The following is a 141447-nucleotide window of genomic DNA, read 5'->3' as shown; positions in this document are numbered from 1 at the left end:
TCCTTTCCCCACTCGCAGCCGCGAGTTCGGCTTGGCAGCCCCAAGTTCGGCTTAGCGGCTGCGGGCTTGGCGGGCGCAAGTTCAGCTTGGTGGCCGCGGGCTTGGCGGGCTCTAGTTCGGCTTGGCGGGAGCCCTCCCCTTCCTCAGCCGCCAGCGGCCTTGGACTCCCCACGTGGATTTAAACTCCACAGGCCCGCGTAGTCTCTGGCCGCGTGGTTTGCTCTTTTCTGAGTCATTTTTAAATCTCCCTTGCAAGTACAGCTCTTAAGTGGCACGAACCAGAGCACGTGGTTGCTGAAAGCTGCAACCCCTCAGGGTGACTCTGTCACGTGGAGGCATAAGCGGCTTCCAGATTGCTCTTCTCTACCCCTTGATTCTGGGTTTCTGGTTCCGTCTCAGGAATTGATTTAATTACATTTACTTTGTTGAGAAACTTGCATTTTCCAGTTTTAACATCTACTAAGGCACTGAAACAGGACCATGTTTTCACCGCGACTCTGCAACAGCGCCACCTGCTGGATAATAGGTAATATTGCAGTTTTTGTTTCTAACACAAATTTTACTGCTTTGTTTTCACTAATACAATGGATTAGTAAATTTATATTTACTAATACAATGAATTACATCATACAAGGTTTATATGATTATGGGGATACCTTAATTTGCTTGTTACTAGCCTTCAGTTTTCTTTTCCATATTCTATCATTAAGGAAGAATATGGCACTCCTAAGAATGATAGAATCTTTATGAACTAATAATGAACAACTAATTGACAGGATTAAAATTATTGAAAATCAGAGGTTATCTGAACAAGTGGATACTATGACAGACAAAATTGATTCCATATCCAAGGGTATTAGAAAGTTACCTGAAAGGGTTCAGGCTGTTGAATTTGACGTTCAGACTTTATCACAAAGTTTTGATAAGGTAACAGACAGAATGTACCTCCAAGATGGGAATCTACATGATATACAAGAAAAGTTTAAGGAGGACATGTTATCTTTGAAGGAAAAAATTAAAGCTTTGGAATCACAGGTGCAGAATGGGGACCAAAAAATTGATACCTCAGTGAAATCACTGGAAATATATACAGGTCAGGAGATTCAGGATTTAAGAGAGACAATGATAAAAAGATTTGAAAAGATTGGGGAAATTATTGCAGCTGGTGAACAGAGTAAGGAGGCACAAGGACAGGATACAAGGCCTCCACCAGCTATTAGAACTGGCTTACCCAGGGTTCTAGCGACATACCCTATACTTAATTCTGAAAAAGCATCAACTTCTAAAGGCTCAAAGGGAGTCAGAGACGCTAGATGGACGCCAATAGCAATGAATGATCTGAAAGAAATTAAGCAAGCTGTTGTTAATTTTGGCTTGCACAATGCATATGTAAAGGAAATGATAAGGACTTGGGCTTCTAATGCCAGAGCTACTCCCCATGATTTCCATCAGTTAGTGTCTGCAGTTTTAGATAATGGACCTTCCTTGATGTTTGGAATTTATTTCAGAGAAGAATCCAAACATATGGAACAGCAAGGAAGAGCAAAAGGTATTGAGGTTTCCCAAGATCAAATTCTTGGTGCAGGAGAATATGCTGATCCACAGGTCCAAGCTCTTTATGACGATGAAGTACTGTGTCTATGTCACCAAGCAGCTTTAAATGCTTGGAATAGGATACAAGATCCAGCAAAAAGAGTTGAATCATATACCAGAATTAGGCAGGGACAGAGAGAACCCTTTATTGACTTTTTGCAAAGATTAATTAAGGCTCTGGACATAGGAGTAACAGACCCAGAAGCTAGACGAATACTTCTTGAATCTCTAGCTTTTGAGAATGCAAACATAGAATGCAAAAAGATAATTGGGCCTTTAAAGTCTAGATCAGCACCTATGGATGAATGGATTCAGCATACGATGAATGTTGAGACGTTTAGCTATAATGATGAATCTTGGGTAGGAGAAGCGATTTCCAAAGCAATGAGGAGACATCAAACTGCCAGGTGTTTTAATTGTGGTAAATTAGGACATTTGCAAAGGAATTGCAGGCAAAGAATTTCTAGGAATAATATCTCTTCTGGGAATGACAAAAATAGGAGACCTCGGCCTTCAGGTATATGTAGGAGATGCGGTAAAGGCAGGCATTGGTCCAACGAATGTAGGTCAACAACAGACAGACGGGGCAATCCGATATCATCGGGAAACTCCTTGGGGGCCTCTCGCAGGCCCCCAAGCCAACAGTGGCCCAGTCATTCCCAGTCACAGTGGAGAACGTGCCTCACCAAGAAAATTAAAAGCTCCAATTTCTGCTGTAAAAAGTAATACTGGTCTAAATGAAGAATTACGTGTGGAGGATGAGTCAAAAAACCCAATAGGACAGAGTAAACGTATATTTTGGCAGACTTCTATTAATGATCAAAGACCAAAGCTAAGAGTCTGTATAAATGGCACTTTTATTGAAGGCTTATTAGACACAGGTGCGGATGTAAGTATCATTACCCCAGAATCTTGGCATCCGAATTGGCCTCTTCAAGAGGTAGATGTTCAGTTCCTGGGAATTGGAACCCTATCTCGTGTAAAACAAAGCACAAGATGGGTTGAATGCATAGGGCCCGAAGGGCAAATAGGAAGACTAAGGCCATATATAGCCAATATTGCCATAAATTTATGGGGCCATGACCTGCTACAGCAATGGAATACCCAGATTAACATTCCTGTATTTCCAGGAACTCATAATTCTGGGAAGGATATGATGAGGTATTATGGAAAAAGGTCACCAGCCATTCAGGCTGTACAAGAACATACAGCAAATACCAAACCTTTAGAGGTACCAATGGCCCTACCTTTAAAATGGCTAACTGAGAAGCCAATATGGACCAAACAATGGCCTCTAGCTGAAGATAAACTACAGGCATTGGAACAGCTGGTGCAAGAGCAACTAGATGCTCACCATATTGAAGAATCAACCAGCCCTTGGAATTCTCCTGTGTTTGTTGTAAAAAAGAAATCTGGTAAATGGAGAATGGTGACAGATCTAAGAGCTGTCAACAAAGTAATTCAACCTATGGGGCCACTACAATCTGGAATTCCTTTGCCTTCTCTGTTACCAAAAGGATGGCCTCTTATAGTTATTGATTTGAAAGATTGTTTTTTCACTATACCGTTACAAGAAAAGGATAGAGAAAAATTTGCCTTCACAGTGCCTACTTATAATAATTCTCAGCCTAATAGGAGATATCAGTGGACTGTCCTCCCACAGGGTATGCTCAATAGTCCTACACTGTGCCAATATTTTGTTAGTAAGCCATTGGAAATAATTCGTAAACAATTCCCCAAGTCCATCATTTATCATTACATGGATGACATCTTATTATCTGATTCAAATAAAGATACTTTAGAAAGGATGTTTGAAGAAGTAAAGAAAGTCTTGCCTAGGTGGGGATTACAAATTGCCCCTGAAAAGATTCAAAGAGGAAATTCTATTAATTACCTAGGTTACAGAATAGGGTTAGAGAAAATTAAAACGCAAAAGGCACAAATTAGGAGAGACCGGTTAAAGACTCTTAATGACTTCCAAAGATTGTTAGGAGACATTTCCAGTCTACGACCAGCTGTTGGGATAACACCTGATCTAATAGTTCATTTAAACAAAACCTTAGATGGTGATAAAGATTTGAATAGTCCAAGAGAACTGACAGCTGAAGCAGAAAAGGAACTGACAATGATTGAGGAAAAATTACAGGAGGCACATGTGGATAGGGTGAACCCAAATCTTAGCTGCATCCTAGTCATATTGCCTTCCAGAATTTCTCCTACAGGGATTCTAATGCAGAGGGAAGATATTATTTTAGAGTGGATATTTATACCTAATAAACCAAGTAAAAAATTAAAAACTTATGTGGAAAAGGTCTCTGAATTAATTATGAAAGGTAAGCTGAGACTTCGTCAACTAGCAGGTATAGACCCAGCAGAAATTATAGTGCCTTTTACTACTGAAGAAATAAAAAAGTTATGGGAAGACAATGAACTGTGGCAAAGAGCTTGTGCTAACTTTTTGGGAGAAATTAATAGCAACTATCCCAAAAGTGATAGACTTAATCTCATAAAAAGAACTTCTTGGATTCTTCCTAGAATTGTACGTGATGCTCCAATAACTGGAGCCCGTACGTTCTATACTGATGCAAATAAATCAGGGAAAGCAGGTTACAAGTCAGATGAATTGAGTAAGGTGGAACAAAGCCCTTATAATTCTGTCCAGAAGGCAGAATTATATGCCATTCTTATGGTGCTAAGGGATTTTAAAGAACCTCTTAATATAGTTACAGATTCACAATATGCAGAAAGAGTTATCTTGCATATTGAAACCGCTGAATTTATACCAGATGACACAGAGTTGACTTCATTGTTTATCCAGGTACAAGACATAATCAGGAACAGGCTTTGTCCGATGTACATAACACACATCCGGTCCCATACAGGTCTGCCTGGTCCTCTAGCCCAAGGCAATGCTGAGATTGATCAATTATTGATTGGAAGTGTGTTGCAGGCCTCGGAATTTCATAAGAAGCATCATGTCAATAGTAAAGGCCTAAAGAAAGAATTTTCCATTACTTGGCAACAAGCTAAGGACATTATAAAGAGATGCCCTACTTGTTCTTTCTATAATCAAACACCGTTGCCTGCAGGGAGTAACCCAAAGGGTACTAAGAGAAATGAAATCTGGCAGATGGATGTGTTCCACTTTATGGAATTTGGTAAATTAAAATATGTACACCACACCATAGACACGTATTCAGGTTTTCAATGGGCTACAGCCCTGAGCTCAGAAAAGGCTGATTCAGTAATCACACATTTATTGGAAGTTATGGCCATCATGGGTATACCTGCGCAAATAAAGACAGATAATGGTCCAGCATATGTATCTAAGAAAATGAAACGCTTTTTTGATTATTATAATATAAAACACATTACAGGTATACCAAATAATCCTACAGGTCAGGCAGTTATAGAAAGATCAAATCGTACTATAAAGGATATGCTGAAGAAACAGAAAGGGACTGAAAATACCCCCAGAAATAGATTACATAATGCTTTATTAACCTTGAATTTTCTTAACGCTAATGAGAAAGGAACGACAGCAGCAGAAAGACATTGGATAATGGAAAAGTCTGCTGAACTAAATCAACCGATTTATTTCAAAGATGTGCTGACCTCTCAGTGGAAGCCAGGAGATGTGCTACGTTGGGGAAGGGGTTTTGCTCTTGTTTCCACAGGAGAAGAAAAATTGTGGATACCACCAAAATTAATAAAGTTTCGATTTGAAGAGGAGAAACCTCTTGGAAAGGAGAAATGACAACTCATCCACAATGATGATATTCATACAGGTGGTAAGAAAAACATATAGAATGGGGGCAGGGTTCTGTTCTTATCTCCACAGGAAAACACTCATCTTTGAGAAATTCAAGGGACCCTGGATGTTTGGATACTGACAGATGGAAAAATACCTGCCCAATAGGAAATATCAAGACAACTGAATGGGTTGTGTAAGTAATATTAAACCATATTTCTAAATTTATAAAGCTGGTTTTGAAGTTGGACTCTGGCTCAGTCCCTCTCCAATTCCAAGCCTGTTAGTAAGAGAAAAACCCAGAGTTTCTGGAGTTTCTGTCTCATGTCAAGAGCCATGATATGGGACAGAAAGAAATATGAGTTTAGAAAACATCTTTGCTTTTCTTCATATCTATCATACTTTTCATTGAATATATCTATCATGTCTTTCATTGAATATATATATATATGTCTATATATGTCTATATGATTAATGTTTAAGTTTTTCATAATGAACAATGAGTTTTTCCTGAAGTGACATTTGAAGTTTCCAGGAAGAAGATGGGGCCCCATAACAGCAACTCCACCTGGTTGATATGACGTCATGATACTGATAGCGCTACTACAAGACCTGCTTTTGGTACTAGCTGCACAAGACAGTTCCAACTTGGTTAGCTGAAATGGTGCACATCTTATACAACATTTTGGCCAGACCTGCACAAAATACTCAGAGACTATTGGCAATTTTAAAAGACATTGATCTTGAAATTTAACCATCATTTCACTTTCACAGGATCCCCCAGAAAGAACGTCGCCCCCATGACAGCTGGAAGTAATTCTAGAGGACGACGTCCCCTTTCCCAATAAAACTTGCCCTTGGGTTTAGGGACATCATTTAGGGGTCGATTATAATTAGTATACGATTGAGGGTTGGGGGAGGAATTTTATACGCTCAGGGATCATTTTGAAAGAAAAAAAAGAGGGATGATGGGATAATAGATTTGTAATTGTGAGTTACTGTTTTTAGACAAATACATTGCTATAGATTCTTGTATATTGATACAAAGTTAAATTATATTGACTATTGTACGCATGCATGTTTCTACCTCTGTTTAAAACATTTTTTTATGTATTGACATATATTGTATTGATATATATATATATATGTATTGTATATATTTACCATATTGCAGTGTACATTTCTACCTCTGATTAAGATACTTATATAATGATTGTGTATTGATATATATTTACCTACTGCAATGTTTATTTGTACATTGTTTATATTTGGAGGTCATTGTCCTCATTTGTTTCACAGTCGTTTATTGTCTTAGTCTTTAAGTTAGATAGATATTGAGAATTATATAGACTAATAGTCATCTAAGTTTGTCATTTATAATAGACTAATCAGGTTCTTTAGATATATAGAGATTATACTCAGTATAGATAGATAATCTTCAACTTCTTCAAAGAGCTGTAGAAAATGGCCTTTAATCTAACTCAGAGTTTTGTGGTAGTGAGACACAATTGCTCCTGGCAACACCACTCTATTCCCGAGAGAATGTTGAGCACCAAAGACACTCCACCTGGAGCCTTTCTTTTTGGCAGAACTGGCATTTGGGCAAAGAAATGCCCATACCTCAACAACTGACAAAGATACAGAGCATGCATCAATGGATAAAACAGGACTGTCATATCCTGCCAAGACAGGGTAAGATAGTTTTGAAAAGTTGCTTGCCTTAGAAAATGGTATGTCAGTTATGTTAGGCCTTAGCCAAAGTTGGTTGCTTCAACGCTGCTAATGTGACTTTGGGTGATTGCCCAGGTAGCTAGTTGTCTCTGTAATTTGTTGCATGTTTTGGAAGTTGTTTTACTGAACTTCCTAATTACCCAGGTAACATTATTTCCCTTCTCAGATCTTCGATGGGGTTGAAGACTATATAAATGTAGTTACTTTCTCTCATGACTTGGCCAAGTTATTTATTATACAAGACCTAAGCTAGTTAGAATAGGATATTTGTACTTATTGTATATAATTTCATAGTAGGTTTAGAACTCTCTTATTTAAACAAAAGGGGGATGTGTTGCGGGAGGTCCTCCCACTCCTCCAGCCTATCACCGCTGAGGTACCAGCCCACTGGGGCGTGGTTTCTCTCCCTTTAAAAAAAGCGGCCACTTCCCTCTCCTCGCTCTCTTCACTTCCTGCTCCGCCTGCGACTAGACTCCTTTCCTGGTTGCATAGAGGGCTGTTGCCTGGGACAGTGATCTGTAAGTTTTTTTCCCCTTTAAATAAATACCACCGGGGGCTGGAGAGATGGCTCAGAGGATAAGAGCACTGGCTGTTCTTCCAGAGGTTCTGAGTTCAATTCCCAGCAACCACATGGTGGCTCACAACCATCTGTAATGAGATCTGGCACCCTCCTCTGGCGTGTGGGCATACATCGAGGCAGAATGTTGTATACATAATAAATAAATAAATCATTAAAAAAAATAATAAATAAATAAATACCACCCTAATAATCATAACCCCGAATTGGTGTGGCATTGTTTGTGACTTACGCCTTCAAGTCTATACCAATGTAAATCCATAAATAATAGTTCACAAGTATTCCTTATATTACAAACTGTTATTAGTGTTAGAACATAATCTATTATCCATTTCCATTTCCCTCTTTTTGAGATCTCTGTGTGTACATAATTTCACCCAACCCTATATGAGTAATAATCAGCTCTGAAATGTTGTCCCTGACCGTGAAGACAAACTTTGTTGGGAGAGAGAATGGGTTCCTCTAGACTTGCTTCCAGATGTCATGGGGGCGATGTTCTTCCTATGGGATATGATAAAGGTAAAATGATGGTTAAATTTCAAGATGGCTGTTTTGGATAATTGCAAATGGTTTCTGAATATTCGATAGGGTTCTTCTGACGTTCTTATTTGGAATTCTGGCCAGAACATTGTAAGAAGGTGCCTCATATCTGCAGCTTGTACCCATAAATCAGTCTCGTAGTGCTATCAGCATCATGCCGTCATATCACCCAGGTAGAGACATTGTGGGGCCCCAATGTCTTCTTCTTGGAAGCTCTTCTTTGATGAAAATGTAAGCATTATTCATGTAGACATATATTCATTGAAAGATAAGATAAAGACAAAATGGGCATGAAGGAAAGTAAAATATTCCTTTAAAATTGATCTTCTTTCTGTCCCATACCAGAAGGCTGTTGACATGAGACAGAATTTTGAGTTTTTCTTTTAACATCAGGCTTGGATTTAGAGAAGGATAGACATTGTCTAATTCTAAAACCATTTCTGGTTCTGAAGTAGAGATGTAAACACAAAAAAGACATCTTCTAAAGTTGTAGCCCATACAAAGCACCTAACAGATTATCTCTCTGGGGGTGTGCCTCCTCACAGGTTTACAGGTCAGTATCTGCCCCCTTCCTGAGATATAAAGCATACAGTGTCACAAAAAGAACCAGAAGTGACAGATCAGCTACTACAGGTGAGGGAAAAATGAAAAATATTCCATATATTGAGAACAGTGTAAGCCATGGCTTAGAGGCTGCAGCAAAGTCAGCAGGACCTTTAGAGACATTCATCCCTGTGCCATCAGAGTAGGAACAGCACACATCTGCCCTAAGCCAGGAACTCTGGAAGGAAAACACATTGTGTTTTGACAGTCTTTAAATAATTCCAGTACGTGTGTAAGTTTTAGGACCTCTGATCCAGGCTACCAGTTCTCAAATGCTGTTTGCAAATGTGTGTTTCGATCTTCCCTAATCTCCCTGCCCCACAAACTCTTGTGTTCTTCTTGTGAGACAGTGATTATTAGCACTCATTCAAGAGCAATAGTTGCCTAGCTACCGAGCCCCTCCTTCCCTTCCCCCTTTCCAGAGTTCACCCTGCCCGAGCTCCTTTCTGAGGAGTATTTAAGATATGAAACTTGCTTCAATAAACGGATGCCTTGACAAAATACTGCTTGGCATCCATTTCTCTTTCCTCCCATGTCTTTCAGATAGTGCCTCTTTAAGAACCTGGAGTAACTTAGGACCTGCTGGGTGGGTGATAGGATTGGGTGAAATTACGTACACCCAGAGATATCAAAAAGAGGGGAAATGGAATTGGATAATAGGTAGATTACTTACTCACACTAATAATAACAGTTTGTAATATAAGGAATACATGTGAACTATTTATGGATTTACATTGGTATAGACTTTTGTATATTGACACAAATTTGAATTATATTTATTATACATAATGTTTCTATTTTGTTTAGAATATTTGTAACAACTATATAAGGTTATTTTGTCAGATTGTATAAATGCATGATTCTACCTGTTTAAAACATATTTTTATTGACACAATTTTATGATATATTTATCATATTGCATTATAAAACTCTACCTTTGATCAAGATTTTAATCCATTTTGAGGTCATTGTCCTTCTTTACTGCATAGTTGTTTAAAGATTCTTTTATATTCTGATATGAAATCTTATTCTTCAACACTGATGAGACTTTGGTTGATTGCTCAGTCAGTTGTCTCTGTCAACTACTATACTTTTAGGAAGCTACTAGACTGCACTACCTGCCTACTCAAATAATATTATTGCTGTTCTCAGGTCTTTGATGGGGTTGAAGATGAGATAATCATGCTTACCATCCTCTTATGATCTAGTTAAGCCATTTCTACAACAACATGGACTCCTTAGGATAGAATGCTTACCAAGCCATTAAGATGTATTCCTTCCTTAATATTGATTATGCTTATTGTAATTCTGGTTTTTTGCTTTGGTTTTTTGAGACAGGGTTTCTCTGTGGTTTTGGAGCCTGTCCTGGAACAAGCCCTTATAGACCAGGCTGGTCTCGAACTCACAGAGATCCGCCTGTCTCTGCCTCCCAAGTGCTGGGATTAAAGGCGCCACCACTGCCCGTCTGCCTATTGTAATTCTAACTTGACATCTGTTTCTTGTGTACATAGTTTTTTATAGGGTTTGGAATTTCTTATTAAGTTAAATGGGTAGGTGCTGTGAGAGCTCCTCCACTCGATAGCTTTAAGATATCAATCCACTTGGGCATGGTCTCTAACAGTATAAATGAATCTGTAAAGTGTGTGGTTGCTTTCTTGAATCCAGCTCTTGATTCTGGATGCTAGCTATATTGTATATATGATCCATTGCTCTGTAGATGCTCATATGACCTATAAAAGCCCAAGTTATTTTTACACTCTAAGTTGGTGTTTTCAAAATTCAAAGATTTATTTAGTACTCACATAGTTCAGGGTTTCTCACTCTGACTTGTACAGCCTTCAAAATTCATCATTAAAACATGAACTCAGTGTTCCAAGTTTAGTAAGATCTTGTCTTTCTCTATGTCCTATATAGAATAGATTTATGTATGTATGTGTTTGTTTCCTTATTGTTGTATATGTTCTGGGAATTGTGAATTGTAGGCTGACTGTCCTCTGTTTTATATCAAAAAGCCACTTAGGAGTGAGTACATATATTTTTCTTTCTGGTTCTGGGTTAACTCACTCTTTTAGGATGTTTTTTAGATCCATAAAATTGCAAATAAATTTCAAGATGTAATTATTTTTATCCACTGTGTAGTACTCCATTGTGTAAATATACCAGAATTTCTTTGTCCATTCTTCAGTGGAGGGGTTGTTTTCAGGTTCTGGCTCTGACAATGTTGCTGTGAACACAGTTGAGCATTTGTCCTTGTGGTATGATTGAGCATCCATTGAGTACATATTCAAAGGGCATGGCTGGGTTTTAAGATAAGTTGTTTCCTAATTTTCTTTCATTATTTTTTTTTAATTTTTGGTTCTCCAAGACATGGTTTCTCTTTAGCTTTGGAGCCTGTCCTGGAACTAGCTCTTATAGACCAGGTTGGTCTTGAAGTCACAGAGATCTCTCTCAGACTCCCAAGCACAGAGATTAAAGGCATGCCTAACAACCAGGAAGGTGGCTTTCTAACTTTCTACGAAATAACCATACTGATATTCCAAGTAGCTGGCTCAGTTTGTAATCCCATCAGCAATGGAGGAGTGTTCCCTTAACTCTACATCCTTTCCAGCTTAAGTTGTCATCAGTGTTTTGATCTTGCCTATTGTTACAGATATAAGAGTGTATCTCAGATTTGTTTTGATTTTCATTTCTCTAATGACTAAGGAGTTTGGAAATTTCCTTAAGTGTCTCTCAGTCATTTCAAATTCATATGTTAAAAGTTTTTTATTTAGGTCTGTATTCCATTTTTTCTTGGATTATTTGTTCAAAAGATGACCAATTACTTAAGTTCTTTTTTTTTATTTTTTTATTGAGAAAAGGAGAAAAAAAAACAAGTTTTCACCTCCTCCCAGCCTCCCATTTCCCTCCCCCTCCTCCCACCATTCTTCCCCTCCTCCCCCTCCCCCCACTCCTTTCCCCCTCCCTCTCCAGTCCAAAGAGCAGTCAGGGTTTTCTGCCCTGTGGGAAGTCCTAGTTCCTCCCTGCTCCGTCCATATCTAGGAAGGTGAACATCCAAACTGGCTATGCTCCCACAAAGCCAGCACATTAAGCAGGATCAAAACCCCGTGCCATTGTCCTTTGCGTCTCATCAGCCCTCATTGTTCACCATGTTCAGAGAGTCCAGTTTTATCCCATGCTTTTTAAGTCACAGTCCAGCTGGCCTTGGTGAGCTCCCAGTAGATCAGCTCCACTGTCTCAGTGGGTGGGTGCACCCCTCGTGGTCCCGACTTCTTTGCTCATGTTCTCCCTCCTTCTGCTCCTCATTGGGACCTTGGGAGCTCAGTCCAGTGCTCCAGTGTGGGTCTCTGTCTCTATTTCCATCCATCACCAGATGAAGGTTCTATGGTGATATGCAAGATATGCAAGTTAGAAGGGAAGGAGGGGGGGCCTTGGGGAAACAGGAGGATTGGGATCAAGGAAGGTTGGACAGGGGAGCACGGAACCACAATTCTTAGTTAAGGGAGCCACTGTAGGGTTGGCAAGAGACTTGAACCTAGAGTGGCTCCCAGGAGCCCAAGGCAATTTCCCCAGTCAGTTCCTTGGGCAGCTGAGTATAGGGAACCTGAAATGACCCTATACTATATTAATACTTAAGTTCTTAATATGTTTTGAAGATCAGTCTTCTGTCCAATGAGGGGTAGGTGAATATCTTTTCCCATACTCCAGGCTGCTTTTTTTGTATTGTTGATCATGTCCTTTGTTTTACAGAAGTTTTTGCTTGAGGAGATCTCATTTATAATTTTTCTCAGTGTCTGTGATGCCTGGGGTTATAATTTAAAAGTGGTTCTCTTTACCAATGTGTTCAAGTGTAATTCCAATATTCTGTTTTATGTAGTTCAGTGTGTAGGTCTTTATGTTGTAGTCTTGAGTTCTGTTCATGATGATAGATGTGGATCTACTTTCATTCTTCCCCACATTGATATTCAGTGATGCCAGCACCATTTGTTAAATGTTTTCTCCATTTTTTATTTTTTGGTGCTTTGTCAAAAATCAGGTGTAGTAGGTGAGTGGAGTGATGTCTGGGTCTTAGCCAGCATCAGTTCCATTGGTCCTCCTATCTGTTTTTGTGCCAACACCAGGCTCTCTTCAGTACTGCAGCTCTCTTTTCATCTGAAGAAGTCAGGGAATGAAATTATTTTTTATATATAATTGTTTTGACTATTTCGCATTTTTTGGTTTTCTATATGAAGTTGGTGTTTTTATTTTGAGATCTGTGAAGAATTTTTCTGATATTTACATGGGAATGGTAGTGAGCCTGTAGATTGCTATGTTGATTTCTACCTAACAAGGGCAACGGACATCTTCCCATTCTCTGCTGTCTTCTTCAAAGATTTAATGTTCTTTTCCAACAGTCCTTTCACTTCTTTAGTTGGTAATTCCATAATATTTTATATTATTTGCGGCTACTCTTAAGAGTGATGTTTCCATCATTTATTACTTCAAACCATCTTTCCTTTTCAGAAAATATTCCCTGTAACCACCTTCTATCTACCTTCCTGATGACCACTCCCAATCTTCTGATAACTATAATTATATTCCCAACTTCTAAGGATACTTTTATACAAAACATACAAGTAAGCGTATGAGTGATTTGACTTTTCATGCCTCTCATATTTCAGTTAATGGTATCCTTTGAGCTTAAAAACATTGTTGAAACTTTTTAGGATTTTATGGTTGTGGTTTGAGAGCCAAATTGTGTCTTTCACTGGGCCTTTTTAATGTTTTGGCTGTTTTCAGGGAGACGTTGTTTCGTTATCTAGTTCTAGATTCAGAGACAAAGTTCTTTCCTTTGGCTCTGGTTTGAAAACCACAGTTGGAATACCCTTCCTGTAACCAATAAGGTTTTATCCATTACTTTGCTGGTTCAAACTAAAATAAAGAGAGGTATAATCATGCATAAACAAATTGTTGACATTATCAAACTTTTTTCTACACAGTAACTGATTTAGTTAACTGACAATAAGTGGCTTAACATATGAAAGCACAATTTAAAATAAGGCCCCAGTTTTTCCCTGAGGTCCAAAAGATTATGATAATATGCACAAGCTTTCTCAGATGACTACACACAAAGTCGTACTCTTCTGTGAAGCACAAAACAATATGACACTGAATTCATTTATAGAGTTTCACTACAGTATAATTTTTTTTCATGGTTTTGAAAAATACACAAATTAATTCAGGGTTTCTCTACAGAAGGGCTCATATTATGTATTTGGAGATAATTGTGAAAAAGAATTTACCACATTCCATTCACAGGTATCTCTAGAGTATGTTACAATTTAAAACTCTGAAGAGTACAGAGGTCTGCAAATGCCTTATCACACAGATATCATTTCTAGGGTTTCTTTCCAGTATGTGTTCTTCTATGCATTTGAAAAGCACCATGTTGTGCAAAGGCCTTACCACACTGATTACATTCATAGGGTTTCTCTCCAGTATGATTATGTCATGCAAAAGGCTTACCGCAGTGATTACATTAATAGTGTTTCTCTCTAGTATGTGTTTTTTTATGGCTTTGAAGATTGCTGTGGCGTGCAAAGGCCTTACCACACTGATTACATTCATAGGGTTTCTCTCCAGTATGTGTCTTTTTATGGTATTGAAGAGCAAAGTTCTGTGCAAAGGCCTTACCACACTCATTACATACATAGGGTTTCTCTCCAGTATGTCTTCTTTTATGGTATTGAAGAGCAAAGTTCTGTGCAAAAGCCTTATCACACTCATGACATACATATGGTTTCTCTCCAGTATGTCTTCTTTTATGATCTTGAACATTACTCTGAGTTGCAAAGGCCTTACCACACTGATTACATTCATAGGGTTTCTCTCCAGTATGTGTTCTTTTATGGTATTGAAGAGCAAAGTTCTGTGCAAAGGCCTTACCACACTGATTACATGCATAAGGTTTCTCTCCAGTATGTATTCTTTTATGGCTTTGAAGATTACTGTGTTGTGAAAAGGCCTTACCACACTGATTACATTCATAGGGTTTCTCTCCAGTATGTGTTCTTCTATGCAATTGAAGATGATTAAGTCGTGCAAAGGCCTTACCACACTGATTACATTCATAGGGTTTCTCTCCAGTATGTGTTCTTCTATGCCTTTGAAGATCACTGTGACATGCAAAGGCCTTATCACACTGATTACATTCATAGGGTTTCTCTCCAGTATGTGTTCTTCGATGTTCTTGAAGAGCACTGTAGCGTGCAAACGCCTTACCACACTGAGTACATTCATAGGGTTTCTCTCCAGTATGTGTTCTTTTATGGCTATGAAGATTACTGTGGTGTGCAAAGGCCTTACCACACTGATTACATTCATAGGGTTTCTCTCCGGTATGTGTTCTTTTATGCAATTGAAGGTGATGATGACGTGCAAAGGCCTTACCACACTGATTACATTCATAGGGTTTTTCTCCAGTTTGTATTCTCTTATATGTTTGAAAAACAGTACATTGTGCAATGGCTTTGCCACCCTTATTATAGTCATAGGATGTCTCTCTAGTATATATTCTTTTAATCTTTTGAATATGACTCTGATCAGGAAAGACCTTACCATGCAGATTACATTCATATGATTTCTCTCCAGTATGTGTTCGTTTATGACTTTGATGATTTTCATAAAGAAGAAAGTCTTCATCATCTTGACCATACTCATAGGGATTCTCTCCAGTGTGTGTTCTTTTATGCATTTCAAAATGATTGTGATAAGAAAAGACTTCATCACATTGCTTAATTTCACAGCATTTTTCTCTGCTATGTGTTTTTTCATTCCTTAGAAGATGAGTGTTATAAGACAAGACTTCACCCCAGTGAGAATATACTGAAAACTTCTCTCCAGTTTGAGTTCTTTCGATCCTGCACGGATAATTTACACATGTAAAAGCTTTACCACATTCAATGAAGTTGAACCTCATACCGATATAAATTAATTTCATATTTTTTCAAATTGTAAAAAGGAATCAACTATCAAGGTTTTATATCTTTGTTTAAAATAATGTTTTGTTCTCTCATTAGGTATCATTTACATCTAGAAAAATATTTGTGATGAGAAATTCCATTGTGCCAGTTTATCTTTTCATCTATAACTATATCATACTTTACTTTTCTAGGATATTTTTTACATTTTTGAAGAGAACTGCATGTACTGAGTGCTTTACCAACGTTACTCCATTCATAATATTGTGAACCACATTTGGTAAGTGAACTAAGACACCCAGAAGTATTTGCATAGACCTAGAACTCATGTTTGTTTGTTTGTTTTTGTTGTAATGTGAGATTGTATTTGGGTATTAACCATGATGATAGAAAATAAATTAACTTTGTATTTTTGGATCAAATTAAACATGTACACTCTACATAGGAACTACAGTTTATCTTCTTAATTGTTCTTAAGGAGAGGTATGGTAAATCTTTTTGTATTCCTATTCTCATATACTTGTGTCAAGAGTGACATATCATATATATGAAAAAAAGAATAGTGTATAAAAGATTTCTAAATGAATCTACAAGGTTCGACTTTCACAGACTTGTTGTATAGATATTAAGGTTTCTCCGCAACAACTGCCCCTTGACCCTTGACTAGTCTGGTTTCACTAAACTTAGCATAGTCACAAAAAGTATGAGTGATACAAGGCTTACCATGGGCTCTTGGATTAGTAGAAAGTTTTGCAGCTATACTCATCATCACTGAAATATGTATACATTTTCTGTCATGAATAGCAAGAAGCAAATGAAGCAGCAGTTCTACAACATAGCTCTCCTGGTGCTATAAATCAAATGGTGATATCTGTTCAGGTATTGCTACCTAGACTTTTTCTTAAATGAAGGCTTTACAGATGCAATTCACATACATTAAATTGAGGGATATGGATCTGTGAGAACTTAATAACCATCAATATATTTAAAGCTGTGGTTATTTACACTGTTGCTTTTGTTTTAAAGTTCCAGAACACATTACAAACTATTCAAGGGAAATTGTTATGAACTTGCCCAAGAAAATTACCTTGCATGTCTTCTAGAACATTGACAATGCTCTTCGGTGTTAAGGTCTTCCCAAATGTATCCTGAAATACAGTACCAGAACATATGTTATATTATTTAAGAATGTGCAACAATTAGCTTATTATCTTAAGTGCACCTAAGAACTGGGACTGTGTTATTTACCTCATTCTTCTTTCTCTAAAAAAATTACAGAACAAAATCATTAACCAAAGAAAAGTTGTCTCCATATTTTGAAACATGAAAGAAATTCATTTTCACCTATAGTAGTTAGGTTCCTGTAGGTCTCCAGCATCACATCTTTGTAGAGATTCTTCTGGGAAGGATTCAGTAAATCCCACTCTTCCTTAGTGAAGTCGATGTGCACATCATCATAGGTCACTTCCTTCAAAAATATACCATATATGAGTACAGTGTAAGTATGACAGTAAAATGCATACTTCTTTGAAAGTATAGTTTTATGATTCTGGTGTTCCCCATTCTTGTTCCATGACATAGACAGTCACTTTAGAAGGAAATTGAAAAGGAGAATCAATTCTGTTATTTCTGTGTCCTTTGTATAGGATACCTCCTTATAAGAGCAGTATCTATTCACGGGGAAAGAAAAAGAGAAAAGATCAACAGTATGTTGTATGCATGAGAAAATTAATGACTACAGAAAGGAAAAAAAAAGATGGACAAAATGGGCATATTTGTGTTTTTTTCCTTTAGCACAACACTCAGAAAACAGAGGTGTAGCCGGGCGGTGGTGGCGCACGCCTTTAATCCCAGCACTTGGGATGCAGAGGCAGGCGGATCTCTGTGAGTTCGAGACCAGCCTGGTCTACAGAGCTAGTTCCAGAACAGGTTCCAAAGCCACAGAGAAACCCTGTCTCGAAAAACCAAAAAAAAAAAAAAAAAAGAAAACAGAGGTGTATATATTTGTCTGTGAGATGAATGCCAGTCAAGATTTAACAGAACTGCTTATCCATTTTTGGATACCATGTATCTTGTCAGAGGTTGAGGCATGAACATGTCTTTGCCCAAAGGCCAGTTTTGAAAACAAGAAAACAAGATTTGAGTGTCTTCGGTGCTCAACATTCTCTGGAAAATAGATCACTGCTACCAGTAGTAATTGTGTCTCACTTCAACAGTACTCTAGGTTATTTAAATTCCATATTTTACAGCTTTTTGAAGTGGTTAAAGATTACCTATCTATGCAAAATATATTCTTTATGTGTCTAAAAAACCTGATTATTCTAACTATAAGTATGACAAACACAGATGACTATTGATCTCTAATTCTAATACCTATATAACTTAAAGACTAAGACTTCATATTAGAATATTGTACAATAAACAATTGTACAACAAATGAGGACAATGGGCTCAAAATGTAACCAATGAATAAATATCTTGATCAGTGGAAGAAATGTACATTGCAATTTGATAAATATATTTATCAATATATAAAATGTTTTAAGCAGAAGTAGAAGCATGAATGCATACAATATTCAATATTTAACATTATATCAATGTACAAAAATCTATATCAAAGCAATTGCCTATAAATTATAACTCACAAGCATTCACTCTATTACTCACTATTATTATTAATGTATGTAAACTCACACTAATGTATTATTCCATCCAATTTTCCTTTTTTTTCAAAGAAATCCCTGAGCCCATAAAATTTCCCTTCTAACCCTCAACCCTATACCAATTATAATCAACCCCTAAATGATTTCCCTAACCCTAGGACAAACTTTGTTGGAAGTCTTTTAGAATTACTTCCAGCTATCATGGGGGTGATGTTCTTTCTATGGGATCCTGTGAAAGTAAAATGATGGTTACATTCCAAGATTACTGTCTGGTATAATTGCAAATAGTCTCTGAGTATTTTGTAAAAGTTTTCTGAGATTCCTCTTATAAGGTCTGTCTAGAACTTTGTAAAAAGTGGACCATTTCAGCTAACCAAGTTGGAACCATCTTGAGCAGCTGGTATGCAAAGCAGGTCTGGTAGTAACACTATCATCATCATGCCATCATATCAACCAGGTTGAGTTGTTGTTGTGGGGCCCCAACTTCTTCCTGGAAACTTCAAAATTACTGCAGTAAAATTCATTGTTCATTGTGGAAAACTTAAACATTATTTATATAGTCATATACAGACATATATATTCAGTGACATGTACAATAGACAAAAATAGAAATGTAGAAAAGTGAAAATTTTTCTAAATTCCTTTTTCTTTCTGTCGCATGCTCCTGACATGAGAGAAAAACTCTGAATTTTTATTTTAATGACATGCTTGGATTTATACAGGGACAGAGCTAGTGTCCATCTCCAAAACCAGCTCTATATATTCATAAATACACATCCACTTACAAAAGGCACACAATGAAATGATAGGATAAAAGTGTAGATTACGGGAATCTAAAAAGAATAAAGGGGCATATATGTGTATGATGTAAAAGTGTAGATCACTAAAATTAATTTTAAAAAGTAACTACTTATTTATATATATATATTTACATTGATGTAGATATGGATGCTCCCTTTTGATATAAACTTGACATTTTTATTAAAACATCCTGTCTATGATTTTTATATTCTTAAACTATTTTACCTAATTCAACTCACTTAAACGTGTCATGAAAATTTCTAGTCCTTGAGAGTTATTATTATAAACCAATTAGGATATAAAGTACTGCATGTTAGTACTTTGTTATTTATTACAATTGAAATTATACTCGAGTTAGGTATGTTTTCAACATTATTTTGAATTTCATTAGCTGATTCAAATGAACATACTTTAGAGAAAATGTTTGGTGAAGTAAAGCAAACTTTGTCTTCTTGGAGATTACAAATTACTTGTGAAAATATACAAAAAGGTGATTATATTAATCATTCATCATATAAAATACTTTTACAAAAATTTGAGCCCAAAAGTTAAAAATTAGGAGAGATTATTTGTGGAACCTTAATAGTTTTCAGAAATTGTTGCAAGACATTGATCATCTATATCCCAATACTGGAGTAAAAAATTGAAAAGAGTAATTAGAACCAAACCAAAAAATTTGACAAGGAGTTAAATAGTCAAAGAGAATTATTATCTAAAGCAGAGAATAAATAGTTTAGTGGAAATAAAATTATAGGAGGCACTTTTGGATTGTCTGGATAAATTATAGGAGGCACTTATGGATTGTCTGGATGTGAAGTTTTGTTACATTCAAGACTTTTTTTGATACAAGTTTCTCTGTAGCTTTGGAATGTGTCCTGGAACTACCTCTTCTAGACCAGGCTGGCCTTGAACTCCACCTGCCTCTGCCTCTGCTGGGATTAAAGGCTTGAGCCACCACCTCCCGGCCTTCATTCTAGACATTTTATGCTCTATGCATTCCCTATAGGAATTTTACTGCAGAGGAAAGATATTATCTTATAATCGATATTTTAAACATATAAACATACTAAAAAAATAAAAAGTTATGTGGAAAAAAATCTGAGTTGTTTTGTTTTGTTTTTTTTTTTTTTTGGTTTTGTGAGACAGGGTTTTTGTGTGGTTTTGGAGCCTGTCCTGGAACTAGCTCTTGTAGACCAGGCTAGTCTCAAACTCACAGAGATCCGCCTGCCTCTGCCTCCCAAGTGCTGGGCTTAAAGGCGTGCCCCACCACTGCCCGGCTCTGAGTTGTTTTTAAAAAGAAAACTGAAACTTCATCTATAGCAAGAATTTACCAAGGTTAAATTGTAGCATGTTTTACTAATGTAGAAATTGAATCATTACGGAGAGGAAGTAAACATTGGCAAAGAGCTTACAGTAATTTCTTGGGAGAAATTAACAACAAATATTCCTTTAGCCATAATATTAATGATCATATAGAGAAGTAACTAATTCTAGGGAAAGGTTCCATCTAGCTTCCTATATTTAATTTTGGGTTTGAGTCTCTATCTGATATCTAGGCATACATAAAAAAACACTCATTTTTTACCTCTTACAGATCGACTGCATATGACAATTAAAATGCTTAAGTTTTTTTGCAATGAAATATGAGCATGCATTACAGTGACCTGTGAAGTCTCCAAAAGAAGTGTGAGTCATGCAAGGAAGATTTCAACTGCACTATGTAATTGTTTCACCATCTAAACATCAGGTTTGGACTACAAACTGCTCGGGACAATATCAATATGGTACAGTCAGATTATTGAGACTGTTGGGATCATATGTTTTAATTAAGCAAACAGTTCATTTTGGAGGTTTGAGGAAGAGATGATGGGCAAAAACACAGACAGGTTGAATGACGGAATTGAATCAAAGACCCTGATATTAATCCTCACACCTATGAACACCTGGTTTTTGACAAATAAGCTAAAATTATACAATGAAAAAAGAAAGCATCTGCAACAAATTGTTATGCCGTAACTGGATATCAACATGTAAAGGAGTACAAATAGATCCGTATCTATCACCATGCACAGTACTCAAGTCCAAAGGGGATAAAGGCCTTAATATAAATCTAATCACACTGACACTGATAGGAGAGAAACTGAAAAGTAGCCTTCCAAGTATGGAACTAAAGACCACTTCCTAAATATAACACCTGTAACACAGAATCTGAGAGGAACAATTAATAAATGGGACCTTCTGAAACTGAGAAGCTTCTGCACAGCAAAGGACACAGTCAGTAACACAATAAGGCAGCTTATTTAATTGGAAAAAAATTTCCAATCCCATATAAGATAGAGGACTGATCTCCAAAATATATAAAGAACTCAAGAAATTAAACATCGAAATTTCAAATAATTCTATTAAAAATGGGGTACAGAACTAAACAGAGAATTTTCTATAGAATAATCTCAAATGGCCAAAAGACACTTAAGGAAATGTTCAACATCCTTAGTCATCAGGGAAATGCAAATCAAAATGACTCTGCAATACCACCTTACACCTGTCAAAATGGCTAAGATCAAAAACACCAATGACTGCTTATGCTGGAGAGCATGTGGGAGTAAGGGGAAGACTCTTCCATTGCTGGTGGAAATGCAAATTGTACAACCACTCTGGAAAACAGTATGGCAGTTTCTCTGAAAATTAGGATTCAACCTACCTCAAGACCCAGCAATACAAATGGTGTGAACTCCTTTATACATTAATATTGGTTGTAAAGTAAAGGATATTCATGCTACAATCCATAGACACAGAGAGAGTTAGTTAACAACAAAGGATCAAGGGAGGGATACATTGATCTCCCTGAAAGGGGCACTAGAATTGGTCTTCTGAATTGAATGGTGGTAGTTGAGTATGGGAACAGGAGAAATCAGGATCAGGGTGCTTGGATGTAGGGAGAATGAGGAAAGACTACAGGAATTGGGGAACATTATGGAGTTGTTATGGTACATAGTACAGTAAATACTCATTAGATTGTATGAAAATGCCACTAGGAAGGGCTTTTAGAAAAGAGGGATGAGAAACTTGTGGAGTCTTCTCTAATCAAGGAAAGTATTCAATGTTGGGACTGGGACACCACCCAGCAACAGTTACATCTACATCTAGTCCTGCTTGCAAGATATGTTGAGTTATTTGTTCCCCAGAACTTGTAGGAGTAAACAACAAATAACTCGTGAAACTTCAGGCCCATTCCATTAGAGGAAGACAATGCCCATCCTAATTGGATGTCAAAGACCTGAAGCTCACTACACTAAAATCTATGATAGAACCAAACAAGATAGGAAAAAAGTCCATGAAATGATTTCTCATGATATTCTGCTATTCTCATAGAATGGTGCCTCAGCCAATTGTTATCAAACTGGCCTAATCCAGGAACTCAAAGCAAAAGGGGCAGACACAGGTAGTCAAACAATAAGAGGAGCTAAGGAGACCCTGCTGCCAATGGGGAGGAAGTACCATAGCAACTGCCTCCCACCTTAGTTGAGGACACTAGGTTAACACAGCCCACAGAATGAACTAAGCAGGGGTTATTGGTGCTCACAGAGACTCATAATCCTATCGGGGCCTGTGCTAAATGCTTTGCATATATGTTATCAGTTCATACTTTGGTGTTTTGTGGGACTGCTAAGACTTGGTGCGTGTATATGTGGGGTGTACTTTAACTCAATTGACAGCTTTTGAGACCACTTTTCCTCATTCTGGGTTTCTATATCCAGGCTTTATATGGATTCTGCATAGTCTTACTTTAACTTGTTGTACCATGTATGTGGGCTGGTTTTCCATGTCTAGTTGACAATGACCTAGAGACATCAGAGATAAGGGAGCCTCAGAAAAAAAAATGCTTCCACGGGATTCAGAAATGAGGCATTTTCTCAATGACTGATTAATGCCAGAGGGCACAGCCCATTGAGAGTTGTGTCATCCCTGGGCTGGTCCTGGGTTCTATAAGAAGAGAGGATGAGTAAGTCCTATGAAGTAAGAAAGTAAGAAGCACTCCCCCATCACATTTGCATCAATTCTTGACTCAATGATCCTGCCCTCCTTAAGTACTTCCTTGATATTCTTTAATAGTGAACAACAATATGGAAGTATAAGCCAACTAAACTTTTGTCACCCAATTTTGCTTTTTGGTCATGGTGTTTCAAGACAACAGCAGAATCCCTAACTAAAACAAGACACCATGTTTTGTTGATATGTATGAAATTCTAAAGGTAAACAAAGAAGAGAGATTTGGGGGAAATGTCAGACTGAGATGAATGGAGGAAGGAAGCACTGCAGTCAAGGAAAAAAAAAGAAACAAAAGACTAATGAAAGAGAGGAATGAGGACAAGTGAGGGAAGACTGGGTCAAGGAAAGATGAAAATTCAGCAGAGTGAATGCCAAATCCTGTGGTTCTCTCTCAGGTACATGGGGCTACATATTTTGTTTGGTTGGGTTTTTGTTTTTGTTTTGTGTTTATTGGGACAGGGTTTCTCTGTAGCTTTGGAGCCTTTCTTGGAACTAGCTCTTGTAGACCAGACTGGCCTTGAACTCATAGAAATGCACCACCAGTGACTGGCTAGTCTTTATTTTCCAAGGGCTTACTTAATTAGCTCTATCCTTACTGAAGCATTAATCTAATAGATATTTAAAATAAAAACTCAGACAAGGCAGTTGTGGCACCCACCCTTAATTCCAGCACTTGGGAGGCTGAGGCAGGCAGATCTCTGTGAGTTCAAGGCCAGCCTGGGCTACAAAATGAGTTCCAGGACAGGCTCCAAAGCCACAGAGAAACCCTGTCTCAGAAAAACTAAACCAAACTAAACTAAACTGAAATAAAATAAAAGAAAATAAAATAAAAACTCAGGAGTCAGATAGCAGGATAAGAACTTGAAAGATCAGAAAATCAATTGATCAGCCACTAGTGACTACTACCTCTTCAATTTCTCCATGCAATAAAAGAGCCCATATCTTCTCTCAAGCCTGCCTTAATAATCCTGATTCCTACCTGGACAAAGACCTCCAAACCTCAAGGGTTATTTTCCATCAGGTTGTTGTTAGCTCTGTCCCTCACTCCAAGCAAGCTTTATTATGAGAACATGATCAAAATGTCATAATTTCCCCTTTCTCACTAAATAAAAAGTGAAGGATTTAACTAACACAGTAAAGCGATATACAAAATATACAACAACTATGTACAAATATATATAGGAAACAATGACCAGTCCATTTGTGATTGGTAAATTTAGAGAAAATACTTTATTATCTATCCTATCTAGGTAAGTCCAAAGTATTGTACCTAAATCATTTTTTATCACAACCTAAAATAAACTTTTTATATCTCTTAACCTTACATATTTCAAGCTAGTTTCTGAGTTGTTTCAATTTAGTAACAAAGAGAACTACAATTATCTAGTAATTAACTCCATTAGAGACCTAAGAAGGATATAATACTGAGTAAACAGAATGTATAGTGTTTATCTATCTCCATGCAGAAATCTCAAGTCCAAATAGATCAAAACATAAAAACAACCACATTGAACTTCATAGAATTGAAAGTGGGAAGGACACTTGAACACATTGGTACAGGAGACCACTTTTTAAATATAACCCCAGCAGCATGAACACTAATAGCAATATTTAATAGATGGGACCACCTAAAACTGAGAACTTTCTGAAAAGCAGAGGAAATGTTCAATAAAACGGCAGCCTACATGATGGAAAAGGTCTTCTTCATCCCCACCTCAAACAGAGGGCTAATATCCAAAATATATAAAGAGCTCAAGGAACTGGTCATCAGAAGAACAAATAAGCCAATAGAAAAATAATTGTACAGAATTAAACACAGAACTCTCAAGAGATGACTATAAAATGACTGAAAGACACTTAAGGAAATGCTCAACATCCTTAGCCATTAAGAAATGTAAAAACAACTCTGAGATTCCACCTTATACCTGTAAGAATAGCCAAGATCAAAAACCTTTTGAGAGTTTATGCTGGAGAGGATGTGGGGTGAAGGGAAAACTTCTCCATTGCTGGTGGGCATGCAAACTGGTATAATCACTTTAGAAATAGAATGGTGATTTCTCAGAAAATTAAGACACAACCTACCTCAAGACCAAGCAATACCACTTTTGGGTGTATATCTAAATGATTCTCAATCATACCCCAAGGACATGTGTCCAGCTATATCCATATCAGCACTATTTGTATTAGCCTGGTAACAACCTAACCACTCCCTGACCAAAGAATGGATAGGAAAATGTGTTGCATTTATACAATGGAGTACCACACAGCAGAAAAAAATAATGACATTTTGAAATTGCAGGCAAATTTATGGATCAAGAACACATCATACTGAGTGAGGTAACCCATACCCAGAAAGACAAATATACAATGTCCTCACTCATAAGTGGATTTTAGACCTTAAGCAAAGAAAACCAGCCTACATTCTCAACCTCAGAGAACCTAGATATCAAAGAGGAATCTAAGCCAAATACACATGGATATAATCTACATGGAAAGTAGAAAAAGACAGAAGAGGAAGGGAGGAGAGCAGAGAAATGTATATATATGTCAATAAAAACAATTAAAAAAAACAAGAAATGATATAAACTACTGACTGCCTGGACAGTCACCCAAGATTCCACTCTACTGTTGGACTTTTAACTTTAGCCTATACACCTAGAAGATCTGACCAAGTTTCTGTGAAGCAGGAATTTTGAAGGATTGTCCTTCTTTGCCATGGCAATGCTCAGCTGTCACTTTCTTTTGTGTCCTGCCTATCTAATTTGGACAGTATACTGTCAGTAGTTAACTCAAAGGGCAGTTTCTTGCCAGTGCCTAAGTCTTGCCAGCAAGAAAGTTATCCACATTTAGTCATTTCTATGATATCCATCATTTCTCTGAAGTAGATTGGTGTTGTCAGGAACAGACATGTCTTGCCATAAAAGCCTTATATAATCATAACATCTTAAAAGACATATTTTGAATAGAATGCCATATTTTGAATAGAAAATGCTTGATGACTTATTTAAAATATATTTTTGGCCAGGGAGTAATGGTGCATGTCTTTAATCCCAGTACTTATGTGGCAAAAGCAGGTTGACCTCAGTGTGCTCAAGGCCAGTATGGTCTACAAGGTGATTTCCAGGACAACCAGAGTAATACAAAGGAACCTTATCATGGAAAAAATGAAAATGAAATGTCTTTTTGTTTCACTCTGAATGCCTACATAACATAAGTATGACTATAATATGTAACTATTAACTTGTAAATTTATTAATTTAAATAGCTTATAATAGTAATTTTCAGGACTAGAGATTCATTTTACATCGTAAAGTGACTTGTTGGGCAGAAAAACTTACATAAGAGTAAAAATGTAAGCCGGGCGGTGGTGGCGCGTACCTTTAATCCCAGCACTTGGGAGGCAGAGGCAGGTGGATCTCTGTGAGTTCGAGTCCAGCCTGGTCTACAAGAGCTAGTTCCAGGACAGGCTCCAAAACCAAAGAGAAACCCTGTCTTGAAAAACCAAAAAAAAAAAAAAAGTAAAAATGTATGTTCAGTATGTTTTATCAAAAATAACCTTGAATTTCCATTAATATACAAAAATATGTTAAATAAGATTAGAAACATCTACAATATAACAAAAATAATCTCAAATATGTATTAATATACAAAAATCCATACTAATGTAAAATATTTAATAAAAATAGTTTTTTATTTAAAGTCAAATTAGTAATCTATCATTTATCCTATATTCTCTATATCTTCCAATTTTCTTTTCAGAACAAGATAATTAAATGTTATCTCCTTTGTTTATATTTTTTACCATTACCCATAGTAACTTGTTACCACCTCCACCTCAATGATGACATAAATCATGACCTAATATATGACCAAACTGCTTACCCCAACATTTGGGAATATGGGAACCATGCTTTTAAAATTATTTTTGATGTCTGTGAGCAATGACATCTATAAGGGTCCCTGAAATAAACCCAGGATAATTTCAATTCATGGGAGAATCGCCTGTATTATCTCCTGTCCAGTCTTTGTGTAATGGGAAAGTGGAGGAATTATCTCAAGTTCTGGCTAGTGTAGTGTATGAGGACCATCTTAGATAGTAATCTTGGAATTGTCCTGAATAATTTATAGCCCAAAGCTGACCTTTGGAGGAGGGTAGTCAGTTTAGTGGCATTACCACACTCAAGAAGGATTCAATGGTGTGGGGCCCTATGCCCGTCTTTAAGATTTTAATGGTTACCACTAAGAATAATTGTGGTTTACTATAGAAAACCTTTTAAGTGCCGTATGGAGTAAAGCTCAAAGCAGTTAAAGGAGCACAGATTTTTATTTATATACAGAATTCAAAAACTTAATTTTAAGTTACTTGAGAGAGATTTAGACCCAAAATCATGAATAGGAATTAAGAAGAAGCCTTTTATTTAAATTAGATTTTAGATGTAGTGCATACTGATCTTATTCATAAATCCTGTAGTCAGGTAGTAGGGCTGAAAGCTGAAAGATCAGAGAAGCACAGCATCTGGCCACTAGTTTTAGCTCTATAAAATTCCCAGTCCAATGTGGGAGCCCAGGTGTGACTCAGTTTCCATCTGGAGTCTTCTCAGACTTAAAGATTCTATTTGAGTCTGAACATTCCTGCTATTCTTCTTCTAGTAACCTTGAGGGCTGTGAAGAACATCTGTGTTATCCAACAGAGAAAGCATTTTGCCCAGCTCAAAGAGCCCATTTTTTCTATTAATATTTGGGCTAGTGTAGGCCAGCCAGGGGCACCCCTAGTTAGTGATTAGAAGCTGCTTAGCTGAATCACATAATGCCCAGGTTTGAGCTGCCTCCAAGCACAGTGCAGGGAGGTGGGGAGCTGACTGTACTGCTTTTTGATCTGCCTTTTGACTGTGTTTAGTATATATGCTGGCTGAGAAATAAACTCAGGCTGCTTTCTATTGACCTTTCATCCTCTCAGTCTAACCTATGATTCTGTCTTCAATTCTCTTAATCTAACTTTTTTTTGCCTCAGCATTCCCTCCAAGGGAAACTCTAGATAAATGTTGTTAGAATCACCAAATGGGGTATCCTGTCTCTGTAAGTCTTCAGAGTGGATGCTGTTTCTACAAAACACTCAATCCTCAGCTCCTCTCTCATACCACTTTATAGTCCTCTCTCTGCCCAGGCATGCAACTCCTTAGTGATAGGATTAAAGATATGAGACACCAGCATTGACTCTACAACAAACTAGTGTGACTACTGGGATTAAAGCTATGTGTCAGCCTTGCCTGTGGTGTAAGTCTGGCCATGGCATCTGTTTACTTTATGATCTTCAGGAAAGCTTTATTGTTAAAAAGTAAATGAAAAAATAAAATTCAATAATTAGAAGCAAGCATCTGAGATCAAGAAGAGAAAAGTAAAACTGTTAATCACCAAAGACTATAAAAAATATTCTGAGTACAAACTGGAGAAGGTCCATCATTTTCAAAAACAATAAATGATATAATTAAATTATGGTTCACAAAATCAACAATATAGATGACACCATTGACAAAACAAGGCACAAACACAAATCTACACACACACAAACACACACACACAAAATATATATATATATACATAATTAATTCTTAAAGAAGAACAACAAGGTTCTAATCTAATTCACTGAATCACTGGCCATCACGCACCCTGTACACTCCTGTTCTCTCCATTCCCAATAATAGAAAATGGGTTCGGTGAAAAGGGCTGTTTCACCAAAATTTACAATATTCACTTGAAGTCTTCGGATGTTTTTCCTTTACAGAAAATAGATTTGATTACTGAAAGCATTTCATTCTCTTTTGATAAAGAAAATGATGTGTTAGGATCACTTACCATGTTGTTTCCTACAATTGGTGATGGAATCCAAGTCTGCATCACAGTGAGGAAATGAAATCTTTTTAAATGGAATTTCAAGAGAACAGATTTTTAAAGAATCAGTTTACATGTAAATCAATTTGATTTACTCTAACTACTTGGAGTTCCAAGCACTTCTGAAAATAAAGTTACTGCTATTTTTTGTATATGTTTTTGTATTTTTTGGGTATGATATTTTCTATATGATTGCTGGAAGTATTCAAAGCTTCAGGGAGTCAGGGAGATAGAGGAAGAGAATGAGAAGTTAAAGGAGCTACAAAATGAGGTAGAGAAGCAGATGACTAAGAGTACAACCCCAGGCAATGCGGGTTCAGTGATCACGTCTCTTGAGGAGAAGATGGAGGCTGATGCCAGTTCCATCTATGTTGGCAATGTGGACTATGGTGTAACAGCAGAAGAGGTGGAAGCTCACTTTCATGGATGTGGTTTCATTCAACTGTGTTACTACAGTCTGTGCCAAATTCAGTGGCCCTGCCAAAGGGTTTGTATATATAGAATTCTTAGACAGAGTCAGTGAGAACTTCCCTGGCTTTAGATGATTCCCTGTTTAGAGGGAGACAGATCAAGGTGATTCCCATCAGCACAACAGACGGGTTACCCGTGTGCCCAATACTGTGCCCAAACTACCAACTAAAACAGCTCCCAGTCTGGATTGGACAGTGGTTTAAACAGCTGGCCCTTGCATAAAAAAAAAGATATAAAAAAAGAAAAGAAAAACAGAAGGTGGAAATTTATTTTTAAAAAAGATATACTGGGACATAACATCACCCAGCCCAGCCTGTCTGGGCACTGGGTCCGAATCATCGGGGCACCCAAGCGGGCGGGAGTCTCTTTGTTTCTATGGCCTGCCTGCACCAAGCAGGGTAGGCGCTTTGTTTGCGACCTGCCCACCAGCACGGAGGCCTGATCTCTAGGTGCCAGGAGACCCAGCGTTGGGGTGAGTTTCTGACCCTGCGGCGCCAGCCCGGGAAGGGGAGTTCAGAGCTTCCTTGGCCCCCTATCCTTCTTGAGCTCTCGGCAGGGCCCCCACTCCCTGCATACCTCCTCTTTCTTCCTAGCCCACCCAGCTCCCATCCAGAACCCTCCCCAATTTGCCCCACAGCCCTCTTTCTGCACATAACATCACCCAGCCCAGCCTGTCTGGGCACTGGGTCCGAATCCTCGGGGCACCCAAGCAGGCGGGAGTTCCTTTGTTTCTTTGGCCTGCCTGCACCAAGCAGGGTAGGCGCTTTGTTTGCGACCTGCCCACCAGCATGGAGGCCTGATCTCTCGGCGCCAGGAGACCCAGCCTTGGGGAGACCCAGCATTGGGGGGAGACAACGTTGGGGAGATCCAGCATTGGGTAGGCAAGGAGACCTTATCCGGAAAAGAAGATCCATAAGGGAGCATTTGGAAGAAGAGATGGGTAGACGCCAAGGCAAGAATTCGCCCAACAAGCTGAAAAGCAACATGAAGCCACCAGAAACCAGCGACCTCACAACGGGAGGACATGAACACCTTAATCAAGAAGAAGTAGAAAAGGTTGACTTCATGAAAGTGATTGACGCCCTTAAACAGCATGTAAAAAATGCCCTTATAGAAATGGATGAGAAATATAACAGAAAGTTTGAAGAACTGAATAAATCAGTGAATGATACCCTAGAAAACCAAGGAAAAACAATCAAACAGATAATGGAAACGGTGCAAGACGTGAAAACTGAAATGGAGGCAAAGAAGAAAACACAAACAGAGGGCCGGCTGGACATGGAAAATTTAAGTAAACAAACAGAGTCTACAGAAACAAGCATAACCAACAGAATACAAGAGATAGAAGAAAGAATCTCAGATTCTGAAAATACCATAGAGAAAATAAACACTCTGATCAAAGAAAACAGCAAGTCCAACAAAATCTCATCAAAAAATATTCAGGAAATATGGGACACAATAAAAAGACCAAACCTAAGAATAATAGGAGTAGAAGAAGGAGAAGAAGTGCAGCTCAATGGTCCAGAAAATATATTTAATAAAATTATAGAAGAAAACTTTCCCAACCTAAAGAAAGATATACATATGAAGGTTCAAGAAGCATACAGAACACCGAATAGGCTGGATCAAAAAAGAACATCCCCTCGCCATATAATTATCAAAACACAAAGCATACAGAATAAGGAAAGAATATTAAGAGCTGCAAAGGAAAAAGGCTGAATTACTTATAAAGGTAAACCTATCAGACTTACACCTGACTTCTCCATGGAAACCATGAAAGCCAGAAGGTCCTCGATAGATGTACTTCAGAAACTAAGAGACCATGGATGCAAGCCCAGATTACTATACCCAGCCAAGCTTTCGTTCACTATAAATGGAGAAAATAAAATTTTCCAGGATAAAAACAAATTCAAACAATACGCAGCCACAAATCCAGCCTTACAGAAAGTAATAGAAGGAAAATCACTAACCAAGGAGTCCAACAATGACCACAATAACTCAGACATCTAGAGACCCTTCACCAACACAAATCAAAGAAGGGAAACACACAAACTCTACGACTAAAAAAATGACCGGAGTTAACATCCACTGGTCATTAATATCACTTAATGTCAATGGACTCAACTCACCTATTAAAAGGCACAGGCTAAGAGATTGGATACGAAAACAGGATCCAACATTCTGCTGTTTACAAGAAACACACCTCAACCACAAAGACAGGCACCTACTCAGAGTAAAGGGCTGGAAAAAGGCTTATCAAGCAAATGGACCTAAAAAACAAGCAGGTGTGGCCATACTAATCTCTAACAAAGTTGACTTCAAACTTAAATCAATCAGAAGAGATGGAGAGGGGCATTTTATACTCATAACAGGAACAGTTCAGCAGGATGAAGTCTCAATTCTGAACATCTATGCCCCTAATTTAAAAGCACCCACGTACATAAAAGAAACATTGCTAAAACTCAAGGCAGCCATCAAACCGCACACACTAATAGTAGGAGACTTCAACACTCCTCTCTCACCAATGGACAGGTCAAACAGACAGAAACCTAACAGAGAAATAAGAGAATTAATGGAGGTAATGAATCAAATGGACTTAACAGACATCTATAGAACATTCCACCCAAATAGGAAAGAATATACCTTCTTCTCTGCAGCTCATGGAACCTTCTCAAAAATCGACCACATAGTCGGTAACAAAGCAAACATCCACAGTTACAAAAAAATATTAATAACCACCTGTGTCTTATCAGATAACCATGGATTAAAGTTAGAATTCAACAACAATGCTACCCCCAAAAAGCCTACAAACTCATGGAAACTGAACAGTCAACTACTGAACCATACCTGGATTAAGGAAGAAATTAAGAAAGAAATTAAAGTCTTCCTTGAATTCAATGAAAATAAAGAAACAACATACTTAAACTTATGGGACACTATGAAAGCAGTGCTAAGAGGAAAGTTCATAGCACTAAGTGCCCACTTAAAGAAAACAGAGAAAGCTCACATTGGAGGCTTAACAGCCCAACTGAAAGCTCTAGAAAAAAAAGAAGCAGACTCACCTAGGAGGAGTAGAAGACTGGAAATAATCAAACTGAGGGCTGAAATCAACAAAATAGAAACACAGAAAACAATCCAAAGAATCAATGAAACAAAAAGCTGGTTTCTGGAGAAAATCAACAAGATTGATAAACCCCTATCCAAACTAATCAAACGGCAGAGAGAGAATTTGCAAATTAATAAGATCAGAAATGAAAAGGGGGACATAACCACAGACACAGAGGAAATTCAGAGAATCATTAGATCTTACTACAAAAGCCTATATGCTACAAAACTGGAAAATGTAAAGGAAATGCACACTTTTTTAGATAAATACCATATACCAAAGTTAAACCAGGACCAGGTGAACAATCTAAATAGACCTGTTAGTCGCGAAGAATTAGAAGAGGTTATCAAAAACCTCCCTACCAAAAAAAGCCCAGGACCAGATGGTTTCAATGCGGAATTCTACCAGAACTTCCAAGAAGACCTAATACCTATATTCCTTAATGTATTTCACAATATAAAAACAGAAGAGTCATTGCAAAATTCCTTTTATGAAGCTACAGTTACTCTGATACCAAAACCACACAAAGACTCAACCAAGAAAGAAAATTATAGACCAATCTCACTCATGAACATTGACGCAAAAATCCTCAACAAAATACTGGCAAACCGAATCCAAGAACACATTAGGAAAATTATCCATTATGATCAAGTAGGCTTCATCCTATGGATGCAGGGCTGGTTCAACATACGAAAATCTATCAATGTAATCCAGCATATAAATAAACTGAAAGAAAAAAACCATATGATCATTTCATTAGATGCTGAAAAAGCATTTGACAAAATTCACCATCCCTTTATGATAAAAGTATTGGAGAGACTAGGGATACAAGGGCCATACCTAAATATAATAAAAGCTATATACAGCAAGCCGACAGCTAACATCAAATTAAATGGAGAGAAACTTAAAGCCATCCCACTAAACTCAGGAACACGACAAGGCTGTCCACTCTCGCCATACCTCTTCAATATAGTACTTGAAGTTCTAGCAATAGCAATAAGACAACATAAGGGGATCAAAGGGATTCGAATTGGAAAGGAAGAAGTTAAACTTTCGTTATTTGCAGATGATATGATAGTGTACATAAGCGACCCCAAAAACTCCACCAAAGAACTTTTACAGCTGATAAACACCTTTAGTAATGTGGCAGGATACAAGATAAACTCCAAAAAATCAGTCGCCCTCTTATACACAAAGGATATGGAAGCAGAGAGGGAAATCAGAGAAGCTTCACCTTTCACAATAGCCACAAACAGCATAAAATATCTTGGGGTAACTCTAACCAAGGAAGTGAAAGATCTATTTGACAAGAACTTTAAGGCATTGAAGAAAGAAATTGAAGAAGACTTCAGAAAATGGAAGGACCTTCCTTGCTCTTGGATTGGGAGGATCAACATACTAAAAATGGCAATTCTACCAAAGGCAATTTATAGATTCAATGCAATCCCCATCAGGGTCCCATTAAAATTCTTCACAGATCTTGAGAGGACAATAATCAACTTTATTTGGAAAAACAAAAAACTCAGGATAGCCAAAACAATCCTATACAATAAAGGACTGTCTGGAGGCATTACCATCCCTGACTTCAAACTCTATTACAGAGCTACAATGATGAAAACAGTGTGGTACTGGCATAAAAACAGAGAAGTCGACCAATGGAATCGTATAGAAGACCCGAATTTTAACCCACAAACCTATGAACACCTCATTTTTGATAAAGGAGCCAAAAGTATACAATGGAAGAAAGAAAGCATTTTTAACAAATGGTGCTGGCATAACTGGATGTCAACCTGTAGAAGAATGAAAATAGACCCATATCTATCACCATGCACAAAACTCAAGTCCAAATGGATTAAAGACCTCACTATCAGTCAGAACACAGTGAACCTGATAGAAGAGAAAGTGGGAAGTACCCTACAGGAGATGGGCACAGGAGATCGCTTCCTATGTGTAACCCAACAGCACAGACTTTAAGGGCAACATTGAATAAATGGGACCTACTAAAACTGAGAAGCTTCTGTAAAGCAAAGGACACTGTCACCAAGACAAATAGGCAACCTACTGACTGGGAGAAGATCTTCACCAACCCCGCAACAGACAAAGGTCTGATCTCCAAAATATATAGAGAACTCAGGAAACTATACTTTAAAATGCTAATTAACCCAATTAAAAAATGGGGCACTGAACTGAACAGAGAATTCTCAGCAGAGGAAGTTCAAATGGCCAAAAGACACTTAAGGTCATGCTCAACCTCCTTAGCAATCAGGGAAATGCAAATAAAAACAACTTTGAGATATCATCTTACACCTGTCAGAATGGCTAAAATAAAAAACTCCAATGATAGCCTTTGCTGGAGAGGCTGTGGAGGAAGGGGAACACTCATCCATTGCTGGTGGGAATGCAATCTTGTGCAACCACTTTGGAAATCGGTGTTTCGGTTTCTCAGGAAATTCGGGATCAACTTACCCCTGGACCCAGCAATACCACTCCTGGGAATATACCCAAGAGATGCTCTATCACATGACAAGAGCATTTGTTCAACTATGTTCATAGCAGTATTATTTGTAATAGCCAGAACCTGGAAACAACCTAGATGCCCTTCAATGGAAGAATGGATGAAGAAAGTGTGGAATATCTACACATTAGAGTACTATGCTGCGGTAAAAAACAATGACTTCTCGAATTTTGCATGCAAATGGATGGAAATAGAAAACACTATCCTGAGTGAGGTATCCCAGAGCCAAAAAGATGAACGTGGGATGTACTAACTCATAATTGGTTTCTAGCCATAAACAAGGGTCATGGAGTCTACACTTGGTGATCCCAAAGAAGCTAAGTAAGAAGGTGAACCAAAGGAAAAGCATATAGTTGTCCTCTTGGCTATGGGAAGTAGACAATATTGCCGGGGAGAAAATTGAGATCTTGGGGGTGGGGTGGGATGGGGGTAAGGGGAGATGGGGAGAGAGGGGGGAGAGGGGGAGAGCTTGGGAAAGGGGGAGGATTGGGATGAAGGAAGGTTGGATGGGGGAGCACGGAAGCACGGTTCTTAGTTAAGGGAGCCACCTTAGGGTTGGCAAGAGACTTGAACCTAGAGTGGCTCCCAGATACCCAAGCCGAGGTCCCCAGTTAGTTCCTTGGGCAGCTGGGGATGGGGAACCTGAAATGACCCTATCCTAGAGCAATACTGACGAATATCTTGCATATCATCATAGAACCTTCATCTGGTGATGGATGGAGGCAGAGACAGAGACCCACACTGGAGCACTGGACTGAGCTCCCAAGGTCCCGATGAGGAGCAGAAGGAGGGAGAACATGAGCAAAGAAGTCGGGACCACGAGGGGAGCACCCACCCACTGAGACAGTGGAGCTGATCTATTGGGAGCTCTCCAAGGCCAGCTGGACTGTGACTGAAAAAGCATGGGATAAAACTGGACTCTCTGAGCATGGCCAACAATGAGGGCTGATGAGAACCTAAGGACAATGGCACGGGGTTTTGAACCTACGTAATGTGCTGGCTTTGTGGGAGCCTAGCCAATTTGGATGTTCACCTTCCTAGAAATGCACGGAGGGGGGAGGACCTAGGACTTACCACAGGGCAGGGAAATCTGACTCCTCTTTGGGCTGGAGAGGGAGGGGGAGAGGAGTGGCGGGAGGGGGAGAAGGGTGGGAGGAGGGGGAAGGAAATGGAAGGCTGGGAGGAGGAGGAAATTTGTTTTTTTTTCTCTTTTCTCAATAAAAAAAAAAGTTAAAAAAAAGATATACTGGGCTGGAGAGATGGTTCAGGGGTTAAGAGCATTGCCTGCTCTTCCAAAGGTCCTGAGTTCAGTTCCCGGCAACCACATGGTGGCTCACAACCACTTGTAAAGAGGTCTGGTGCCCTCTTTTGGCCTGCAGACATACACACAGACACAATATTGTATACATAATAATAAATAAATACATAAATAAATATAAATAAATAAAAATAAATACAAAAGATATACTGTGGAAGGGGGAGAATCTCATAACTAACTGAGGAGGAACCTGCTCTGGGCAGTAGGGCAGGCCCAGGGAGTAAGACAGGATTGACATATTCCCTATGGAGATTCGATATGGACACTTCTCAAATGTGCAACCTGCTCCCTATTTTCCTGCTCCACTTCACTCTCTTTGAGCATGCCCAAGGGTAGGTGGGCACGGATGGTAGGAGGCTTTTTTTAACCTAGAGCTCTGGAGGGCACCAATCTGTTCAGCTTGTTTCCTTCCCTCATCTTCTTTCTGCTTTTTGGAGTCCCAGCCTGTTCCTGATTTACCAGGTCAAGGAACAGGCTACCCTTCTTTACTTGGGGCTCCTGCCTCTCCAGTTTGTCTGCTGCATTTTTTTGGTGGCGTTTTGTTTATTTTTCTGTCTTGAGTGTCTTTCTTTGCAGATTTTTGTAGCGGGAAGAACTCACTCACAGTGGATTCAGTGTAAATTCCACTTACCCCTGGGGAAATACACTACTATGTTTTGGGAAGTTTTGCACTGTGGTTTTTGTTGTTGTTGTTGTTTATCAGGTGTTGTTTTGTTTTATTTTTGTTTACATTTTTCCCTTTTATTTGGAGGGAATGGGAAGAATTGGGAATAAGGAGGTGGGATCTGCATTTTGTTTATTTATTAACCTCAATTACAAGAGATGTGTTTTTTTTTAAATAATGTGTCATGAGGAAAGCTGTTTATGAAAAAAAGAAAAATGATTTAAAATTTATTTTCTCCTACATGGATTATGGCCGGAGGTGTGAATTACGCTCCATCTACCTGCCCAACACAATACACACCTGAGAAATCTCTGCAGATCAGAAACTCCTTTGTTCCCTGGAACAAGCTTCACTGGATCACACCATTGCAGCTAGTGGCAGCATCACATTAAAAGCCTTCTAATCATGCATTACTAGAAGATCAATATCATCATTTCCTACCAGTTCCTAAACTATTTGTAATCTTTATAACACAAATCTGAAATTGGAATGCAATGTTGAGAACTTCTGGAATCTAGACCTTCAGTTTTCTAATCTCTCTTCCCATTGCACACAAAGAGCAGTGTCCATGTGTGTAAAATAGACAATCACCATCATATCCTGAATTTCCAGAGACTCCCCTGCCCCAATAAATTCATATACAGGGAGACTCAGAGGACAAGGGATACTGCCAACATGAACCACATGGACCAACATAACTACAGTCTGCCTCATGATCAGTCCAAGGCACAGCAGAAATGACAGTTCAATAGGCCTGATTGCCCAACAATCACCACGGTATAGCTTGTGATCTTCCTTACTACTCCTACTGCAGAGGCAGAATAGAATCATGGAAAGAACCCACAAAGTGTCTGCTACTAGTACTCCCGATTGCTAACCCTTCCCAGAATTCCTCACAGGCTAGGGCCACCTATATGGGCCTCACATTATTAGCAGCTCCTCTATAGGAGGATCAGAGATCAAATGACTCAGACAGCAAATTCCTTCCAGTTCTGCCCTCCCAGCCCAGCATACAGTGCCCTAGTTTAGAAAGTTTGTATTTAACACATAATTCGACTCTCCTACACCACATCCTGTTTCCAAAGCACAGGGTCCTCTGTGTGCACATTGCATTGCACACTCACTTTCCAGTGCAGCCATCCCATTGCGTCAGAGATGGGAAATCCTGAAGACAAGCACAGGTCACATTCATAAAGTAATCACTGTTCCTGTATAACTGTGGTTACTTTGTAACTGTTGTTACAGAAAAACAAACCATGAAGTAGAAAACAATCTGGATCATGTTAGGGCTTGGAGGGAGCAAAGACAATGTGAATATGATGTAGTTTTAATCTCAAAAATTATTTTGAAAAGTTGAAATAGGCTAAAAGCCATGTCCTCCAGAGACTAGGGATTTGTATTAGAGCACAATAAATATTTGTCATGTATTTTCCCTAAAGATGAAGGTCTGAATCCAGAAAAGTAACAGTCCTGTTAAGCAGGGACACAATATTTTACCCAGATCATCTATTTTGGATGAACTATTGTAATATTGCAATTAGGGTCAGCCCCACACCCAGATTGCCATTGTCTGTGAACTGCAAACAATGGTCAATCACGATAATAATACAGCATCGCAACTGATCAATCAGGGCTACCTGATTCCATGTAAGTAATCTCAGTTGAAGGAGGAAAGCTCTCATCCTCAGGCCCACCTCTCACTTCCTGCACTGTCTCCACCAGCTTCAAAGTTTGTCAATGAGTTCAACTCTTATAAAAATCCCTCTTCATTTCTAAGTCCCCAATAAAAGCCAGAATGATTAGCAGACACTCATTAACTGCTCTGTTTTTCTTTCTCATTGACTAGAGAAGGACAAACCTGGAAGGAGTTGCAGGACTGTCTTCCCAGAACCGGCAACAGAGGCATGATTAGATGTTCAAAATAATTCTCAATTACATAGCAAGAGGCAAGCCTAAAGTATAGGAGACATTGTTCTACATAGAAATCAACATAACTTGAAAGAAATGAAATGAAACTCTCAATGACTTAGAAACAATGGAGAACAGAAACAAATAGAGATAAGAGAAGCAATAAACTTAAAGAAAGTATTTGAAACTTATGCCAAAAAGTGATTTTTAAAGTGATGATAATAATGCACTTTTAGCTGGACAGTGGTGGTACACGCTTTTAATCCCAGCACTCAGAAGCAGAAGCAGGCGTATCTTTGTGAGTTTGAGGTCAGCCTGGTCTACAAGAGCTAGTTCCAGGACAGGCTCCAAAGCTACAGAGAAAGCCTCTCTCAATACACCAAAAAATGCACTTTTGAGATTAAATAAAATTTTCTATATTGACTTTAAAAAAGAGTAGGCTAAGAGAGACTTACATACAGTCTTAATCTACATGGGAAGTATAAAGTATAAAAAGACAAGATCTCCTGAGTAAATTGGGTACATGGGGACCTTGGGAGAGGGTTGAAGATGGGAGTGGAGAGGGAGGAAGTGAAGCATTGGAAATTGTAGAGATCAGTAAATTTCAATTAAAAAAAATATCGATCATATCTGCAGAGGATGGTTCCCTAATTGCAAATTCAATGTTCCTTGACTCAAGATAACCTTCCTAATCTGGACACCCATACAATCTGGTCTGTGTTCATTCACATGACATTAATTTACACATGCTGGGCAATTACAAACCTCTCCTGCTACCACGGTCAGGCCCTTTTTCATAGTGGTGGCTCCAACAGCTGATTGCCTATGCTGTGCCCCCTGAAGTGCACGCAATAATCTATTCTTCCTATTGTGGTCTGAGGACAGAAGAAATGCTCCATATGCAAATCCTTTTCCTGTGACTGTGTTGGCAGTCAACTACATGGCTCAAATACATTAATTTATTTTATTTTATTTTATTTTAATGTATTGGTTTTGAGACAGGGTATCGCTGTAGCTTTGGTGCATGTCCAGGAACTAGTTCTTGTAGACTCTGCGTGCACCACTACTGCCAGGCAAATACATAATTTTAATACTGGAACTGGTACAGTCATTTAAGAACTTTGAAGGCGTAATATAGAGGACACTCAAGGTTGCCCAGGAAAGCAACAGACAGGGACCAAGGCCACCTGAGTCAACACAACAGAAGTTGTCTCAGAAACAATATTTCTATTGGGATGGAAATGCAGCTCTTCTAGAATTAATATGACTTTCTACTGAGAAATCACAAAACACATTTAGAAGATTAATAAAGAAAAGTCTCTTTAATGATCTCTGTCCAATGCTCAAGGGGAGCTAGCTTAGACAGATTTTGCATTCAATATATGCCGTTATCCATAAGTATCCCTTAAGATAATGATCCAGATTATAGTTTGAACAATTGAAATAGAAACAGGCAACTTGTCAGTCTAAATATTTAGGCAAAAGTATTCTCAGAATATTCTCTTAAGTATGCCAATGACATGTTACAGCAGGTCATTCTTAACTAACAGGGTTCTAAGGTGAAGATCATGAGAGAGGAGAAAAACTGGACTGGACGAGTAAAAGATAAAAAAGATAGGGTGGGGAGATGTTGCAGAAGATATATCCCATACCTAGTAAGATTCTGAAGAAAAATAGCATCTTAGTTGGGCAGTGGTGGGGCACTCCTTTAATCCCTGCACTCGGGGATTTTTCGAGATGGGGATTTCTCAGTAGCTTTGGAGCCTGTCCTGGAATTCCTGTAGACCAGACTGGCCTTCAACTCAAAGAAATTCACCAGCCTCTGCCTCCAGAGTGCTGGAATTAAAGGCGTGCACCACCACTGCCTGGCAACGACTTTTTATTTTGAAATCAGTACTGGCTTCTTTGAAATAGTTTGGAGTCAAATATCTGAACAATCTGAACAGTGTATACCTGGGCATTCTAATCTCTACCAGGCCTAATTAGCATATACTTAAATTCTGGTGTTTTAGATGCAGTTCTCCCTCTGCTAAATTCTACTTTGTGAGACTAATTATTTTTTAAGCATTGGTCAATCTATTGTATCACCAATTCTACTCTTCAACATTTTGGTACAGTAGTGGAAAGCTACACAACACGTGAGATGCCTTTGATAACCTCCACAAATTTAAATATAAATTCAGATTATATTTAAATCTTAAATGCAAAGTGCTAGATATCGAGAAGATATTGGAGAATCTAGGCTTCTCTGAGTTTGGCAACTTGGCCATGAATGCATGAACCGTGTTGAACTTGACTAGGAAAGTGTATTTACACACAACTTCCTGCTCCCAATACTCTAAGGAGATGAAGCCACAGAACAAAGTTATTCAGAGGCCTGCCCCTAGGTTCAGGAGTTAGCAAGGACCATGAGGAAGTTCACATACAGGGAATATGGCGACAGGTTCCCACCCAGACCCATGGAGAAAACACTATAGTGTTTTCCGCACCTCACCCTCTGCTCCTCCACATCAGGAGACAGCATTCCCTCACTCACCATGTTGTGCTTCTCCATTTTGCCAAAGTTCTCAGCGCATCGTCTCCCTGCAACAGCAACTGCACCCGGGAACAGGAATCCACTGGCACAAGCTCCTCTCCAAAGCCAAGACTGAAGATGGCTGCCAGGAAGAGGCCTGCACTGCTTCTGACTGGCAGGTCACCTGGAGTACATGATTGGCTAGTGAGTCCTGAGTGACAAGAGTACCTCCCATCGGGATATAGTGTGCTTAAAGAGACAGAATACTGGTTCCTGTGCAATCCATTCCCCCTAATAGAGAACTTCTCCAGATCTGAGAATATATATATTTCAATAGCACTTTCCCAAGGCTACTAAAGCAATCAATGTCATCTTTTTGCACTCCTAGGAACGTTTCCTTTTTCTTCCAGCACACTATGTGACTTGTATGGTACACTGTGCTAGGTGGGTGGTGTAATTTCCTCTTCGACAGAGGTAAGGATGCCTAGAATACTAACAATTAAAGAGAGTTTTAAAGTTACAAAATGAAATATTTGTTCTGTGTCTTCATTCTGAGGTCAGATGAACTGAAGTTACTTTTTACATGGTTTTCACAGGGATTTTATACAAAAGGAAAGAGAAAAGCAGAAACCAGATCTCGATCTAGATGATTGGTCTTTCCCCCATCAGAAAGCTGGATAATTGTTCCATTGCTTTATGGGTTTTGTTCCTTGAATTCGAAGCAAACTCCGGGCAAATGAATAATAATAAAAAGAGTAGTGGACATAGAAATTTGAATATGTAGAGAATAATGGAGCTAGAAAGAATGTCTTCATGAGCACTGTTGTTAGCCAGCACATCTCCCTCCATAGTCAGGTGAATAAAATATACAACTGGAGTATTCAAGATTCTCTACATCAACAGGACTGATAGAATGAATCTCAACATGTATGTAAAAAGTGGGCTTATTAGAATGTCTCACAAGCTGTTGTCCAGGTAACTTAAGAATAGCTGCCTACCAAAAGCAATTGAAGAATCCAATAGCTTGCTTCTCAGCCTTTTGTCTAAGGTCATGTGAAGAATCTTGTAGTTGTTCTGCCCACAAGGCTCTGTGACTCAGCTGGTTTTAAGTATTCATCAAAATTACAATGCAGTAGGCTCTAATACTAGTAAAGGAATGAGCTTGGTAGCCAGAGCTAGAGCACAGAGGCAAAAAAGATACTTTTCTTCTTCAAAATACTTTATATGTGACTGCTGCTACCAGAATGTAAGATGCTGATTAAGTTGGGCCATAGTCTTTGTTGGATTCAGTTGTTTTTGTGTGTGTGATTTCAAGACAGGATTTTTCTGTGTGGTTGTAGAACTCATTCTGTAGGCCAGACTGGTCTCAAACTAGAAAATCCCACTACCTCTGCTCAAGAGTGATGGTGATAGGACTGTGCACAGACTTGGGTGGGAGAGATGGCTCACTGGTTAATTGTGAACAAACACCAAGCAGCTTAAAGTGAGTCCTATCATCTCAAATTATACAGACTAATGGAGGATTTTCCCATTTCAAAAACCTTTAAGTAAAATCTCTCTTAGGTATAATCAATTCTTTGTGTATCAGATAATCCCAGAGGTAGTCAGTTTTAACTACCAAAAATAGCCAGACATTTCAACAACCAAGACAGAAAAAATGATAAAAAAAAAAATTCTTGCCTGCAGGAGGCACAAAGAGTGTGGAAGTTGTTGGGTTTTTTTTTTTTTATTGTTTTTTTGGTTTTCTGAGACAGGGTTTCTCTGTGGCTTTGGAGCCTGTCCTGGAACTAGCTCTTGTAGACCAGGCTAGTCTCGAATTCACAGAGATCCGCCTGCCTCTGCCTCCCAAATGCTGGGATTAAAGGCGTGAGCCACCACCGTCCAGCTTGGAGTTGTTTTCAAAACAGTATTGTTCCTCAACAAATGAAGCGTGGAGATTTTATGTAGGGAGTCTGAACATGCTCATGTATCATCTCCCTTTCCTTAAGCATGCTCAGTTAACAAGTCCACTTCTATCCATAATCACAATGTAAAAGCAGAGACATTTAGGGACATTCTTAAATCAAAATCATGTAGGAACAAATGTAAATTAGACAAATGACGGAAAGAAATGCCTCTGACATGTTCATACTGTACCATAAGGTCTTGCTTGAAATTCAAGTAGATGACACTGTGAAAAGTCGACTATCAATCTTGATGCTTATTCTAAAAGATAACTTTACCAACACCATAATTTTCACAAACACAAAAAAATAGAGAACACAAAACCAGAAAACATCAAGGAAAAGTCACCTAACAGCCCTGTATACAGTGCTTCTGGAGGAACAGTTATAATGATCTCTATTTATCTCTGAGAAGGCTGACTAGGTGGAAGACCACAGCCACTACACAGTCTACAAACAAAAATTTACACAACCCAGGAAAATAAGAAACCTGAATAACATCCAAAAAAGGAGAACTGGAGAATTGGAACAATATTACCTCTTAAATTCATTCCAAATATCTGTCGCTGCTGCCCAGAAAAGCATTTGCTAAATAAATATACTCAAATATGCAAGCACATATTATTAATTCAATTCACTGGGAAAAACCGAACATTTGACGGTAGGTCACCGAAATTACTTGGCACAAGTGAGAAATGTTAAGTCTGGAACATAGCCCAAGGCTCTGACATTCATCACCGCACCCTCTGGATGAGGAGTTGCATTAGCCTGGACTACAAATCCCAGCATTCCAGGTACAACCCCCTCAGTGAGGGGTCAGGACTTCTCCAACAGTGTATTTAGGTGTGATCCTAGAGGAGAAACACTTAGTTCCCAGTTTGCATGGGCTCCTCCCTCTCGCCCCCCCCCCTTGTCCTGTCTCCCAACATGGGATCGGTCATCAGAGGGCTCTGTACTTAATAAAATGGTAAGCATTTTGATTTGGATTCATTTTACCTAATTGGACTATGGGCTAGGATTTTTTTCTTAACATGAAGGAAACAGAGCACACAACGAATACTCTTAGGAGTGTATTAGAAGGGATGTGCACAGGCCTGGGAAGATGGCTCATCCAGCTTTTACAAGCTGTCTGGTGTATGCACACAGGGGTTGACAAGGCTACATCATATGCAGATGATAGGGCTCATGCAAGTAGAGAAGGGCTTAGCTGAGTAATATGTGGATCATGCAGGAGGGAGCCTTTAACATCCCTGGGTGCCTGAGGGCCTGTCTGTCCCTACATGACCCCTAGAACCTAGGAGTATCAAATATATGTGGCTTAAATCATTATAGTCACCACCTTATCAGGTGATGTGAAATGCCCATCATGAGCTGGGTATTTCTGGATCTATCAAGTTACAAAGTAGGACATATACAGCTGCAACCTGCTATCAAATGGAAGTGGTATATTACAGATCAGGACCAAGGAGGTCCTGAAGACACAAGGAAGGTTCATGACACAAGGAAGGTTCACTTCCAATGGTTTCTACTCCTGTTACTATGCATTCTGTTGTCAATAATACACCTATAGTCTATTCCCTATGATTGGTTGAATGAGAAAGAGATGACTAGGCCCTGGCTGATGGTTCAATACATCATGCAGGAACCACTCAGAATTAGACAGCTGCAGGATTACAATCCCTGGCTGAGACAACCCTGAAAGATGCTTGTGAAAGGAAATGTTCCCAGTGGGCAGAAAATCAAACAATACACATTTGAATGTGGTTTATTTGGAAGGAGAGATGGTCTAATCTACAACTAGCAATGAACTGATTGATGGACTTTATCCAGTGGTTTGACTGGATGCTGAGAGATTAGTAAAGAGCATGATTAGAAAATTGGTGATTGGGCTGGAAAGATGGCTCAGCGGTTAAGAGCATTACCTGCTCTTCCAGAGGTCCTGAGTTCAATTCCCAGCAACCACATGGTGGCTCACAACCATCTGTAATGAGATCTGGTGCCCTCTTCTGGCCTTCAAGCATACACACAGAAAGAATATTGCATACACAATAAATAAATAAATATTTTTAAAAAAAGAAAAAAGAAAATTGGTGATTGAAGACATCTGAGGAAGGAGAATGTGAAGAATCTCTGTGAAAGGGAAAGGAGTATAAAGACCTTTGCTGATCAAAATGTTCATTCAGCTGAGGAGGAGTTCAAAACTCATTGAGACACATTGACTCTTCCATGTACAATCAGCCTCTTTTCCCATTTATTCATGTCAGTGTCCAATGGGCCCATGACCATAGTGGCCACATTGCCAAAATGGGAGATAGGCATGGGTTCAAGAACATGGACTTGAACTCATCATGGCTGACTTGGCTACAGTTTTGCTGAGTTGCCATATTACGCATTAGCACAGACCAAAACTTAGCCCCATGTATGACACCATTACTAGAGTGACCAGCCACCAACCTACTGGCAGGTTGACTACACTGGAAAACTTCCTCTGTGAAAAGGACATTTGGGCTTCAAATGCTCTTAAACCAACAGACTAGAGAAAGAATAACAACTTTAGGCAAGGTGATATATCCAGATTAGCATGGGGAAATTGGATTGCTCTTCACAATAGAGACAAGAAAGATAATATGTCCAGAATGCAGTAGATCTTTCAGGGCATCCCCTTGTCATACCAGGGCTTGCCATTAAAACAAATGAGAAACAAAAGCAGTATAATCCAGTAAGTATGACAAACTTCACATGCCCATCAGGAATGAAGGCATGGGTCACTTCTCTAGGAAAAGACCCAAGACCTTGTGAAGTGCTTGCAGAGGTCGGGAGAAATACAGAATGGGCAGCAGAGTGTGGCAGCTCTAAATACCATCTAAAGTCACGTGATTATTGCAGCAATGAGAACTTTAACTGATATGAGTGCTTCTGTTGTATTTTGTTGACAATGTATTTGTAAAGTTATTTCTATGTCTTTTAAATTTCCTTATCATATGTTGCAACATCAATTAAGAGAATATTTGTGGTTATCAGAACTTTGAGATACTAGAATGATATCCTCCATGAGACCTTGCCAATATTCTAAATATATAATCACTTGTATTTGACATAATTATGTTATGTTTAGTCATAATTACAACCCGGTTATTGATTTTCATTTGGAAATTAATAAGGTGATATGATTGTATGTCATGTTGACAATGAATTGATTATGACAGTTGTTCTTGGTTTTCAACTGTATTATATCGGGAATGAACTACAATTCAAAACTGGAGGGCACAGTTGTGATCTGTACCTTAAGGGAGGAGGACCACAGGCCAATGATCCAAATAGTAAGGATGAATGACACTCAACGTTGATCTAGACCTTGAAGCTAGAAGGCACAACTTCAATTTGTGTCACACCATGCTGGAAGGACAATGGAAGAAGAAAGATGGGGTATTATTTCTCTCTACCAGGGAGCCTTGAGTGCCAGCCTCAGTACCCCCAGAATGCTTAGAATTGGATGTGTACAACAGGCAAGTATCTGAGTGTAAAAGTTAAACTGAAGTACATTACCACTGCATCTTCTTTATTTTTCATGTAAGGGGAGAGAAATATAGTGAAGAAGGGAAAAAAAAAGAAAAGAAGAAGAAGGAGGAGGTGAAGGGGAAGGGAAAGAAGGAGAAGGAGAAGGGGAAGGAAATCAAGGGGAAGGGGAACAAGGGGAAGAGACTAAGAGGAAGGAAAAGGAGAAGGAAGGAGAGTAAGTGGAAGAAGTAGAAGTAGTGAGGAGAAGAAGAGTAAGAGTAAGGGCTGGTCTCCATGAGGTTTCTAGTCTTTACAGACACAGTTGGAATATTCCCCAAGCAATAACAATGATAATAGGCATATCAGAATGACAAAATCAGGTAGAACCAGACAAAGCAGTACTCCTGAACAGGTGACCTGAGCCAAGAAAGAAAGAGCTAGCAGTCAAGGGGAATACCTGACATTCCAAACCATTAGATAAAGTTAATAAACTTGCCTAAATCCTGGATTCACCCATTCTCCTTATCTAATCTCTTTGTGATAACCAGTTTTGGGACTGCCCAGATTTGTTTTTTAGTAAAGGTGGGGCATGCTGTCTTACTGCTCAATGCCTGCATTCTATAGAAATTTCTATGTGGTCTGTTAGAGGGTAAATTTGTGGGACTGACAAATGTCAATTTGACTGTTAGAAAAAGGAATGAATGTTATCACTCTAAAGCCCACTGGTGTGGGGAAGCAAGGTCACACCATTGCGCTGCAGAAGTCACACTGCTGAGGTGTTTCGGGAAGAATCATGGCTCCACAAAGTTAACACAGAAAGGTACGACAGTGACTTTCCCAAAAGAGAAGTGTTTCCGCAGCTCAGCAAAATAGCTTGTTCCATGTTTGGGTGGATGTATTCACTTCCTGTGGATCTGCCTAGTGCTCTGTCACATGTGCATTTCCTGTATAGTCATGGGGTCTTCAACATCTCTGTATTCCCTTACCTCATCAGCACAGGTATTCCTTCATTGTCATTGAAGTCTACTTCTTTGAGATTCCAGCATATACACAAAACAGCTGAGAAACCCAGTCTTGTTGGTCTGAGGTAGATTCCTGAACCTTCCTTTCACTGACAGCCATTTTTGGACTGCACTCTGAAAGTTATTCCCCCAAAAATCTTCATATGATCACAGATGATAGATAGATAGATAGATAGATAGATAGATAGATAGATAGATAGATGGTAGATAGGTAGGTAGATAGATAGACAGACAGACAGAAAGGCAGACAGACAGACAGATAGATAGATAGATAGATAGATAGATAGATGAATGGAGAGGGATTTGGTCCATAAGTCTATGACTCTAGAGAACCCTAACTAATATACTGTAACTTTTAGTCAATTAAATTTTTAAACTTTTAGTTTCTAATTTTTCAATTTATACTCTGTTGGACTAGAAGCCCAATCATTAGGGAGGAGTTGCTCCAGACACCACTCACAAAGCCTCAATTGATATAAAAGCAAGAGGATTTTTATTCTGTCATGACAGGACCCTTCAAGTTCGGGATATGAAGGACCTCTGATACCTGATACAGTCCATCTTTTAAAGCAAAAAGCCACAGACACAGGGGGGAACCTGTAGATTGTTTTCCACCTTATTGGATTGGCTTATTCAAAGGGTTACTAGCAGTGATTGGTCTATTCCAGGGCAGGAGAATAGCTGCGTGGTCAGGTGATAAGGGAGAGCATCTCTGTGGTCTTCCTGACCTTGTTCTAGGGACTAAATCAACACATCAGGAACTGAGTCACCATCTGTGGGTTGTCTTTGCCTCAATTCCGAGAGTGGAGTTATGTTTGAAGATTATTAACAAGGACATAGGAAGATAAGCAGTCCAGCAAGTGTGTGTGGGGGGGCGACTGTCCCATTTCCAAGAGTGAGTGTAAGGTTTTAGAAGAATGTCTTAGGGTTGAGGGGGCTTAGAAATGCATTTAGAATCTTTCATTCCCTTCTCTTGTTTTGTCAAATCCCAATCTTGGGATTTTCTGAGGTCTCTCTTGAGAGCCTGATATTGTTGAGTCAGTACTAAAACTTGGGTAATATTGAGTTGTTCACAAATGAACGTCAGGAGTTGGTATTTTCTACAGACCTGGGACTCGAAAGAATCTAGCTGGGGTTTTTAGGGCGGGAGCTGGGAAATGGCAGGGCCTTAGGGCTTGGTGTGGTGCTTAGGGCCCCTGCAGGAGGGGGCTAGTTCAGCTCCCCCCACCTTGTCAAGTTTGCTTACATCCCCTCCCCCCAAACAAATATATCAGTCATAATGTCTACATGTAGGGAAGAGTCCTGGGGAGAGTTCATTTGGTATTTTTTTAAGAGTTCTTAGTTTAGCTTTGGGTGTGCTGAAGCTTTTATCTGGAGGGTCCTGAGTCGTCCTGTGGAGGTGTCAGCATTATGTGAGATGTGTTGATCCAAATCACAATGTCATCTACTTTGAGAGCAGTGGTTGTCATAAGGAGTATGGTGTAGGGTCCCTTCCAGGAAGGTTTAAGGCTCTGGGACTGATGGCTCCAGACATATATGGAATCACCAATGGATGATCTCTGGGTGTCTGGACTGGTAGCCAGCAGCCAGAGGCTTCCACACTGGGCTTGGATGATCAGGAGGGCTTTAGGTGGGCAGATAACAGTCTGGGAAAACAGCATCAGGATTATATACCTCATTTGCCTTAGTGAGCAGTGGCAGCCCTCACATAGGATCTCATAAGTGGTGAGTTTAAATAGCCCAGGAGTGTTTTGAAGCCAGAACAGGACAGAGGGATGGAGGTCTATCCAGTCATTTTGCCAGTCTCTAGGGCCAATTTTTGTTAATTTGTAAAAATTTTCTTTTAGAATTTTATTTATCTTATCTATCTGACATGACCTTTGGGGTTGGTAAGCACAATTTTCAATTGATGCCCAATGTCTTGGCCACACCCTGATCTACCTGGGCAGCAAAGGCAGGTCTATTATTGGACATGATTACCTTGGGCATTCCAAACCTCGGGAAGATTTCTTTTATGATCTTCTTAGCCATTACATTGGCGATCCCAGTAATGGTCAATGTATGATGGCTATCTTCTTTGGCAACTGTGTGGCCTCGAGGAGGCTCAAAATAATTTCCGCAGATGTCAACAGTCCTCTTTGTCTGTATATTGCTCCATGTATGTGGGTAGTGGCAAAAGCATACCTGCCGTCAGCGTAGACATTCCCTCTACCATCTGTAGAGCTTGTATCAAAGCCACAAGTTCTGCTTTCTGGTCGGGCCAATGTCCCTACAGGGAGATTACTGGCCCAGATCATTTGCTTCCTGTCCACCATTGCTGCCCCTGCCTTCCGCTTACCTTCAGTCTTGTATACCTGCTTGGCTCAGACCCCCAGCCTTGTGCCCCAGGCAAGCTTCGCCATCATTTCCGGCTCTGCCTGGCACAGCTCAGTCTGCCATTCTGCCAGTCACATGTCCTTTCTGCAGATGCTGGTAGGATCCATAGTCCGTCGGTGTGAGCAGGGCACAGGAGCAGCAGTCCAGTGCAGGAGGGCACCTGTGGTAGCATTGGGAGTGCTCTATCACAGTCTGACATATGTGAGGGGAGCGAGACTGCAGGGTGAGCAGCCAGGGCTCATGCAGGCTTTAGGGCAAGCATGGCACCAAGGCAGTTGCTGGGAGGCAAGGAGTTCTCTGGTGGTGTGGCAGGGGGAGGTGGTCATCCTCGTGAGGAGGGTGTGGTGGAGGTTGAGGCAGACAAGCAGCCTGCATCTCCTATAGATCTGAAAACAGCAGGGAAAGCAAAGTCCCTCGTTTGGTCAACAAAAGGCTTTGATCATACATTTAGGGGTGATCAGGGAGGAATGAGTCATTTATTTGTTCTTGTCCCAAATTTATAGTTCGTAAGGTGTCCATTTTGTTCAACAGTTGTTTTAGCACAGAGTGGTCAGTCCCTGTGTCCCTTAGAAAATCTATAGAGGAATCTAATTCCTTTTTCTTGCCATAAGCACATTGGCCTTTTTCCAAGGAGTGCCTCTGTCCATCTTCATTTGTCTTTGATCTTCTGTTGCCCAGGCTCCCTATCTGTCTGAGTCCTCTTTTTTTTTTCTAGTCAAATTTCTTTCTTGCTTATGATCCCTCTGTTTTTTTCTTTTCTCTGCCTCCCGCCTTTCTCTTTCACTTCCCTCCTCTCTCTCTTTCGCTACATTTTCTCTGTCTCTCGTTTAACATTTTCTCTGTCTCCCCAAATTCTGCAAGCTATAATCTTGCAACCTATCTACTTGCTGTAACTTTCTCCTTATATCTGATGCTGACTGTCCTATGAAGGTCATGGCTACCACTGCCTGCTGACCTTTAGTGGCTGGGTAAAATGCCTGTAAACCTCCAGTGAACATTTAAGAAACACAGATTTTAACTTGCCCCTGAAGAACCTGTTTTACCTTGGCCAAATTAGTGGGGTGCCTTGCCCCTGAGATTTGCCATGAGCCCGGCATTTTGACTGTCAGTTTCTCCCTTTAAGAATTAATTAGACATAGAAGAATGAAAATAGATCCATATTTATCTCTATGCACAAAACTGAAACCCAAACAAATCAAGACCTTAACATAAAACCAACAATACTGAACCTCATAGAAGAAAAAAGTTTTAAATACATTTTCAAACACAGCCTCAGTGGCATAGACATTGAGAGAAACAATCAATAAATGAGATCTCCAGAACTGAGAAGCTTTTTGTGTAGCAAAGGATATAATCAACAGAACATAATATCAACCTATAGAATGGGAAGGTATCTTTATCAATAATTTTTTTTTTTTGGTTTTTTTGAGACAGGGCTTCTCTGTGGTTTTGGAACCTGTCCTGGAACTAGCTCTTGTAGACCAGGCAGGTCTCAAACTCACAGAGATCAGCCTGCCTCTGCCTCCCGAGTGCTTGGATTAAAGGCGTGTGCTACCACCACCAGGCTGTATCAATTATTTTTAAAAAACATAAAGAACATAAAAACTTAGTCCTAATAAGAACAAATAATCCAATAAAATTATGTTACAGACCTAAACTGTAAATTCTCAACAGATGAACTTAAAATGACTGAAACATATTTAAAATTTGCTTAAATATAACATCCTTATTCATCGGGGAAATGCAAATCAAACAATTCTGAGATTTTATCTTATCCCTTTAAAAATGACCAAGATTAAAAATATTGTTTGGCCGGGCGGTGGTGGCGCACGCCTGTAATCCCAGCACTCGGGAGGTAGAGGCAGGTGGATCTCTGTGAGTTCAAGGCCAGCCTGGTCTACAAGAGCTAGTTCCAGGACAGGCTCCAAAGCTACAGAGAAACCCTGTCTCGAAAAACCAAAAAATAAATAAATAAATAAATAAATATATAAATAAATAAATAAATAAAAATATTGTTTGACAATTTATGCTTAAAAGAATGTGGAATAGCAGGGCGGTGGTGGCGCACGCCTTTAATCCCAGCACTCAGGAGGCAGAAGCAGGCGGATCTCTATGAGTTTGAGGCCAGCCTGGTCTACAAGAACTAGTTCCAGGACAGAAACCAAAAAGCTATGGAGAAACCCTGTCTCGAAAATCCAAAAAAGAAAAAAAAATAAAAGAATGTGGAATAAAATTCCTCCATTTTTGGTAAAAATGCAAACTGATACAGCTACTTTGAACATTAGTATGATGAATTTTCAGAATTAGGTAACATATTACCTCAAAACTCAGCAATATCCCTTTTGGGCCTATTTTACATTATTTTCTCATAGACAGAATCTGAAAACAACTGAAAATGTACCTTTTTTATATCAATAATAAATGAGAATCGTCACCATGTGGGGCAACTCGGGGTCCCCACCTCATCACAAGTATTGCGAGCAGTCAAATGTTAAATTCAGATCTGAACATGGGCACATGGGTGGCTTAGAAGCTCAGCTGGGCTGTTTACATGGCCCTGTCCTGGGGCCAGGGCTTTTACAGCAATAGTTCTTGAAGACAGTGTAGTTCTGTCCATCTAACAGAGCTGGGAATTTACTTTTTTCTGTACACACTGTTTAGTAAGAAATATAGAAACCAACAATCTGTAGTTTTTTATAAGCACATTTTTTAAAGTGACTTAGCTCAACTTTCCCCAATTTTTAAACCTGAAGCTTTACCCTGAACACAGCACGTGATGACCAGAACAGAGCATCCCTAGAAGAAAGATGTCAGAGGACTGGGAGGCCCTTCTGATGTTGGCTTGCCCTACTACCTGTTGCTCCTGAATCCACATTTGTGGTTTACCAAAAGCCACAGGGATACTTATTTGCAATCTTTCTATCTGCTGCCAAAGTGAAAAGGTCCAGGCTCTTTACAAGACTTTAGCTTTCTAATAGGGTATCTGACCCCAGAGAAACAGCCCCCAGGCTTACTGGGTCCTGTGGGGAGGAATTAGCACCAGTTTGGACCCTGCTGGCTTGTGGGCCGCCTGCAGGGAAAAGAGACGGGGGAGGGGCAAACTGCTGTTATCAAAGTCAGAGGGAAGGCAGCCTTGGTGCCCTCACTGTGCTCTGTAATGAAATGGTTTGACCCAGAGTAGGGGAGTTCTCTGGACAAGTTCTCCCAGGTGACAATATAGGGAACCTGGTCCGGGTGGCCATAAGGGTAAGGCTGGAAGACTTTTTCTTTTACCTGCAAAATAGTATCTAGATTGAACGTCCCACCCTGTGGCCAGCCCACATCAAAAGTGGGCCATTCCAGCTGGGCAGCAGTGGCACACGCCTTTAATCCCAGCACTCGGGAGGCAGACACAGGTGGATCTCTGTGAGTTCGAGGCCAGCCTGGTCTATAAGCGCTAGTTCCAGGCCAAGGAACCAAAAGCTACAGAGAAACTCTGTCTCGAAAAATCCCCCCTCCCAAAAAAAAGTGGGCCATTCCAGGAAGCAGACCACTTGCCAGTATTTCTTTTGGATTTCCACAGCTTGGTCTACAGCTTTTCTGTCAAGTCAGAGTTAGGGTCAGAGAGGTGGTTCTCACTGCCCCATCGTACCAGATTTAGACTCGAATACAAACAGATATACAAAAACAAAGACACGACATAAAAACAAAGACACAAAAAGCCAAACCAAACTCAAAATCAGAAACTGCACAGCACTACAGATTCAGAGGAAGTGAGTGGCAAAAAGCCCTGCCTCTTGGGAACTAGAGGAGTGACCTGGTCACTTTTAGCCCCTTTGGATACTGGAGTGTCCTCCAGATTTACAGATTACTGGAGCATCCCCCAGATTTACAGATTACTGGAGTGTCCTCCAGTACAGATACTGGCCCTACATAGGTACAATTTCAGAAGCTCTGCAGCACTACAGACTCAAAATAACAACAAACACAGACTACAATAATCACAGAAACAAAGCAGACAGACAAAGACAATAAGAGCACTCGATGTTACCTCCAACTGTGCCTGGATTGAGTCCAGAAGCAACTCAATTCCTGACCAATGCATCAAAATGTTGGACTAGAAGTCCAATCATCAGGGAGGGGTTGCTCCAGACACTACTCACAAAGCCTCAATTGATTCAAAAGCAAGAGGATTTTTATTCTGTCATGACAGGACCCTTCAAGTTCAGGATATGAAGGACATCTGATAGCTGTTACAGTCCATTTTTTAAAGCAAAAAAACCACAGACACAAGGGGGGAACCTGTAGGTTGTTTTCCACCTTATTGTATTGGCTTATTCAAAGGGTTACTAGCAGTGATTGGTCTATTCCAGGGCAGGAGAATAGCTGCGTGGTCAGGTGATAAGGGAGAGCATCTGTGGTCTTCCTGACCTTGTTCTAGTGACTAAATCAATAAATTAGGAATTGAGTCAACATTGAGTATGTGATGAATTAATTCATGTAATGGAATATGATTTTAAGATGTGTTACATGAATTTATGCTGTGGAATATTTGTTTAATGATGCAAAGATGTATTGCATTCATTTTTTTCATTTGTTTAACTATATAAAGCTGTATTACTGTGCCTGCCTAAAACACCTGATTAATCAACTATAGAGCTTAATAGCCAATAGCTGTACTAGAGAGAGAAATATGTGGGGCTGGTGGGCAAAGGAACTCTAAAGCACAGGCTGAGAGGACACAGAGCGGAACAAGAGGTGGGTAAGCACCCACCCCACTAGGCACTCACTCTCTAGGCCCTTGGCTCCATACAAAACCCTGGGCCCTCCCCTACCTGCATCATCTTCTCTAGTCAGCCAGCTGGTAAGATTCCTACAGGTAGGATGCTCCAAATCCACCACCCTCTCTATTGCAGCCTGTAAGCTACAAGTCCCAATCCACCCCCGAAACCATCATATCTCCTGTGACCTAAGAGAAACTTGGAAGCACAGGCTGCTACTGCACACAGCAGACAAAGAGGTAAGTGAACACCCACCCAGCTTGATACCCCACTCTCTAAGTACAGTAAGGTTCTGGTTATCCAGCCAGTCAGAAGACAAGCTTCCAGCAGTTTGGCTGTTCCAAAATTCTCAGAGTAGGAGGCTTCAAGCTAGAAGTCCTACTCTGGCCCCAAAACCTCTATCCCACATGGCTTCAGAGGAACTCTGAAGCATAGACTGTTAGTGCACAGAGAATATCAAGAGAGAAGACCAAGACAGTGGACCAAGACAGAAGGCCAAAAGAGTCCCCCGTCACTCCATAAGACACAAACAGTGTCAGTACAGAGCACGTAAAAACAGCTCCCAAAGACACAGACAGTAACTGCAATGATTGTACCAAGAGGCAAAGACTCTGTTAGCAAAAATTTGAGGAAGAGATGGGTAGGTACCAATGGAAGAGCTTATTCAACAACCTAAAAAGCAACATGGTATCACCAGAACCCAATAGAAATACTACAGGAAGACTTGACCAGCCTAACCCAGAGGAGGCTGAGAGAAATAATTTTAAACATAACTTTAAGAGGATGATGGACAGATTTAAAGAGGAAATAAAAAATTAATTTAAGGAAATGGAGGAAAAGGCAAACAAAAAAATTGGAAGAAATCAACAAATATCTTAAAGAAAACCAAGAAAAAAGAATCAAACATGTGAAACAAAGAGTGGAAACACTTAAGACTTGAAAACTGAAATAAAGGCAATAAAGAAAACACAAATAAGGGGAATTCTATAAATGGAAAATCCATTTAAACAAATGGGAACAACATACATAACATACATAACTAACAAAATAGAAGAGGTGAAAGGAAGAATATCAGTAGTTGAAGGTACTAAAGAACAAATAGATTCATTGGTCAAAGAGAATTTTCAATTCAACAAATTTTTAATGCAAAAGATCCAGGAAATCAGGGACATCATGAAAATTCAAAGCTAAGAATAACAGGGATAGAAGAAGGAAAAGATCTCCAGCTCAAAGGCACAGAATCCATATTCAGCATAATTGTTGAAGAAAACTTTCCCAACCTAGAGAAGTATATCACTATGAAAGTAGAAGAAGCTTACAGAACACCAAATAGATGGGAACAAAAACAAGTCCCCTCACCATATAATAATCAAAATGCAGGGCTGGAGAGATGGCTCAGCAGTTAAGAGCACTGCCTGCTCTTCCAAAGGTCATGAGTTCAATTCCCAGCAACCACATGGTGGCTCACAACCATCTGTATCGAGGTCTGGTGCCCTCTTCTGGCCTGCAGGCATACATGTAGAAAGAATATTGTATACATAATAAATAAATAAATATTTTAAAAATAAATAATCAAAATGCAGAGCATACAGAAGAAAGAGTGAATACTGAGACCTGCAAAAGAAAAAGAGCAAGTAATATTAAAGCAAACCTATCAGAGTTACACCTGAATTCTTAAGTGAAACCATGAAAGCTAGAAGGTCATGGACAAATTTGCTGTAGACATGAAGAGACCATGGATGGAACACAGACAATTAGCCCCAGTAAATCTTTAAATGACCATCGATGGAGAAAACATAATATTCCATATAAACCCAGATTTAAACAATAATTATTCACAAATCTAGCATAAAAAAGGAAATAAGAAAAACTCCAACTTGCGAAAGCTAATTGTACCCCCAAAAAAGCAACAGATAACTCCCTATCAGCAAACCCCAAAGAAAGGAAACACAAGCATTACCACCAAAAATAATAGTGATTATCAATCACTGGTTATTAATATCTCCAAATATTATTGGACTCAATTCAACTATAAAAAGACACACAGGCTAAGAGAATGGATATAAAAGCAGAATATATCCTTCTGCTGTATATAAGAAACACACTTCAACCTCAAGGACAGACAGTGCCTCAGAGTAAATGGTTGGGAAAAGATTTTCAATTAAATGAACCTAAGAAACAAGCAGGTATAGCTATCCTAATATCTAACAAAATAGAGCCTTCAAACTAAAATCAATCAGAAGAGATGGGGAAGTACACTTCATAGTCGTCACAGGAAAAAATCCATGAAGACTAAATCTCAATCCTGAACATCTATGCCCGAAATACAAGAGGACATACATATGTAAAAGAAACAGTGCTAAAGCTTAAATTGCAGTCAAATTCTACACATAAATAGTAGGAGATGTTAAAGGCCACTTTCCGCAGTGAAAAGGTCAACCACACAGAAACTTTTTTTTGTTTTTGGTTTTTTTTTTTTTTTTTTTTTTTGAGACAGGGTTTCTCTGTAGCTTTGGAACCTGTCCTGGAATTAGCTCTTGTAGACCAGGCTGGCCTCAAACTCCCAGTGATCCGCCTGCCTCTGCCTCCCGTGTGCTGAGATTAAAGGAGTGCGCCACCACTTCCAGCTTAACCACACAGAAACTTAACAGAGAAATAAGATAACTAATAGATGTCAGGACTCAATTGGACTTAACAGACATCTAGAGAACATTCCTCCCAAACACAAAAGAATATGAATTCTTCTCAGCACCTCATGGACCTTCTCTAAAATTGACCCCATACATGGTGATAAAGCAAACCTCAACAGACACAAACAATTGTAATAAGCACCTGTGTCTTATCAGATCACCATGTTTTAAAGTTAGAATTCAACAACACTAATCACAGAAATCTACAAACCCTTGGAAAGTGAATAGTGCTCAGCTGAATCAACAATGGGTCAGAGAAGAATGAAGGAAAGAAATTAAAGACTTTCTAGAATACAATGAAAATGAAGGCACCACAAACCCAGACCTATGGGACTCTATGAAAGCAGTGCTGTGAAGAAAGTTCATAGCACTAAGTGCCTGCATAAAGAAAGTGGGGAAATCTCACACTAGTGGGTCAACAGCACAACTGAAAGCTCCAGAACAAAAGAAGCAGACTCACCCTGGATGAGTAGATGACAGGAAATAATCAAATTTGCGGGTGAAGTCGATAAAATAGAAACAAGGAAAAGACTATAAAGAATCCATGTAAAAAAAAAACTGATTCTATGAAAAAGAAAATCAAGAAGATAGACAAACCCTTATCCAACTTAGTCAAAAGGCAGAGAGAGAACATCCAAATTAACAAAATCAAAAATGAAAAGGTGGGTGGAGCAACAGATACTGAGAAAATCCAGAGAATCATTTCATCATACCTCAAATCCTGTATTCCACAAAATTGGAAAATGTAAAGTGAATGGACAATTTTCTGAATAGGTACCACATATCAACATTAAATCAATACACAGTGAACAATTTAAATACAGCTGTAACCTTCAAGTTAATAGAAGTAGACATCAAATGCCTTCTTCCAACCCCACCTCTAAAAAAAATCCCTGGACTTGATGGTTTCAGTAAAGAATTCTACCAGAACTTCAAAGAAGAGGAAACAGCTGTACTCCTCAAATTGTTACACAAATTAAAAACAGAATGAACATTTCCATACAAACATTTCCATTTTATGATGTTACAGTTACCCTGATACTAATCCCACACAAAAATATCAAAAAAAAAGAATTACATATCAGTCTCCCTCATGATCATTAATGCAAAATTATTCAGTGAAATACTGACAAACTGAATCTAGGAATACACCAAAAAAATTATTCACCATGATGAAATTGGCTTCATCCTAGAGATGCAGAATAGTTTAACATATGAAAGTCTGTCAATGTAATCCACCATATAAATAAATTGGAAGAAAAAATATAATCATCTCATTAAATGCTGAGAAGCATTTGACAAAGTTCAACACCCCTTCATGATAAAGGTCTTGGAGAGATCAGGGATACAAGAAAGGTATCTTAACATAATGAAAGGAATGGACAGAAAGCCTACAGCAAACATTAAAAAAATGGGGACAAACTCAAAATGAGCCCACTAAGATAAGGAACAATACAAGACTGTCCTCTCTCACCATACCTAGTAAACTTAGTCCTTGAAGCTCTAGCTAGAGCAAAGAGAAAACAAAAGAAGATCATGGGAAATCAAACTGGAAAGGAAGAAATCAAGCTTTTGCTATTCACAGATGATATATTAGTATACATAAGTGACGCCATGCACTCTATCAGGGAATTGATTATACCTGAGAGAGATTTTACTTAACGATTTTGAAATGGGAAAAACCTCCATTAATCTGTAGAATTTGAGATGATATGACCATCTTTAACTGCTTGGTGGCAGTGCACACTTTTAACACCATGACAATTATCTTTTTTTGTTACCTTAAAATTCTCTTAGCTGTTAATATTCTGAACATCTTTTTCCCTCTGGGACAGGAAATCACTACACCCACCTAGATAAGCACAGTGCACAGTACAAGCCAGCTAGCCACACTGGGTCCTGGAGGAAAAAGGGAAAGTTCCTGTGGAGTGCAGGATTGTGACATTGTCTGCTCTTGTAGCCTAGGACAAGTGCTATTGAAATGCTTACCTTGGCCTATGTAGAAACGATCTTTGAATGGGGTGGGAGAAATGGTCAGGAATCACTCTGCAGAGTCTTTAAGCACGCTACAGCCCTGTGGACAGTGTCCTTGTCACTCAGACTGCACGAGCCAATCAGACCCTCCAGGTGACCTGCCAGTCATAGGCAGTGCAGGGTTCTTCCAGGCAGCCACGTTCAGACTTGGCTTTGCCGAGGAGCTGTTCCCAGTGGTTTCATGTGCTGCAGTGAAATTGCTGCTGCTGGAAGAAGTTGATGACCTAAGAGCTTTGGCGAGCTGGGAAACAATAACATGGTGAGCGGGGGGTGGGGTGGGGTGGAATGCTGTCTCCAGATGGGGAGGAGCAGAGGGTGAGGTGCAGGAGATGGCATGGTGCATCCTCCTGGGATCAGTGTGGGAACCTGCTGCCATATTCCCTGTGTTGTAAAGTCCCATGTGGTCTTTGTTAATTCCTAGATTTAAGGAACAGGCCTCTGAATAACTTTGTGCTGTGGGTTTAATCCGCTTAGAGAATTGGGAGCAGGGTGCTGTGTGTACAAACATCTTTCTTGTCAACTTCAATATGCCATACTCAGAGAGACCTAGTTTCTCCAGTATCTTCTTGAAATTGAGCACTTTGCATTTAACCTTTACATACAATCTCCATTTGTGTTTAACTTGTGGACGGTATCAAGGCATCTCACCTGTTGGGTAGCACTGCACTTCTAAGCTGCAACATAGAAGAGTTGAGTTGCTGATATAAAGGATTTTCCAATGCCTTGGAAATAGTTCAGTCTCACAAAGTAGAATTAGCTGAGGGAGGACTGCCTCTAAATCACCCAAAAGTTAAATGTATTTTAATCAGGGCTACTAGAGATTAGGATGCTAGGGTACACATTGTTCAATCGGATTGTCCAGATATTTGGCTCCAAAAAATTACAATAAGCCACCACTGACTTAAAACCAGACACAAGGCACATGCCCATATCAAAAAACAACCTCTAACAAGCTTTTAAAGGAGGCATGACAGGTTCCTAAGCTATTTTAAAGCCTGGTGTGATATAAAGTTCCAGTTTTCTATTTGAGAAAAGCACAGTTCTTCCAGATGGGCAATATGACACCAGGTGACATACAAATGAAATGCAAAACATTGTTGTGTGGAGGAGTAACCTGAACAATCAAGGGTTTTCTTTTATGTCCCCTTGAGGAAGGAGGAACAATCCTGGCAGACCTAGTAATAGCCCGGGGCCTTAGCCTTGTGAGTTTCCCTAAGTATCTGATCTACTGATAATAAAACACAGCTCCTTTTCTAAAACCAGGAATATGCTTAGGGGAGCTGGTAATGTTCTGGTGCCAAAGCCTTTGTGGAGGGGTGGCTTCAGATTCTAAGAACCTCACTTGGGAGGCAGAGACAAGGCACATCTCTGTGAGTTTGAGGCCAGCCTGGTCTACAAGAGCTAGTTTCAGGACAGGAACCGAAAGCTACAGAGAAACCCTGTCTCGAAAAATCCAAAAAAAAAAAAAAAGATTCTAAGAACCTAACTCTTCCCACCACATGGAGCTATAGTTATCAGTCCCATGGCCACTCTGCTCGTAGTAAAGTTCTTGAGATACCCTGTGTTCCCATTGTATAGATTTGTTTGAGTAGCCTCCTCCTAAATTCATGTGATAATTTGTACTTATAATTCTCTAATTTCTTTCATTTCTCCCTTGGAAGTATACAAGATGCTATTCTCCATTTTAAAATTCTTTTGAGACAAGGTTTCTCTGTAGGAGTGTCCAGACTATTCTGGAACTCACTGGGTAGAAGAGGCTATCCTTGAACTCACAGAGATTACTTGGCCCAGCAAGGGTGTGTGCCACCAATGCCCAGAAAAATGCAATTTTTCCTAGGAAGCTTTCTAGGCATCTGCAAGACCTCCCCACCCTAGCTTTTTATCTTTTTTACAATTTGGTTTTCCTATCCTTCTCATCCCTGTGACCTTCACCTCAGGACCCTGTCACTGAAGGAATCACCTGCTGATTATGGTTACCAGTTTAATGAAGAAATTACCCTGATAATATCTTTGCTCTGTAACTCTCCTATCTGCCTAAATGTCTAGCCTGGCAAGTTGCCTGTTTCTATTTCAATTGTTCAAAGTGTAACCCAGAGCCTGAACCTAAAGGACACTTAAGGTGAACTGCAAATGTGGAATCTGTCTAGCTGGCACCTCTTTGAGCGTTAGCTAGAGATTGATGTCTACCATCATTAAAGAGGTTTTTCTTTATTAATCTCCTAGTGTGTAAAGTTATTTCTCAATGGAAAGGGATATTAGTTCTAGAACAGCTGCATTTCCATCCTGTTAGAAAATAGTTTCTGAGAGAAGTTCTCTCTCTTTTTTTTATTTATTATGTATACAACATTCTGTCTGTGTGTATGTCTGTAGGCCAGAAGAGGGCACCAGACCTCATTCCAGATGGTTGTGAGCCACCATGTGGTTGCCGGGAATTGAACTCAGGACCTTTGGAAGAGCAGGCAATGCTCTTAACCACTGAGCCATCTCTCCAGCCCCCGAGAGAAGTTCTCTTATGTTGACTCAGGTTCCCTAGGTCTGCTGCTGTCCAGGGCAATGACCTTGCTGTCCTGTACATTAGACTTTCAAAACCAAAAGCTATGGAGAAACCCTGTCTTGAAAAATCCAAAAAAGAAAAAAAAAAAACCACAAAATTCCTAAAAAAAAAAAAAAAACCTCACAGTTTTAAAATTATGCATTTGTGTCATGTAGTTGACTGTGCATTGCAGTTGCAGGGAAAGGATTTGCATATGGTGCATATGGAGCATTCCTTATGTCTTCAGACCACAATAGGATGAATAGTTTATTGTGTACACTGCAGGGGAAACAGTAGAGGCAATCAACTATTAGAGCCACCATTATGAAGATGTTCCTGGCTGGGCAGAGGTGGCACAGGCCTTTAATCCCAGCACTAGGGAGGCAAAGGCTGGCTGTAAGTTCAAGGCCAGCCTGGTCTACAGGAGCTAGTTCCAGGAAAGGCAATTAGGCAACAATTCTATGCAGACATGGTTGATCTTGCTTGACACAGTTTTGTCTGCTTAGAGATTTGAGAAACAGGCCATTAACTAACTTTATGTGTCAGGTTACAGATCTCAGTAGCCAACATATGTATATAGAAACCATTAATCTATCTCTTATTAATGACATTCCCTCTCCTATACAAAGGCCACCTCTGTTTCAAAGTCAATATAGAAAGTTTTATTTAATCTCAAGAGTGCAATATTTTTATCATTTTAAAATCTCTTATTGGTATTTTTTTTTTTGGTTTTTCGAGACAGGGTTTCTCTGTGGCTTTGGAGCCTGTCCTGGAACTAGCTCTGTAGACCAGGCTGGTCTTGAACTCACAGAGATCCGCCTGCCTCTGCCTCCCGAGTGCTGGGATTAAAGGCGTGCGCCACCATCGCCCGGCTCTTATTGGTATTATTTTCAGATGTTTTCATTAAGTGTATTGCTGCACTTGTCTCTATTTCTGTTCTCCAATGTTTCAAAGTTATTAATAGTTGCATTTTATGTCTCTCAAGTGATGTTAATTATTGATTTCTGTGGAGAACAATGTCTCCTCTAGTTTAGGCTTGCCTCATACTACATAATTGAGAATCATTTTGAACACCTAATCTTTCCTCTGCTCCCCAGTGCTGGGAAAACAGTCCTGCAACTTCTTATAGGCTTGGCCTTGACTTGTCAATGAAGAAGAAATGTAGAGTAGTTACTGAGTGTCTGCTAATCTTTCTAGTTTTTATGGGGACTTAGAAGAAAAGGAACCTGTGCAAGAGGTGAGCTCATTGACCAATTTTGAAGCTGCTGGAGACACAGGGCACAAAGGGAGAAGTTGTACTGAGGGTGAAAGCTTTCTTCCGTCAACAGTAGTTGAGATTAGCTATGTGGAATCAGGTAGTCAATTGTAGATATTTCATGAATGTTCAGATTGACAATTGTTTTCAGTCCACAGACCAAGGCAATCAAGAATCTGGGAAAGAAACTGACATTATCTTTAAACCACATTGCTATATTTACAGTAGCTCAGCTAAAATACAAAATCTGGGTAAAAGGTTGTGGCCCTGCTTAACAGGACTGTTATATTTCTGCATTAAGATGTTCATCTTTTGAGAAAATGTATGAGAAATCTTTAATGTGCTCTAATACAAATCCCTAGTCTCTGGAGCACATGGCCATAAAGTCTATTTCAAGTTTTCAAAATAATTTTAGAGATGAAATCCACATTATACTTACATTTTCCTTGTTGCCTTCAAACCCAAATATGCCTGGATTGTTTTCTAATTCATGGTATGTTTTTCTTTAGCAACAGTTACAAAGTAACCACAGTTACACAGTAACAGGAGTTACTTTATGAATGTGGCCTGTGTTAGTCTGCAGGATTTCCCACTTCTGATGCAATGGGATGGATGCACTGTAAAGTGAGTGTGCAATGGAATGTGCAACAAAGGATCCTGTACTTTGGATGTGGAACAGGATGTGCTCTAGGGTAGTGGAATAATGTATACTAAATACAATCTTTTTAAACAGGGGCCCTGTCTGCCGGGCTGGGAGGGCAGAACTGGATGGATTGTACTGTCTGAGTCATTTGGTCTCTGATCCTCCAGTAGAGAAGCTGCTAATATTGTGAGTCCCAGCTGGGTGGCCCTAGCCAAGGAGGGATTCTGGGAAGCCTTAGCAATCAGGAGTTCTAGTGGGAGAACAGGATTAATTTGGCTTATATTGTCATATTGTCATTCACTACTTAAGGATGTCAGGAAAGAACTTAAAGAGGGCAGGATTCTTAATAGATTTTTGTATGTTGAACCATTCTTGTATCTCTGAGATGAAGCTGACTTCATCATGGTAGATGATTTTTTGGTGTGTTTTTGGATTTTCTTTCCTAGTATTTTATTGAGTATTTTTTGAATGTATGTTCATCAGTGAGATGGGTCTATAATTCTCTTTCTTGGTTGAATCTTTGCATAGTTTTGATATAGGGGTAACTGTAGCACCATAAAAGGGGTCTGGCAATGTTCCTTCTGTTTCTATTATGTGGAACCCTTTGAGGAGTATTGCTATTGGGTCTTAGTTCTGATGGAATTCTGCACTGACACTCTCTGGCCTTGGACTTTTTTTGGTTGGAATGACTTCTCTTTCCTTGCAGGTTATAGGTTGATCTAAATTATTCACCTGGTCTTGATCTAATTATGGTATGTGATACCTATTCAGAAAATTGTTGATTTCTTTTTTTCTCAAAATCATTGATTTAGTATAATACAAACAAGGAAATCTTAACATTGAAATACAAAGATTACAATATTGACTAAAGAATTTCTTCTTTACTACACAAAACATGACCCAGCATAAAAAACAAACCATTTTCCTTTTGCCATTAAAAGAAATGATATTGTTAGGAGCCAATTTCCTCCTAAAATCATTACAGGAACCATCACCCTGGGGAGTCTGCAGAGACCCCCACACCCTTAATTGTGTTAGGAATCCTTCTATTGACAGAGCCTACCCCACACCCAAATTGGCTGTTTATGGAGAGCTATCTGTTAGCGGAACCCACCCCACATTCCAAACTATCTAGGGAGCTAGGTGTGTCAACTCGTGACTTCTTGGCCTACAGTGACCTGACCTAAGACAACCTCCTGCCTACGTGACCAACTCGGACCATGTGACCAACATGAACCACGCGGCAAGAGCCCAGGACCCTGTGCCCATCCCCCAACTCTTTACCCTATAAAAGTTGTACCCCGTCTCTAATAAATGGAGGCTTTGACAAGAACTCTCGCTTAGCCTCCTTCCGCTTTCCTAGCTCATATCTTCCAGGTAGTGCCTCTCCGTGACCCTGGAATAACTGACTGCCGGGTGGGTTACTAACCCTAGACTGAGTAACCCACCCAAAGGCAATCGACATGATATAATTAGTGTATTAAAATAATTTTGAATATAGCCCAACTATATTTACCTATTATCCAGTCAGAAAGTTTTATTATCATTTAGTGTATTGCTTGTATCTTGTATCTCCACTAACAAAATATTTAACCCCTAAAGCAGCAGTCATTTATAGCAACTCTGGTACCAACATCAAAGGGGAAAACTGGTTTAAAAAATTTCACAAAAGCCATTCTTGACTGTAAAACAACATATCACAGAAAGAGTATGAATACAAGTTTGTAATTGTATATATACATACTCCAAGAAGTTTGTCAGTACTGAAATTCTTTTTATTGCTGTATTAGCAATGGAATTTTTGGAATATATTTTCAATGCCACATAGAAATAGATTCAAGAAACAAATTAAATTGAAGTCCTAGATAAAATGTTTCATTTAAAATATTTTCTACATCAAATTTCATGTTTATGTATGAAAAGTTATATAACGTTATATGAAAAAAAATGTCATGAAGTATTTTTCTACACTATACTAAATGTATTTCCCAAGAGGAAAAAGTTAAAAATATCTAAAATATTTTAGATTAAGATTATAAGACCATCATAGATCTTATGAACATGCATCTGTTTACAGAATTAACTGTATACAAAATGTATTTTTCTTTTTTTTAATTTTCTATGGTTTATTTAACTTTATTTTATGTGCATTGGTGTAAGGGTGATCAGATCGCTGGAACTGGATTTTCAGACAGTTGTGGACTGCCATGTGGGTGCTGGGAATTGAACCTGGGTCCTCGGGAAGAGCAGTCAGTGCTCTTAACCGCTGAGCCATCTCTCCAGCCCCCACAAAATGTATTTTTCATTAGAGATCATAAAGAAATGAGTTGGGGACAACCACCCTTTACACCACATTATCAGCTCACTTTAACCACAAGTGTGTCCTTGGTATTTGAGTATATGAAACATTCACTCTTCATGAAATCATCCACAGATTTACTTAGAAGATGAAGGTGCAGAAATATGAAATATGTTACTTATTTTTTTTCTTTCTTTCCAACAATATCCCAAGCATGGCATAGCAGCCTGAAATTATAAAATACTTAACTCTGCTTTAGTTATCTATACAGGCTGCTTGAATGTGAATTAAGTTCAAAAATTAGCACATCAAATAACAAAACCAGCCATAAAGCAGGCTGAAAGCATTAAACATTTCATATATAAGTTTTAAATCATTTAATTTCTATAGAACAATTTTATTCACAATATAATGTGACAGAAATCACCACAGGAATGATATACTCATTGCAATCAGGGTGCATGCAGCAGCAGCTTTGCATTTTTATAACTATTATTTGTTTATAAAAATTAAGCCTCTCCAGTCATGCTTACCACATTTTAAGTTTGCAAGGTATGGGAATACAACATAGTTCAAAGAGAAAATGTCTCATCAATTTGAATGTAGCTTATTTGTATGAAACATGAAATATATTACTAAACCCTGAAATGTGCATGTCTAGATTTGCTTTTGTCCAATTTCAGGCCATTTGCAATCGTGTTCTGTTTATATAATATCAAGAGGACCTATTAGCAATTGTGGGTGAATGAGCTGCGGTTGCAACTGTGGTGGCAATGAAGTGTTATCATTGACTCCACCAAGTCCTGGATTTGTGGGTGAAGGAAGAGCCAAAATGTTCTTAGTTTCTACAATTCCTCCATTGGAAAAGAAAAACTGACACTGTTGAATGAATGTTTCAATGACAGATTGATGGATTATAGTGGTAGACAGGAACTCCCGATTTTCAAAATCAGGTCTCATAAAAGTTGGTCAAAAACAGATGGATAGGGGATAGGGGCTGGAGAGATGGCTCAGCGGTTGAGAGCACTGACTGCTCTTCCAGAGGACCCGGGTTCGATTCCCAGCACCCACATGGCAGCTCACAACTGTCTGAAAATGCAGTTCCATGAGATCTGACACCTTCACACCAACGAACATAATAAAGTTAAATAAATAAAAAAAAAAAGTTTAAAAAAAAAAAAAAAAAACAGATGGATAAGTTGCCTGCTGTCATTGGGTTGATTTTATTTTGCTGACTAACCTTGTTTAAATGTGTTTAACCTTTCCAGTTTTGTGGAGAACAGCTTTTTTATAGTATGTCTTTATTTTCTCCTTGACACAGGGGTAGTTTAATAGAGCACTGTTCAATTTCCATGGGTTTTTAGGCTTTTTGTGGTTAGTGTTGTTGTTAAATTGTAAATTGCATATCATCATAGAACCTTCATCTGGTGATGGATGGAGATAGAGACAGAGACCCACACTGGAGCACTGGACTGAGCTCCCAAAGTCCCAATGAGGAGCATAAGGAGGGAGAACATTAGCAAAGAAGTCGGGACCACGAGGGATGCACCCACCCACTGAGACAGTGGAGCTGATCTATTGAGAGCTCACCAAGACCGGCTGGACTGTGACTGAAAAAGCATGGGATAAAACTGGACTCTCTGAACATGGCGAACAATGAGGGCTGATGAGACGCAAAGGACAATGGCACGGGGGTTTGATCCTACGTAATGTGATGGCTTTGTGGGAGCCCAGCCAGTTTGGATGTTCACCTTCCTAGATATGGACGGAGGTGGGAGGACCTAGGACTTACCACAGGGCAGGGTACCCTGACTGCTCTTTGGACTGGAGAGGGAGGGGGAAAGGAGTGGGGGGAGGGGGAGAAGGGTGGGAGGAGGGGGCGTAGGGGGGGAGGAGGGGGAGGGAAATGGGAGGCTGGGAGGAGGTGGAAACTTGTTTTTTTTTTCTCCTTTTCTCAATAAAAAAAAAGGAGATAAATTACAGTTAGTGCAAAAATAACTAAATTTATATAATTATATATGTATATATATTATTGTGTGATGGATAATTTCAATTGTCAACTTGATGGGATTAGTGCTCAAGTTATTAATACGACACATTATTTGTTGTGCTCATGAGAACTGTTTTTCCTAAAGAGAAAAGACTTAATGGAGAGTAACCACGTTGTGAGGGGAGCAATCCACATAGTCAAGAGAGAGGACGCAGCATTGAAGAAAGTGCTTGTGGGAACAGCCAAGGCTAGTGGAACACAGAAGAGAATATCACAGGCCCAGGTGCCACATCCGGGCATTTGGTGTTGAGTCGGCTGGGATTCTGCCTGACTGTGGCCCAGTATTTCTTTGATCTTCTATTCCTTCCTTCTGGGGATGTTTACACTGTGCTGTTATATACTTGAAGTATGCAGTATGGTGGTCTTCCTTTCTTTGTTTTTGATCTTACAGGCCTCACTGTCAAGAAACTGTCAAAGTCTCAGTTGAAACACTGACCTTAGACGTTTGAGCAATGTTAGAATGTTAAGACTTTGGGAATATTGGAGACAAACTAAAGGCATTTTTATGTAATGAGTGCAATGTTATCTTTTGGAATAAAGTATTTGTTTATCAAGTTGATAACAGATACGCTTGCTATGGTTACTTTCCATTGTCAGCTTGATTAAATGAACAAATGCCTAGCGCATTTCATAAGACATGTCTCAGGAATTTTCTGTGAGTGCTCTCCCAGAGAGAGCTAACTGAATGGAGAAAACCTGTCACAAACATGCAAAGCACTGCCCCATGGGTTGTGATTGAAATCAGTAAAAATGAAAACTGAGAAATGCAAAAAAAAAAAAGAGTTAGAAATGTATTTACAGTATGTTTTATCAAAAATAACCGTGAATTTGCATGAGTATACACAAATATGTTAAGATTAGAAACATCTATAATATAACAAAAATAATCTCAAATATGTATTAATATACAAAAGCCATACTAATGTAAAATATTTAATAAAAATAGTTGTTTTTATTTAAAGTCAATTTAGTAATCTATCATTTATCCTATAATTTATACATCTTCCCTTTTTCTTTTCAAGACAACTGAATATAATCTCCTTTGTTTATATTTTTTACCATTACCCATAGTATCTTGTTACCACCTCCACCTCAATGAACACATGAATCATGACCTAATGCATGTCCAAACTGCTTACCCAAACTCTTGGAAATATGGGCACCATGTTTCAAAAATTATTTTTGGTTGTTTGTGGGCAATGGCATCTATAAGAGACCCTGAAATAAACCTAGGATAATTTCAATTCATGGGAGAATTGTCCAGTCTTTGTGTAATGGGAAAGTGGTGGAATTGTCTCAAGTCCTGGCTAGTGTAGTGCATGAGGACCATCTTAGATAGTAATCTTGGAACTGTCCTGAATAATTTATAGCCCAAAGCTGACCTTTGGAGGAGGGTAGTCAGTTTAGTGGCATTACCACACTCTAGGAGGAATCAATGGTGTGGGGCCCTTAGCCCTTGTTTAAGATTTTAATGGTCACTGCTAAGAATGATCATGGTTTACTGTAGAAAACCTTTTAAGTGCTGTATGGCTGTATGTAGTAAAGCTAAAAGAGGTTAAAGGAGCATAGTTTTTTTATTTATATACAGAATTCAAAATCTTAATTTTAAGTTACTTGACAAAAATTTAGACCAAAAATCATGAAGAGGAATTAAGAAGAAGCCTTTCTTAAAATTAGATTTTAGACGTAGTACAAATTGATCTTATTCATAAATCCTGTAGTCATATAGTAGGGCTGAAGGCTGAAAGATTAGAGAAGCACAGCATCCAGCCACTAGTTCTTAACTTTATGAAATTCACAGTCCAATGTGGGAGCCCACGTGTGACTCAGTTTCCATCTGGAGTCATTTCAGACTTAAAGATTCCATTTGAGGGGCTGGAGAGATGGCTCAGGGGTTGATAGCACTGGCTGCTTTTCCAGAGGTCCTGAGTTCGGTTCCCAGCAACCACATGGTGGCTCACAACCATCTGTAGTGAGATCTGGTGCACTTTTGGCATGCAGGTTACATGCAGCCAGAACACTGTTTACATAAAAAATAAATCTTTAAAAAAAAATTCCATTTGAGTTCAAGCATGCCTGCTGTTCTTACAGTAACCTCGTGGGCGATGAGTAACATCTGTGTTTCTCAACAGAAAAAGCATTTTTCTCAGCTAAAAGAGCATATTTTTTCTATTAAGATTTGGGCTTGGAGGCCAGCCAGGGGCACTCCTTGTTAGTGATTAGAAGCTGCTTAGCTGGATCAGATAATGCACAGGTTTGAGCTGCCTCCAAGCACAGTGCAGGGAGGTGGGGAGCTGACTGTACTGCTTTTTGATCTGCCTTTTGACTGTGTTTAGTATATATGCTGGCTGAGAAATAAACTCAGGCTGCTTTCTATTGACCTTTCATCCTCTCAGTCTAACCTATGTTTCTGTCTTCATTTCTCTTAATCTAACTTTTCCTTAGCCTCAGCATTCCCTCCAAGGGAAGCTCTAGATAAATGTTGTTAGACTCACCAAATGGGGTATCCTGTCTCTGTAAGTCCTCAGAGTGAATGCTGTTTCTACAAAACACTCAATCCTCAGCTCCTCTCTCGTACCACCTTATATTCCTCTCTCTGCCCAGGCATGCCACTTCCTATCTGCAGTTCCTTAGTGATAGGATTAAAGATATTAGACACCAGCATTGACTCTACAACAAACTAGTGTGACTACTGGGATTAAAGGTGTGTGTCAGTATTGCCTGGGGTGTAAGGCGGGCCATGGAATCTGTTTACTTTATGATCTTCAAGCAAGCTTTATTGTTAAAATATAAATGAAAAAATAAAATTAAATAATTAGAAGCAAGCATCTGAGATCAAGAAGAGAAAAGTAAAAATGTTTATCACCAAAGAATATAAAAAATATTCTGAGCAGGGCGGTGGTGGCGCACGCCTTTAATCCCAGCACTCGGGAGGCAGAGGCAGGTGGATCTCTGTGAGTTCGAGGCCAGCCTGGTCTACAAGAGCTAGTTCCAGGACAGGAACCAAAAGCTACGGAGAAACCCTGTCTCGAAAAATCAAAAAAAAAATATTCTGAGTACAAACTGGAAAGGTCCATCAATTTTGTAAACAATGAATGATATAATTAAATTATGGTTCACAAAATCAATAATATAGATGACACCATTGACAAACACAAATCTACACACACACACACACACACACATTATTGTTTCTTAAAGAAGAACAAGAAGTTTCTATTCAAAATCAATTCTTTAGAAATCATTGGCCATCACGCACCCTGTACACTCCTGTTCTCTCCTTTTCCAATAATAGAAAATGGGTTTGGTGAGAAAGGCTGTTTCACCAAAATTTACAATATTCACTTGAAGTCTTCGGATGTTTTTACTTTACAGAAAATAGATTTGAGGGGCTGGAGAGATGGCTCAGTGGTTAAGAGCATTGCCTGCTCTTCCAAAGGTCCTGAGTTCAATTCCCAGCAACCACATGGTGGCTTACAACCATCTGTAATGAGGTCTGGTGCCCTCTTCTGGCCTGCAGACATACACACAGATAGAATATTGCATACATAATAAATAAATAAATAAATATTAAAAAAAAAGAAAATAGATTTGATCACTGAAAGCATCTCATTCTCTTGTGATAAAGAAAATGATGTCTGTTAGGATCACTTACCATGTTGTTTCCTACAATTGGTGATGGAGTCCAAGTCTGCATTACAGTGAGAAAATGAAAACTTTTAAATTGGATTATCAAAAGAACAGAATTTTAAAGAATCAGTGTGGGAATGCAAGCTGATACAGTCCCTTTGGTTGTCAGTGTGGAAATTTCTCAGAAAATTAGGAAACAACCTTTCTCAAGACCCAGTAATACCACTTTTGGGTATGTAACCAAAGGATGCTCAATCGTACCACAAGGACATGTGCTCAACTATCTTCATAGCAGCTTTTTTTTGTCACACCCAGAATGTGGAAACAACCTAAATGCCCCTCCATAGAAGAATGGATAAGAAAAATGTGGTACATTTACACAATGGAGTGCTACACAGCAGAAAAAAAATAACGATATCTTAAATTTTTCAGGAAAAAGGATGGATCTAGAAAACATTATTTTAAGTGAGGTAATCCAGACACAGAAAGACAATTATCACATGTACTAACTTATAGGTGGTTTTTAAGCATAAAGCAATGAAAGCCAGCCTACAAACCACAATCCCAGATCTTAGACAAAAATGAGGATGCTAAGAGAGACTTACATACATCTAATCTATATGGGAAGTAAAAAGGATAAAAAGACAAGATCTCCTGAGTAAATTGGGCACATGGGGATCTTGGGAGAGGGTTGAATGGGGGAGTGGAGGGGCAGGGAGTGAAGCAAAGAGAATTGTAGAGCTCAGTAAATATCAATAAACAAAGATCAATCATATCTGCAGGATAATTGTATAACTGTAAATTCAATGTTACTTGACTCAAGATAACCTTCCTAATGTGGACACCCACACAATCTGGTCTGTGTTCATTCACATGACATTAATTTACACATGCTGGGCAATTACAAACCTCTCCTGCCACCTCAATCAGGCCCTTTTCCATAGTGATGTCTCCAACGGCTGATTGCCTACATTGTGCCCCTTGCAGTGCACACAATAATCTATTTTTCCTATTGTGGTCTGAGGAGAGAATAAAAGCTCCATATGCAAACCCTTTTCCTGTGACTGCACTGCACAGTCAACTACATGGTCCAAATGCTTTATTTTATTTTATTTTATTTTATTGGTTTTGTTTGAGACAGGGTATCTTTGTAACTTTGGTGCCTGTCCGGGAACTAGCTGTTGTAGACTACACTGGCTTCAGTCTCACAGAGATCTGCCTGCCTCTGCCTTCCGAGTGCTTGCTTTAAAGGCATGCACCACCACTGACCGGCAAATACATAATTTTAGAACTGTGAATTGGTACACTTATTTAAGAACTTTGATGGTGAGCCAGACGGTGGTGGTGCACGCCTTTAATCCCAGCACTCGGGAGGCAGAGGCAGGTGGATCTCTGTGAGTTCGAGGCCAGCATGGTCTACCAGCGTGAGTTACAGAACAGGCTCCAAAGCCACAGAGAAACCCTGTCTCAAAAGTCAAACAAACAAACAACAACAAAAAAAGAACTTTGATGGTGTAATATAGAGGACACTCAAGGTCACTGTCCAGGAAAGCAACAGACAGGGAACAAGGCCAACTGAGTCAACGTAACAGAAGTTGCCTCAGCAAAATATTTCTATCAGGATGGAAATGCATCTCTTCAAGAATTAATATGTCTTCCCACTGAGAATTCACATCACAGACTTAGAAGACTAATAAAGAAAAGTCTCTTTAATGATGTTATGCATTGATCTGTCCATTGCTCAAGGGGAGCTAGGTTAGATAGATTGTGCATTCAATATATGCTGTTATCCATAAGTATCCTTTAGGATAATGATCCAGATTATACTCTGTACAATTGAAATAGAAACAGGCAACTTGCCAGTCTAAATATCTAGGCAAGAATATTCCCAGACTATTTTCTCAAGTATGCCCATGACTTGTTACAGCAGGTCATTCTTCACTGACAGGGTTCTAAGGTGAAGATCACAAGGGAGGAGGAAGACTGGACTGGACAAGTAAAAGATAAAAATGATAGGGTGGGGAGGTGTTGCAGAAGATACATGCAATGCCGAGTAAGCTTCTGAAGAAAAATAGCATCTTTGCTGGGCAGTGGTGGTGCACGACTTTAATCCCAGCACTCAGGGATTTTTCAAGATAGGGTTTCTCAGTACCTGAGGAGCCTGTTCTGGAACTCTTGAGAGATCAGGCTGGCCTTGAACTCAAAGAAATCCACCTGTCACTGCCTCGAGAGTGCTCGAATTAAAGGCGTGCTCTACCACCACCTTTAAATCAGTGATGGCTTCTTTGAAATGGTTTGGGGTCAAATATCTGGACAATCCTGGTGAACAATCATTCTAACAGGCATTCTAATCTCTTCCAGCCCTAATTAGCATATACTTACGTTTTGGGTGTTTTAGATGCAGTTCTCCCTCTGATAAATTCTTCTTTATGGGACTTAATTATTTTTTAAGCATTGGTCAATCTATTGTATCACCAATTCTACTATTCATCATTATGATACAGTAGTCAAAAGCTACACAACATGTGAGAAGCCTTTGATAACCTCCACAAATTTAAATATTAATTCAGATTATATTTAAAGCTTAAATGCAAAGTGGTCAATATAGAGAAGATACTGAGGAAACGAGGCTTCTCTGAGTTTGGCAACTTGTATCTATGAATGCATGAACCCTGTTGAAGTTGACTAGGAAGGAGTTTTGGAGCTTACTGCTCCCAATACTCTAAGGAGATGAAGTCACAAAGCAAAGTTATTCAGAGGCCTGCCCCTAGGTTCAGGAGTTAGCAGGGACCATGTGGGACTTCACAATACTGGGAATATGACAGCAGGTTCCCACCCAAACCCATGGAGGTAACACCATAGTGTCTTCCGGACTTCGCCCTCTGCTCCTCCCCATCAGGGGGCAGCATTCCCTCACTCACCATGTTATGCTTCTCCATTTTGCCAAAGTTCTCAGTTTATTGTCTCTCTGCAACAGCAACTGCACCCAAAACAGGAATCCACTGGCGCCAGCTCCTCTTCAAAGCCAGGCCTGAAGGCGGCTGCCCTTAAGAGACCTCTACTGCTTCTGACTGGCAGGTCATCTGGAATGCTGATTGGCTAGTGAGTCCTGAGTGGCTAGAGCACTGCCCATAGGGGTATAGTGTGCTGAAAGAGACACAATACTTGTTCCTGTCCAATCCATTTACCCCAACAGAGATCTGAGACCATATGCATTTCAATAGCACTTGCCTTTGTCTACAAAAGCAGTCAACGTCATCTTCTTTTTTTTTTTTTTTTTTTTTCGAGACAGGGTTTCTCTGTGTTTTTGGAGCCTGTCCTGGAACTAGCTCTTGTAGACCAGGCTGGTCTCAAACTCACCGAGATTCGCCTGCCTCTGCCCCCCCCCCCAGTGCTGGGATAAAGGCGTGTGCCACCACCGCCCAGCTCAATGTCATCTTCTTGCACTCCTAGGAACTTTCCCTTTTTCTTCCAGCACACTATGTGACTTGTACGGTGCACTGTGCTAGGTGGGTGGAGTAATTCCTGTCCCACAGAGGTAAGGATGCCTGGAATACTAAGAACAAAAGAGAGTTTTAAAATTACAAAATGAAATATTTGTTCTGTGGCTTCATTCTGAGGTCAGATGAACTGTAGGTACTTTTTACATGGTTTTCACAGGGATTTTACACAAAAGGAAAGAGAAAAGCAGGACCCATGTCTCAATCAAGATGATTAGTCTTTCCCCCATCAGAAAGCTGGATAATGGCTCCATTGCTTTATGGGTTTTATCCTTAAATTCGAAGCAAACTCCAGGCAACTGAATAGTAATAAAAAGAGTAGTGTTCATGAAAATTTGAATACATAGAGAATAATGGAGCTAGAAAAAAATGTCTTTATGAGCACTATTGTTAGCCAGCACATCTCCCTCCTTGGTCAGGTAAATAAAATATACAACTGCAGTATTCAAGATTCTCTACATGAACAGGACAGATAGAATAAATCTCACCATGACGTAAAAAGTAAGCTTATTAGAATGTCTGACAAGCTGTTGTTCAGGTGCCTTAAGAACAGCTGCTTACCAATGGCAATTGAAGAATCCAATAGCTTGCTTCTCAGCCTTTTGAATCCAGTAGCTGTTCTGTCCACAAGGCTCTGTGACTCAGCTAGTTTTAAGTATTCACCAAAATTACAATGAAGTAGGCACTAATGCTAGTAAAGGAATGAGCTTGGTAAGCAGAGCTAGAGCACAGAGGCAAAAAAAGGACTTTTCACTCGGGAGGCAAAGGCAGGCGAGTCCAGCCTGGACTACAAGAGCTAGTTCCAGGACAGGAACCAAAAGCTACTGAGAAACTGTGTCTCGAAAAATTTAAAAAAAAAAAGGACTTTGCTTCTTCATCAAAATACTTTATATGTGACTGCTGTTAGCAGAATGGGAGTTACTGATTAAAGTTGGGTCATAGTCTTTGTATAATTCAGTTTTTTTTGTGATTTCAAGACAGGATTTTTCTGTGTATTTGTAGAGCTCATTCTGTAGGTCAGATTGATCTCAAACCAGAAAATCCCACTACCTCTGCTCATGAGTGATAGTGTTAAAACTGTGCACAAACATGGGCTGGAGAGATGGCTCACTGGTTAAGTGTACACAGAAACCAAGAGGGTTAAGGTGGGTCTAATCATCTCAAATTATATGGATTAATGTAGGATTTTCTGATTTCTAAACCTTAAAGTAAAATCTCTCAGGTATAATCAATTCTTTGTGTATAACATGATCCCAGGGGTAGTCAGTTTTGACTACCAAAAATAGACATTTCAACAGCCAAGACAGAAGAAATGAGAAAAAAATTCTTGCCTGCAGAAGGCACAAAAAGCATGGGAGTTGTTTTCAAAACAGTGTTTTCCCCAACAAATGAAGCATGGGGATTTTATGTAGGGAGTCTGTTTGTTTTATTTTTATTTTTTTTGAGACAGGGTTTCTCTGTGGTTTTGGAGTATGTAGGGAGTCTGAACATGGTCATGCAAAGTTCTCCCTTTCCTGGAGCATGCTCAGTTAACAAATCCACTTCGAACAATAATCACAATGTAAAAGCAGAGACTCTTAGGGACGTTATCCTACTTAACCAAAAGGCAGAGAGAGAACATCCAAATTAACAAAATCATAAATGAAAAAGTGGGCATAGCAACAGACACTAAGGAAATCCAGAGAATCATTTCATCATACCTCAAATCCTGTATTCCACAAAATTGGAAAATGTAAGGTAAATGGACAATTTTCTGAATAGGTACCACATACCAAAATTAAATCAAGACCTGGTGAACAATTCAAATACACCTATAACCCTCAAGTAAATAGAAGCAGACATCAAAAGCATCCCTTCCCCTAAAAAAAAGCCAAGGACTGGATGGTTTCAGTGAAGAATTCTGCCAGAACTTCAAAGAAGAGGTAACAACAATACTCCTCAAATGGTTACACAAAATAAAAACAGAAGGAACATTTCCATACAAACATTTCCATTTTATGATGTTACAGTTACCCTGATACTAATTCCACACAAAGAATCAAAAAGGATTACATGCCAATCACCCTCATGATCATTAATGCAAAAATATTCAATAAAATACTGACAAACTGAATCGAAGAACACACCAAAAAAATTATTCACCATGATGAACCTAGTTTCATCCCAGAGATGCAGAATGGTTTAACATATGAAACATGTGGTCTGTCAATGTAATCCACCATATAAATAAATTGAAAAAAAAATAATCATCTCATTAGATGCTGAAAAAGCATTTGACAAAATCCAACACCCCTTCGTGATAAAGGTCTTGGAGACATGAGAGATACAAGGAAGGTATCCTAACATAATAAAAGAAATATACAGAAAGCATAGGGCAAACATCAAATTAAATGGAGAGAAACTCAAAATGATTCCACTAAAATTAGGAACAATTCAAGGCTCTTCTCTCTCACCATACCTAGGAAACATAGTTCTTGAAACTCTAGCTAGAGAGAAAAGAAAACAAAAGAAGATCATGGGGATCTAAACTGGAAAGTAGGAAGTTAAGCTTTTGCTTTTCACAGATGATATGACAGTATACATAAGTGACCCCACAAACTCTATCAGGGAACTCCTACAGCTCATAAATACCTTCAGTAATTTGTCAGGATACAAGATCAGCTCAAAAAATTCAGTAGCCCTCCTATATAAAAATAAAAAAGCTAAGAACGAAATCAGAGGAGCATCACCATTTACAATAGCCACAAATAATTTAAAATATCTTCAGGTAACAGTAACCAAAGAAGTGAAATACCTATTATTACAAAACTTTAAATCTTTAAAGAAATAAACTGAAGAAAATACAAGAAAATGGACAGATGCTCTTGGATAGGTAGAATCAACTTGATAAAAATGGCAACCCTACGAAAAGCAATTAATATATTTATGCAATCTCCATCAACATCCCAAAACTCTTCTTCCCAGGCCTTGAAAGCACACTACTCCAATTTATAGCAGAAAACAAAACACACACAATAGCCAGTCTCGTCGACAGAAAAAACTACTGAATTCTTCACTTGATCTTAGACAAAACGTTGAGAAGTGATGGACTGGATTTTTCCAATTACCATTGGTAGCAAGGTATTTTTAAGTTACCTGGACTACAGCTTGTGAGACATTCTAATAAACTCACTTTTTACATAATGGTGAGATTCATTCTACCTGTCCTGGTCATGTAGAATGTTAAATACTGCAGTTGTATATTTTATTTACCTGACCAAGGAAAGAAATGTGCTGGCTAACAATAGTGCTCATGAAGACATTATTCCTAGCTTCATTATTATCTATGTATTCAAATTTTCATGAACACTACACTTTTTTTTTTTTTGGTTTTTCGAGACAGGGTTTCTCTGTGGTTTTGGAGCCTATCCTGGAACTAGCTCTTGTAGACCAGGCTGGTCTCGAACTCACAGAGATCCGCCTGCCTCTGCCTCCCGAGTGCTGGGATTAAAGGCGTGCGCCACCACCGCCCGGCAACACTACACTTTTTTATTATCATTCATTTGCCTCGAATTTGCTCTGAATTTCAGGAATAGAACCCATTAGGCAATGGAGCCATCATCCAGCCATCAGTTGGGGAAAGACTAATCATCTTGTTTAAGATCTGGTTCCTCCTTTTCTCTTTTCTGTTGTGTGAAATCCCTGTGAAAACCATGTAAAAAGTACCTTACGTTTATGTGACCTCAGCATGAAGCCACAGAACAATCATCTTTAGTCACCTTAAAGTTATTTTTAGCTGTTAATACTCTGTGCACCCATCCCCCTGTAGGACAAGAAATCCCTGTATACACCTAGCACAGCACAGTGCACAGTACAGGCTAGCTAGGCACACTGTGTCCTGGAGGAAAAAGGAAAAGTTCCTATGGAGTGCAAGATTGTGAAAGTGTCTCCTTTTGGAGCAAGGGGCAAGTGCTATTGAAATGCAAACCTTGGACAATCTAGAAAAGATCTTTGACTCAGGTGGAAGGAATGGCCAGGAACCACTGTACTGTGTCTTTAAGCACACTATAGCCCTGTGGAGAGTGTTCTTGCCACTCAGACCGCACCAGCCAATCAGGCCCTCCAGGTGACCTGCCAGTCAGGAACAGTGCAGGGTTCTTCCGGGCACCCGCCTTCAGACTTGGCTTTGTGGAGGAGCTTGTGCCAGTTGTTTCCTGTGCTGTGCTGAAGTTGCTGCTGCAGGGAGATGACGATGTGAGAGCTTTTGCGATCTGGGGAACCACAACATGGTGAGCTAGGGAATGCTGTCTCCAGATGGGGAGGAGCAGAGGGTGAGGTGCGGCAAACAGCATGGTGCATCCTTGCGTGATCTGTGTGGGAACCTGCCGCCATATTCCCTGCCTCGTGAAGTCCCTTGTGGTCCTGTTAATTCCTAGACCTATTGCTATGTGCTTAATCTGCTTAGAGAATTGGGAGCAGGGTGCTATGTATACAAACATCTTTCTTCTCAACTTTAACTTGCCTTACTCAGAGAGGTCTAGTTTCTCCAGTGTCTTCTCAAAATTGAGTACTTCCATAAATCTTGATTTGTGTTTAACTTGTGAATGGTATCAAGGCAGCTCACCTGTTGGGTAGCGCTGCACTTCTAAGCTGCAACATAGAAGAGTTGAATTGCTGATATAAAGAATTTTCCAATGCCTTGGAAATAGTTCAGTCTCACAAAGTAGAATTAGCTGGGGGAGGACTGCCTCTAAATCACCCAGAAGATAAATGTATTTTAATCAGGGCTGTTAGAGATTAGGATGATAGGGCACACTTTGTTCAACTGGATTGTCCAGATATTTAGCTCCAAACTGCTACAGAGAAGCCACCACTGATTTAAAACCAGACACCACGCACATGCTCATATAAAAAAAAAAACCCTCAAGCAAGCTTTTCAAGGAGGCATTACAGGTTCCTAAACAACCTTAAGGCCTGATGTGGCTCAAAGTTCCAGTTTTCTTCTTATGAAAAGCACAGTTCTTCCAGATGGGCAATAGGACACCAGGTGACATATATTTGAAATGCCAAACATTGTTTTGCTAAGGAGTTACCTGATCAATCAAGGGTTTTATTTATTCCCTCTGGCAGAGATCAGGGACATTCCTAGAAGACCTAGTAACAGCCTGGGGGCTAAGTCTTGTGAGTTTCCCTAAAGACCTGATGTATTGATAATAAAACAGAGCTCCTTCTCTAAGGAATATTCTTTGGAGAGCTGGTAATGGTCTGGTGCCAAGGCCTTTGTGGAGGGGTTCCTTTAGGACCAAGAACCCAAGCCTTTCACCATATGGAGCTATGGTTATCAGTCCCCAGGCCACTGTGCTCTTTAGTAAAGTTCTTGAGATAACCTGTGTTCCAATTGAGTAGAAATGTCTGACGAACCTCCTCCCAAATTCACATGATATTGTTTACTGACTTCTTATAATTCTCCCATTTCCTTCCATTTCCACTCTGGAAGGATCCAAGTTGCTATTCTTCTTTTACTCCTTTTTAATAATATTTTGAAACAGTCTTTCTCTGTAGGACTGTCCTGACTATCATGGAACTTACTGGGTAGACCAGGCTGTACTTGAACTCATAGATCTCCCTTGGCTCATCAAGGGTATGTTCCATCAATGCCCAGCAAGTTGCTGTTTTTCTCAGGAAGCTTACTAGGCATCTGCAAGACCTCCCCACCCTAAATTTTTAACTTTTCACATTTTACTTTTCCTAACTTATCATCCCCTGTGACCTTCAACTCAGGACCCTTTTACTGAAGCATGATCTGCTGATTCAGGTCACCAGTGTACATAAGAAATTATGCTGGAAATGTATTTGCTCTGTAACTCTCCTATCTGACTAAATGTCTAGCTTGGCAAGTTGTCTGTTTCTATTTCAGTTATTGAAAGTGTAACCTAGAGCCTAATCCTAAAGGAGGCTTAAGGACAACAGCAAATGTGAAATCTGTCTAGCTGATTCTTCTTTGAGCATTAGCCAGAGATTGATGTATACCATCATTAAAGAGGTCTTTCTTTATTAATCTCCTAAGTGTATGATGTGATTTCTCAATGGAAAGGTGTATTAATTCTAGAACAGCTGCATTTCCATCCTGTTAGAAAAATAGTTTCTGAGACAAATTCTTATTTTGACTCAGGTGTCCTTGGTATACTACACTCTCAAAATTCCTATAAAAAAATGACCGTAAAACCTCACAGGTTTTTTTTTCTTTTGTTTTTTCGAGAATGGGTTTCTCGATGGCTTTGGAGCCTGTCCTGGAACTAACTCTGTAGACCAGGCTGGTCTCGGACTCACAGATATCCGCCTTCCTCTGCCTCCCGAGTGCTGGGATTAAAGGCATGCGCCACCATTGCCCACCCACAGATTTAGACTTATACATTTGAGTCATGTAGTTGACCATGCAATGCAGTCACTGTAAAGGATGTGCATATGGAGCATACCTTCTGTCTTCAGACCAGAATAGGATGAATAGTTTATTGTGTACACTGCAGGGGAAACAGTGGAAGCAATCAACTATTGAAGCCACCATTATGAAAAAGGGTCTGATTGTGGTAGGTTCAGTGAATTTGTAATTTCCCAGCATGTGTTATTAATTTAGTCCCATGTGATTGAATGCATATCATTTGTGGGGGTGTACAGATTGGGAAGGTCATCTTGAGCCAATGAACATTGAATTTGCAATTAGGCCACTATCCTGTGCAGATGTGGTTGATCTTGCTTGACACAGTTATGTCAACTCAGAGATCTGAGAAACAGGCCATTGACTAACTCTTTTTTTTTTCAATTTATTTATTATGTTTACAATGTTCTGTCTGCATGTGTCTCTGCAGGCCAGACGTTGGCACCAGATTTTATTACAGGTGGTTGTGAGCCACCATGTGGTTGCTGGGAATTGAACTCAGGACCTGTGGAAGAACAATCAGTGCTCTTAACCACTGAGCCATATCTCCAGCCCCCCCATTGACTAACTCTTATGTGTCAGGTTACTGATCTCAGCAGCCAACATATGTATATGGGCACCATCAATCTATCTTTCATTAATGACATCCCCTCTCTTATTGAAGGTCCTACTCTGTCAAAGTCAATGTAGAAAGTTTTATTTAATCTTAAAAGTGCAGTATTTTTGTCATTTAAAAAATCACTTATTGGTGTCATTTTCACTTATTCTCTTTAAGTGTATTGTTGCTCTTGTCTCTGTTTTTGTTCTCCAACTTTTTTTTTTTTGCTTTTTCGAGACAGGGTTTTTCTGTAGCTTTTGGAGCCTGTCCTGAAACTCCCTTTGTAGACCAGGTGGACCTCGAACTCACAGAGATCTGCCTGCCTCTGCCTCCTGAGTGCTGGGATTAAAGGCTTGCCACCACCACCAGGCAGTTCTCCAACATTTCAAAGTCACTAATATTTGCATTTTATTTCTTTCAAGTGATGTTGATTATTGATTTCTGTGTAAAGCAATGTGCCCTATAGCTTAGGCTTGCCTCATGCTGTGTAACTGAGAATCATTTTGAACTCCTAATCAATCTTTCCTCTGCTGCCAGTGCTGGGAAAACAGTTCTGTAACTCCTTACAGGTTTGACCTTGATTTGTAAGTGAGAAAGAAAAATAGAGTAGTTAATGAGTGTCTGCTGATCTTTCTGGCTTTTGTTGGGGACTTAGAAGCAGAGAGACCTGTGCAAAAGTTGAGCTCATTGACCAACTTGAAGCTGGTGGAGACACAGGGCAGAAACAAAAAAGTTGGCCGGGTAGTGGTGGCACATGCCTTTAATCCCAGCACTCGGGAGGCAGAGGCAGGCGGATCTCTGTGAGTTCGAGACCAGCCTGGTCTAGAAGAGCTAGTTCCAGGACAGGCTCCAAAACCACAGAGAAACCCTGTGTTGAAAGAAAAAAATAAGGTTGGACTGAGGGTGAGAGCTTTCCTCCTTCAATAGAAGTTGAGATTAGCTATGTGGAATGAGGGAGTCAATTGTAGATGCTCTATGACTGTCCTGATTGACCATTGTTTGCAGTCCATAGACCAGAGCAGTCAAGTATCTTGGAAAAGGACTGACTATATCTTTAAATCTAATTGCTCTATTTACAGAAGTTCATCTAAAATAGAAGATGTAGTTAAAATGTTGTGGCCCTGCTTAAAAGGACTGTTACTTTTCTGCATTAGGACATTCATCTTTAGTAAAATATATGAGACATATTTAATGTGCATGAATACAAATCCCTAGTCTCTGGAGCACATGGGCAGAAAGTGTGTTTCAAGTTTTCGAAATAATTTTTGAGATGAAAACTATGTCATATTTACATTCCCTTTGCTGCCTTCAAGTCCTAATATGCCTGGATTGTTTTCTAATTCATGGTCTGTCATTTTGACAACAGTTACAAAGTAACCACAGTTACACAGTAAGAGTAATTACTTTATGAATCTGACATGATTTTCTCCAAAATTTCGCATCTCTCAGACAAGGTGATGGCTGCACTGGAAAGTAAGTGTGTAATGGAATGTGCACACAATGGACCCTGCACTTTGGATGAGGAACAGGATGTGTGTGCTCTAGGAGAGTGGAATAATGTGTGCTAAATACAAAGTTTGTTTTTTTTTTTGTTTTTTTTTGTTTTTTGTTTTTGGTTTTTCAAGACTGGGTTTCTCTGTGGTTTTGGAGCCTGGCCTGGAACTAGATCTTGTAGACCAGGCATGTCTCGAACTCAAAGAGATCCACCTGCCTCTGCCTCCTAAGTGCTACAATTAAAGGCGTGAGCCACCACTGCCCGGCAAATAGAAAGTTTTTAAACTGGGGCCCTGTCTGCTGGGCTGGGAGGACAGAACTGGAAGGGCTGTGCTGTCTGAGTCATTTGATGTCTGATCCTCCAGTAGAAAACCTGCGAATATTTTGAGTCTTAGCTGGGAGGTCCTAGGCAATGAGGGAATTCTGGGAAGCACTGACAATCAAGAGTACTAGTGGCAGATAGTTTGTGGGTTATTTCCATGACTCTCCTCTGCCTCTGTAGTAGGTACCTTTAAGGAAGACCACAAGCTATCCCTTGCTGAGTGGGGGTGGTGTATAGAGCAGGTCTGTTGAACTGTTATTTCTGCTGTGATTTGGAAGGATCATGAGCCAGACTGTGGTTATGTTGGTTCATGTGGTTCGTGCTGACAGTGGCCCTTGTTCTCTGAGCCTCCTTGTGTGTAGATTTAGTGGGGAAGGGGAGACTCTGCAGCCCTGGAATGGAAAGATATGATGCTGGTTGTATCTATGTCCAGAGTATACACATGGGCACTGCTTTTGTTGTGCAGTGGGAAGAGAGATTAGAAAAGTGAAGTTCTAATTTCTAGACTATTGAATATCTGAATATTGCTTTCCAATTTCAGGTTTCTGTTCTAAAGATTACAAATTGTTTAGGAACTGGTAGAGCAATACTTGAGTAGAATTCTGTTAATGTGATTCTGCCACTTGCCACAATGGTGTGATCCAGTGAAGCTTACCAGGGGACAAAAGGAGTTTCTTTTTTTTTTTTTTTTTGGTTTTTCGAGACAGGGTTTCTCTGTGGTTTTGGAGCCTGTCCTGGAACTAGCTCTTCTAGACCAGGCTGGTCTCGAACTCACAGAGATCCGCCTGCCTCTGCCTCCCGAGTGCTGGGATTAAAGGCGTGCGCCACCACCGCCCGGCTAAGGAGTTTCTTGTGTGCAGAGATTTCTCAGGTGTGCGTTGTGTTAGCCAGGTAGATAGGGCACAATCTACCAATTCCGTCATAATTCATGTAGCAGGAAGCAGATTTTAAATCATTTTTTAGGTTGTTTTGTGATTGGACATTAGTGGGACTGTGTTTACCTTCAACCAGAAGATAGCACAAGGATCTGGAGAGCTGTAACAAGAGATCCTCTCTATTTGCAAAGAGAGCATCTATATCATGTGGCTGCATCTCAGAAGACAGATCTGTGGTCAGAAACAACAATTTAAGGGTCACTTTGAGATATCTTTGTGAAAGTTGAACAGTTTATGTTTATTTAATTTCTGTACACATATAACCAAAGATCGCTGGGTAGCATTGGCCAAGATCACACTTTTCCTTGCCTAAGTTTACTTTGATCTTTTGATTTAAAATTGACTACATATTTCTGCTTTTGTTCACGGTTCTTTCTCTTTAACACTTTATTCTTTCACAAACATTGTACACATTCTTGATTGATGGATCTTTGTGAAAAATGCAGAAACCATATCATGTGAATCTGTATATGATTTTTTTGTAATCTACAACTGAAATCTAATTTATTATTCACTTTCTTGAAAATGATGGACCTTCACCAATTTTATTCAGAAAATTTCTTACTTCATCAGTTCCTTAAGTTTGAGGTTTGGGGGATGTTTCCGTGCGGAATTTTTTTTTTTCATCTTAGATGCCAGCATCTTTCCATTTCCTGGCATATGTTCCAGTTGTTGCTATCTTCATATTTGAGTCTTTGCTACTTAAATGTTGATGTGATTAACACATAATCCCAATGAGCATTCTGAGTGTTTCCACTGTGAATGTTACTTTGTAATTAGCTTTCCTCTTATAAATTGTTGGAATAACCTTGTTTTCAAAATTCTTTGCGATTTAGAAAGCAGTCTGAATAAAGCAAGTTACTTCACATGTACAGTGATTCTTTAAAAATCTGTTCTCTTAAAATTTCATTTAAAAAGCTTATATTTCCTCACTCTGATACAGACTTAGAGGCAATCACCAATTGTACGAAATGAAATGGTGTGTAAGTGATCCTAACAAACATCATTTTCTTTATCATAAGAAAATGAGGTCCTTTTAGTCATGAAAATTATTTCCACAAAGCAAAAATATCAGAAGGCGTCAAGTGAATCTTTTGAATTTTGGTGGAATAGCCCTTCTTACAAAACCCTTTTTTTATTATTGTTAAAGAAGAGAACTGGAGTGTACAGGATGAATGATGGCCAGTGATTTTCTGAAGTTCGATTTTGACTAGAATCTTATAGTTCTTTTTAAAGGACCATAATGTATATTCATAGGTCTGTCTTTGAGTCTTGTTTTGGCACTGGTGACATTTTTGTTGATTTTATGAACCATAATCTATTTATATCATTAAAATTTCAAAAATAATGAACCTTCATCAATTTGCATTCAGAATATTTCCTCTGCTATCATGTTTTTGTTTTGAATAGTTTCTTTGGATTGAAAGTTTTAGTTTTCTCTTCTTGATCTTAGATCCTTATCTCTTTCCATTTTCTGGCAATCTGTGTTTTCCATTTGTTGTTACCTTCATGGGTACATGCTGCTTAAGTGATTGACAGGAATAATACATTATATTTTTTGTTCTTTAAAACATTCTCATACAATATTGTCTCTGTGTGATAATTAGCCTCAGCTGTCAACAAGACAAAGCCTAGGGTCATCTGAGGAATTATCAATTGAGTGTGTGCTTAGATCAGAATGTCTGATTTCTGTCTGAAAGTGATTATATTGATTGATGATTGATGTTTGAAGAAGACTCTTCCACTGAGTTGGCAATGTCTCTAAGCAAGTGGGCCTGGGCTGAATAAGGGGGCTAGCTGAGCACAAAACAGTGACAAAGCACAAGAGAAAACCAAGAAACAATGGTTCCAAATGTTTTGCCTCCAGTGATTAACTTGAGTTCCTATCCTAAGCTCCCACAATGGTGGATTCTGACTTAGGGGTAACAACTCAACCTGTCCATTACCAGAGTTGCTTTAGGTTAGATAATTTAATCACAGGAACAAAGAAGCAAGTTGAAATAAAAATGGTACCAGAAAAATGGTTTTGTTGCTGCAATGGACTTGGGAATATTGACTGTGGAAGAATTTTAAAGCTAACAGGACTTTAGATGGCAAAAGTCATAGAAAACTCTACACAGCTTAACTGACTGTCGTTGTAGGACCTGAAAGATGGGAGTGTTGGCAGGCAGTAGAGGTCAAGGTTATAGGATTTTAGTGGGCAAAGACTCTGCAGGGAACAAAGGAGTTGGATTGGCCCATCTACCCTGAGAGATATGTGTCTTGGTTATGTCACATTAAAGTCCATGGCTCCTGGGGCACAGTGTGCTTTTTTAAGTTGCTGACATAGGGATGCACTCTCTGGAGCAGTGAGTCATTCAGACTAATCTGTGTTTCTCTAAGTAATCCCTTAGTGGTCAAGGAAGTATGGAAGTTCAACAGTACACTTGATCTGAGACCACAATCCTTTATTCCCTGTATAGCTTGCAGTTCATGATATCCTGGCAACTACACTGTATTGATTCTGGAAATTGCCATTATTTTCTGTTTCTCATAAAGATATAATAATTATGATTGCTCTCATAACCTCATCTTGTTCTGGTCCCTCCATCCCAAGCTTGACTTTATTCCTTGTGGCCCTATTGATTTATTTTGGCCTGGTAAGTAAGTAAAGGAACTTAGAAGACTTCATAAAAAGTTTGCTGAACATCAGTTGTGTGACACTTTGGCCCCCAGTCTTTCTTAATCTTTCCATGTCCCAAGAAAGTGACAAAGGCAGAATTAAAAATTAATGGACTGATATCTTAGACAAAATATTATTTCTGCTGTATGGTTATTACTGCTGACTCCTTCAAATCTACAGTGAAAAAGAAACACATAAAAATAATGAAAAAAATCTAGGTTTTTGATGAGGAAAAAAAGCACTAGGTTGTTTTAGATGGCTGTCCAGTAGTGAAAGCAAGAGGGATTTTCAAGGATTTTACACAGCTAAGGAGAAGGCCCTTGCTTTACATTTTAATCTTAACAAGGTGCCCTAATGTGTAAGGCTCTATCCAGCTAAGCTCTTAATTTATGGACAGATTATGCAAAGTAATTCCTTGTATCAAAAGCAGCATCATACAGAAACTGCAGTAAATTTTGTTCAAGCATAGTTGGATACCCCATATGGTCTGTCCAACAGAATTCAGCTGGGAGTTCTCTGGGAAGGGATGCTGAGGCTGAGGAAATGTTAGATTAAGAGAAATGAAGACATAAACATAAAACAGACTGAGCCGACTGAAAGTCAATATGAAAGAGCCCCAAGTTATTTCTCAGCCAGTATAAATACTGGATATTTTATGAGTTATTCTATTTTATTTTATATGTGTTGGTGTGTAGGGATCAGATCTTGTGAAACTGGATTTACAGATATTTAGGAGCTGTCACGTGGGTACTGGGAATTGAACCCAGGTCCTCTCAAAGAGCAGTCAATACTGTTAACTGCTGAGCCATCTCTCTAGCCCAAATTTATTCTTTTTTTATTTTTCTAGTTTAATAACTTTATTAGAAAGTGTAATTGATTACACGTAGGCATAAATGCAATTAAATTGTTTAGTTTTTTTAAAATTTATTTATTTATTAAGGATTTCTGCCTCCTCCCCGCAACTGCTTCCCATTTCCCTCCCCCTCCCCCGATCAAGTCCCCCCTCCCTCATCTGCTCGAAGAGCAATCACGGTTCCCTGACCTGTGGGAAGCCCATCTCTATCCAGGTCTCGTAAGGTCAGTATCCAACCTGCCTAGGCTCCCCCAAAGCCAGTACGTGCAGTAGGATCAAAAACCCATTGCCATTGTTCTTGAGTTCTCAGTAGACCTCATTGTCCACTATGTTCAGCAAGTCCGGTTTTATCCCATGCTTTTTCAGACCTAGGCCAGCTGGCCTTGGTGAGTTCCCGATAGAACATCCCCATTGTCCCAGTGTGTGGGTGCACCCCTTGTGGTCCTGAGTTCCTTGCTCATGCTCTGTCTCCTTCTGCTCCTGATTTGGACCTTGAGATTTCTGTCCGGTGCTCCCATGTGGGTCTCTGTCTCTGTCTCCTTTCATCGCCTGATGAAGGTTAATATTCATGAGGATGCCTATGTGTTTGTCTTTGGATTCACCTTCTTATTTAGCTTCTCTAGGAACATGAATTATAAGCCCAATGTCCTTTATTTATGGCTAGAAACCAAATATGAGTGAGTACATCCCATGTTCCTCTTTTTGGGTCTGGCTTACCTCACTCAGGATAGTGTTTTCTATTTCCATCCATTTGTATGCAAAATTCAAGAAGTCCTTGTTTTTACTGCTGAGTAATACTCTAATATGTATATATTCCATACTTTCTTCATCCATTCTTCCGTTGAAGGGCATCTAGGTTGTTTCCAGGTTCTGGCTATTACAAACAATGCTGCCATGAACATAGTTGAGCATATACTTTTGTTGTATGATAGGGCCTCTTTTGGGTATATTCCCAAGAGTGGCATTGCTGGGTCCAGGGGTAGGTTGATCCTGAATTTCCTGAGAAACCGAAACACTGCTTTCCAGAGTGGTTGCACAGTTTGCATTCCCACCAGCAATGGGTGAGTGTACCCTTTCTCCACAACCTCTCCAGCAAAGGCTATCATTGGTGTTTTTTATTTTAGCCATTCTGACAGGTGTAAGATGGTATCTTAAAGTTGTCTTGATTTGCATTTCCCTGATCGCTAAGGAAGTTGAGCATGACCTTAAGTGTCTTTTGGCCATTTGAACTTCTTCTGTTGAGAATTCTCTGTTCAGCTCAATTCCCCATTTTATAATTGGGTTGATTAGCCTTTTACGGTCCAGTTTCTTGATTTCTTTATATATTTTGGAGATCAGACCTTTGTCAGTTGCGGGGTTGGTGAAAATCTTCTCCCAGTAAGTGGGTTGCCTTTTTGTCTTAGTGACAGTGTCCTTTGCTTTACAGAAGCTTCTCAGTCTCAGGAGGTCCCATTTATTCAATGATGCCCTTAGAGTCTGTGCTGCTGTGGTTATACATAGGAAGCGATCTCCTGTGCCCATGTGCTGTAGAGTACTTCCCACTTTCTCTTCTATCAGGTTCAGTGTGTTCGGACTGATATTGAGGTCTTTAATCCATTTGGACTTGAATTTTGTACATGGTAATAGATATGGATCTATTTTCATTCTTCTACAGATTGACATACAGTTTTGCCAGCACAATTTGTTGAAGATGCTCTCTTTTTTCCATTGTATACTTTTAGCACCTTTATCAAAAATCAGGTGTTCATAGGTTTGTGGGTTAAAGTCAGGGTCTTCTATTCGATTCCATTGGTCGACTTCTCTGTTTTTATGCCAATACCAAGCTGTTTTCAATACTGTGGCTCTGTAATAGAGTTTGAAGTCAGGGATGGTAATGCCTCCAGACAATCCTTTATTGTATAAGATTGTTGTGGCTATCCTGGGTTTTTTGTTTTTCCATATAAAGTTGATTATTGTCTTCTCCAGATCTGTGAAGAATTTTGGTGGGATTTTGATGGGGATTGCATTGAATCTATAGATTGCTTTTGGTAGAATTGCCATTTTTACTATGTTGATCCTCCCAATCCAAGAGCAAGGGAGGTCCTTCCATTTTCTGAAGTCTTCTTCAATTTCTTTCTTCAAAGACTTATAGTTCTTGTCAAATAGATCTTTCACTTCCTTGGTCAGAGTTACCCCAAGATACTTTATGCTATTTGTGGCTACCGTGAATGGTGATGCTTCTCTGATTTCCCTCTCTGCGTCCTTATCCTTAGTGTATAGGAAGGCAACTGATTTTTTGGAGTTGATCTTGTATCCTGCCACATTACTAAAGGTGTTTATCAGCTGTAGGAGTTCTTTGGTAGAATTTTTGGGGTCGCTTATGTATACTATCATATCATCTGCAAATAACGAAAGCTTAACTTCTTCCTTTCCAATACGAATCCCCTTGATCTCCTTATGTTGTCTTATTGCTATTGCTAGAACTTCAAGCACTATATTGAAGAGGTATGGAGAGAGTGGACATCCTTGTCGTGTTCCTGATTTTAGTGGGATGGCTTTGAGTTTTTCTCCGTTTAACTTAATGTTAGCTGTCAGCTTGCTGTAAATAGTTTTTATTATATTTCGGTAGGACCCTTGTATCCCTATTCTCTCCAAGACCTTTATCATAAAGGGGTGTTGAATTTTGTCGAATGCTTTTTCAGCATCTAATGAAATGATCATATGGTTTTTTTTCCCTTCAGTTTATTTATATGGTGGATTACATTGATAGTTTGCATATGTTGAATCAGCCCTGCATCTCTGGGATGAAGCCTACTTGATCATAATGGATAATTTTTCTTATGTGTTCTTGGATTCGGTTTGCCAGTATTTTATTGAGAGTTTTTGCGTCGATGTTCATGAGTGAGATAGATCTGTAATTCTCTTTCTTTGTTGGGTCTTTGTGTGGTTTTGGTATCAGGGTAACTGTAGCTTCATAAAAGGAATTTGGCAATGACTCTTCTGTTTCTATATTGTGAAATACATTAAGGAGTATAGGTATTAGCTCTTCTTGGAAGTTCTGGTAGAATTCTGCATTGAAACCATCTGGTCCTGGGCTTTTTTTCAAAGGGAGATTTTTGATAACCGCTTCTAATTCTTCGTGAGTAAACCGGTCTATTTATCATTCACCTGGTCTTGGTTTAGCTTTCGTACTTATTTTAAAAAATGTCCATTTCTTTTGTATTTTCCAGTTTTGTGGCATACAGGCTTTTGTAGTAAGATCTAATGATTCTCTGAATTTCCTCTGTGTCTGTGGTTATGTCCCCCTTTTCATTTCTGATCTTATATGCGTGTTCTCTCTCTGTCGTTTAATTAGTTTGGATAGGGGTTTGTCAATCTTGTTGATTTTCTCCAAGAACCAGCTTTTTGTTTCATTGATTCTTTGGACTGTTTTCTGTGTTTCTATTTTATTGATTTCAGCCCTCAGTTTTATTATTTCGAGTCTTCTACTTCTCCTGGGTGCGTCTGCTTCTTTTTTTTCTAGAGCTTTCAGGTGTGTTGTTAAGTTCCCAATGTATGCACTCTCCATTTTCTTTAAGTGGGCACTTAGTGCTATGAACTTTCCTCTTAGCACTGCTTTCATTTTGTCCCATAGGTTTGAGTATGTTTCCTTTATTTTCATTAAATTCAAGGAAGAATTTAATTTCTTTCTTGATTTCTTCCTTGACCCAGGTGTGGTTCAGTAGTTGACTGTTCAGTTTCCATGAGTTTGTCGGTGTTTTGGGGGTAGCGTGGTTGTTGCCTTCTAACTATAATCCGTGGTGATCTGATAAGACACAGGTGGACACTGATTTTTTTTGTATCTGTGGAGGTTTCATTTGTTTCCGAGTATGTGGTCAATTTTTGAGAAGGTTCCATGAGCTGCAGAGAAGAAGGTATATTCTTTCCTATTTGGGTGGAATGTTCTATAGATGTCTGTTAAGTCCATTTGCTTCATTACCTCCAATAATTCTCTTAATTCTCTATTAGGTTTCTGTCTGATTGACCTGTCCCTTGGAGAGAGAGGTGTGTTGAAGTCTCCTACTACTAGTGTGTGTGGTTTGATGTTTGCCTTGAGTTCTAGTAATATTTCTTTTACATAAGTAGGTGCTTTATATTGGGGGCATAGATATTCAGGATTGAGACGTCATCCTGATGAATTGTTCCTGTTATGAGTATAAAGTGACCTTCTCGGTCTCTTCTGATTGATTTTAGTTTGAAGTCAGTTTTGTTAGAAATTAGTATGGCCACACCTGCTCTTTTCTTAGGACCATTTGCTTGAAACACCTTTACCCAACCTTTTACTCTGAATAGGTGCCTGTCTTTGTGGTTGAGATGTGTTTCTTGCAAACAGCAGAATGTTGGATCCTGTTTTCATATCCAATCTTTTAGCCTGTGCCTTTTTATAGGTGAATTGAGCCCATTAATATTAAGTGATATTAATGACCAGTGGTTGTTTACTCTGGTTATTCTTATTGCTTTTGGTAGTAGAGATTGTGTGTCTCCCTTCTTTGAGATGTGCTGGTGAAGGGTCACTAGATGCCTGAGTTATTGTAGGCAGTGTTGGCAGTGTTGGATTCCTTGGGTTGCGATTTTCCTTCTATTACTTTCTGTAGGGCTGGATTTGTGGCTACGTATTGTTTAAATTTGTTCTTATCCTGGAATGTCTTGTTTTCTCCATTGATAATGAATGATAGCTTGGCTGGGTATAGTAGTTTGGGTTTGCATCCATGGTCTCTTAGCTTCTGCAGTACATCTATCCAGGACCTTCTGGCTTTCATGGTTTCCATAGAGAAGTCAGGTGTAAGTCTGATAGGTTTACCTTTATAAGTTACTTGCCCTTTTTCCTTTGCAGCTCTTAATATTCTTTCTTTAACCTGTATATTTTGTGTTTTGATTATTATTGGCAAGGAGATGTTTTTCTTTTTTTGGTTTTTTCAAGACAGGGTTTCTCTGTAGCTTTGGAGCCTGTCCTGGAACTAGCTCTTGTAGACCAGGCTGGTCTCGAACTCGCAGAGATCCGCCTGCCTCTGCCTCCCAAGTGCTGGGATTAAAGGCGTGCGCCACCACCGCCCGGCAAGGAGATGTTTTTCTTTGATCCAGTCTGTTTGGTGTTCTGTATGCTTCTTGAATATTTAAGTGAATATCTTTCTTTAAGTTGGGAAAGTTTTCTTCCATAATTTTGTTGAAAATATTTTCTGGGCCTTTGAGCTGTGACTCTTCTCCTTCTTCTATTCCTATTATTCTTACATTTTTTTTTATTGTGTCCCATATTTCCTGAATGTTTTTTGTTGAGAATTTGTTGTCTTTGCTGTTTTCTTTGATCTGTTTGTTTATTTTCTCTATGGTGTCCTCAGCATCTGAGATTCTTTCTTCTAGCTCTTGTATTCTATTGATTATGCTTGTTTCTGTAGCCTCTGCTTGTTGACCTAGATTTTCCATATCCAGCTGGTCCTCAGTTTGTATTTTCTTCCTTGCCTTCATTTCAGTTTTCAATTCTTTTTTTTTCTTTTTTTTTTTTAATAATTTTTTTATTAAGAAAAGAAGAAAAAAAACATAAACAAAAAACAAGTTTCCACCTCCTCCCAGCCTCCCATTTCCCTCCCCCTCCTCCCACCCTTCTCCCCCTCCTCCCACCCTTCTACCCCTCCCCCCACTCCTCTCCCCCTCCCTCTCCAGTCCACAGAGCAGTCCAGGTTCCCTGCCCTGTGGTAAGTCCTAGGTCCTCCCCCCTCCGTCCATATCTAGGATGGTGAACATCCAAACTGGCTAGGCTTCCACAAAGCCAGCACATTAAGTAGGATCAAAACCCCGTGCCATTGTCCTTGGCGTCTCATCAGCCCTCATTGTTCGCCATGTTCAGAGAGTCCGGTTTTATCCCATGCTTTTTCGGTCACAGTCCAGCTGGCCTTGGTGAGCTCCCAGTAGATCAGCTCCACTGCCTCAGTGGGTGGGTGCACGCCTCGTGGTCCCGACTTCTTTGCTCATGTTCTCCCTCCTTCTGCTCCTCATTGGGACCTTGGGAGCTCAGTCCAGTGCTCCAGTGTGGGTCTCTGTCTCTGTCTCCATCCATCACCAGATGAAGGTTCTATGATGATATGCAAGATATTCGTCAGTATTGCTCTCGGATAGGGTCATTTCAGGTTCCCAATCCTCAGCTACCCAAGGAACTAACTGGGAACCTCATGTTGGGCACTTGGGAGCCCCTCTAGGGTCAAATCTCTTGCTCACCCTAAAGTGGTTCCCTTAACTAAGAATTGTGGTTCCGTGCTCCCCTATCCACCTTTCCTTTATCCCAATTCTCCTGATTCCCCAAGTCCCCCCTCCTTCCCTTCTACCTTTTCTCTCCACATCTCCCCTTACCCCCATCCCACCCCACCCCCAAGATCCTAATTTTCTCCCCGGCAATTGGGTCTACTTCCCTTAGCCAAGAGGATAACTATATGTTTTTCCTTGGGTTCACCTTCTTACTTAGCTTCTTTAGGTTCACCTATTGTAGACTCCGTGGCCCTAATTTATGGCTAGAAACCAATTATGAGCGAGTACATCCCATGTTCATCTTTTTGGGTCTGGGACACCTCACTCAGGATAGTGTTTTCTATTTCCATCCATTTGCCTGCAAAATTCGAGAAGTCATTGTTTTTTACCGCAGCGTAGTACTCTAGCGTGTATATATTCCATACTTTCTTCATCCATTCTTCCATTGAAGGGCATCTAGGTTGTTTCCAGGTTCTGGCTATTACAAATAATACTGCTATGAACATAGTTGAACAAATGCTTTTGTCATATGATAGAGCATCTCTTGGGTATATTCCCAGGAGTGGTATTGCTGGGTCCAGGGGTAAGTTGATCCCGAATTTCCTGAGAAACCGAAACACTGACTTCCACAGTGGTTGCACAAGATGGCATTCCCACCAGCAATGGATGAGGGTACCCGTTCCTCCACAGCCTCTCCAGCAAAGGTTATCCTTGGTGTTTTGGAATTTTGATGGGACCTTGACGGGGATTGCATTGAATCAATAAATTACCTTTGGAAGAATTGCCATTTTTGCTATGTTGATCCTCCCAATCTAAGAGCAAGGGAGATCCTTCCATTTTCTGGTATCCTCTTCAATTTCTTTCTTCAATGCCTTAAAGTTCTTGGCAAAGAGATCTTTCACTTCCTTGGTTCGAGTTACCCCAAGATATTTTATGCTGTTTGTGGCTATCTTGAAAGGTGATGCTTCTCTGATTTCCCTCTCTGCTTTTTTATCCTTTGTGTATAGGAGGGCGGCTGATTTTTTGGAGTTGATCTTGTATCCTGCCACATTACTAAAGGTGTTTATCAGCTGTAGGAGTTCTTTGGTGGAGTTTTTGGGGTCGCTTAAGTACACTATCATATCATCTGTAAATAATGAAAGTTTAACTTCTTCATTTCCAATTCGAATCCCCTTGATCCCATTATGATGTCTTATTGCTATTGCTAAAACTGCAAGCTCTATATTTATGAGGTATGGAGAGAGTGGACATCTTTGTCCTGTTCCTGATTTTGTCGGGATGGCTTTGAGTTTCTCTCTGTTTAATTTGATGTTAGCTGTTGGCTTGCTGTAAATAGCTTTTATTATATTTAGGTTTGACCTTTATATCCCTAATCTCTCAAAGACTTTTATTATAAAGGGATGTTGAATTTTGTCAAATGCTTTTTCAGCATCTAATGAAATGATCATATGGTTTTTTCTTTCAGTTTATTTATATGATGGATTACATGCCGGGCGGGGGTGGCACATGCCTTTAATCCCAGCACTCGGGAGGCAGAGGCAAGCGGATCTCTATGAGTTCGAGGCCAGCCTGGTCTACAAGAGCTAGTTCCAGGAAAGGAACCAAAAGCTACGGAGAAACCCTGTCTCACAAAATCAAAAAAAAAAATTGATAGATTTCCATATGTTGAACTAGCCCTGCATCTCTGGGAAGAAGCCTACTTGATCATAATGGATAATTTTTCTAATGTATTCTTGGATTTGGTTTGCCAGTATTTTATTGAGGATTTTTGCGTTGATGTTCATGAGTGAGATTGGCTGTAATTCTCTTTCTTGGTTGAGTCCTTGTGTGGTTTTGGTATCAGAGTAACTGTAGCTTCATAAAAGGAATTTGGCAATGACTCTTCTGATTGATGTAAGTTTGAAGTTAACTTTGTTAGAAATTAGTATGGCCACACCTGCTTGTTTCTTAGGTCCATTTGCTTGATAAGCCTTTTCCCAGCCCTTTACTCTGAGTAGGTGCCTGTCTTTGTGGTTGAGGTGTGTTTCTTGTAAACAACAGAATGTTGGATCCTGTTTTCGTATCTAATCTCTTCTCCTGTGCCTTTTTATAGGTGAGTTGAGTCCATTGACATTAAGTGATATTAATGACTAGTGGTTGTTAACTCCAGTCACTTTTTTAGTAGTAGGGTTTGTGTGTTTTCCTTCTTTGAGTTTTGGTGGTGAAGGGTCTCTAGATGTCTGAGTTATTGTGGTCATTGTTGGACTCCTTGGTTAGTGATTTTCCTTCTATTACTTTCTGTAAGGCTGGATTTGTGGATAAATATTGTTTAAATTTGTTTTTATCCTGGAAAATTTGTTTTCTCCATTTATAGTGAACGGAAGCTTGGCTGGATATAGTAGTCTGGTCTTGCATCCATGGTCTCTCAGTTTTTGCAGTACATCTATCCAGGACCTTCTGCCTTTCATGGTTTCCATGGAGAAGACAGGTGTAAGTCTGATAGGTTTACCTTTATAAGTAACTTGGCCTTTTTCCTTAGCAGCCCTTAATATTCTTTCTTTATTCTGTTTGCTTTGTGTTTTGATTATTATATGGTGAGGGGATTTTTTTTTTGATCCAGCCTATTCAGTGTTCTGTTTGCTTCCTGAACCTTCATAGGTATATCTTTCCTTAGGTTGGGAAAGTTTTCTTCTATAATTTTATTAAAAATATTTTCTGGGCCTTTGAGCTGTGACTCTTCTCCTTCTTCTACTCCTATTATTCTTAGGTTTGATCTTTTTATTGTGTCCCAGATTTCCTGAATGTTTTGTGATGCGAGTTTGTTGGACTTGCTGTTTTCTTTGATCAGAGCATTTATTTTCCCTATGATATCTTCAGAAGCTATGATTCTTTCTTTTATCCCTTGTATTCTGTTGGCTATGTTTGTTTCTGTAGTCTCTGTTTGTTTACTTAAATTTTCCATGTCCATCCAGCCCTGTGTGTGTTTTCTTCCTTCCCTCCATTTCAGTTTTCATGTCTTGAACTGTTTCCATTATCTGTTTGATTGTTTTTCCTTGGTTTCCTAGGGTATCATTCACTGATTTATTCAATTCTTCAAACTTTCTGTTATGCTTCTCATCCATTCCTATAAGGGCATTTTTTACATGCTGTTTAAGGGTGTCAATCACTTTCATAAAGTCAATTTTTTCTACTTTTTCTTGATTAAGGTGTTCATGTCCTCCTGTTTTGAGGTCACTGGGTTCTGGTGGTTTCATGTTGTTTTTCAGATTGTTGGGTGAATTCTTGCATTGGCACCTGCCCATCTCTTCCTCCAAATGCTCCCCTATGGAATTTCTTTTACAGGACCAGGTCTCCTTGCCCACTGATGTACCTTCCCAGTGATGGCACTCTCCAGTGATGGCTCTTCTGGTGTCTAGATCAGATCTCCATGCTGGTTGGGTAGCTCGTAAACAAAGCGCCTACCTTTCTTGTTGCAGGCAGGCTCTTGAGACAAAGGAACTCCTGTCTGCCTGGTTGCCCTCACGATTTGGACCCAGAGCCCAAACAGGCTGAGCTGGGTGATGTAATGTGCCTGAAGAGGGGAGGGAGGCAGAAGGGGGGTTCTGGATGCAAGCTGGGTGGGATAGAAAGAGAGAGGCAGTATCTGGGGAGTATAGCCCCTGCAGGAAGTCCAGGAAGTATAGGGGGATGAGGAATGTCTGAGTTCCATGTCTAGGGCTGCTGCTGCAGGTGAAACTCATTCACCCTGGTGATGGCTCTCCTGGTGCCCAGATCAGATCTCAGTGCTAGATGGGTAGCTCGTAAACAAAGCGCCTCTTCCTTTGCTTTTTTAAAAAATTCATTCACTTCTTTCTTAAGGACATAAAACATCTACATAGTTGATCTAACTTAATTGTACTTTGACTGGGTTTGAATATTCAGGGTGTGCTGTAGTAGGAGAGTTGGAATATGGTAGTGACATATTGTTCTGTCTGTTGTTGATCATGTTATTGTGCTCTTGTCAGGTGTCTGGGTCTGAGGTGACTGCAGGTCTAGGTGCCAGTATCTCTGTTTGTCTTTGTTGGATGCACGTTTATTCCTTGGTTTCTATCTGCTCTTTGGTATTCTGGTCTGTGTTGGCTATGATAGAAGTAGCTTTTTCCCCCATTTTGGGGTCTGGAAGTCTTTCAGTAGGTGTGACATTAGTACTGCCTAAGAATTCAGAGTCATTGAATTGTAGGTGCTTGAACTTCTTCCTGCTTGTTATGCTTACTTTACATTTTTAAAATTAATATAACAACTTGATGTATCGGCATGACTATGGACCACATGAGTACCTGGTCCTCAACATGATCAAAGAAAGGATCACAGAATTTGTGAACTTGGAATAATGGATAGTTATGATTCCCAAATAAGTACTGGCAATTCTGCCACATCTATTCAAGACCATCAAAAGCTAGGTACTACTCAGTCATCCCTCTCCCAGCTTGTGTTTATTACTTATGCCCAAGTTTTATATTGCTAATGTTTTCATCTGTCCATTTGTAACTGTTTAAACATAAAGCTCTGTTTGTAAAATGTTATTGGCATTACAATTTAAATTAGGGCACTTCGGATGTTTGGAAGATAAATAGAGAAGTGGAGTGAATGTATATTTCTTTGTAGGAACTCCAGTAAAAACCTCTGAGTTCCTCTATTTTTCTTGCTTGATTCACTGATATTTGCAAAGTAGACAGTGTCTTTTTGTTTGTTTGTTTTTTGTTTATTGTTTACTTGATTTTTGAGTCAGGGTTTCTCTGTAGCTTGGGAGCCTGTCCTGGAACTATCTCTCAAAGTACAGGCTGTCCTCAAACTCACAGAGACCAACCTGCCTCTGCCTCCTGATTGGTAGGATTAAAGGCATGCACCACCACTTCCTGGAAGACAGGGTTTTACTATGTACTTTCACCTTCCTGGACCTTATTGCATAGACTTGTCTGGCATTTAACTCAGGGAAAAATATACCCGCCTCTGCTTTTGAAGTTCTGAGCTTAAAGGCATGAGTCAATACAACCAGGTTGTCCAACTTATTTTTCTATTTGTAGTTAGTTAATCTTCATAAAATTTTCTCATGTGTACTATATACTGTTGATATGTTTTCTTGTTTCTCTTTGCTAATAGATATTTCACATGTAAGGTGATATCTCATTCAAAGAGTAAAGAAATGACAGAGATGACTCTCCTATACACTTTCCTTCTAAAGTGAGTGTCTATGTCTTAGAATATGACTAGGGAATACCAGAATTTTATGACTATACTATCAAAGAAGTATACATTTACAATGGTGTCACTATCATGTCACTATCATGTATGGCATATTTTAGAAGGCAGTGACCTATGATGATGTGCATATCAACTTCACTTGGGAAGAGTGGAATTTGCTGGATCCTTCCCAGAAGAATCTCTACAAAGATGTGATGCTGGAGACCTACAGGAACCTCACTACTATAGGTAAAAATTAATTTCCTTCTTGTTTCAAAATAAAGGGACAGCTTTTTCTTGGTTAATGATGTTCTTCAATAATTTGATTTAAACCGGGCAGTGGTGGCACACGCCTTTTATCCCAGCACTCGGGAGGCAGAGGCAGGCAGATCTCTGAGTTCGAGGCCAGCCTGGTCTACAAGAGCTAGTTCCAGGACAGGCACCAAAAGCTACAGAGAAAACCTGTCTCGAAAAAAACAAAAAAAAATGAGAAAAAAATAATTTGATTTAGAAAGGAGAATAAGAATGAGGTAAATAAATCAAAATGGTTCTAAGGTTTAGTTAAAATAGTTACTTAAATGATGCATAGTATTCAATATTATAACATACATTTTCTGGTACTGCATTTTAGGATACATTTGGGAAGAACATAATAGTAAAGAACATTGTCAACATTCTAGAAGACATGAAAGGTAATTTTCTTATGCATGCTGAAAATAATGATCCTCTAATAAAATGATAATGTGTCCTAGAAGATTTAAATAAAAGCAACAGTGTGAATAAGCACAGCTTTAAGTGCATTTATGATTATTAACTTCTGAAAAATCCATATAGAATTTCATGTAGTTGAATTACATTTTCAAGGCATTTTTTTTTATTAAGAAGTCATGAGAAACGGCTAAACAGATATCAGCATTTGAAGCATACAACCATGAGAGCTATTCTGTAGATCTACCAATCCATTTATTTCTTACTACTCATAATACAAAATGTGTATACATTGGAGTGATGATAAGTATATCTGCAAGACTTTCTAATAAATCGAGAGCACATAGTAAATCTTGTATTACACATATACTTCTTATTACTATATTAAGATTGGTGACAGAAGCAGTTAGAGTTAAGTGGCAGTTGTTGTGAAGAAACTTCTACTGCACATCTATGAGGAACAGAATGTCACACCGTGATAATTCAGTGTGGAAATTTTTTGTTTGTGATTCTTCCTTTACCTTGTATACCACAAATTACTCTCAATACAAGCCTATGTGCATGGGAATATGGAAAATCACAGCATATCTCTCTCTAAAAACAATTAGAAGATAAGCATTAGTCCCCATGTTAAGTACCCTTTCTCAAATTGATTGAACTATATAAAAAATTGGTTTTCTCACATAACTGTTAATACATAAAAAAGTCACAGTGCAGAGAAGCCACATGAGTTCTAGAATTGTGCAAATACTTCTTATTGTCCTAGTTTACTTAGCAAATGTAGTATGATTTACAGTATAGGACAGTTTAAGAATGCAATAAAGTTGTTCTGAGGTTATTCAGTTGTCTTCAAATATGTGAAATATGTCAAATTGAAAAATGTTTCTGTAAAGGTGAAAATTTAAACCACATAATAAAGGAATTTACCATGACAAGTGTCTTAAAAAATGCAAAAGAACCCTTAATTACAGAAGAAAGCATGAGTTTAAACAAAGTTATAAAACCTTAATATCTGAATTCTGTTTACTATTAGACTAAATTATAAAAATAATACATACAGATATGTAGGTTCATGAGTGTATTGAATGTGGTAAAACTTTTATGTGTTCCAATTATACTTGCAGGATTAAAAGAAATAATTCTGGAAAGAAATATTCAGTACATCCTCAATGTGATAAAGCCTTGGCATATGATAGTCAGCTTCAGAGGAATGAAAGAAAACATTATAGTGAGAAATCCTATGCATCTAATCAGTGTTGTAAAGCCTTTGCTCATCACAGTTCTTTTCAAATGAACACAAGAACACATACTGAAAAAAAACCCTGTGAATGTAATCACTGTGGTAAGGCCTTTGCATATCAGAGTGATCTTCAAAGGCATAAAAGAACACATACTGGAGAGAAACCCTATGAATGTAATCAGTGTGGTAAGGCCTTTGCTCAACACAGTCATCTTCAAATACATGAAAGAACACATACTGGAGAGAAATCCTATGCATGTAATCAGTGTGGTAAAGCTTTTGCACAACACGGTCATCTTCAATCGCATAAAAGAACACATACTGGAGAGAAACCCTATGAATGTATTCAGTGTGGTAAGGTCTTTCCTCAACACAGTCATCTTCAAATACATGAAAGAACACATACTGGAGAGAAACCCTATGAATGTATTCAGTGTGGTAAGGCCTTTGCACAACACAGTACTCTTCAAACCCATAAAAGAACACATACTGGAGAGAAACCTTATGAATGTAATCAGTGTAGTAAGGCCTTTGCTCAACAAAATACTCTTCATAACCATGAAAGAACACATACTGGAGAGAAACCCTATGAATGTAATCAGTGTGGTAAAGCCTTTGCACGACACGATCATCTTCAATCGCATAAAAGAACACACACTGGAGAGAAACCCTATGAATGTAATCAGTGTGGTAAGGCATTTGGACGGCCCCATACTCTTCAATTGCATAAAAGAATACATACTGGCGAGAAACCCTATAAATGTAATCAGTGTGGTAAGACATTTGCTCAACACAGAGCTCTTCAAATACATGAAAGAACACATACTGGAGAGAAACCCTATGCATGTAGTCAGTGTGGTAAGGCCTTTGCTCAACACAGTGCTCTTCACAAGCATAAAAGAACACATACTGGAGAGAAATCCTATGAATGTAATCAGTGTGGTACGGCCTTTGGACAGCTTCATTCTCTTCAATTGCATAAAAAAGCACATACTACCTAGAAACCCTATGAATGTAGTCAGTGTGGTAAGGCCTTTGCTCAACACAGTCATCTTAAAGTGCATAAAAGAACACATACTGGAGAGAAACCTTATGAATGTAATCAGTGTAGTAAGGCCTTTGCTCAACAAAATACTCTTCAATACCATAAAAGAACACATACTAGTGAGAAACCCTATGAATGTAATCAGTGTGGTAAGGCATTTGGACAGCCCCGTACTCTTCAATTGCATAAAAGAATACATACTGGAGAGAAACCCTATGAAAGTAATCAGTGTGGTAAGGCCTTTGCTCAACACAGTCATCTTCAAACACATGAAAGAACTCATACTGGAGAGAAACCCTATGATTGTAATCAGTTTGGTAAAGCCTTTGCACAACACAATCATCTTCAATCGCATAAGCAAACACACACTGGAGAGAACCCCTATGAATGTAATCAGTGTGGTAAGGCATTTGGACAGGCCCATACTCTTCAATTGCATAAGAGAATACATACTGGAGAGAAACCCTAGGAATGTAATCACTGTGGTAAGACCTTTGCTCAACACAATGCTCTTCAAATACATGAAAGAACACATACTGGAGAGAAACCCTATGAATGTAATCAGTGTGATAAGGTCTTTGCTCAAAACAATGCTCTTCAAAGGCATCAAAGAACACACATGGGTGCAAAAAGGTATGCATGAAATGAGTTTGGAAAAGTCTTTTCATGTCTTATTCATCTTCAAATGCAGAAAAGGACACAGATTGGAAAGAAACTTGTGAATGGATTTGTTTCGCAAATCTGTTGTCACAATAATCTCCAAATACATGAATCAAACTATCCTGGAGAGAAACTGTAAACTTAAGGATTATAGTCTTCAAAAACATGAGAATAATCATAATGTAGTGAAAAAAATAAACTTAGTGTGGTAAATGTTTTGTACTTGTTACAGGAGTAAAACTTTTTGTGTGTCATCAATCTGATAAAGTTTTTGGGTACCTGAAGAAGACAGTGAGGGTTTCTTATTGCAAATTAATTTTAAGCCATCACATTTACAGTCTATTATCCAACAGTATTTATTCTGTAAAAAATGATAGTGTCAACAATCTGTTCAAGCATTATGATACCAGCTTTTATTTTATTTGCACCAGGAAACTCATGGACAAAACCTAATTTGTGATTTTATGGAGTCTTTTGGGAAGGAGATAGAGCCAAGATAAGAATCGCAACCTGGTACTGAAATGAGATACAAAGGAAAACCCTTTGCTCCTAATTCCAGAACTAGTGAAAGATACAACATCACCCTGAAAACACAGTCAAACATCAAATCTGGATACTGAAAGAAATCTGCTTTGGCTCTCAAACCAAAGCAAAAAAAAAATGCAATCTACCCTTGTCTCTCTGAGCTCAAAACCAACCAACTCCAGAGCACAAAAAATCCAGCCCATCTCTGAGCTTGTTCAAGCCCAGGCATTTAAATCTCACCAGTTCTCACCTTCTAAATCTCCTTAGAGCTGCTCTGCCTCCAAGAAGCCCTATATGAGTCATATGCTCATTCAGTTGGCAGCTGCCTCTTTCCAGACTTGCAGAGGAACTCACACTCTGGATTCTTCCCTCCTAAATAAATCTCTTGACTGAGATTTATATGAACACCTTCTTTCACTGGAATGGATCAGGAAATCTCTAGTGGAGTTGAACTGAGATACAGTTGACATAACTGTTTGGAAACTCACTTAGCCTAGAAGAGCACAGAAGCAATGGACACCTCTTATGGGAGACTCCCTTAGGAGAGTGGAGCAGATCAGCAACAGACATTTCTGCTGGGAAGCTTTCATGGAAGAATGGAGCAGAGCCCAGCTGTAATGACTTTCTCTCAGAGAGAAAGAGAATTGCTATGTCTAGTGGGGGCAAACTTCTTTTCACAGCTGTTGGTGTTGCCTAACTTTCAGTAGTCAGCGTATCCTTCCTTCCAGAATTTTAAGACTTGCAAAATGAATTTGAACAATAATGTAACCCTTTTAGATTTTATACTCTCTTCAACTGCATGGAATATGTAATTCAGGTGTAAATATTTATGGATGTGTACTGCCTCCTTTTTGGTTGTGATATAATGTCTTTCAACATATAAAAGCATATAATTCAGGCCATGGTTCTAGAGGATAATAGGATCACCATGAAAGAGCCATGACAAAAAGTGTCAGACATGGCACTAAAGCTGGAACTTAAGAACTCAAAGCCGTAATCTTCCACATGAAGCAGAGTGTTGGAACTGGAACTGGCGTATGAATGTAAATTCTCATAGCCTACTCTCAGTGACATATTTCCTTCAGCAGTGCAGCATGTCCTAAATCTTCCCAAATGATACCACCAACTTAGAAGGATTTATTTCTCTTACTTCAAGTTTTAATTTGATTTCTCTTTACATGAACCAATACTTCATGAAGAAAAACTCTGTAAGTAAGCTGTAATATGACTGGACTCATCTTTTACATTAATAAATGCTTACAGGAGAAAAATTTCCACGTGTGAAATTTTTTTTAAAAAATTTGCTTTTATTGTAATGACGTGCATGTGTATGTGTGTGTGTGAGAGATAGAATGTTAATGTGCATTCTGTATTCTGAAAACGTTAACACCTTGCATCTTCTTGTAGCAGAAATTACAGGTAGCTCTTAAAAATTTGACCTGAGTCCTTGGAATGAAGATTTCTTAGTCACCTAGACATGACTCTAGTCCTATAAATATTTTAATGTCTATTTATATTACATTGAATTTTGGAAGTAGGAACAAACTCATAAGCAGAAAACAATTTTTATTGACTTTAGCCATCAACGTTGTCTTCAGCTTGAAGAAAAATTATTTTTCATCATAACTTTGAAAGAAGTAAATTACGTAACATGTTCTCTCAAGATTAATGGTGGAAATCATTGCATTTTGGTTTCTATTTTGAAACATTTGAGGTAGGTACTAAAGTGTTCTATATTGTGACAACTTTATTTACTAAAATTTATTTTTTATACTTTATATTCCTTCTATGGCTTTTGTTCAGCTTCTATTGTGCCTTTCCCTAGTAATAGGTATTTTTATGATGTAATGTATAAGATGACATCCCCATCATTGAAGTGACCCATTGGTTATTAAAATATTAAAACATGTCTGATCATAATTTTCAAGTAAGGAATTTTGAAGGAAGTGAAAGGGTGGTCAGTTGTTGTTTCTGGTTTTGACTTTCATCTTTTCACAAAATTCCTTGAGGTCTTTTTCCTTATAATTCATGCTGGCTTGGATGTCAGTAATGATTCAGAGATACATTTGAAGTCATGATGCTTATGTGTCTGCCACCTGAGTACAAGTTCAAGGGTAGATGATGAACTCCCAATGTGTTCTGTTTTCTCAACACAATTTAACAATGTTAATGTTAAAATGACTGAAAAATGTGATTATAAGAAACATTAAATACCTCATGTGTGTATTCGAAAAATATTTTCATTTATATTATATTGATATAATAAAGCAAAATAATCAGCAATCAGTTGTGTATCTCATACCATAGCTTGATGTTCTGCTGGGATCAATATTGGGTTTCTTGCCTAGTATTCAACAGTTTCTTCCCACAGAACTATATCAGTGATGATCAAATTTGATTTGAAGAAATAGTACATCAGTTAATTATTGTCTTTCAGATTGTAAATGTAAATTCATTCAAGGGTATAAGGACCCAGGATATCTTGAATAATAAATCTTTGCATATGAACTTATTTATACTACCATACATTTCTAATTTGTTCATTATGAAGGCTAAATATATATTTATAACATTTTCTTAAAAAATAAATTATATGGCAGAGAATTGTCTCATTTAGTAAACTTCATTCCTGCTAATTCTGAGAACCTGAGTTCTATCTCTGGGTTACCGATAAGACTTCTACAGTTGTTTCCCATATTTTCACTTGGGTGCTTCCATGTGCACACTTCTATATGAGCTCATTTGTGAACAATTTTTCAATACAAAGAAGTGCCATTGAGGTCACTTGCAGCCAAATTGTTCCTTAGGTATCATCACTAGAACTCACAAAGTGGAAGTAGATCATAGACCCCTGTTAGTTTTCCTGTCAGTGCTACATACACATCATGGCACAGGTGTATTACAGGTGTATTCACACAGTCACACTTCAAACATTTTAAAATGGATGGAATTAACAATGCAATGAAAATAACCCATTATTGAGAACATATGAAATTATTTGACTGTTCATATTATAGAATTTCAAGAAATATTGCTTGTCATGAAAACAATGGTGCTCCCTCTAAATCTTATTTTATTTCTTTCTCTGATTCAATGATAAGTGCTTTCAAAACACTTATTTCAGCTGGACTTAGAGGTGTATGGCTATAATCATAGCACACAGGAGTATGTGTGGGGCCCATCTCAGTAAGTTTGAGGTCAACTTGTTCCCCATCATGAACTCTTGAAATTCCTGGCTATGTGGACTTTTCCTAATCAAATCTGGCTTGACTCAGGTTTATTTTAACCAAGTTTTTTATCTTTATTCACATAAAGAGATCTGTTTTAACAATGAAGATAAGAAGCAATATAGAAATTCCATTCACATTCAGTCTATTAGATCCTTTGACAACCATCTAGAGGTGATGTTATCTTTCAAGAGACAAGAGACAGAAGGAAACTGGGACACCTTCTCCTTCAGCATTATGACATATGGGAACTGGAGAGTGGTCTCAGGAGTACTGGTCTCAGGAGTACTTGGTACCCAAGTGTGATTCCTAGCCCACACTTCAGATTGGTCAGAACTCCATGTAATTGTAGGTTCTGAATATGTGGTACATTATTCTGGTTTCTTATGGCACAAGATATGCAAATGCTGAACAGAAAGGTCTGTATGTGATTCTTTATTTATAATAGGTTTTCTTTGTGTGCCTGTTATCTTCAAAAAGAATGAAGTTTACTTTAGACGTAGACATGGAGACAGTGTCTAATCACCTCTGACTGGAAGTACACACACTTGTGGGTGCTGGGTATCAATGTTGGTCCCCGTGGATAAGTCACCAGTGTTCTAACTGCTGAGTCTCATGAACATGTCAGTACCAGTGTGGTATGAATGGTTGATCTAAGTTCTTTACCACAGCCTTGATGACCCAGAAGAAATAAAAGAGTGGTAGCATGGCTTTATTTTTTTTCTGTTTGACATTTTTTATTTTATTTTTCATTTTTTTTAATTTTTCCATTCCAAAATTTCCACCTACCCCCTCCCCGTACTTCCTGACCTATCTTCCTCCCTCCCTGTCCAGTCCCAGGATACCCCGTCATGTTGGAAGTCCAAGGCCCTCCCCCATCCATCCAGTCCCAAGGACGCAAGCATCCAAATAGACCAGAATCCCAAAAAGCCAGTTCATCCAGCAAACACAAGTCCCAGTGACATTATCAATGTCTTCTCCGCCAGCCCTCACCATCAGTCATGCCCAGAGATTCCAGCCTGACCACAGCCTCGTTCAGTCCCAGTCCAGATGGAATTGGTGAGCTCCCATTAGATCAGGGATATTGTCTCTGTGAGTGGACCAACCCCTCTCTGCCCTGACCTTCTTGCTCATCCTCTGCTTCCCTCAGCCCCTCAACTGGACCCTGGGAGCTCACTCCAGTGCTCCAATGTGGGTCCCTGTCTCCATCCCCAGATGAAGGAACCATGGAAACATGCGAGATACCTGTCAGTGTGACCATGGGACAAGGCAGGGGAGGATGTGGAGAAAGGGGAGCACTTGTCCATTGTTGGTGGGAGTGAAGGCATGTGCAGCCACTTTGGCAGTTTCTCAGGGGATTGGGGGTCAGTCTGCCTCAATACCACTCTTGGGAATGTACCCAGGAGATGCCCAGTCATATTACAGAGGCATTTGTTCAACAATGATCATAGTGGCATTGTTTGTGATAACCAAAACCTGAAAACAACCTAGATTCCCTTTAATGGAAGGAAGGATAAAGAAGGTGTGGAACATATACACATTAGTGTAGTACTTACTCAGTGGTAAAAAAAAATGACATCTTGAATTTTGCATGCAAATGGATGGAAATAGAAAACATTATCCTGAGTGAAATAACCTAGACCCAAAAAGATGAATATGGTATGTACTCACTTATTAGGAGATTCTTGCCATAAACAAAGGACATTAAGCCTATAGTTTGCAAGCCTAGAGAAGCCTAATAACAAGGTGAACCCAAAGAAAACCATAGATAGATCCTCTTGGAAATTGGAATGAAACAATATTGTCAGGCAAAAGTTGGAAGCATGGGGGTGGGGTTCTGGGAAGGGGAAAGAGAAAGAGAGAAGGGAGAAAGGAAAGACTGGAAAGATCTTTGGGGGAGTGGGGAAGTAGAGATGGAGGAAGGGCAGATATAGGAGCAGGGAAGAAGATATTTGTAGAAGGAGCTTCAGGTTGCATTCCTGCAGCCTGGCCACCTGGCTAGCTTATGCCCTGAAAAAATAATACAGAAATTGTATTCTTTTAAACATTGCCTGGCCCATTAGCTCTAGCCTCCTACTAGCTAATTCTCATATTCTGTTTTAACCCATATCTAGTAATCTCTGTAGCACCATGAGGTTTGGCTTACCAGGAAGATTCTAGCCTAAGTCTATCTTGGGCTGGACCTTCGTTGCAACTGACCTGGAGAGGAGAGGCATGGCATCTGCCTCACTTTCTCCCAGCATTCTGTTCTGTCTACTCCACCTACCTAATTTTCTGACCTATCAGGGCCAAGGCCGTTTCTTTATTAACCAATGAAAGTAGAAGGCCCACCTACATCATTTCCCCTTTTTCTGTTTAAACAAAAAAGTAAGACTTTAACTTTAACATAGCAAAATTACATATAACAAAGCAGTTACAAAGCAAGAATTAAAGTGACAATATTTACATATACTTTATCTTTTATCACAACTAAGGAAAACTATAACTATCTTTATATTATTTAACTTCATCAAAGACTCCAGAAGGATATAATATTACCTAAGCAAACAAGAAATAAGCAACTTCCAAACTCTAGAAATGACAGAGACATCTCACTGCCTAGACAGTCACCCAAAGTTCTTTTGGACCATTGGGGCATCCATCTTTGGCTTTTAGGCCCATAGTATCCAGAGACATTTCCATAAATCAAAATATTTTAAAGAGAGTCCAGTCACTAACTTCTGTGTCCTGCAGAATGTCTCACAGACCCTTTCATGAATCAGGAACCCCAAAAAACCATCTCACCTTTAAGCAAGTTCAGCTGTCCTCTCTCTGAGGGTTCTCTGTGTCCAGTTCATGCAACAGTCCAGGCAAGAGCATTTTCTTGCCCAAATGGCTGTCAAACTCCATAAGGAGCCTCTTTGATGCCCATCTTCCTCTTGAAGTAAATTGGTGCTGCCATTTTCATTGTCATGAAAAGCTCTAAGTTATTAAAACATTAAATGTCATATTCTGTAGTCTTTAAAAGATATGAAGAATTTCTATCTAAAATATATCTATGTACATCTAGAAAATCTAACATGACTACAAACTTGACTATTATAGATGACTATCCATTAACAACCTATATAGATTACATTTTCACATGAACTACACAATCACAATACCTCAGTCAAAGGTCACAAATACATATACATATAACAAGATTGACCTAAAATTTAAATCACTAAAGTCAAATCCATACCAATGCAAATTATTCATATCTCTATCATATCTCTCTTTAAATGTAAAATGAATATTGATAAACAATATTTGGGAATATGGGCACTTTATTTCATTCCAAACTGCTTTGTGCTGAATGGGGGCACTGTTAATCAGGTCTTTTAAGGTGTAACCTGTGTGCCAGGTTCATCTCAGTCAGCAGTTGACTGAAGTAATTTTTTGAGGGTTTTCACAGCAACCTTTCAGGAGGGCGTGGTCTATCATACCATATTGGGATAGAAGCAATCCGCAGGGTGTCATTCTCTGTGAAAACAAAAGAAGAATCTTTTTTTCCAAAGCATCATATCCTTAGATCCAAATTCTGAAGTCAAGGTATTTTCAAAATATGTATGTTGGATTAGTTCAGCAGGATTCATAAACAAATATCTTTTAGCATCTGTTGCTCCATCTTCAGCATTCAAACAATTCAATGAGAGCATAATAGCATACAGTATTAAGATAATATGTGTATTTTCCATCTTTGTGTGGCTTTATTTTTAACCTCTATTTCATTTATTTTTACTTTTTGAGACAGGTTCTTTGTAAATCTTTGTCCTGGAATAACTCTGTAGACCAGGCTGTCCTTGAACTCTCAGAGATCTGTCTGTCTCTGCCTCCCAGGCATTGGGATTAAAGGTGTGTGTTACCACACCTTGAAGTCATAGAGGTCAATCTACTTCTGCCTCACAAGTGTTGGGATTAAAGGTGTGTACTACCACACCCAAGTACTCTTTTTCTTTTTACTTTAAGAACTTTAACTTTTAGCCGGCATATATTTTTAACACACTGTAAATCATCTAGAGGTTTTCTTTGTCTTTGAATCTCTCTTTACTGTATATCTGTCTTTTTCTGACTACATGAGTCCTTAAGGAGAGGATTAAAGCCATGGCTTTGCCGCCTAGATTCAGCCCATTCCTTAGCATTCCAGCATCATTTCAGAGGTACCGGCTGTAGCCGTGTTTACCGCTACAACTCTATGGCGTTTCAATGTCCCTGCCAGCAAGCAAGCTGCAGCATTCTGCTCACAGATCACACTCAGTCAGAATGTCTGTCTTACAGAGTCAGAGTCTGTCCTGGCAGCACGGCCCAGGAAGCTGGCATTTTAAAACAACTCAGCTTTTTTTCATGCTATGGCTGAAAACCGAAAAGCATGTATTCAACTTTTCATCAACACCATTTAAGTGTTTCGTGGCAGAACCTTTAAAAGAAGCTGCAGGGTTTTGCAGCTAAGACTGAGTCAGGAAGCCTCTCTTAGATGAGAGTGCTTGCTTGCTTCTAGGAAGCAGAACGGACCCAAGAAATTGCTGCCAGCAAGAAAACATGCTTTACTCTATTCTTTTCCAAGCTTTCTCAGGCTTTCTGTGGATGCAGTTATCCACGTGGGTGCCATTTGTAGAAAGAGCTTCAGGCTGCATTCCTGGTTCTTTATTAACCAATGAAAGTAGAAGGCCCACCTACATCAGATATCTATATTAAGGGAGCCATTTTAGGGTTGCCAAGAGACTTGGCACTTGAGGGGATCCCCGGTGTCCATGGAGATGTCCCCAGCTAGGTCCTTGGACAGCAGAGGAGAGAGTGTCTGAACTGGCCTTGCCCCACTAACACACGGATGATTATCTCGAATATCACCATAGAATCTTCGCCCGGTGATGGATGGAGATAGAGACAGAGATGCTCATCAGAGCAACGGACTGAGCTTCCAAGGTCCAATTGAAGAGCAGAAGGAGGGAGATGAGCAAGAAAATCTGGACCGTGAGAGGTTTGTCCACCACCAAGACAGTGTGCCTGTTCTAATGGGAACTCACCAAATCCAGCTGGACTGAAACTGAATGAGTCTTCAATAAAACTGGACTCTCTGTGGCTGACAATGTGTGTTGACTAAGAAGCAATTGATAAAGGCACTGGGACTTGTTGCTACTGCATGTACTGGCTATTTAGGACCCTGGTCTATTTGGATGCAAAGCTTCCTAGTCCTTGGACTTCCCACAGATCAGGCTTCCTTGCTCTCTCTTAAGGAAAGAGAGGGAGGGAGGAGGGGGAGTGGGTAAGCGCGAGGGGAATGGGAGGAGGGGAGGAAGTGTAAATCTTTGAATGGAAAAAATTTTAAAAAGGTGTCAAACATGTACACATTGGAGTGCTGCTCGGTGGTAAAAAATGGTGGCTTCTTGAATTTTGTATGCATGGATGGAAATGGAGGACACTGTCCTGAGTGTGATAACCCAGACCCAGAGAGATGAATATGGTATGTACTCACTCATTGGTGGATTCTAGCCATAAACAGAGGACATTGCACCTATAGTTCAGGAGCCTGGAGAGGCTGGATAATGAGGTAAACCCAAAGAAAGACAGATATAGATCCTCCTGGAAATTGGAAGCAGACAAGACTGTCAGGCAGGGGTTGGGAGCATGGGTGTGGGGAGGGGAGAAGAGAGGGAGAGAGGGGAAGGATGGGAGAATTGGGGAGAGCTTGGGAGGGTAGACAAGGAGGAGGGGTGGATATGGGAGCAGGGAAGAAGATATCTTGATTTTGGGATCAGTTTTGGGATTGGCAGGAGACTTGGCTATGGAGAGGATTCCAGGTGTTCATGGGGATGTTCCCAGCTGGGTCCTTCGGCTGTGGAGGAGAGAGAGCCTGGACTGGCTTTCTTCTTAAAGAATTTCAGAGCCCAAGTCTCCCCCAAATGAGGGAAAGTGCAAAAAGTAATCAGAATACACACTAACAGTAAAGTTTTTAAAAGTTGATTAACCATTTAATCAAAGCAATTGGTTACAGTTGGTGCCTAGAAGCTCACATACCAGGTGTTACCGTGCTGGAGTTCATTCCTCTTGAAAAGAGAGAATCATAACTTGCAGGCATGAAGCCTGCCTTGTAGGAATGTTATCATATTCTCTTTCCCAGGTGCCTGAAAAACATTCAGTTGGGAGCTCTAAGCAGTGATGACTCAAGATGACATCCAGGTTGTGAGGACTTCCAGAGACATAAAACTGAAGTCAGTATAGGGTTAAGGTGATCAGGCATTGACAAAGTGGTGTGGAATTTGAGTGAACTGATAGGAACGGAGGTTTGTGAAAGTACGAGGATCAAATGCCATAGTGTTGGTGGGTGGGCTATAGAGTTAACCAGACTAGCTTTACGATAAAATATTCAGCTTTAATAAGGGGGAAAAGGGAAGCTTACAAAGCCAGAGTTCCAGCAAAGCACAGGAAACCAGAGGAGGCAGGGAGCACACCTGCAAGTTTTAAAAGTAAATATTAGCCTAAGGGGAACACGTCCTACAAACAAGGTGATTGGTTGGGCTTCCTCTTCATCTCCCCCTTTTTTCTAAATAAGACAGAACCAAACCAATTAAAATTATATACAATAGGAACAAATAATAAATATAAAATTACAAATAACAAACAATATTAAGCAAGAAATATGTAACAAAAGTTTTACTAAACATTCTCTTTCAAGGAGTCTAAATAATGTAGAGAGTAACTCCAATTATCTAATCTTCAACTCCATCAAAGATCTGAGAAGGGAAGTAATATTACTTAAGCAACCAGGAAGTACAAACGAGAAACTTCCAAAATGTGCAATAAATGACAGAGACAACTGACTACCTGGGCAGTCTCTTTTGCAATGTTGAGTCAACCAACTTTGGCTAAGGCCTAACATAACTGACATACCATTATCAAAGGCAAGGGACTTTTTTAGAACTATCCTACCCTGTCTTGGCAAGATAAGACAATCCTGTTTTATCTATGGATAGTCTGTATCTTTCTCATTAGTCAAAGTATGGGCTTTTCTTTACCCAAAGTCCATTTTGCCCAAGAAGACAAGCTTCCAGTAGAGTGTCTGGTGCTCCATGTTCTCTCGGGAATAGAGCGGTGTTGCCAGGAGTGATTGTATCTGGTTGGCATGGAATTCTAGGTTAAATTAAAGGCCATTTTCTACAGCTCTTTGAAGGGGTCGAAGAATATACTATCTATACTAAATATAATCTCTATGTATCTATAAAAGCTGATTATCCTAAATATAAAGATGCCAAACATATATGCCTGTTGATTTATAATTCTCGATACCTATCTAACTTGAGGACTAAGAGAATAAACAACTGTGCAATATATGAGGACAATGATCTCCAAATGTAAACAATGTCATTATTCTGTTCTTTATTCTGTTTCTATAAAAACTTCAAAAACCACATTCTTCCTGGAAGAAGGAATGTAGTGAAACCTGTAACTGGGCCATTGATCATTTACATTTTGTTTAGAAATGTAAACCATCAGTTGTCCTTTCCATGGTTGGAGTAGTGTTTCTATATTGACTTGATCATCGACTTGACCTACTGAATACCTGATCTCTTTCTGTACTTGAGTTGTTCTCATGGGTACTTTTGTCACATGTACTGGAAACCAATCACCACAGCTGTTTATTTTATATTTACCCATTATCCAGCTATTGAATGTTAACTATTTATTGTATGTTTATCTCAATTTTTTATGTGTTGAAAATTTTTCACACCTACACACAAAAGAAAGAAATGGAAGAGAGGAAGGAATAAAGAAAGACAGACAGACAGACAGACAGACAGACAGACAGAATTGGCAAAACTGAAGGCAAACTAGGCAACTGTTGAACAGTGGGTAGGTAAGGAGAACTTCTCATGTTGCCCTTTAATGCAGCCCTTAATTATATGACCAGGAAGAAGACACAGCATGATTCAGTTGAAATCCTGTGAGTACTGTATACTGTCTGTTCTCCAAAACTCAGCAGTCAATGTTAGTATACTTAGCAAACAAAATGTGACCTTATTTACACACTGAAGTTATATCTATTTCTTCTTTCTGCATTTCTGTTATGGTTGCTAAGCAGCTTGAAATGTGACTGTGATTTCTCTTCTACTTGTGCCTGTTTTCTACTGTTGTTATTTCAACCACAATGTCCAGAGCAGCTTGAGGAGGAAAGGGCTTGTTTGTCTTACATTTTCCTGTCACATCCCAATATTGAGGAAATCACAGCAGGAACTAAAGCAGAGGAATGCTGCTTAATGGCATGCTCCTTGTGTCTTGCTTAGCCTAGCCAGGGGTTTCAACATGCTCAGTCTGGGTGCTTCCACTTAAATTATTAATTCATAAAATACCCTTACAGGCCAGATCTGATGGAGCCTTTTCTCTGTTGAGATTCACTTTTTCCAGATGTCAGTAAATTATATCACACAAGTGAAAAATGAAATGACATATTATTGGGCGGAACCACACTTCACACCTAGTGTGCCAAGCTGTATTTTGTTCTGGAGGAATCAAAGATGAATCCAACAAAGTCACTGAAGTCAGAAAGCTGAAAATGCAGGAACAAGTCAAGGTGGATAAATACAGTTCATTTCTGCTGCTGTGAATCACATTGACTGCCTTGTTGAGAATAAGGTTTGATGTCTTCGGTCAGGCATAGGGATTTTCTTGGAAAACACTTTGAAACATAAGTATGTTTGAACTTGCAAGCATGATAGAGTACACACTGTTTAAGAATCAGAGGTCACTAAGTATCTTACAAAGGAGTGACTATCCTCATGAAGGTAGACTGATCCCCTCCAAAGTACCACTGGTGCAGCTACTAAGAAACCTTAAGGTAGAGAAAAGCCAACACTCTCAATTTTGCCTACTGCCTAAGTGATCTGAAGCCTATTCTACAACCTATACTGAGCAACATGATTTTTTTTTCTATTGCTTATGGTAAGGTCAGGGAATTTCTTGGAATCCAAGTCACATAATGTTGGGAGGAACAATGATTGCAATCAGGTGAGAGCTTGGGTCTTAGCAGGATGTCTGTATAATTACAAAGATCATCAAAACAATGACCAATTAGCACAGTCTAATTGACTTTCTTGGATGTTGATCCTGGAACTCAGCATGAAATTCCATAGCAACAGAACTCTTCCAGGGACAGTACTCAGAGAAAATAATATGGCCTTCCTGTTGAACCTTTGGAGCTGGAGCTGTGGGAACTGAGAAATATGAGCAGAAGACCCTTAAAACTTTGGTTTATGTACTTAGAGATCCCCAAAGGCCTCAGACCACAGGAAGCCTTGGCTAAAGCACAAGTCATGGATTGAAAACTGAGAGGTACAGTATGGATTGCAGATTGCCCAAGGATTCTGAGTCTCTTCCCATAACACATGAATATGAAGCTGGGAACTCACATCATGCTATGTAAGAAAATAGAATTGGGGCTTGGGGGATCTAAAACCTAGTGAATTCATGAGGTATTTTAAATTTCTTGATGGTAAAAGCAAGGAGAAGTCAACTATACTACTTCTGTTCCTGTCTTTACCAGCAGCAAGGAAAAAGATTAGAGACAATCTAATGATAGAATACAGAAAAATAATGATGAAAACCAATAAAGTCATAATATGATTCTTTTGAAAAGAGTAATCATATTGTAAATCTTTAGAAAACAAGACTCATTACTAGAACCAGAAAAGATATGGGAGACAACACTCCCAAATTTATACAATAAAATATGACATGCATAAAGAGACAAATCTCACCTGAATTCACTTGTGTGAAACTACCAGGGTTTCTCTGTGGTTTTGGAGCCTGTTTTGGAACTAGCTCTTATAGACCAGGCTGGTCTCGAACTCACAGAGATCCACCTGCCTCTGCCTCCCAAGTGCTGGGATTAAAGGCATGCACCACCACCGCCTGGCTAACTTCACTTGTATATTGTGTTTAAAGAGTTCCCTTAGAAGTTGGGGGTATCATTATGGTTACTCAAAGCTTGGGAAAGGTGATGAGAAAGGTGGATGGAAGGTGGCTATAAGTAATATATTTTGAAAGAGAAAGATGCCACAATTCATGGGTAAATGTAGGGTTAGAGGAATGGCTCCACAGTTCAGAGCACTGGCTGCTCTAGCAGGTGATCCAGGTTCAATTCCTAGCACCCACATGGAAACTCACCACTGTTTGTAATACTGGTCTTGGGGAACTCACTGCTCTCTTTTGGCCAGCAAAGTTACCAGGCTTGTACTTGGTAATTACTTGTAAGCAAAATACCCTTATGCATAAAATAAATTATTTAAAAAAAGAAAAGTGTAAAAATAGTAGTTATAATGATCTATTACCCCAAATATGTGAAGGAATGTGTTTTATAAGTAGTTTAATTTAACATTTTACAACGTATTTGTATAGTGTATATATTTTATACATCACATTATATAAGATTAAAACATGCTGCTATGTATTTAAGGTATAGTCTAAAAATTTAGACAACTCAGACAAATGGAACATTTTCTATAAAAATTATCAAAGCAATAAAAAATTTCTCAAACTTAGGCCTCAGCACAAATCTGCAATATCTGCTAATCTGGGAGGCAGGAGAATTCTAACTTAAACACCTTCCCAGAATACAGAGTGAGTATAAGGCAATCTTGAATGAATCAGTTAGAGCCTTTCTCCAACCAAAAGTGGAAAATAAGGCTTGACATATAGATCAATAGGAATGTTCTTACCTAGTAACGATGAGAACTCAGCTTCAGTCCTCTCACCAAGAAAGAAAAGGGGAAAAGGTCTGTGGACATGGCTTGATGGGTCAAAGCACTTGTCAAATAAATATAGTGTCCATAACAGTGAGTTATCAAAACCCAAACAAAAAAACTGACTGTACTTCTCATGTCTATAACCCCAAATTTGTGTCTGCCCAGGGAGTTAGGGAATGGACACGGGAGGATCCTGAGAGGTAGTCAGCCAGGATGTTTGGGATAAGTAACAGAGGAACACAGCTAAGAGGCCACATCTCAAACCAGGAGGAAGCTAAAGATCCACATCTAAGCTTGTCCTTTGACCTCCACACATGTGTCAAGGTGCATGTAGAGTGAAATGACCAGTAAAAAAAATCCTATTATGGCCCCAAAATAAGAATTAGTGAAAGAAACCAACCTTGGCCCTGGAACCAGAGAAATCCAACCTTGCCCACTAGAACCAGTGAAAGAAGCCCATTCTAGCTTTGAACAGAGTCAATAAAAGGAAGGCACCCCGACTCTAGACACAGTGCCAGTGAAATAAACTCACCGTGACACTGAAACCATAACCAGTGAAAAAACACACCCTATCTCTGAGTCCTGATTCACTGAAATAAACTGACCCTATTCCTGAAACCAAAACCAGTGAAAAAAAGTATACCCTAACCCTGAAACCAGAACTAAGCAAACACATCCTGAGCCAAAGAATACACTGGAATTAGAACAAAATAAGACTCTGACCAACTGAACATAAAACTAAACACTCCCATAGCAGAGAAACCATCAATAACTGAGCATAAAACCAGCTAATCACTGAGTATAAAGTCTATCCAATCTGAGCTTGTCTAAGATCAAGGAGATTGAAACCTGAACACTTCCCTTCCTGAAAATCTTCCTGGAGAAACTCTACCCTTAAGTATCCCTAGAAAAGTTTCTGTGTCTGCTTAGTTCAGAGTTTCCCTTCCACACTCTTGTAGAGTCACTCAAATTTCTGGCTTCCTCTGCTAATGAATCTTGAAATCATTTTAGGTGAAGATTTTCTATTGCTGGCACAGATCAGAATCTCTGCTTGGCAGCTCCTTCAGGGGAACATAGCTGAAGAAATAACTTTTTTTCTATAACCACAGTGGATTGCTACATTTCTTCAGGGAATTCTCTTAGCAGAGTGAAGCAGAGTAACAACTTGGGCAGTAGCTGAGAGGAAAAGGTGCTTCTGATGTGAGTCTCCATTGGGAGCAAAGTAGTGATCAGCTGTCTCGAAGAGAAGAGCAGGTTTGCCATATTTTTTGGGAGACCATCCTACACTGGATCCCAGCTGCAGTTATAGCCTGACATCCTGACAACAGGACAGCTTTTTCCATACATTTGTAGGTAAACAGGATACTTTCCCTTCACAGTTGTAGGTATAGCCTCACTTCCTAATAAATCAGGATACCTTTCTCCTCACAGCTGTAGGCATACACAGGATATTTCCCTCCACAGCTGTTCATATTTCCTGCCTTTCTTACAAGTCAAGATACCTTTCTTCTTATAGCTGGATGTACCCAGAACACCTTCCCTTACTGCTGTAGGTACAGCATGAGTGGATGAGATGTTAAGATACTTTAGTTCCATGTCTATAACACTTGTAGGCATATCTGGACTTCCCAACAAGTTAGGATAACTTTTTCTCCAAAGTTATAACACTTTCAGGGATAACCTGACGTCCTGACAAGTTAGGACACTTTTCTTCTGGAGCTGTAACACTTGAAGTGCACACACACCAGCGTTCATACACATTTAATCACACCCATGCATATGCATGTATGCATGCATGTTACACACACCCAAACTCACCCACCCAGAAGAAATAGAAATTCTGAGTAGACTTTGTTCTGATTAATTGTCCATTAGCTTGGCACAAGCTAGAGTTGTCTTGGTAGAGAAACCTAATTGAGAAAGCACCTCCATCAGCTAGACTGAAGACAATTCTGTAGGGCATTTTCTTGATTAATGATGCATATGGAAGGGCCCAGGCCATTGTGGGTGGTTTCATTCTGGGTCTGGTGTCCCTGGGTGCTGTAAGAAATCAGATTGAACAAGCCCTGAGGAGCAAGCCAGTAAGCAGCACCCTACCATGGGACCTGCGTCAGTTCCTGCTTCGAGAACATGGAATAAGTTGTTTCTTCCCCATGTGCTTTGTTGGCATGTTGTTTCCTCAAAGCAGTTGGGAGCAAACTATCCTCAATAAACTTATCCTCAATAAAAAGGTTGAATTGGCAATAATAAAAAGCAGAAGCCCAGTTACTTTTCTGGTCAATTTACCCAGCATTTAAAGAAACAATACCAATTGCTCATAAACTGCTCAAAATAATAAAAAGAAAGATGCGAAGGAACATTTAAAGACATCTTTATGAATTTCAAGGAACCAAAAATCTTACACACAGCTACTGAGTTCGAAAATTAGGCAGCTGCTTTGAAATGGAGCCTAGTAGCTCTTCAATACATGAACCAGAGAGAAATATCTAACAGTATTGAAAAGGAGAAGAGAAGAGTAGTTATCTTTGTGCAGAGTGGAAGCAACTGTGAGCATCTCACCACAATTTTCCAGAATTTTCTACAGACTTTTTGTAGGGGAGACTTAGCCAATCACTTTACTTGGGGGCAGGGTCCCCCAAGGATATTTTTTACTTATAAAGATTGCCTGCATGCTCCCAGCCGCCCCCTCTGCTTTCCTGTTCTCCGCGGGAACCTGTGGTTCTGTAAGTCTATTTCCCCATTAAAGCTGTATATATTTTTACAATCTGTCTGCATTCATTTATGCCATTACAACTTTTCATGGGAGAGATAATTTATAAAATAAGATTAGGACAGAAGCTAATGCAATATTTGATGATTTGCCCTTTTGCCCTCCCACTGATTAAGCTATGATAATTTTCTATAATCCAATATTTCTTTTAAAATGTTTTTTCATATCTGTTGAAAACCACCATTGAATGCCACAGAAATTTATTTAAACATTGTTTTCAAATTGCACATCAAATTTTCATTATTTTTTGTAATGTGGATTAACATGTATTGTGCTGTAAGTAAAATTTGTACATATTAATCATTGAATTAACGATATCTTTTTTCTATGTCTCTCTGTGTGTGTGTGCATATGTGCATGCATGCACGCATGTGGATGTGTGCATGTGTGAATGTATTTCATGTATTCCAGGCTGATCTCAACCTTACTTTGTGCTTGTGGAGTTTCTTTAACTTCTAATCTCTTCATCTCTGTCTCCTAAGTATGAGAATTATAGTTATGCACCACGATGTGCCCTTCATTTTTTCCTAAACTAGATTCCTAGTGATGGCAGAGAAGGATGAAAAGATCTGACATTTAAGGTCGTCTGTTCATTTCACAATTACTGTTTAAGAAGTTTATATTGATTTATTACCCCTTCCACTTCTTTTTTTTTTTTTTTTGCTTCAGCTGCTGTTTATTGACACTCAGGTGGGCACTATAGCAACAGGCCTGGAGATGCTGCACAGTAGAACGGAGGTGGAGAGTGCAGGGTGTGACCGCAGTGACAGCTGAGAAGTGCACAACGAGCAGTGGGGGAGGCCAAAGCTGTTGGGGAAGCAAGTCCGGCCTGGGGGCCAGAGGTTATTATCTACACAGGAACCTGGGCCCCACGCCCTAAGCCCCTACTCTTGCTGTCTCCTGACTCCAGGCCAGGGCTGGGAGTTCTCTGGACAACTTTCTACAGGAGCAAAGTACACAAGAGATGTTGCTGCCCCTTTGTGATAAAGCCAGAGGGTTTCCAATTCTGCATTCCTCTGTCACCCCTGGTTTGGGTAGGGCCATATGATAGACAGACAGCTGGGCTCTATTCCATGTTTCAGCAACAGTAATTTTCCGGGGTGTCCCAGCCCACCAGCGCCACACTCTGGCCCAGAGTGAGCACTACAAGCGTTACTGGCCTAATGGATGGGATGGGGGAGGGGATGGGACAGGGGCTAGAAGAGGGGCTCCAGAGGGCCATCAAGGCACAGGCACTACACGCATGGTGTTGGTGAAGCCAGAGCCAGGGCACCACCCAGTCAGCACAATGACCACATCTCCCTTCTTGAAGAAGCCTCGGGCCTTGCCAACATTCATGGCCAAATTCACACGGAGGTCTACATCCTCAGCCCAGGCGTCCTGCACTGCATCCTTACACAGCACAGGGAAGATGCCTCGGTACAAATGGGCCTGGCGAGCTGTCTGGGGATTGCGCGTCACAGCAATGATGGGCGCACGCGGGCGGTACCTGGCCACCTGGTGAGCACTCCTGCCAGACTTGGTGAGCACGATAATGGCCCCACTGCAGCACTTGAAAGAGGCCTCCACAGCACCCACGGCAGCAGCTTCTGTGGGGTCGCTGGTGATAGGGGCCAGAAGGCGGAGTTCCTCGAATAACTGCAGGTGGTAGATGGCAGCCTCTGCCTCACGGGCAATCAGGTGCTGCATGCGAACGGCTTCCAGAGGGTAGTCCCCTTTGGCGGTCTCTCCAGACAGCATAATGCAGTCTGCTCCATCTAGGACTGCATTGGCCACATCACTGCCCTCAGCACGGGTGGGGCGGGGCTTCTTGATCATGCTCTCCAGCATCTGTGTGGCGCAGATGACTGGCTTCCCAGCTCGGTTGCATCATCCAATCATCACCTTCTGAGCCAGGAAGACCTTCTCTGCAGGAATCTCAATGCCCAAATCGCCACGAGCCACCATGATCCCATCACTGGCCTCCAAAATCTCATCAAACCTGCGGACGCCTTCGTGGTTCTCGATTTTGCTGATGATCTTGATGTTCTTGCCCTTCTCTCCCAGGACCTTCCTAACCTCGTGCACATCAGCTGCCTTGCGGATGAAAGACGCAAACACCATGTCTACATCCTGCTCCACCCCAAACTTCAGGTCCTGGATGTCCTTTTCTGACACAGCAGGGAGGTCCACAGCGGCTCCGGGGAGGTTCACCCCCTTCTTGCTGCCCAAGGAACCACCATTCTCCACCTCTGTTATCAGGAAGTCAGTGCCTTTCTCCTTCACCTGCAGTGAAATGAGCCCATCGTCTACGTAGATCTTGCTGCCCACTTCCACCACCTTACAGATGTTCTTATAGTCCAGCCACAGGGTGTTCTCGTCACACTTTTCCATGTAGGCATTGTCCAGGGTGATCTTCAGGGTAGCTCCCTTCTTCAGCTCCACTTCTGCAGTGCCGCTCCCTTTGATGATCTCAGGCCCCTTTGTGTCCAGAGCCACGGCAACAGGCCAGTATAGAATGGGATCAGAGGCGAAGCTTTCTGTGGCTGCACGCACGTTCTTGATAGTTTCCGCATGGTACTCATGAGTTCCATGAGAGAAATTGAGACGAGCCACATTCATTCCCGACTTGATCATCTCCTTCAGCATCTCCACAGACCGGGAAGCAGGACCAATGGTACAAATGATGCCAGTGTCGCGGGCCGTGATGGGTGCGGAGTCAATGTCCAGGCGGCACATATGTTCCAAGAAGGTGTCAGCCATGGCCGCATGCAGCTGCTGGGTTTGAATGAAGGCAGTCCCTGCTTCGCTGTGTGGCTTCGGCATGGTTCCTGAGGTCCTCGGGCGTACTCCGAATCCTGCAACGATACCCAAGACGGACGACGGAAGGGTCGAGACGAGTCTCTGCTGTGCCCCCCTTCCACTTCTTAGTTAACAATAAGCACATGATCCAGAAAAGCCGATTCACTAAGTGTGTAAGGGAAGATGGTATCTTGTAAGAGACTGAATAAAAAGTAGCATAGCCACACTGCTGCCCCTAATCGTGCATGCTCAGAAGATATCTATGAGCAGTGGTATCTTCCCCTTGGGACACTGTGTGTATCAACTCCAGTGGGGGAGATTCAGTCCAGCATTGCTACCAATCCCTTGGGGAGATCTCTACTTAGGAACCACCACTTGGGTAAAATTAAATCCTTGGCTATACAAGAGAAAACCATTTTCACCAAAATTCAAAAAGACATAGAGGGAAAAAGTATGTATAACTAAGATAGATACAACATAGAGAGAGATACTGTGCTTAGGTGTCCTTACAATAGATGCTTAAATATTTGTCAGATAGCTTAATGGATGTAATTCATAGTTGGGTATAGTGGTATATGCCTTTAATCCCCGAAGTTTGAGGCATCTGTCTCTGGTGGCAGCTACATGGTTTCTCCTCTGACTCTGTCTACTCTTTCTATATATCAATTCATTAACTAATAAAAGCAACTGTATATTGAGGGACTTCCCATACCACAAAGGCAGGCTGACACTTGTCTACATAGTGAGTTCCAGACAAGCAATGGGCTACAAAAGTCCTTGTCTTAAAAAATAAAAAAATAATGTAATGTAATTTATAAAACTTAAAGATTTAGTACAAATTGAAAGCAGAAGTATACAAATTTAAAAATTACTTATTTATGCCTACACACACACACACACACACACACACACACATATATATATATATATATATATATATATGCACATCATATTTCTGCAGAGTCCGTGGAGCCCAAAGAGGGCAGTGGGTCACCTGGATCTATGTTGTGATCTGCTATGTGGGTGTGAATCCTCTGCAGAACAGTAAGTGCTCTTAACTGCTGAGTCATCCTTCCAGGTTTTATTCCTCATCGTCAGGTATTTCCTTTTTAAATGAAATTGTAAGGTGTATTAATTAGATTTAGAGATGATTATGGTATGCTAACACAGTAAAATGCAAGACATAGACATTCTGGCCCTAATTAAAGAGAGTTGTTGATTGTTTTGTAGTTAGGTTTTTATACATTTATTTTTATTCTGGCAACAAGGTTTCTCTGTGTAACCACTCTGACTGTCCTGAATCTTTCTTTGTAGACCAGTCTGGTCTCAATCTCATTGAGATCTTTGTGCCTCTCCCTCCTGAATACAGGGATTGGAGGCATACAACCCCATTGCCCATCTTGAGTTCTTGATCATTTTGAACATTCTCTTTGAGATATCTTTAGAATGATACATACTGCCTCTGCAGAAAATCCGTGTTTTATCACTTGTGTCAAATTTTCTTGACTCTTAGTGAGGAAAATATACCAACTAGACCCCAAGGAGAGCAGCTTCTATCCCTTGCCCTGCTCCTTTATTTCCTTGCTATTTCTAGCCTGCCTCACTGAGTCCCAGTGGACAGAGGCCAACACAAAAGGGCAGACAGAGTGCTTTTGAGGGGCTGTGGTGGCCTGGAGTCAGCTAGCAGGAGGGCCACACAGATGTTTTGCATTCAATACACTGACTGTACCTCAAGCAGCTTCTGTCCCAAACAGCAATTGCAACTCCACACTTATCAGCAGCAGTTTATGCTATGGGATACAGTGAGGAAGGAATTTTGTTCCCTTAGACACTGGCCTCAGACTCACAGAGATATGAGATAGGGGATCCCAACAAGACACTAAGTAAATCTATATCTAAATCTCTTATCCTTCTATTGAACTCAGGATTTAAATGTTGAGGGAAATTCCTGCTGGCTCAGAAAGGTTGAATAACAAGTTCCTAATGTGTCCTTGTTGTTGGCATTTATGAAAAATGGAGTGTCTTTCTACACGGTCCCCACTTAAAAACTCTCACTAGACTTAGTTTCTCCCTACAGCTTCCTGTCAGATGGTTGCTGATGTTGCCTGTTAACCACAGGTTAATTTTATTTAATCATAAAATGTAAAACATGCTTGCATCATTAAAAAGGCAGCAAAAAGTGTAGTGCACCTTTACACAGTGAAAATAATTTTCTACAACAGCAGACCACTATTGGACATGGGACCACTATTGCTGGTGGGAATGCAATCTTGTGCAACCACTGTGGAAGTCAGTGTTTCGGTTTCTCAGGAAATTCAGGATCAACCTACCCCTGGACCCAGCAATACCACTCTTGGGAATATACCCAAGAGATGCCCTATCATATGACAAAAACATTTGTTCAACTATGGTCATATCAGTATTATATGTAATAGCCAGAACCTGGAAACAACCTAGATGCCCTTCAATGGAAGAATGGATGAAGAAAGTATGGAATATATACACATTAGAGTACTACGCTGCGGTAAAAAACAATGACTTCTCGAATTTTGCATGCAAATGGATGGAAATAGAAAGCACTATCCTGAGTGAGGTATCCCAGACCCAAAAAGATGAACATGGGATGTACTCACTCATAATTGGTTTCTAGCCATAAATAAGGGTCACAGAGACTACAATTGTTGAACCTAAAGAAGCTAAATAAGAAGGTGAACCCAAAGAAAAACATATAGTTATCCTCTTGGCTATGGGAAGTAGACAAAATTGCCGGGGAGAAAATTGGGTTCTTGGGGGTGGGGTGAGATGGGGGTAAGGGGAGATGGGGAGAGAAAAGTGAGAAGGGAAGGAGGGGGGGAACTTGGGGAAACAGGAGGATTGGGAAAAAGGAAGGTTGGACAAGGGAGCACGGAACCACAATTCTTAGTTAAGGGAGACACCTTAGGGTTGGCAAGAGACTTGACCCTAGAGTGGATCCCAGGAGCCCATGGTGATGTCCCCAGCTAGTCCCTTGGGCAGCTGAGGATAGGGAACCTGAAATGACCCTATCCTATAGCAATACTGACGAATATCATGCATACCACCATAGAACCTTCATCTGGTGATGGATGGAGATAGAGACAGAGACCCACACTGGAGCACTGGACTGACCTCCAAAGGTCCCAATGAGGAGTGGAAGGAGGGAGAACATGAGCAAGGAAGTCAGGACCACGAGGGGTGTACCCATCCACTGAGTCAATGGGGCTAATCTATTGTGAGCTCACCAAGGCCAGCTCAACTGTGACTGAAAAAACATGGGATAAAACTGGACTCTCTGAACATGGCGAACAATGAGGGATGATGAGAAGCCAAGGACAATGGCACCAGGTTTTGACCCTACTTCATGTTCTTGCTTTGTGGGAGCCTAGCCAGTTTGGTTGTTCACCTTCCTGGACATGGACGGAGGGGGGCGGACCTTGGACTTTCCACAGGACAGGAACCCTGACTGCTCTATGGACTGGAGAGGAAGGGGGGAGGAGTTTGGGGAAGGGGGAGAAGGTTGGGAGGAGTGGGAGGGAAATGGGAGGCTGGGAGGAGATGGATAGTTTTTTTCCTTTTCTCAATAAAAAAAGAAAAAAATGTAAAACATGTTTGCATAATTAAAAAGGCAGCAAAAATGTAGTGCACCTTTACACAGTGAAAATAATTTTCCACAACAGCAGACCACTGTTGGAGGTCAGACCTCACTCCATATGGTGTGGATGATGTGTAAATAGAGACTGTACTTTTGTTTCCTGACCTCCCAGGCTTGAATAATCACACAAAACTATATTAGTTACAACACTACTTTGTCAACAGCACAGGCATATTGCTATATAGTTCTTACATCTTAAATTAACCCATTTCTGTTATTTTATATTTTACTATGAGGGTCATGGTTTCTTACTTCACATCATGACTCTTGGGTGGCTACATAGCATCTGCATGACTCTGCCTTCTTTCTGCCCCCATTCAATTTAGCTTTCCAAACTAGCTATAGTCTGCCCTGCCATAAGCCAAAAAAGATTCTTTATTAAACAGTGGTAATAAAGCATGTTCTTACCATACAGAAGGGAATCCCAAATCAATGATGCCTACCATTGAGGCTTGTGTGCATGGGGAGTGCAGACCCTCAGTGTCTCTGAAGCTCCAACTGCTCATAAGGTCTCAGAAAGGGACCCTAGGGAGGTTGGGCAGCTACCTAGGATAGAGCACAATGATAACATGATGGCAGGTAGAACAAGCCCCCTCAGATGAATCAGGAATACTGAAAGATGCAGTTGTTGGGTGGGGTTGAAGAGGAACCCCAGCTTAATGTTGTTCAGGGTGTTTGGTGTCCTCTGACCAGACAGGTCTGGATTCTTGTGATTTTTGACAGACCTAACTTCAACCTCTGGCGACATCTCCCGGAGGTCTAAGTCTTGCCTAAACTGTAAGAAATTCATCCAGCTCTGTTCATACTCGGGGAGAACACCATGCTGCCATGAATGTGTCTACATAATCATGTTCATATATGTACTACATAAAGGTATAAAAGGACTGGAATTGAGCCGGACTAGATATTAGAAAAGTAGGATTATTGTTCCCTGATCTTGGTATAATATTACAAACCAATGGGTAGAACAGAGACAGCAAACTCCATTGGAACAGGTACAGGGGAGTAACTGAAGAGTGAGTGAACCAGGGCCAGAGCCCACTGAGGGTCCGGACATAAATCTGGGACCTTCAAGGGAGTAGACCTAAGCCAGACCAGGCCCCCTGTTTGTCTTGGTGTGAGTCTAGGACCTCCAAGGAAATGGTTCTGAGCCAGGACCTCTGCCACTCTGAGACTGAATCTGGGACCTCTGAGGGATTAAGCAGAACCAGAGATCTCTGCAGAGCCAAGTGTCAGTCATGGACCTTAGAGGGAAAAATGCTGATCCAGGACCTCTGTTGCTCAGGGCCTTGGTCAGGGACATCAAAGGGAATAGACAGGAAACTGAAACCTCTGCAGGTCCAAGTGTGAATCTGAGAACTCTGAGGGAGTAAGACTGAGCCAGGTCTTCTACTGTTCTGGGCGCACTTGAGCCTGGGAATTCTGAAGCAATAGACCAAAGGCAAAGATATTTGCAAGACCAACTCCAAGCCAGGGACTTCTGCAGGAGGAAATCCAGACCAAAATTTACAGAAACAGGTCAAAGCTGGTAACCTAGGCCAAAGTAGTCCTGAGACAGCAAACTCCAAGTGAGCAGAGCAAAGCCCAGGAATGTTGAGCTATCTCTAGGAACACAGGATAACCAATGGGGTAACTAGAACTATAGTACTGATAGTACCACAAAACAATCATCTGAGCTTTGGATTAATGGACACCTAGAATATTAATCAATAGAATCTCAGACAGCTGCAACATGCACCTAAGAGTGGAATAAAAGTACAAAAGGTAAAACCATATGCAACACCACAAAGAGCAATAAAACACCAGGAAAACCTAAAGAACCTTCAACAGCAAGACTTGAACAACAAAATATAGATGAAGCAGAAGAAAGTGACCTAAAAAATAAATTCAAGAGTTTGTAACTCATAAAGAGGAAATGAGAAATTCCCCCAAAGAATTGGAGGGAAAGGCAAAAAAAAAATTGGAAGACATCATCAAATCCCTTAAAGGAATCCAAGAAAAAGCAATCAACCATATGAAAGAAACTATTCAAGACTTGAAAACTAAAATAGAGACAATAAAAAAAAACACAGACTGAGGGGATTATAGAAAAAGAAATAATGAGAAAATGATCAGGAACCACAAACACAATCATGAATAACAGTATATAAGACATGGAAGAGAGAAGCTCAAGCACTGAAGATATAATACAGGAAAAAAACTCATCAGTTAAATAAAATATTAAATGTATCAAAAGCTTAACCCAAAATATCCAGGAAATATGAGACACCATGAAAAGGCCAAATCAAAGAATAATAAAAATAGAAAAAGAAGCTCAACTCAAAAACACACAAAATATATTTAACAAAAATCATAGAAGAAAACTTTCTCAACTTAAAGAAATATATACCTATGAAGATAAAAGAAGTTTACAGAACACCAAATAGACTGGATCCATAAAAAGTCCCTTCAACACATAATAATCAAAACATTAACATATAGAGTCAAGAAGGAATATTAAGAGCTGCAACGGAAAATGGCCAAGTACCATATAATGGTAGACCTATCAGAATTATACCTGACTCCTCATTGGAGACAGTGAAAGCCAGAAGGTCATGATCAAACATTATACAGACATTAAGAGACCACAAATGCCAGCCCAGACTACTATACCTAATAAAACTTTCAATTACCATAGAAGGAAAAAAACAAGACATTCCATGAAAAAACTAGATTTAACCAGTACCTAGCTACAAACTCAGCCCTACAAAAAATACTAAAAGGAAAACTCCAACTGAAGAAAATTGGCTTAACCAACAAAAACATAGACAATTGATGGTCACATAGTAGCAAATTCCAAAGAAGGGGAAAATGCACAAGTTAACATCACCAACAATGAATACTAAAGTTAACAGGAGATAGCAATCACTGGTCATTAATATCCCTTAATGTAAATGGACTCAACTCACCTATAAAAAGACACAGGCTAACAGATTGCATGTGAATACACAATCCATTTTTCTTCTGCATACAAAAAACAACCACATCTCAACCTCAAAGACAGACACTGTCTCAGAGTAAAGGTTAGGAAAAAGGATTCCAATCAAATGGAAATAAGAAACATCAGGTGTAGCTATCCTAATATCTAACAAAATAGAATTCAAGCTAAAATCAATCAAAAGAGACAAAGAAGGTCATTTCATACTAGTCACAGGAAAAATCCATCAAGAGAAATCTCATTACTGAACATCTATGCCCCAAATGCAAGGGCACCCTGATATGTAAAAGAAACACTTCTAAAGCTTAAAACATACATTAAACTCCACACACTAATAGTGGAAAACTTCAATATTCCCCTCTCATCACTGGCCTGGTCAATCAGACAAAAAATGAACAGAGACATAAGAGAACTAACAGATATTATGACCCAAATGGACTTAACATACATCTACATAATATTCCATTCAAAACAAAAGAAAATACTTTCTTCTCAGCACCTGATGGAACTTATAGAAAAACTGACCACATACTCAAACCGAACCTCAACAAATACAAAAAAAAAAAATTGGAATACTGCAATGTACTTTCTCATACTATCATGGTTTAAACTAGAAGTAAACAGCAATACTAATTTCAGATAACCTACAAACACAGGGAAATTAAGCAATGTTAACCTGAATCATCAATGAGTCAGGGAAATTAAAACTTCCTAAAATTCAATGAAAATGACCACACAACATACCCAAATTTATGGGACACAATGAAAGAAGTGTTAACAGGAAAGTTCATAGAATTAAATGCCTACATAAAGAAGCTGGAAAAATCCCACACTAGTGAATTAACAGAAAATTTAAAGTTTTGGAACAAAAAGAAGCAAACTCACCTAAGAGATCTAGATGGCAGGACATAATCAAATTAAGAGCTGAAATCAACAAAATTGAAACAAAGAAAAAATAACAAAGAATCAATGAAATAAAGAGTAGGTTCTTCAAGAAAACAACAAAATAGACAAACCTTTATCCAAATTAACAAAAGGCAGAGAGAGAATATCTAATAAACAAAAACAGAAATGAAAGGGGGACATAGCTGCAGACACAGAGGAAATACAGAGAATCACCAGGTCATATTTTGAAAACTTGTACTCCACAAAATTGGAAAACTTAAAGAAAATGGGCAACTTTCTGGATACATATCACTTACCAAAATTAAATCAAGACCAGATAAGCAAATTAAACACACCTATAATTGCTGAATAAATAGATATAGTCAAATAAAGTCTCCCAACAAAAAAAAACCCAGGACCAGAGGGTTTCAGCTTAGAATTCTACAAGTCTTTCAAAGAACCAATACCAATATTCCTCACATTATTCCACACAATAGAAAAGTAAGGAAAATTGCCAAACTCTTTTTATGAGGCTACAATTACACTGATACTCCAACTACAGAAAGACATTATAAAGAAAGAGAATTACAGACCAATCTCACTAGTGAACATTGATGCAAAAACACCAAATAAAATACTGGCAAACCAAATCCAAGAACACATGAGAACCATTAGGCAGCATTATCATGTTGGCTTCATAACAGAGATGCAAGGATGGTTCAACATATGAAAATCTGTCAAAATAATCCACCATATAAAAAAACTGAAAAATAAAAACCACATGATCATCTCATTAGATGTCAAAAAAAGGTTTAGACAAAATACAACATCTCTTAATGATAACAATCTTGGAGAGAACAGGGACACAAGGAATATGCTAAACATAATAAAGGCAATATACAGCAAGACAACAGCCAACAACACACTATAATGGAGAGAAACTCTCAGTGATTCCACAGAACGAGAAAAGATTGTCCACTCTCTCCATATCTATTCATCGTATTTCTTAAGGTCCTAGCCAGAACAATAAGATACAAATGGGAAATCAAGGGAATACAATTTAGAAAAGAAGAAGTCAAACTCTCACTGTTTGTTGATGACATGATAGTTTACATAAGCAATCCCAAAAATTATGCCAAGGAACTTCTACAACTCATAAAGACTTTCATTCAGTAATGTATCAGGAAACAAGATCAACTAAAAAAAATAATCAGTATCCCTCCTATACACAGACAATAAAATGTCTGGGGAAGAAATCAGAGGAATAACACCCTTCAAAATAACCACAAGTAGCATAAAATATCTCAGAATAACTCTAACCAAACAAGTTGAAGACTTGTATGACAGGAACTTTGAATCCTTGATGAAAGCAATTGAAGAAGACACCAGAAAGTGGAAAGATCTCCTATACTCTTGGGTAGGCAGAATTAACGTAATAAAAATGGCAACTTTACTAAGAGCAATCTACAGATTCAATGAGATGCTCATCAAAGTCTCAGCAAAATTCTTCACAGACCTCAAAAGAATGGTACTCAACATCATATAGAAAAGCAAAAATCCCAGGACAGCCAAAATAATCCTGTACAATAAAAGAACTTCTGGAGGAATCACAATCCCTGACTTCAAACTTTACTAAGGAGCTACAGTACTGAAAACTGTCTGGCACTGGCATAAGAACAGATAGGAAGACCAATGGAACTGAATCGAAGACCCAGATATTAATCCACACATATTCAAACACCTGATTTTTGACAAAGAAACAAAAAATATCAAATGGAAAAAAGAAAGCATATTTAAGAAATGGTGCTAACATAACTGGATATCAACATGTAGAAGAAGGAAAATAGACCATATCTATCACCATGCACAAAACTCGAGTCCAAAATGGATCCAAGACCTCAACATAAAGCCAGCCATACTGAACCTCATAGAAAAGAGAGTGGGAAGTACACTTGAAAGCAATGGCACAGGAGACCAGTTTTTTAAATATAACCCCAGCAGCACAGACAATGAGAGAAACAATTAATAAATTGGACCTCTTGAAACTGAAAATCTTCTGTAAATCAAAGAACATGGTTAATAAGACAAAATGACAGCCTGCAGAATGGGAAAATATCTTCACTAATCCCACATCATACAGTCTCCAAAATATACAAAGAACTCAAGAAATTGCTCATCAAAAGAACAAATGATCCAATTAAAAACTGAGCACAGAACTAAACAGAGAACTCTCAGTAGAGGAATATAAAATGACTGAAAGACACTTAAGGAAATGGTCAACATCCTTAGTTGTCAGAGAAATGCAAATCAAAACAACTCTGAGATTCCATCTTACACCAGTAAGAATGGCCAAGATCAAAAACACTGATGACAACTTATGCTGGAGAAGTTGTGGGGTAAAGGCAACACTCCTGCATTGCTGGTGGGAATGCAAGATAGTACAGCCCCTTTGGATGTCAGTACGGTGGTTTCTCAAAAAATTAGGAAACAACCTTCCTCAAGACCCAGTAATACCACTTTTGGCTATATAACCAAGGGATCCTCAAACATACACAAGGACAAGTGCTCAACTATGTTCATAGCAGCATTGTTGGTCATAGCCAGAACATGGAAAGAACCTACATGCCCCTTGACCAATGAATAGATAAGGAAAATGTGGTACATTTACATAATGGAGTACTACACAGCAGAAAAATAATAATGACAGCTTAAATTTTGGAGGAAAATGGATAGAGCTGGAAAACATTATTTCGTGTGAGGTAACCCAGACACAGAAAGACAATTATCACAGGGATTCACTCACAGGTGTTGCGGGAGGTCCTCCCACTCCTCCAGCCTATCACCGCTGAGGTACCAGCCCACTGGGGCGTGGTTTCTCTCCCTTTAAAAAAGCGGCCACTTCCCTCTTCTCTCTCTCTTCACTTCCTGCTCCGCCTGCGACTAGACTCCTTTCCTGGTTGTGAAGAGGGCTGTTGCCTGGGACAGTGATCTGTAAGTTTTTTTCCCCTTTAAATAAATACCACCCTAATAATCATAACCCCGAATTGGTGTGGCATTGTTTGTGACTTATGCCTTCATTTTGGCACCCAACGTTTGGTTTTAGAACCTCTCCTTTCCCCACTCGCAGCAGCGAGTTCGGCTTGGCGGCCCCAAGTTCGGCTTGGCGGCTGCAGGCTTGGCGGGCGCAAGTTCAGCTTGGCGGCCGCGGGCTTGGCGGGCTCTAGTTCGGCTTGGCGGGAGCCCTCCCCTTCCTCAGCCGCCAGCGGCCTTGGACTCCCCACGTGGATTTAAACTCCACAGGCCCGCGTAGTCTCTGGCCGCGTGGTTTGCTCTTTTCTGAGTCATTTTTAAATCTCCCTTGCAAGTACAGCTCTTAAGTGGCACGAACCAGAGCACATGGTTGCTGAAAGCTGCAACCCCTCAGGGTGACTCTGTCACGTGGAGGCATAAGCGGCTTCCAGATTGCTCTTCTCTACCCCTGGATTCTGGGTTTCTGGTTCCGTCTCAGGAATTGATTTAATTACATTTACTTTGTTGAGAAACTTGCATTTTCCAGTTTTTAACATCTACTAAGGCACTGAAACAGGACCATGTTTTCACCGCGACTCTGCAACAGCGCCACCTGCTGGATAATAGGTAATATTGCAGTTTTTGTTTCTAACGCAAATTTTACTGCTTTGTTTTCACTAATACAATGGATTAGTAAATTTATATTTACTAATACAATGAATTACATCATACAAGGTTTATATGATTATGGGGATACCTTAATTTGCTTGTTACTAGCCTTCAGTTTTCTTTTCCATATTCTATCATTAAGGAAGAATATGGCACTACTAAGAACGATTGAATCTTTACGTACTAATAATGAACAGAAGAATATGGCACTCCTAAGAATGATAGAATCTTTACGAACTAATAATGAACAACTAATTGACAGGATTAAAATTATTGAAAATCAGAGGTTATCTGAACAAGTGGATACTATGACAGACAAAATTGATTCCATATCCAAGGGTATTAGAAAGTTACCTGAAAGGGTTCAGGCTGTTGAATTTGACGTTCAGACTTTATCACAAAGTTTTGATAAGGTAACAGACAGAATGTACCTCCAAGATGGGAATCTACATGATATACAAGAAAAGTTTAAGGAGGACATGTTATCTTTGAAGGAAAAAATTAAAGCTTTGGAATCACAGGTGCAGAATGGGGACCAAAAAATTGATACCTCAGTGAAATCACTGGAAATATATACAGGTCAGGAGATTCAGGATTTAAGAGAGACAATGATAAAAAGATTTGAAAAGATTGGGGAAATTATTGCAGCTGGTGAACAGAGTAAGGAGGCACAAGGACAGGATACAAGGCCTCCACCAGCTATTAGAACTGGCTTACCCAGGGTTCTAGCGACATACCCTATACTTAATTCTGAAAAAGCATCAACTTCTAAAGGCTCAAAGGGAGTCAGAGACGCTAGATGGACGCCAATAGCAATGAATGATCTGAAAGAAATTAAGCAAGCTGTTGTTAATTTTGGCTTGCACAATGCATATGTAAAGGAAATGATAAGGACTTGGGCTTCTAATGCCAGAGCTACTCCCCATGATTTCCATCAGTTAGTGTCTGCAGTTTTAGATAATGGACCTTCCTTGATGTTTGGAATTTATTTCAGAGAAGAATCCAAACATATGGAACAGCAAGGAAGAGCAAAAGGTATTGAGGTTTCCCAAGATCAAATTCTTGGTGCAGGAGAATATGCTGATCCACAGGTCCAAGCTCTTTATGACGATGAAGTACTGTGTCTATGTCACCAAGCAGCTTTAAATGCTTGGAATAGGATACAAGATCCAGCAAAAAGAGTTGAATCATATACCAGAATTAGGCAGGGACAGAGAGAACCCTTTATTGACTTTTTGCAAAGATTAATTAAGGCTCTGGACATAGGAGTAACAGACCCAGAAGCTAGACGAATACTTCTTGAATCTCTAGCTTTTGAGAATGCAAACATAGAATGCAAAAAGATAATTGGGCCTTTAAAGTCTAGATCAGCACCTATGGATGAATGGATTCAGCATACGATGAATGTTGAGACGTTTAGCTATAATGATGAATCTTGGGTAGGAGAAGCGATTTCCAAAGCAATGAGGAGACATCAAACTGCCAGGTGTTTTAATTGTGGTAAATTAGGACATTTGCAAAGGAATTGCAGGCAAAGAATTTCTAGGAATAATATCTCTTCTGGGAATGACAAAAATAGGAGACCTCGGCCTTCAGGTATATGTAGGAGATGCGGTAAAGGCAGGCATTGGTCCAACGAATGTAGGTCAACAACAGACAGACGGGGCAATCCGATATCATCGGGAAACTCCTTGGGGGGCCTCTCGCAGGCCCCCAAGCCAACAGTGGCCCAGTCATTCCCAGTCACAGTGGAGAACGTGCCTCACCAAGAAAATTAAAAGCTCCAATTTCTGCTGTAAAAAGTAATACTGGTCTAAATGAAGAATTACGTGTGGAGGATGAGTCAAAAAACCCAATAGGACAGAGTAAACGTATATTTTGGCAGACTTCTATTAATGATCAAAGACCAAAGCTAAGAGTCTGTATAAATGGCACTTTTATTGAAGGCTTATTAGACACAGGTGCGGATGTAAGTATCATTACCCCAGAATCTTGGCATCCGAATTGGCCTCTTCAAGAGGTAGATGTTCAGTTCCTGGGAATTGGAACCCTATCTCGTGTAAAACAAAGCACAAGATGGGTTGAATGCATAGGGCCCGAAGGGCAAATAGGAAGACTAAGGCCATATATAGCCAATATTGCCATAAATTTATGGGGCCATGACCTGCTACAGCAATGGAATACCCAGATTAACATTCCTGTATTTCCAGGAACTCATAATTCTGGGAAGGATATGATGAGGTATTATGGAAAAAGGTCACCAGCCATTCAGGCTGTACAAGAACATACAGCAAATACCAAACCTTTAGAGGTACCAATGGCCCTACCTTTAAAATGGCTAACTGAGAAGCCAATATGGACCAAACAATGGCCTCTAGCTGAAGATAAACTACAGGCATTGGAACAGCTGGTGCAAGAGCAACTAGATGCTCACCATATTGAAGAATCAACCAGCCCTTGGAATTCTCCTGTGTTTGTTGTAAAAAAGAAATCTGGTAAATGGAGAATGGTGACAGATCTAAGAGCTGTCAACAAAGTAATTCAACCTATGGGGCCACTACAATCTGGAATTCCTTTGCCTTCTCTGTTACCAAAAGGATGGCCTCTTATAGTTATTGATTTGAAAGATTGTTTTTTCACTATACCGTTACAAGAAAAGGATAGAGAAAAATTTGCCTTCACAGTGCCTACTTATAATAATTCTCAGCCTAATAGGAGATATCAGTGGACTGTCCTCCCACAGGGTATGCTCAATAGTCCTACACTGTGCCAATATTTTGTTAGTAAGCCATTGGAAATAATTCGTAAACAATTCCCCAAGTCCATCATTTATCATTACATGGATGACATCTTATTATCTGATTCAAATAAAGATACTTTAGAAAGGATGTTTGAAGAAGTAAAGAAAGTCTTGCCTAGGTGGGGATTACAAATTGCCCCTGAAAAGATTCAAAGAGGAAATTCTATTAATTACCTAGGTTACAGAATAGGGTTAGAGAAAATTAAAACGCAAAAGGCACAAATTAGGAGAGACCGGTTAAAGACTCTTAATGACTTCCAAAGATTGTTAGGAGACATTTCCAGTCTACGACCAGCTGTTGGGATAACACCTGATCTAATAGTTCATTTAAACAAAACCTTAGATGGTGATAAAGATTTGAATAGTCCAAGAGAACTGACAGCTGAAGCAGAAAAGGAACTGACAATGATTGAGGAAAAATTACAGGAGGCACATGTGGATAGGGTGAACCCAAATCTTAGCTGCATCCTAGTCATATTGCCTTCCAGAATTTCTCCTACAGGGATTCTAATGCAGAGGGAAGATATTATTTTAGAGTGGATATTTATACCTAATAAACCAAGTAAAAAATTAAAAACTTATGTGGAAAAGGTCTCTGAATTAATTATGAAAGGTAAGCTGAGACTTCGTCAACTAGCAGGTATAGACCCAGCAGAAATTATAGTGCCTTTTACTACTGAAGAAATAAAAAAGTTATGGGAAGACAATGAACTGTGGCAAAGAGCTTGTGCTAACTTTTTGGGAGAAATTAATAGCAACTATCCCAAAAGTGATAGACTTAATCTCATAAAAAGAACTTCTTGGATTCTTCCTAGAATTGTACGTGATGCTCCAATAACTGGAGCCCGTACGTTCTATACTGATGCAAATAAATCAGGGAAAGCAGGTTACAAGTCAGATGAATTGAGTAAGGTGGAACAAAGCCCTTATAATTCTGTCCAGAAGGCAGAATTATATGCCATTCTTATGGTGCTAAGGGATTTTAAAGAACCTCTTAATATAGTTACAGATTCACAATATGCAGAAAGAGTTATCTTGCATATTGAAACCGCTGAATTTATACCAGATGACACAGAGTTGACTTCATTGTTTATCCAGGTACAAGACATAATCAGGAACAGGCTTTGTCCGATGTACATAACACACATCCGGTCCCATACAGGTCTGCCTGGTCCTCTAGCCCAAGGCAATGCTGAGATTGATCAATTATTGATTGGAAGTGTGTTGCAGGCCTCGGAATTTCATAAGAAGCATCATGTCAATAGTAAAGGCCTAAAGAAAGAATTTTCCATTACTTGGCAACAAGCTAAGGACATTATAAAGAGATGCCCTACTTGTTCTTTCTATAATCAAACACCGTTGCCTGCAGGGAGTAACCCAAAGGGTACTAAGAGAAATGAAATCTGGCAGATGGATGTGTTCCACTTTATGGAATTTGGTAAATTAAAATATGTACACCACACCATAGACACGTATTCAGGTTTTCAATGGGCTACAGCCCTGAGCTCAGAAAAGGCTGATTCAGTAATCACACATTTATTGGAAGTTATGGCCATCATGGGTATACCTGCGCAAATAAAGACAGATAATGGTCCAGCATATGTATCTAAGAAAATGAAACGCTTTTTTGATTATTATAATATAAAACACATTACAGGTATACCAAATAATCCTACAGGTCAGGCAGTTATAGAAAGATCAAATCGTACTATAAAGGATATGCTGAAGAAACAGAAAGGGACTGAAAATACCCCCAGAAATAGATTACATAATGCTTTATTAACCTTGAATTTTCTTAACGCTAATGAGAAAGGAACGACAGCAGCAGAAAGACATTGGATAATGGAAAAGTCTGCTGAACTAAATCAACCGATTTATTTCAAAGATGTGCTGACCTCTCAGTGGAAGCCAGGAGATGTGCTACGTTGGGGAAGGGGTTTTGCTCTTGTTTCCACAGGAGAAGAAAAATTGTGGATACCACCAAAATTAATAAAGTTTCGATTTGAAGAGGAGAAACCTCTTGGAAAGGAGAAATGACAACTCATCCACAATGATGATATTCATACAGGTGGTAAGAAAAACATATAGAATGGGGGCAGGGTTCTGTTCTTATCTCCACAGGAAAACACTCATCTTTGAGAAATTCAAGGGACCCTGGATGTTTGGATACTGACAGATGGAAAAATACCTGCCCAATAGGAAATATCAAGACAACTGAATGGGTTGTGTAAGTAATATTAAACCATATTTCTAAATTTATAAAGCTGGTTTTGAAGTTGGACTCTGGCTCAGTCCCTCTCCAATTCCAAGCCTGTTAGTAAGAGAAAAACCCAGAGTTTCTGGAGTTTCTGTCTCATGTCAAGAGCCATGATATGGGACAGAAAGAAATATGAGTTTAGAAAACATCTTTGCTTTTCTTCATATCTATCATACTTTTCATTGAATATATCTATCATGTCTTTCATTGAATATATATATATATGTCTATATATGTCTATATGATTAATGTTTAAGTTTTTCATAATGAACAATGAGTTTTTCCTGAAGTGACATTTGAAGTTTCCAGGAAGAAGATGGGGCCCCATAACAGCAACTCCACCTGGTTGATATGACGTCATGATACTGATAGCGCTACTACAAGACCTGCTTTTGGTACTAGCTGCACAAGACAGTTCCAACTTGGTTAGCTGAAATGGTGCACATCTTATACAACATTTTGGCCAGACCTGCACAAAATACTCAGAGACTATTGGCAATTTTAAAAGACATTGATCTTGAAATTTAACCATCATTTCACTTTCACAGGATCCCCCAGAAAGAACGTCGCCCCCATGACAGCTGGAAGTAATTCTAGAGGACGACGTCCCCTTTCCCAATAAAACTTGCCCTTGGGTTTAGGGACATCATTTAGGGGTCGATTATAATTAGTATACGATTGAGGGTTGGGGGAGGAATTTTATACGCTCAGGGATCATTTTGAAAGAAAAAAAAGAGGGATGATGGGATAATAGATTTGTAATTGTGAGTTACTGTTTTTAGACAAATACATTGCTATAGATTCTTGTATATTGATACAAAGTTAAATTATATTGACTATTGTACGCATG

At 39.5% G+C, this 141447-nt stretch overlaps 3 pseudogenes; 1 reads left to right on the top strand and 2 right to left on the bottom strand.

The window, feature by feature from the left end:
- Positions 1-14169: 14169 nt before the first annotated feature.
- On the bottom strand, positions 14170-15525 carry LOC121434659 (annotated as a pseudogene).
- A 44445-nt stretch (positions 15526-59970) lies between these two features.
- LOC121434658 lies at positions 59971-122323 on the top strand (annotated as a pseudogene).
- A 14-nt stretch (positions 122324-122337) lies between these two features.
- LOC121434801 lies at positions 122338-124440 on the bottom strand (annotated as a pseudogene).
- Between the last annotated feature and the right edge of the window lie 17007 nt (positions 124441-141447).

Source organism: Microtus oregoni, unplaced genomic scaffold (assembly GCF_018167655.1).
Source record: "Microtus oregoni isolate MIOR12 unplaced genomic scaffold, Mior012 000044F_ref0000062, whole genome shotgun sequence".
Taxonomy (NCBI): Eukaryota; Metazoa; Chordata; class Mammalia; order Rodentia; family Cricetidae; genus Microtus; species Microtus oregoni.
This window is presented reverse-complemented; position numbering and strand designations above follow the sequence as displayed.